We start from the raw sequence: 121,896 nt of genomic DNA, 5'->3' as shown, positions 1-121,896 counted from the left end.
ATGTGGACATGTTTTCTTTTTTTGTAAATAAAAGTAAACATGATGTCTTACCTAAGATCAACACTTACCATGCATACAATACAATAAAAGTTACAATAAAATAAAAGTAACACATTCATGAAGTAGTTTGAAACCCCCTTCATTTCACGCAAAATCTTGTAATCACTGCAGAAACCCCTTTAGATGACCTTCGACATTAAGTGAATCTCAAACCCATTCATATGTTTGTTTGATCATTTGTCATCTAAGTCCTGAAGTTTGCGGCACAAATGTGATGATCTGTCGGTCAATATGTTAAGTTATGATCTGGTGACCAGTAAGAATCTTTAACTAAAAAAAATATCAACTGTGTCCTAAAGTGTCTCCATTTTACCACAGGCCTACATTATGACTTTCAGTGTACATTGTCACATTAACTGGGTTGCTTTATCTCTGAAGTTTTTTTTCTGCTTCCTTCTTCGCCACGAAGATCTCCGAGGGACCTCCGGAACTCTTTCAAGTTTTGCGGGACCTCCATCACGACCCATTTAACCATCTGCTTTGCACGTGTCAAGTTGTACGTGCGACGTCAGGCCTACGCCATCGCGTCGCGAGCCACAGCTCCGCCATATTGCAGGAAATCCGTTTGAGGTTTAGAGATTAGCGTTTAATCTGAGGAGCTGGGAACGAGAGTGTGATTGGAAGTTACTGCTAGCCATATGGTTAGCTCGAGTGGGCGGGTAGATCGCGCAATCGCTGTTGTCAGACGACAGGACATATGTTTATTAAGACAATTCGGCGCGGTTCGGCACGTTATTATTATTATGCCGAACTGACTCACGAATCTGTGGCTAAACTGGCGAGTTGACGTTCTGACTCCGAAAAGTGGAAAATCGGATTAACGTTCAAGATTGCGCACCAAACCCTAATCATCTTGTGTCGGTGGCTCCCGTTGCTTCGAGCCCAAGCTATCTCATCGAGGACGGTTTGCAGCTTATAGACAGTTTAATGTCAGCAGGGAAACACCGGGCTCGATTCTACTAGTTTGTCCGCGCACGACGGTGATAGTGTTTCTGTCAGCCAGCGAAGGGGGAAAGCGATCGAGTCGGTGTCTGCTGGCGATGTTATTATGCTGCCCTGTGACCCGTGTGGCCAACTGTTGTTCAGTGTTGACTAAATTAGCCGTGTTAGCGTGTTAAACTGGTTCGTCGGTGTGAATTTTGAGCAGTTTTTCGGACTCTTCTGAGTCGCTGGCCACTTCGCGATCTCTCTCCTCGCTCTGACTGGCAGCAGCAAACACGGAGGATATCTTTACTCGTTTGCTGGCTAATAAATCCTGACTGAACTCTGAGAAGATGTCGACGAAAGAGCCGAAAGAAAAGCTGTCGACCACCGAGCGAATCATTAAAAGTAAGTTCAATCTCAGTTTGTGTTCTGTGAACGGGCTCTAGACGCTCGAATCTAACGGATTCAGACTTTGGTATTTTGGTGAATCGTTTGGTTCGCTAATTATTTGATTCCTCTGAATCATTCCTTGACAGCTGCTCCTGTGTGTGTTCATTGCTTTAACGTTACTTGTCATTTGTCATTATGGCATCTAGATTGCCCAATTTTCAAGCAGTTAATGCAACTATGCCAGAGTTTTTTTTTTTTTTTTTTTTTTTTGCAATCTTTTATGTTGACATGTTTCTAAGGTGGCAGCAAATTGTTGCATTTCTCATGCTCCATTTAAACACAAAGCAGGGTATTATTTATGTCTACCTTAGGATTTTTTGCAGGTCTTAAAAGTCTTAATTCGTCCTCTCTCTATTTAAGGTCTTAACTTAGAGTAGAAAGCCTACATAGCCATTAAATGTTGGATGCCTGCAAAAAAACAACAACAAAAAAACTATATATATATATATATATATATATATATATATATATATATATATATATATATATATATATATATATATATTGCAACATAAACATTCTTAATCAAAATGTGTGTAATTTAAGATATGATCTGAGAGAATTTTATCCTGTGTTTTTGAGAAATTAAACAAAATGAGTGTTTACACCTACATAAAGCTCATATATCTTTCAAGAGTATAGGAAAATTACTTCAAATTAAATTAAAAATATTGTTTTGAGGCCATTGGTGGATATTTGTCTATTTCAATCACATACTTGCTTCACTTTGATCAGTTTTACAGAAAACAAGACGGCTAATTTAATGTAATTTTGCCTTCCTAATAAATGTATTTTAACGTTTAATTAATGTGTTTAGATATTTACTCTAGACAACCAGACAAAAACGGTAACGAAGAACACCCCCTATAAATGTACTCATCAAATCTATTCATTTTATGGTTTTGTTTTTTTTCAACAATCTGGAATTGGCTTTAATGAAGCTCTTAGAAGCTCTGTACTTGCACAATCACCTCCCCAAAAGCCTAAAATAAGGCATTTGCAGAGTATGTGATTGCTTTTAAACTACTAATCAAAATTGCTCATTGCAGGTTTTAGTATTCATGGTAGCTGAAAACGGTGTCTGAATAAAGCTGTGGTTGTCTTGGAAATCTGCCATGTTTGTAACTGTGTAGGTGGGTGTGACCCTTGTTTCTGACTTATGCATGTAAAATATGAATACTTCTTTCTCCACACTGGGTGGATGAAATCACAATCATTGCTTTGTGTTTGTGGTTATCTGTGATTATTTATTTTATTTTTATCTTGAATAGAACAAACACAATGTTAAAATCTAGCAATGTGCTGCAGTCTTAACAGGGGCTTATCATTATTTGTGGTATAAATAATATGGAGTAAATTGAAACACATGCTTCACATTACCTGCTTGGATCAGTCTTGAGAACTTTTCTAGTAAAAAAAAAAAAAAAGCTTGTGAATTCAGATGAAATGGTGGTTTCTAAAGGGGTTGTGAAGACACAAACCTCTAAGTCTAATTTAATTATGCTAATTAATGTATTTTTATTTATTTATTAAAGTTTAATTTAATTACCTGATTTATTACTTTACTTTTTAATTATGTGTTAGTGGAAATGAGGTAGCGTAGAACAGTAATCAGTGCAAAACTGCATCTTTTTCACAATGCATGTTTCCAGAGGTTTGCCACTGTTTTTTTGGGGTGTTTTGAAAACTTGCAGAACAGGCTCTGGTTCTGTAACTCAAAGAAATCAGCTTCTTATTTTAGTGAAAAAATCCTGTTTCTAGCGTTTAAAGTTATAATGGGTTAGTTACACTGAAACTCCACTGAACACTATTTAATTTGGAACTGATTTACATGGCCTTTGGTTTGATCTGTTTCTTGAAAATCTTGTAAAGGGCATTATTGTAAAATATTATAACTTAAATAAGACAATTTATTTACTCTTCATTTAGATGAGGTAACCAGGTTAGTAAGGTCAAATGAGGTAAATCTGACCAAATTACGACACATGTCCCTTTGTTTGCTATTAGAACTGTACACTTTCTTTGGGCTGATCTACACCAGATAATACATAATAGTGTCAAAAAAGCTGAAATGTTGTTTCTTGAGTTTCTGTTTTTCACCTTTGTGTTGCATGTCTGGCTTTTGTTTTTACTCTTTTTAATTGAAAAAAAAAAATTTATTGTGAAAAATAAATAGCCTAAAAAAAAATTGACTAACACTTATAGCACATTAGTAGGTCTGCACAGGAGCCAATTTGCCTTTCAAATGTCCAGGTTTTGAGTGAACACTTGCGGCCTGCTTAGTGTGTAGGGCTGAAATAGTTCTGAATCTGTCATTCTGAAGGCAGAGTCTGTCCTTGCTAACACTGACATGCAAAGCGGTTGGTTCAGAACTGTGCCATATGCAAATGTTTAAACTTAGATTGAGGATCTGTGTGTCAGATACAATCGTTGAGTGTATGTTTTAGACTCTTTCGACTGTTTATATGATTTATTTTCACTTATAATACAATTTTGGAGCATGCTATGGATTTTTCGCATGAATGTGTCGACATTTCTCAACTTCAGCCTCAAGTCTTCATCTTCTCGTTTGAACTTTAGGGTCAAGATCTTGTTTGCAGAAGTCGTTCCTAAATAAACAGACTCTGAACCTGGAATCCCTGGTTAATAAAGGCTTTGCCTAATCTGTTCTTAGTGCTCGTACCCAGCTTACAGTCCCTATTCCCAGCCTGTGTTGTGGGCCCAGGGCTTCTTATGGTTTATTTATACTCCTCAGCAGTGGACAGTATAGATGATGTTTATTTATGTCCTTATGACAGCAAACTCAATTTGTTCAAACCCTGAACTCAGGTGAGGTGGTGTGGTCAACTCTTGTCCCCCTTTCCGCGTTATCCCCTTAGCGCTTTTTTATTTATTGTGGCCAGCTGAGCGCCTGCATGTGCTGAAAGTGTTCTGCAAAGATCAACCCTGTTCAGCCATGCGCTCATGATAGGATGACTTTCTTTTTTAAGCCATCGCAGGCATTATGCTCACTCCTGACGATGTCATAATAATTCAAATGATTAGGTTATGTCTGCCAAAAGCAAGTACTTTATTGTCTTTTCCTATAGTCTTTCTTATGTCATAAAATAGCATGGGTTGAATTTTCATTTATGGAGGTAAAAGGTCATACAGGGATTTTCAGTTGTGGGGTTTACAACTAACATTATTGAAGAAGATATTAATACTGTTCATATGTTTAGCAATATTTTTAAGTTATTAAAGTTATTATATTAATATAACATACCTATATTTAACCAGAATACCTATATTTACCAGTCAGCTATAGTAGTTTATAGTGAAAGTACGCACTGGTGAAATAATTTTTGAAATGGCAGCAGCAAAAAAATCACCACTAATCAACAACAAAAGACTAAATTAAAACGGACTGAAAGGACTGACTAAATTAAAAACTGAAATTAGAATAAATGGCCTCGTCAACATTTTTTTTTATTGTAAATGGTAGATTATAAGGCTATGTATTTTATGCTGGTGTATGGTATTTAGGCGTTATAATAGGGCACTTGTAAAACAAAAAAACAAACAAACAAACATGTGTCCACAGAACCGTGATACGAAATGACAATTTTGTGAACCATCTTTTTTAGATACTATTCCTTATTGGCAGTATAATTTTTAATTTTTGTTTTGTTAGCTTAGTTTACAGTTACTATTAACTAAGTTCTATGAATAAGTAAAAGTAAAACGTTCTAGGAGACATTTAACCGTTTTTCAAGAGAGAGGAAAGAAATTTTGTTTTGTAATGTTAAAAAAAATCATATAAATGCTTTTATTTTGAACTTCCTGTCTGTCAATTCTAAAATATTTTTTTCTGTATCACTATTTTTACTGTGGTGAGCTGTAGTAACTTTGGTTAGAATGATTGTTCTGTCCTACAAATCTTGTCACAATGTATACATCAACAGAATAAAATTTAAAGCCTGAAAATCTGTTTTAACTTGTCAGTAGTAGTGATGTCTTGAGCTGAAGTATTCAGTACATATTGACACATGCCCAGGGTGTGGCCTTGCCATATAGATATTGAAATCAGTGTGGTTCAACTTTGGCCATGTGAAGAGCAATACCATGTTTTGGAATGCTCGGAATTTGTGTCTGTTAACTAGAAGAAATGTAATCCTTAAAGATCTCGAGAAATAAAATGTTTTTTTTTTTTTAGATGTTCTCCAGTGTGCTCCAAAACTGTGAAAAAAATGCATTTAGAAGATATAAACCTGATGTAAACATTTAAAGCTTAAAGGATCAACAATTCTTTAAGCCTAAATGGATCAACATTTTTTTTTACATCACCTACCTGAAATTCTCATCAAATCTTGACCAAACAAATTCTCTGTACTGTCTGATATATCCCTCCCCCTTCAAGATGCTTCTCGTTTGATTTGGTTGAGCTTTTCTCACTATCAGAGCTGTGACAAAGCAAAATGCTATTGGCTGTTTTTTTTTTTTTTTTTGACAAGGGGAGGTGCTACAAGATAGGCTTGGGCCGACATATGATTCTGACAGTACAATAACCTTGAATAAAAATATCACGGTTTCATGGTATTGTGCTCTAAAATCAGTTCTTTTTAAATGTCTGGGTAAAAACTAAAACTTTTGAACACAATATATTTTATTTTGAGAAACAATACACTTACACAAGGCTAAACCCTAAAGATTTTTTTTAATGGCCAACTTAAAACCTTACAAAATCAATAAAAACAAATGTTATTGTAAGGAAGATAATTAAACCATATTAATATGTAAACAAAGTTAATAAATAAATGTTTTTAAACACTTAAAATATATTGTTGGTGATTGGATGGGTGTTGGCCCAATTGGGTATAGCTTTACATGGAAAATGAAAACCCGTTTAAAATGATTTAAGACCTACAACACAATATTTTAGTGGATTTTTAAGACTTTTTAAGGCCCCGCAGTTACCCAGAGTAAACATGTCAGGCTAAATAATTCAAATGAATCATTGACTTCCGCTGTCTTCATTTGTTTCAAAAACACAGAATTCTTTAAAATTTAAAATGGCGTCTTTGGATGTTTTTGCTGCTGGAGATAGTGTTGTCTTAAAAAACTAAGAAAAAAATGTAAATAAAAAAATCATACATTTACCTTAAGAACGGTATAGCGAAAAATTTCGGCAGTTTTTCAAACTGCGTTACACCTCAAGAACGGTTATCGTCCTATGCTGACTACAGTATGCCCTGCCTTCTCTTAATTTTTTATTTGAGATGACGTCAAACACTGTATAAAAATGTAAAAATACTTCACAGGACCTTTAACAACTGCTATAACCTAACCATTTCAGTCTTTTCATTCTGATATCCTGCTGATTAGTTTTAGAATCCATTATCTTTAGTCGAAACCCTAATGGTTGAGGGCTCAGACATCATTTGCTCTGGCATTCTGGGCACGTTTAATTGAAGCGCCAGATTAACAGAAGTGTTGTCAAAGTCTGACTCTGTGCACCTCGCTAGACAGCTGCTTGTTCCCCCTGAACGCTCTGCAGATGTCTTTAGTTACACGTCCCTCGGCCTTGCCAATCACGCCATAGTTTGAAACCGCCTTTCCATAAAATTACCATCAACTCTGACTTCCTCTGAAACACAAGAGCTCTCACTGGCTATCGATCAAGCAGACATTCAGAGCTGGAGGCCGAGGAGCCAAAACACACTATGGTGGATGCATGCAAATTAAGTTGTGGTGGAAGCAGCAGCGTCAACCCTGGCTTTTGTGATCGACTTTGGGGGAAAAAACTGTGCCAGGGCCCTTGGCAGTCCACACAGCTTCCTGTTTTCTTCATGGTGTTTGAGAACCTCAGACACGCTCCTCACTTCATTCAGTAATACAGACATACAGTTGAAGTCACATTTATTAGCTCTACTGTGAATTTTTTTTGTTCTTTTTTTTTATGTTTTGCAAACAATGATTAACAGGTCAATGTATTTTTCACAGTATTTCCCATAATATTTTTTCTTCTGGAGAAAGTCTTGTTTGTTTTATTTTGGCTAGAATAAAATTTTCAATTCAAGACCAATTTTATGGTCAATATTATTAGCCCCCATCAATGACTTGCCTAATTACCCTATCTTGCCGTGGTTAAGCTTTTACATTTTACTTTAGCTACTAGTCCATCTTAAAAAAGTATCTAGTAAAATGTTATTTACTGTCATTATGGCACAGATAAAAGAAATTTGTTATTAAAACTATTATGTTTAAAAACGCGTTCAAAAAACTTCAGGAATTAAAGCAAAAAATTTACAGGGGTCTAATAATTCGGACTTCATCTATGGATGCAACAATTAATCGGTTTCACTATTAACCGCACTTTAATTTGTCATGGTTAATTAACTGTAAAAGTCTTCTCATCACCGTGATGCTGCAGTTTTGCCTCCGGAGGGAGAGCGGGAGGTTGCCACTTGAGTTAAAAACGTACTTCTTTTTTTTCCTTCCCCTGAAGGTAGGGCTGGGCGATTTATTTATTTTTTTTCGATTTTTTTTTATTATTATTTTTTTTCAATTAATTCGAATTTATGTTTTTATGACGATTTAATTTATATTAAATCGAGAAATTGCGATTAAAAAAAAAAAAAAAAGGTATACATTATAATGGCACCAATGCGCTTTGGTTCACTCTCTGTGTGAAACAGTTCGCACACCAGAATCGCCGCGCAGAACGGGTTTCTATACACACACCGGCGCCGCCCAGTCGCCGTGTCGCGGCGCTTCTGGTGTGCGACCGGCTTCACTGTCTGTTAAAGCGTGAAGTCATGTAGGATTTTGCTCTTTGCATTTAGAGTCACGTCTGGATTGTCAAGACATATTTCCTCATCAAGTCGATAAACTCGATCTCAACATGTTTGAAGGACGTAAAAACCTGCCATGTGAAAAACTGCGCCGGTCTTAGTTTGAACCGCGCTGATATTTTGGTTTGAACACGAGCAGAGGTGAGCAGCAGCTTAGCTGCTGTAGCAATGAAAATGAAAGTACCCGCCAAAAGTACATGATGTCATTTAGCGGACCTAGTTGAAAACCAGACAGATCAGGTGGCATAATACAGAGAGTGGTGCAAAGCACATCAAATGATCGATATTTGAAAGGGGTAAAAAGAAAAATAGATTAAATATATTATTTTATATTAGACACACATCTGCTGCTTTTATTTGCTCCTGCTATACGTCCACAACTTAAATGAGGCTTTACAGTTTCCATGTTCAGTCCTTTACTTTCACTGTATCTTTTTAAGAAAAAGGCAGCAGCATTACAAACTGTCATTCAATCAGAAGAAGACCAAGTCAAAGCCGAGCTGACAGCCAATCTTTCCTAGGCTCAGCAAAACTTGCAAAAAATACCTCTGTATTCTTGCAACTGCAATATTTACACAAATATTTTTTATTCATCTTCTGCAACGATATTTAACTCGTGAATTTGTTTTACATTTATTTACACCTTGTTGACCAATTTATGTATGACATGGCCATTAAAATACAATGTTCCTTAACCAGATGGTTTTTTTAAGTTACTTATAAAGAGAATTTTACTTTAGTCATGTTGTTGCAATGTTACACAATAAAAAAAAATAGAAATCGTGAATCGGTCAAACTTTATAAAAAATCTAGATTTTTTTTTTTTTTGACATATCGCCCAGCCCTACCCGAAGGACATCCTGGGATTTTTAATGAACAAAGAGAGTCAGAACCTCTGTTTTACGTCTCATCTGAAAAACAGCACTTACTGAGCAGTATAGAGTCCCCATCAATATACTGGGGCGTTTGGACCCACACAGACTACAGGTTGAGCACCCCCTCACTAACACTTCTGGCAGCAACCTAGCTTTCCTATGTGGTCTTCCATACATGTACTGACCGTGCGCAGCCCTGCTTAGCCTAAGTTAGTGACCATGTGAGAGTTGCAGAGCTAGCTGCTGGCAATAATATTAAGTGGCCCAGATTTACATTAAACAAATATTGTAATTATTATAATTTTATTTATTTATTTATTTATTTATTATTCTGTGGTTTTTATTTTCATTGTAAAATTATTACTTTAGTTTAAAAGCCAACAAATTTTTTTTTTTATTTAAAGTCCAAAGAGAAATGGACTATTGTTTGTTTTTATTATTATTAAGTGCTGTATTAATTGGTTACTGAGCAGCAATAAGGAACACTTTAAAATGTAAGCAGTTTTCGTGTGATTTTCTAAACTGGTGTTTTGAAATTAATGAATGCATAATAATTGTTATAACTGAAATCGTGATAATTACTCAGAGCACAATCGTACACCCAAAATCTATAATCATTGCTTCCCTAACTTCAACTGTAAGTAGAGTACTGTGCACAAGCCTTATGGCACAAAAACATTTTCAACATCACCAGCAAAAAAGTTTTAAATCCGCTACTTCTTTTGGTGTAGTGTGTCTGTAGGAAATCTCAGTTGACATTTCCAAACACTAGTTTTGGAAGGAGCCTGACAGCAGCCAGTCTGCCTGGAAAGACAAACCAAACAGATTGGCTAAACCCAGAAGAACTGTTGCAACATCTTCAAGACAATGCAAGAAACCTTCCTGCAAAGCTACCTGAAAGAAGACTGTGTGCAAGTGCTAGACAAAAGCAGATTTAAACGTAGTGTGGACGAAGTGTGGCTAACTTGCACCAAATGTTGATTTATTTTTTTAGAAAAATAAAATCTCTTTGTGGCATTATTTTTGAAAGAGTCCTCATTTTACTGCATTTTACCACAACAAAACTTTATACACTGCTGAGGTTTGCTGGTAGATTTGGTGAAGATGTTCCAGCAGTCCTTCTGGGTTTAGCCTGTCTGTTTAGTTTCTGATCCTTCATGCCTTTCCAGATGGTCTGGATGATGATGGTGAGATCAGATTTCCTGTCAGCCAATTTGTATAAATTATTAAAAAGATTATTAAAAATAAGTATGATGTTTTTAAGACTGACATTGATGTTAACAGAGCAGCAGCCAACTTATTCCAAACATTTTTTTGCTTTATTATTTGATCACAGTGTTATGTGTAATGTGGTGTTATTTTCATTTGTAATTGCATAATAATAATAAAATAAAATAAAATAAATAATAATGGGTTATTTTTGTTTCCAAAGACAGAAGTTAAACTATAATTTTTTATGTGATTTTTATAAACGTAGTAGTGTGAAATGAATGAATGTGTAATAATCGTGAGACCGTGATTATTCTTCAGATTAGCGCTGGACAATTCGACAAACTTAAATCACTATGTAGGTAGTGTAGGTTATTTAAATAATGCACTTTAGTTTATTAACCATTTCTAATGGTGTACTAATATTTTGCAGCCAGGCTAAGATGCCATTTCGTTCTCTCTGAGTATATAGTCAAATTTTTATTTGTCGTTTATTAAAGATTTAATTATTTAATGTTTCTTTCCATCTCGGCTGTGTGTGCTTTGTCATTTGCGATGCCAAGCAAAAGTAAGCTTAAATAAAAAGTAATTTAGTACCGCATACAATTAACAACAACTTTAGAAAGCTGCATCACGTATGTTTTAGGAGATTTAGAAACCCGGGCCAAAGGCATTTTGAAGTTCCAAAAAGGTGCGTCTCTGTGGGTCTGCAGAGCATGTGAGACTGTCTGTGGGACTGTTGACAGTTCTCGTGTACACTGAACAAGCAGTAGCCTATGAAATGGGTAAACAAGTTAAAGAAAAAAATGCTGGGCTATTTAATTAGTTTGTCATGGGGCGTTTATGAAAAGCATCCCGAATGAAGGGTCAGAGAGAATCACACCGAAAGCGTTGAGAGGTGCCCTTTTGAGTGATTTACTAATGGCCGCAAGTGTTTTGTGCTGCTTATGCTACTTGTGTGCCTTGCATTTTTACAACTTACTGCGCTTTGTGTTTTTGCTGTTGCGCGCTGTGTGCAGTTGAATAAAGTCAACTCTGATCGGAAAAAGCACATAAGTCGTGTCTTTTTCATTTGCCATTCAAATTAAAACACTCCGCCTGTGGGGTGTTTCCGTTGAAGTGCCTGCAGTGTTTTTTTTGTCAAGACAACTACAGAGACTTTTAAAGGCTGATTTATACTTCTGCGTCAAACGCCAGCATATGCTACGGGGCTGACGCATAGCCCTTCGCCGTGGCCGTCAGCGTTGCTGACGTGCACCTCTTAAAAAAATGTAACTATACGTTGCAACGACGCGTAGCGCAAGCTCTGTGATTGGTCGGCTTGGTAGCGCTGACGAGTCTGGGTGGGACCTATAGCCGCGTGAATGGTGCGAGCCTGATGGAGCGATTGTTTACAAGTGTGGAGTCCCGTGAAGGAGCTCCGGATGGAAAGTTTTGTTTTGTGTTTACCTCATAGTTAAAGTTGTTGCACGTCCGCCGGTTCCTGCCTCAAAATGAGCGAGTTTAAGCCACTTGTACATCCCGGAAGTGTTCAGGAAAAGCATAACATAAGCGAAGAAACTCGACAAAGAGGAACATTTACACCTCACTGCCAACTAGCGTTTCAGAAGTGTTAATGCAGACCAACAGAGACCAACGCGCAGAAGTATAAATGCACAGCCAAGCGCGTCGCATGTGCCGTGGGTTACGCCGGTCACCTGACGCAGAAGTATAAACCAGGCTTAAGGATTGAGGAGAGACTGGTGGTTACTGTTTTAAGTTATCCAGAGCTGTATGACTTGCAAATCTTGCATTTCACAATATTATCAAACATTAAAATTAAACTAATATTAACAGCAACACATGCGTACAAAACGCAGCCGATTCAGTTGTTCCCTAGTGACATAAAAATGGCAAAATGCCTTGCGGAAAAGTACGTCCAGTGTGATCGGCTCCTAAGATTGCGGTCATTAAAATGGTGATAAAGTATTACTGTAATAATGAGTGTTTTTTGCAATGCCACAAAGTAAACAATAGAGCGAAATATGAAATAATAGCCTTTATATTAAATTCTTATGATATATATCATCATTGCACAGCCATATCTTTAACTGCAAAAATAAAATCTGTAAAGTTTACAGTAAAAAACTGGTAGCTGTCGTTGCCATAATTGTACTATTAAAATATTGAAGAATACATGAGGTATTTTAATTTATGATAAACTACTGTATTTCATTTATTTCACAGTGTTAATACACTAATGTTTTTTGAAGTACCAACATATGAGCCAATGCTCATCAAAAATATTATATCATTCATTATGTAATATTAATATTGTTACAAACGCAAGCAGAGAAACTAGTGTTTTAGAAAGCACTCAGTGTCAAGACCATCATGCACCCAACACTAATGCAATAAGCATTATTTGTCAACATTAGATGTAACATAAAACTATAATGTACATCACTGATGTGGAAAAAAGCTGAAAAACACCAGACAAAAAGTTGAAAAAAAAAAACATACACTACATGTCAAGCACGAAATTTAGGAAAAGTCAGTTTACAGCTTTTCACAGTATTAACAAAACGTACAGTTAACCAGGTAATATAATTTTACTGTTGTATTTTTGCAGTTAAAATCACTGCCATTTATTTTTTCTACAGTACTTCACAGTCGTGCCAACAAAACCTATAATCATTGCATCCCCATTTTGCACAGTGCTCTATATTAGCATATATTTCTATCATTCTCTTGATATATCTTCGCCAATATGTGTGTAATCTTCTGAAATGACTGTTTACATCCTATAGAAGCTCTTAAGCTCCTGAGGAACCTTGAATCATAAAATTCCCATCTCATTATTGAACGCCTTGAGCCACAGGCCTCTCTATGGCAACTTCTGCACTTTCGCAGAGGGATTTGGTGGAGTTAGATTACCCGGCAGTTCAGTGCAGGTGAGGGATTATTGGGCGACATCTCAGGATCCTTTCACGTCTGTGAAGGTTAAAGCTGAGAGCTGAATCAATAGAATCCCCATGATAACATAACTTTTCTTATTAGCCCCAGTAGCAGCAAATGTCATGATGCTCCAGAGAGAGTAGCGCAGCTAATAACGAGAAGATCTGAAAATACATCATCTCTATGACCTTGTTTTTTTTTAAATTACTATTATTATTTTTTCTTGAGGATGTACCTTGGGAGATGTGAACAATCATCAACATTCATCAATACAATAACCATTGTATGCACAGCATTTAAGTGTAAACCCTAAAGTTGACTATGTATTTTTTAAAAGAAACCTTAAAATAAAAGTAAAAACCATTCTTTTTGTTTTATTATGTGAATTAATGCACCACAACATTATCGAATATCTATTTCAACATTTTGTAAACATTAAAGACTTGATGCAAAATGCAAAAATAGTCAGTATAATTGTCCAAAAATGATGCCCATTTAAAATATTTGGTAATTCATTGCAATAAGGTTGTACTAATTTACTAACATGAACAAATCTTGAACAAAATATTTATTACAGTATAGGCATGGGCCGGTATAAGATTCTGACGGTTGGATATAAATATCACGGTTTCACAGTATTACTATATAGGGTGTATGCTATTGTTTCTTCCCATACTTTTAAACCTCCGGCGAACGGTTAAAGTGACTTTTTTTCCATTTTAAACGGTTCCTTTTACAGCATCGATGTTGTAATGTAATTAAAATATAATCAGTTTAATAGACTTTGGCATTTATTTAAAACAAGATGAAAAGCCTTTTACTCGCACGCGCCTGCCAGGATCGGCAGGCTAGCAAAGAAGCTCTATTGAAAAACTGGAGTAAAATAAATGTTCATATTTTAAAGACATGATGGGGAAAATGTAATTTAATGCTGTTCTTGTATAATCTGAGGCCCACTTTATATTGGATATCACTCAGCCAGTGGAGATCTCTTAGTTTTAAAGAAAACAGACTTTAAACGCACCGATTTTGCAGTAGTATAAAGTTCATCGAAAACGCTTAACCCAGGTCACTGTCAAATTAAAAGTCCTTTAGCATACTTCGGCATATACCCTATTATGATCACTGCTCTAAATATATTCTTCTTAAATGTCTGAGAAAAAAACAAAACCTTTTCCCCATTGTACACAATATATTTTGTGTACAGAGGAGGATTTATGTCTCTCGGCTGACCTGGGAGCACCTAGGGATCCCCCCGGAGGAGCTGGAGGGAGCGTCTGGGAAGAGTGAAGTCTGGGGTTCATTTTTAAGACTGCTGCCCCTGCAACCTGGCCCGGAAAAGCAGATGTGAATGAATGAATGAATGAATGAAGGTAGTTTCTTGCTTCAGCAAGAAACAGTGAATGCGAAGGTTCTGGAAAATAAATTTGTGATATACTGTGATTCACTGTGATTTGTTACTCTCTTACTGACTGGACATCACACTTCTGGTTAGGATGTAGACATGTAAGAGCAAGTGGATGTAGGAGGTTACAGGGCTCATGGCTGTTCGCCTTAAGAATCAATTTAATTTTAGCTGACACTTTACCTCTATTAATGTGCACAAAGTACATTTGAACCACCGTTTGCAATCTTGTTCCCATACAGATATCATGTTAGAGTTGAGTGTCCACATTGTCAACTGATTTTTTTTTTTTTTTTTTTTTTTGCTTTTCTTGTACTTACAGCAGTGCCACTGCCTCCTCACCAGCGACTGACAATAAAAGACCTATATGTGGACGGCAAGCCCAATACTGAGCTGCTGAAGAACCATTTGATCAAAGAGGGACGTGTGGAGGAGGATGCTGCGCTGCGCATCATAAACGACGGTGCCAACATCCTACGGCAGGAGAAGTGCATGTTAGAGGTGGAGGCACCAATTACTGGTAAGAAAGCAAGAGCACATCTTTAGTAGAGCTCAAGGGAGATGACATCTGTCTTTATTAGAAGGAACTTTTGCGTTTGTTCTGCTCTGCCCTGGACCTAGTTCCTGAAGTAAAAAAAAAAATAACTGAAGAAGGAGCTTTTCCTCATGGAAACTTCATGCAACGTTTCAAATACTCATTATTATAGTTCACTGGCACAAGAGTGTGCTCCTTCAGCCAACAATAAAATAATAAATCGTAAAGCGATTGGTTTGGTTGATAAGTAACTTTTCAAGGAGGCCTTATGCTCCATCTGTAAAAACAGTTTCATCAGGCAAACGCTGGCATTTCTTTTCAGTTCTTTGCTGAGATTACCTAATTCAGTGTTACAAACTGTCACTCTGGAGATTCAGCTCGTGGCAAGTGACTCATATGGAGATCGGTGTCAGCACCGCTGGTTTTACTGACAGATACTGTCTGCGGATCAGTGGAGTGCAACACAGGAAACAGTCTTCGATTCTGACGCGGAATGTGGTCTGTAACGCTTCCCTGGACATTAGAAGGGATGTGCAAAAACTAATTAGCTAAACCCAGAGTTTCCTGAATGAAAAGTTGACTAATTGCACTACAGAAAAACTTCAATAAGTGCAGTTTAAAGTGCAAATGAGCCTGACTGGATAATAGCAGCATTCATACTGCAATTGAGTACACTTAACTTATAGGGGAATTTTATATAGGGTTATATTTTAATGATATCGTTTGAGTTTGCTAATATAGCATATATTTGATTGTGCATGGCCATTTTGCTGTTTGCATGTTACCTTGGTAATCAGCTGATGTTAATCTTTAAAAACAGACAGTTATTATTTATAATAAGCTGTTAAGGTAATCATTACTAAATATACAACATTTATACATGTTTTACTTTGTACGTTATATTGCTTTATAATACAGGGCTGTTGAATACTTGATTCTGAACAGCATGGTTTTGATCACTACTGTTATAGATCACTATGCTGAACGATATTAGTTATTTCACAGCCTACACATGTCAATAATCTAATCGCAACAAAACACAAGGCTTTGGATGAGATGTGTAATAATCACACGAGAGCTGTTTGAGGACGAAAACCTGATAAATGTCTGAATAGTGTGTGGTAACCATAGTTTAAGATAAATAGTTGGCTCTAGTTCGTTGAAATGTTGGAAAAAAATACACACAGCTGATGTGTAAAGGCATCATACCTCAGGTGCACATTATTTTTTGTATAATTCAAATGTCCGTTAATTATTCTGTATGTAATGCCTTAAATCCTTTGAAATGATTTAAAAGAAAACAGTTGATCAATATAGGTGCATTAGTGCTAGGCTATTGTTTGAGTAATTGAATTTTAAAATAAGGTCTTTATTGTAGTGTTTAAGCCATAAACCAAACTAACCAGCTAGAAGGTGAAATGCAACTTTACAAACTTTGATATGTAGCAAAAAAATATATGAATTCTGAACAAAGGTACTTATTATAAGGCTTTAATAAGAAAAAAGCTCACAACAAGCATGTCTTTAAAAATTTTTAAGTTGCATGTTTTTTTTTTTTTTAAATACATAATTTATTTGAAAAACTAAATTCAAACTGAATTTATTTTCTAGAACCCAACTGTTTCTCATTTCTAGACATAACATCACAATAATACATATAGTTATTCTATGTCCTATATTTTTAATTAGGGCTGTCAAAATTAATTGTTTCTTCGATGCACTGCGATGAAGAAGTGGACAATTCGGTATCGGTTCATTAATAGATCATAGCTGATTATTACAAACTGATGTCATTTATCTTATATGCACTGTCACTGTAGAATACTATTCGAGCGAGGCAAGGACAAGTAATTAAAATGCTCCAACTACTTAAAAAGCAGATAACTGTGTTTCACTCACATTGAAGTATAGCAGAACCAGGAGACATTATTTCACTTTCTCCACGGCGTCTATCATAAATCAGCTGTGATAGCAGCGCAATGTGTGCTTTATTACACGCATACAGACTGTTACTGAGCATTTTTCATGGTCTGCGTCACTCATTGGTGAACAGCACGGACAGTTGTAGAACTAATCACAGCCTTTTCTGTTGAACGTGTGAACACAATGACCAATCATTGGGATGTAAGAACACACTCGACTATGCTCAAAATGCAAGCTGAGTAATATTTACATTAGTTGATTTGCTTTAAATGCTCATGTTGTCTTCTGTGATTGTATTTGAGTTTTGCTTAAACAATTCAAAAAGAGCGTTTTCTTTGAGCAGGTTAAATTAAAAATGCAGTTCATATATCCAACTGCTTGTATTGAAGGATAAAAATGTATTAAAAATAATAAATACATTTATAAAATTAAGGTCAAGAATTGTAATGCATTGAAATAAAATAAAAAAAAAATATGTATGGAAAGCAGCGTCATTGCACCGTGATGCACCGAGATATCGAATTGAACCGAATCGAAGACATGATAATCGCAACCAAACCATAGTAGTTTTAATATTGGTCAATATCTAATACTCTGTAAAAAATGCAGTGTTAAACACTATTCATTCATGTTGCACCAACACAAATCATTTATGTCAGGGGTGTCCAAACTCGGTCCTGGAGGGCTGGTGTCCTGCTGAGTTTAGCTCCAACTTGCTTCAGCACACCTGCCAGGAAGTGTCTAGTATAACTATAAGAGCTTGATTAGCTGGTTCAGGTGTATTTGGTTGGGGCTAAACTCTCCAGGACACCGGCCCTCCAGGACCGAGTTTGGACACCTCTGATTTAGGTTAACTTAGCACTTTAAATAGATTGAACATAAAACAATTAAGTTTTAAGATTTGTTTCAGTTGATTTTAAATAGATAGCTCGAACAAGTATCAAAAATATATATTTTTTGAGTATATAAATGTTGTCTTGATTAGTTTAAACCTTTTTAAAAAGATTGTTTTCACTGTATACAGAGATTTTTTACAAGTACACTCATTAGAATCAATAAAAATATAACAATAAGGAAAATCACTAAATGGCTGGGAGTCAAGCGTTGACAACCATCACTAATCGCTCTGTCTATATATAAAAAAGGCATGCTAAGAAATTAGTCACAGGCATTTACTTCTGTTATCTGTCAGATAGAAGAGAGTGACAGATAATGATAGATGGAAATGTGCCGATTATATGGGAGAATCACAATCTGTAGCGCATCTGGGTAATAAAATCCTCTGGGCCTTATCTGTGACAAACAGCCTGTGAAACTTACTCAATTATTTGATGAACATGTTGTGCTTCAAGGTTTAATTCCTGCCGAGGTTTGTGTGGAACAATTTATGATGCAGATGAATTAGAGCTTGTCTGTCCTCTATAGATATTGCTGCTTTTGAGCACGAATTAATAGATGTCACAAACCCCTCTGGCTTTAGATACATTCTGCTTTATAAATGGATCCAGCCTCTGTATTTTCAAATATAGTGTCGTTGTTGCTAAGTGACAGAGCGGTCTTGTACATGTGGCCGCTGCTGGCTAGATGATGCAGGTAGGATGGCTGTAAGTGTTTGAAGCGTTTGGTCTCATTCCAGTCCCACACTTGCCTAAGGCATTTCATAAAATGTGATACAGGAAATCTTGTACAGTTTTGTTTGTGCTCAACATTGACTTTTGATCCAAAATGATGAAGCCTTTATGTATCACACTGAAAACGACCTAACATGCTAATCATTCTGTTTTGCTTGTCTTTCACCTGTAGTGTGTGGTGACGTTCATGGGCAGTTTTTTGACCTCATGAAGCTCTTCGAAGTTGGTGGTTCTCCTGACAACACGCGCTATCTCTTTCTGGGCGATTATGTAGACAGGGGATACTTCAGTATTGAGGTGAGTAAGAGGTTTTTTTCTTTAGATATTCTGTTAACTAAGTTACTTTGTAATTACATGTCAGCTAACTCTTGGTAGAGTGTTAGTGTGCTGCCTTCTAATATCTGTCAACTGCTTTTTTTTCATAGACTCCTAATAGTTATTATTTTAATCGTATTGACTTTGACTATGCGGTAGTAAAGCTTGTTTTTTTTTTTTTTTTGATTGTTCTAGAACTTCTGATTTAGTTGCCTATGGGAGAAATGACTACAAATGATAAATGGCAGAAAATGGACAAACTAGTTGATTTTAATGAGACCAGAAGTCTCGAGCCAAAGAGATTCCAATGGCTGTACCTACTTGTACGTTAATGCCCCATTCACATGGGGCGTCAGCGTCGACGCTTCCCATCATCTTTGATTAGGTGACATCATACGTTGCCGAACTGAACTGTGGGTCTGTTGTGGCTGCTCCAGCGGAGTTGCTCATTGCAGAAGTTGTGAATTTCTCAACTTTCCAAGCATCAACATAAACGTTAGCCAATTAGATCGCTTTATATAAATTCCCCAACTCAGACAGTAGCCGATTCTGCACTTTTATTGGCTGACGCTGCTATGATGATTGCATCAGCCCCAAATTTAGACACACTCTCTGTCGAGTGTTGATACTGAAGCCCTGTTTGAATCTTGCATTTTAATGGGTGATGTCAACTTTAAGCGCAAACGGAAGTGTCAGCCAATCAGATCATTTTATGCAAATTCCCCAGCTCAGACAGTAGCCAATAGCAGACTTTGCGCAATGTTGATGCTGAAGCCTTGTGTGAATCAGCCTTAAGAATAATGTCAATAGGTAAAGTGTAGGGGTGTAACGAATCACGGTTGATACATGTGACCTACGAATAATTTTTTTTTTTTTTATGTAAGTTGCACGATTAATCATTAAAAGATCAGGATCTCAACACCCACGCAACCTAAATTATATATGATAGTGATTTGCAGATGTTTATGAATCCTTCGAATCACTGCATTTAAATCTGTGTTTGAAAAACAACAATCAAGAAAGAGATTCAGTCTTTAGTCTTTTGAGTTAGATATGAAGTTACAAACAGTCCAATAACACAGAGGTACTGGGATAACAGTTTAAAGTTTAGATTAAACCACAGATGTTTATGGTAGAGATTAAAAACACTTTCATATACATTTAACTTGACGCTCAGAAATGAAAGTAGTTGGCAGAAATCATATTTTTTTAACCAATAGGTTGTTAAATGTGACCCAGCCATCAAAATATGCCACTGAATAATTCTTCAAAAATGATGCATCTGGCAATGAAACATGAAGTTTTATGAGTGAATAACTAAATCATTTATTGAAAATAAGACTAAATATACATTTAAATATACATTTTATTCTAAATATACACTTTATACATTTAGTTTTATCAGCATCAGTAGTAGTAACAGTGAAATTTTCACAGTACTGAATATTGTATTTACAATGTATTTTTATTCAGCAGATTTTTCATTTTATTTTTAATAAAATTACAGGTTCTCAGTTCTGTTTGGTAAAACCAAAAGTTACTTGCTGTAACTTTTTATAATAAATAAAAAGCAAATTACATTTGTCTTTTCCCCATTTGGCTGATTTGAAAAATAATTTGATCTGTGATCCGTCACACCATTATTTTACTAGTGCATTTCAGCTTATTTTACTAACCGTAACTCACTAGTCTACAAATACTATTAAGAGTATTTTAGACTAGTTTGTGTTATGCTGTTGCTCACCATTAAGGGAAGTGTACTCTGATCGATTTAACACATTTTCTTTCTCTAATATAACAGTTAAAAGTTTGGGGTCAGTAAGATTTCCTTTTATTTCTGCCAAATATGCATTTATTTGATCAAGATTGAAATAACCCAAATGTTTAAAACAATAAAACCCAACATTAAAATGCCTTTTTTCTATTTTGACACATTTTAGAATGCAATTTATTGCTGTGATGCAAAGCTAAATTTTTTACAGTCATAACTTTAATCTTTGATGTCAGATGTTACTTCATAGGTCGCACTAATATGCTGATTTGATTAGGGGGAAGTGCAAAAGTTAGCAATGATCTGCTAACACTTGTTACTGAAAAAAAACCATGAAGATTAAATTTAAATGAACGCATGCTGCTTTATTTAATGTTAATGTCCAATACATTCAAACTCAAATCTAATCAAATCCTCAACTAATGCTAACTAATGGGACTTTGAGTGGTTCTGTCATTTTTTTCTCGTAGCTTTTGATTGATGTAATGTTTCTTTTGTTAAATTAAAGTGTTCTTTTTTTGTTTTAAATCTCTTATGTCCACAAACTGTCGAACAGCAGTGTGTCAGTGCAGACGAAAATAAGTGCAGCTTCCATCTAGGCCTTCCATACTGAGCTATATCTTAACTCGGGTTGTATCTTAATCCTAAAACCAGTGTTTTTGCCTGTTAGTCGGAGTGTTTAGGGATCTGCACATGTATCAGTAGGGAACTGTATGCGTGTGCATGGCTGGGCTCATTCTTACTTGGCTGAAAATCTGACATCTTCTCTGAACCATCTGTTAAAGAATTACCAGTGGCTACATAACCAGCAGCACATTAAATACCACACATAAGCACAAAAGAGAAGCAAAGCAGATTACACTATAATATCTCCACTAAACATTTCTTGCATTTGGTCTTGGAGCTTCCTGACATCAGACAATCTGTTGTCATTTACATGGGTATAGATTGCTGGAGTCATGACGTCAAAGCACGGAAGGGTAGTTCACTACTTGTTTCTGAAGGATTGATTTTCCTGTAGTTTATTTTTGGAATTTTCTTCTTCATTATTTTGTAGTTTTTAAATATTTTGAATAGTTTTCAGATCATAGAGATGGATGCTCCAAAATCAGGGTTTTTATAGCCGATGCAAGCTTTATACTGTAAGTGCTGAGGAGGCTTTGTGGTGATGTTATTTTTAGCAATGTTTTGTTTTGTTGTTTTTTCTGGAAATCAAATTAATTAGCATAACACTTTTTTTTTTTACAATGAACATGTTGTAAGGTTAAACAGAGCATAACAAAGTGCTTTGCTTATTAAAGAATCACGAAAATACATTTTCTGTCAGCATTTCAGTTTCCTTTATTTTGTCATCCAAAACATCACAGTAGATGTAATGCAGAACGAAATTACCTTACATCAACAGCCAGCAAGAACATAGAAAACATCAGAAAACACTTTAAAAACCTGACATAATAAATAAGCTTTTGTAATTTCATAAACAAACAATATAGTTATATAAATTATAAGCTAATGTTCAATAGTTTACACTTAGCTGATGATTGATTACAAAGCGAGTTGGGGCATGCATCCCTCCCGTTTGCAGGGCGAGAAGGCAGTTTGAGCTCAGGTGGGTCTCGAGAATAACATTATAATTTGCTATTTTGAGATATACTGCTGGTTAAAAGGTCAACTATAGTGTTAATTTAGATTGATCAATTCAGTTATGACTAGGGCTGCACGATTCATGCTAAAATAAGAATCACAATTTTCTTTAAAGTGATGGATTACAACTATTCATAATTCTGATGTTGAATTATTATGTTTGAGACATGCTTACAGTCTGTCATTGACAACATTATTAGACAAATTTTCACTGGTAAAATGAGGCATTTGTCATTATCAGAAAATCTCCTGCATTATATTTAACATTATAGAGGCTAGAGTAGTTATACTGACCCAGAAGTCATTTATTTTCATGCACAACACTTGGTATTCACTATAAAAGAAAAACAAATCAAATGCTTGTCATAATCATAACTATAAAAAGCGATATGGTCACTTAAATGATTTGCGTGCCAGTTTCACTTTTACTTTCGAGTGTGACTCATGGCTGCCGTCACTGTGAGGAAAAAAAAACACGCATGCAAATCACACGGTAGTAAACAAACAGCTTGCGGTCAGCTCACTTGTGATTTTTGCGGCCGCAAAATAAATCAAGACTGAAATGATTTTTGGGGGAATTATACCTTATGAATAGTGTTTGTGACATTTTTAATGACATTTGGATGCGTCCATTTTGCTTGACCTTGAAAATATAATTGGTTGAATCGAAGTAAAGCTGAATTAAGATTGCGTGTAGGGTGGAATCGAGATCGCAATCTTTTTTTCAATTTATTGTGCAGCCCTAGTTATGCCGCATGTTTTTAGACTGTGGGAGGAAACTAGAGAACCCAGGGGAAACCCATGCAAGCATCGGAAAAACATGTAAATTCGCACACTTGACAACTGGCCTGTTAATGATTTGAACCAGTGACGTTCTTGCTGTGAGGCATCAGTGCTAACAACTGGGCCACCGTGCTGTCCTATAAAGGGAAAGGTGGAGGAGTAGGGGTGAAAGGGGGGAATCTTCAGGGCGAAGATAACTGTAGTAAGAAACTCTGCGTTAGTTAATGCTGGATTAGCTGTACTCAATCATAATCACATGCTCCTCTCGAAATTAGCTTATAAATAAACTTCACTAAAAACACAAAATGGAAAAAATAAATACTTATTACACTTTAACAATGGTCATTTCAACAGTAGTGTTGCATATTCACATAATTTTAATTTTAATAGAAAATTTGTGTAGAACCTTTCATATGTGTTTTGTGTGATCCTTTTATACTGTGAAGGTGGAGGATCACAGGATGTGTGCTGGCAAATAGTGACCGGTTATCGATGGCAACACATCAGTGTTGTTTATCTTTTTAGAAGATGCTTCACTTAATTATTAATGACAGGCTGCGTTGCATTGTTTCATGACCCTTTAAAAAGCCTACAAGGCAGTGTCAAACTGAACAAAACTGCTACCCGTGAGATGTAATTATTCAATGTGAACTCAATATGTGACTGACAGCAAAAACAAACACAAATGTTTTCATTTGTCGGTTTTTGTGTTTGGACAAACATCAGCAGAAGGAAAACATTTCAATCTATGCTCAAGTTTTGCTAAATCTCTGGTTATTGTTACTAAAACAGTGAAACTTATCCTACAATGTTTCAGGACATTGTTGTTTATGATGAAAGAATTGGCAGAATTCAGTAAAGCACTCTGTGGTGATTAGTTTGAGCACCTCTTGCTAGTGGCTACTACATGCATGATTAGTTATGCTCAGTGTGTAAAAAAACATGGTAAGTCTGAAGCATTGCATATGCAGATCTACAATGGAATATTGCATATTGATCTTTTCATTGTTGCTTCAGAGTTCAATCTTGGCAGCTGAAATACTTTAGTTTAACTGTGCAGAGACAATTTATGCCCCTTTAACTTGAATTGGTCAACAATTTTGGTTTCATTTTTGACTCAAGCCTGTGTTTCTTTTTGACTCTGATTCTTCATGTGTTTAAAAGTGTAGATTTCCAATAGGTTTGTGTGATGAGCTGAATGATGTGGCTACCATTCAAGTCACAGAATGCGATTATCAGCCAATTGATGTTGGTCTGCGGGCAATTGATTGGCGTATCTCTACTTGGAACTGTTGTTTTGCAGTGCGAACTTGTATGAACTCATTTTTTAATGAGAAGAAAGAAGAAGAAAAAAATCTGTGAAGTGAGTTTTTAGTGCCAAGGGAAGTCACTGAAATACTGACTTTTGCCATAAAAGGCAATTTTTTTTTTTTTTTTTTTTGTGTACTTATCTTTGTGCATTTAGTTTGCATCTTAATGAATGCACCACAACATAAACATGGTTCATCATTAAAACTTTGCTGAAACCCCAGTGCTGCTGGTGGACAAAATAACTTTTGTCAGTTCTGTAAAAATAAATGGAATTGTTAATGAGCGAGGCAGCTGAGGGTTATCTTTGTATTTGTGCCTTTTCTCCTTTTTCCTCCTCCTCCTCCTCCTTGGTCTCCTTGGTTAGCTAAGCAGGGCTGCGCATGATTAGTATTTAAATGGGAGACTACATGGGAAAATTAGCTGGCAGGAGGCATCTGAGTGGGTCCTAATGCCCCAGTATAGTAAATGAGAGGCTATACTGTCAGTGATCGCCGTCTTTCAGATGAGACGTTAAACCAAGATCCTGACTCTTTGTGGTCATTAAAAATTCCAGGATGTCCTTTGAAAATCAGAAGGGATGTGTCCCCATTATCCTGGCCAAATTTGCCCACTGACTTCTGTCCATCATGGGTTCCTAGTATCCACATATCATACTTGGCTTTATCACTCTATTTCCTTTCCACTAATAAGCTGGTGGGTAAGCTCCTTTTTCTCCTCTTTCTCTTTCTTCTTTTCCTCCTCTTTATTTTCAATCTTTCTCCTCTGTTTCTTCTCCTCCTTTTTGTTCTCATCCTTATTCTCCTTTTCTTCTAATTCTTCACTTCTTATTTCATATCTTCCTTATTCTGCTGCTCCTCCTCCTCTTGTCCTTTTTCTCCTTCTCCTCATCCTCTGCCTTCTTTTTTTCTCCTCATCCTTCTCCCACTCTCCTTTTTATTCTGCTCTGTTTTTCCTCCTCCTCCTCCTGCCCCTCCTCATCCTTCTCTTACTTATTCTGCTCCTTTTCCTCCTTCTCCTCCTTCTCTTATCTTCTCCCTTCTTCTCAGCATTCTCCTCTTCCTTCTCTTTTCTCTTTTCCTCTTCTCCTTCCCCTTCTCCTTCACCCCATCCTCCTCCTCCTTTCTTTTCCTCATCCCATTTTCTACTTATTCTGCTCCTTTTCCTCCTCCTCCTCCTCTTATCCTCCTTTTCCTTCTCAGCTTTCTCATTTCCTTCTCTTTCTTCTCTACTACTTCCTCTTCTCCTTCACCACATCCTCCTCCTCTTCCTTTCTTTTTCTCATCCTTCTCCCACTTATTCTGCTCCTTTTCCTTCTCCTCCTTCTACTTCAGCATTTTCCTCTTCCTTCTCTTTCTCCAATCCTCTTCGCCCACTTCACCACATCCACCTCCTTTCTTTTTCTCATCCTTCTCCTACTTATTCTGCTCCTTTTCCTCCTACTCCTTTCTATTCTCCTTCACCACATCATCCTCCGCCTCCTTTCTTTTCTTCATCTATCTCTTACTTATTCTGCTCCTTTTCCTCCCCTTTAACCTTCTCAGCATTTTCCTGTTCACTCTTTCTCCTCATCCTGCCTCCTCTTTCTCCTCCTCTACTCCTTCCCCTTCTCCTCCATCACATCCTCCTCGTCCTCCTCCACCTCCTTTTTTCTCAGCATTCTCCTCTTCTTCTTTCTCTTCTCCTTTTCCTCCTCCTCTTTTCTTCTCCTCCTTCTACTTCTACTGGTCCTTTTCGTCCTCCTTTTCTGCAGTTCCTCTTCCTTCACTTTCTTATTCTTCTTCTTCTCCTCCTTTCTTCCCCTCCTCCTTCTACTTATTCTCCTTTTCATCCTCCTCCTCCTTCTTAACATTATCCTTTTTCTCCTCCCTTTCTCCTTCCCCTTAATTCTCCTCCTCCTACCTAATATGCTCATTTTTCTCCTCCTCCACTTCCTCTTCTTATTCTCCTTCTCAGCTTCCCTTTCTTTCTTCTTCTCCACCTCCTTTCTTCTCCTTGTCCTTCTACTTACTCTACTCATTTTCGTCTTTATCCTTCTTCACCTCTTATCCTCCTCCTCCTCCTCAAAATTATCCTCTTTCTTCTCTTCTTCTCCTTCCCCTTCCTCCTCCTCCTCCTTCTACTTATTGTGCGTCTTTTTCCCTTCCTCCTCTACCTCCTCTCCTCCTCTTCCTCTTCTTCTCATCCTTCTCCTTCTCAGCTTCCTTTCTCTTTTTTCTCCTCTTCTTTTCTTCTTATCCTTTTCCTACTTTTTCTGCTCCTTTTCCCCCTCCTTCGCCTTTTCAGCATTCTCATCCTTCTCCTCCTCGTTTCTTCTCATCCTTTTCCTACTTATTCTGCTCCCTTTTCTCCTCCTCTTTCTCCTCCTCTTATCCTCCTTTTCTTTCTCTTTCTTCCCCTCCTTTTCTCCTTCCTCTTCTTCTCCTTCTTCACCACATCATCCTCCCTTCTTCTCCTCCTTCGCCTCCTTCTTCTGCTTCTTCTCCTCCATCTCTTTCTTTTCCACCTCCTTCTCCTTTTTGCTGCTCCTTATTCTGCTCCCTTTCCTCTCCTCCTTCTGGTTTTTCTCATTTTCTTTACCCTTGCTTATGGTCTTAAAACACTATGTTGGTTTCTGCTTTCAGATTATTATTGTTATTGTTATTATTGTTGGTGTAAAGGTATGAGCAAAAATCATTACACTGTGCAGTGTAAAGTGTAAAATCAGCCCATTTAGATGTTTCAGTTGACTTAGGCTTCTTACTCTTCATATCTTTGATTGTTTTTTTTAAGCGTAGGCTTTGTGAGTTCACTAAATGTCACTCTTAAAAGGGAAAACATTCAAGTGCATGAGCTGCGGATGCTTTCGAACAGTGAACAAAAGTATAGGAGACCTTGTTAAGCTCTGTGGTTAAATGGCCTCTCCTTCTGAGTCTGTCTCATTTGGACATGTCACTGGAGGAGTCGTTTGAGTGCAGCTATTTGATAACCTGTCAGACACTGTACCCTTTCATAAGAGCTGAGTCATAGAGCATTAAAGCGTGGACCGCTCTACATGTCTGAGTCTCCGCTGAATGACTGATGTCACTGACAACTTTGATCCTCTGAGGAGTTTATTAGCTGGACTCCTTAAGGGTCATTTACACACTGATTTTTGCATGCAGTTGTTCCTTTTCAGGGATAGAAATGATTTTGCGATGAGCACTCGAGCTTTGTTCAAATGAGTGGGAGTTTGAATGTTTGTAATATTGAACTCCTGACTAATTTTAATAAAGTTGGGATCAACTTTAACAAAAAAAATGTATTATAATAATTGTTATATATGTGCAGATTAGCTCTGTGTGTGTACTGCTATTTAAATTTTGTGATCCGGAAGATTCGATAATGCGTTTAAAAACAAATTTCTTAAGGCAAATTTCTTCATGCAAGTTTGTTATTTCAAATATATACGTGAGGCTTGTGTGTGAAAATAGGGAACAATGTGTGCAAGTGATGCTACTCGCTAGAGCTGTGCGATTAACTGATCATATCGAAATCACAATTTGAACATGCATGATTTCTAAATTGCCTTACAGCATGATTTTCCCGCAGTATGCTGTTTGACCCTCTCATAACACAGCACGCCTAAAGAAAGCGTGAGAACATGAGATTGATCTTAATGACACATAGCCTGCATAAATGGGGATGGGTGAGTTCAGCACAGGAAGACTTGGTGCCCAAAAAAGTCCACATCTGTGGTGTGGGATTACTTAGCATAGAGAAAGGCTGATATATCGCAGAATCAGGTTAATTACTAAGACCTGTCAGTTGTGCCTATTTTAAAACATCTCAGCATTTTAGAATCCCGCAAGCTCACCACAACTCGTATGAGTAGAACCAACCAATCAGCTTCACACTGCATGAAGTATACACATTTCAAAAATGGTATGGTAGACTAATTACACTTCAGTGCTTTTTCATTTCCTCCATTTAAAAAAAAAACTTTTCTTAGAGAACAATTTTCTTAGAGAACAATTGATGCGACGGCAGTGTAAGCGCAGAAGCACATTGAAATTGGTGGAGGAAGCGATGCTCTTCGTGGCTTGCACTTTACACATGTTTTAGACGCAATATGTGAACGGCTTACAAGTCTGCCAATGCTGGATTTAATTAATTAAAAATATTGCAAAATGATGGCATAACTTGGCTATTTGAAAAGATTGTAATAATAATAACAAAAGTGATTTGTTCCTATGATTTTAATCATTACTGCTCTTTAGTCTGCAGTTTACATTTACCATAGTGTTTTTGTTTTAACATTGCATTTTAAAATGAGAATGATCCTCATCCATATTGATGTTTACACATACTGTGCTTCAGAAAAGATGTCTATGCACCCTTTGAGTGAAAATGCACAAATGTGAAGTATGCACAATGATCAAGAAGATCCAGTCAGCGAATAAAAGCCAAACCTTTGTTTTAAAAGGTTTTGGTCTGTTTGCACAGAAAAGTAACCCTGGAATTTTCAAGTTGAAATGGGGTTTGCAGCATTTCCAAAAAATCTCAAAGCAATGTTTTTGTCAGGTTTAACTTTAGCAAAATTGCAAAATAAGTACTAACATAGATGTTGCTTCAGTGGGTACCAATTTACTGCAAAAGCAAAACAAAAGCATCCATTGATTATGCTTAAAAAAAATCTTTTTATTTTTTTTAGAGAACTAGGCCTGCACGATGTTGGAAAAAAATTATCTTGCAATATTTACTTTTTCTGCAATATACTTTATCCAATTTCCCCTGATGAGCTAGCTATTTTTTGGAAAGAATTAATCATTTTAGGTTAATTGGGATTATTATCACGCGCAGTAACCAAATCACAAGAATGGATGAAAACAAAAGAGCAAATATCTGGAATAAGGAACAGAAATGAAATAAACAGTGTTATTTCTGATTTCACTAGAAGTTGTATATTCAGACACATAACTCAAATAACTAAATGTAAAACTTTACTGTATCGTCTTCATGGTGTAAATATAATAGTTATAGAAATCAGAATTATTAGCCCCCCTTTGAATTTTTTTTCTATTTTAAATATTTCCCAAATCATGTGTAACTTAGAAAAGAAATTTTACAGTATTTCCAGTAATATTTTTTCTTCTAAAGAAAGTCTTATTTGTTTTATTTCGGCTAGAATAAAAGCTGTTTTTAATTTTTAAAAGCCATTTTAAGGTCAATATTATTAGCTCCTTTAAGCTATATATTTTTTCGATTACACAATGATTTGCCTAATTACCCTAACTTGCCTAGTTAGCCTAATTAACCTAGATAAGCCTTTAAATTGCTCTTTAAAATTAATGCTGGTGTCTTAAAAAATATTTAGTAAAATATTATGTACCATCATAAATGCACAGATAAAATAAATCAGTTATCAGAAATGAGTTATTAAAATTAATATATTTAGAAATGTGTTGAAAATATATATAATAAAAAATAAATAAATAAATAAATATATAAATAAATATATATATATATATCTTTAAAATCTAAATGTACAAACCTTATAATTTTTTAACTCTCTTAGAATGCTTAATAATAATCACAGTTCTCAAACCATGCAAATGAAACTTTCAATACATGTTTATTATCAGTTATTTAATAATATACTATTAAATAATTAAATAATATACTATTATTTCTGTCTACTATAATCACAAACGAACATCGCTCACGCTATGATGTGACTATTGCAGATTTATACGTTGTGACATGGATGCTGAAAAGATGTTGTGCAGTCTTACTGGGAACCATGATAAATTGATTCTTTCAGGATCATTTAAAATGACAGTTCAACGGGAATAATCTTTTGTACCATGTCTTTGCTGAGACCTTTAAACACATTTTTCATCCCTGCTGATATTAATTGCTTTTAAAAAAAGTCATTCTGACCAAAGAGTTGTGAATAGTAGTAAATGCGCATTCTTTACCCTTCCATCTTTTTTTTTTTTTTTTTTTAATTTGCAAGGTTTAAAGCTTTACATTTATCCAAATGCTCAGCATGTGTTCTCTATAACAGCTGGTTATATACCTGTACTGAAATGGGCAAGTATGAGCAATTCTGTTAATTTAGCCTGTCATCATCTTTCTCTTCCATTACGGTGGGCTATTTCCCTTTGATCTGAGATCCGTCTATTATTAATGTATCCCCAGCCTCCCACCACCATCACCAGCCACCACACACACACGCGCGCACAAAGGTCTTGGTGTGAGCTGCCTCACCGTCATACTGTTCATTCTCCACTTGTCTGGCACAAAGCTCTCTGCCCTTTTGTCTCGTCAGAGGAAGGAAAAAGCCCACTTATTTAAAAAGATGTGCAAATCTCTGTGTTTTCATAACTGACAAATTGCTGAGCATATTATACTGCTAGTTATGGTTATCTGATTGGGGCTTTCAACCATTAATGGCATTTTTAAAGAAATGTTATTATCTTTGAGTGCATATTTCTTTCTTGTATGGCCAAAATAGTAAGCTTTATAAAAGATTATAACCACATATATATATATATATATATATATATATATATATATATATATATATATATATATATATATATATATATATATATATATATATATATATATATATTACCATATGTTAATACATGAATATTGAGATAGTTTAATATTAAACTAAATATATAACTAACAATAAATGAAGAGTTCAGATGCAGAAGCCGCTAAAAGCCACTTCTGCCAAAAATGAGATAATAATTTAGAGTGAAACTTTTGGCACGTAGTACACCATCAACAAATAGATTTGCTTCTAACCATCACAATTCCAGCATCAGCACATTCAGAAATAACAGTTTGTATGCAAAAGCAGCACAACGCCACTTGCCTTTGACAGCAAAAGCTACTATATGAGAAACAATCAGAAGGTGCGAATCGAAAATGTTTTCAGTGTAATGGCGCGCTGATATGCTGGCTTTTATGATTAGATTTTTAAAGATGGAGTTCGATGAACTGGATGAGCCTGTCTGACTGTCTGTGAATGTTAAATGAAAACATCCCTTACTTCAAAACTCTGTGCGTTACAAAAAAAAGAAAACAAAATGTACAGTCGAAAGTGTAATGTGCATTCATCAAGCAGTGACGCTACTTGAAATGAGTCAGATTTACTATATTTTACACAGCAACTCCGTTTCACGAAAGACAGAGTTAAGATGCCGTTCTTTTATCCTACGGGGATGCTTGAGGATAAACAAGAGACCAAGACTTTGAGTATGGTGAAAATGAATGAATGAATGACAGCTCTATAATTGACTGAGAGGCATCCCCTTTTTGCTTAGTACAAGTTACCTTGTGTTTTATTTGCTAATTTAAGCTATTTTTTAAAGATAAATGTAATATATAAAACAATACATTATTTATATAAGTTCATATTACCTATACGTCTGATAAGCTTTTTATATTAATGGACAATGCACAGATATTGTTGTTTCGCAATGTTTACACACTACATTATTCGAATCTACCAAGCTTAGTTTACAATGTTTACATTGCTCTATTTAAATTCAATCTAAATCCCAAATATCAGAAGTGACAACATATTGTTAAGATTTAATTATTGTCTGTTTTAATGTTATTGATTGATGCACTTGACAGATTTCATTCATTTTTCTTTTGCTTTTTCCCTGGTTTATCAGAAAGGAATGAACCGCCTGACAGATTATATTTTTTTTTAATTTTAGGTGGTTTGTGTATTTTGTGTGTGTTCTATGTTTGGTAAAATAATTTCTAATTGCATCTTTAGTGATTTTCAGCTAATTACAATGTCTTGTCCCAGTAGGTGGATTTAGAGGTTTTTGCAAAAGAAATCACAAGTGGATTTAACTGGTTTTGACACAAGAGAAAATCTACTTTGTTAAAAACCAAAGAATTGTCTAAAGTGACATTTTTGAAAAAAAAAAAAAAGGATTTTATTTACTAGCTAATAACCTTATCATTATCTGTAAATTGAAACTTCTGAATCTGATCAGATAGAAAGTGCTCGTTTACAAGAAAAGGGGTCTGATGGATTTAGACGGTTTTGCATCTGAACTCTTCATATCTGGCTGCTTTAAGCAGATCAACTATTATAGTCTCAGTAAGAATTTTTTGAAAATGTTTTGTTTTCTGTTCACCAGACCTGCATTTATTTATTCAAAAATCAAGTAAAACAGTTGACGCTGTGAGCCTTGCTGGCAGTGTGCCAACATTTAGGCTAGCACCTTTGTTTCTTTTCTTCAGGCATCTCGATATTTAAATTCCAGCTTTTGACCTTTTCACCCTCTTTCTCTCTTACTTTGCTTCCTATCTAAATACTGTTCTATACTAATAATGGCAAAAACTGCAAAAATTGTATCTATTAAAATCAGTTAAAACAGTACTATTGTGAAACACAATTTTAATTAAAAATAAGTAAAACAAAATATAATTAAAATATAAATATTAAAGGATATACACTTACCGGCCACTTTATGTACACCTTACTAGTACTAGGTTGGATGTGCTTTTACTTTCAGAACTGCCTTTTTCTTTCTTGGCATAGATTTAACAAGCTACTGGAAACAGAGACTTTGGTCCATATTGACATGATAGCATCACGCAGTTGCCGCAGATTTGTCGGCTGCACATCTATGATTTGAATCTCCTGTTCCACCACACCCCAATGGTGCTCCTTTGGATTGAGGTCTGGTGACTGAGGATGCCATTTGAGTACAGTGAACTCATTGTCATGTTCAAGAAACCACTTTGAGATGATTTGCACTTTATGACATGGTGTGTTATCCTGCTGGAAGTAGCCATTAGAAGATGTGTACACTGTGGTCATAAGTGGATGGACATGGTCAGTAACAATACTCAGGTAGTCTGTGGTGTTAACATGATGCTCAATTGGTACTAATTGGCCTAAAGTATGTCATGAAAATATCCCCCACACCCCATTACACCACCACCACCAGCCTGAACTGTTGATACAAGGAAGGATTGTATTTTAAAATGTATTAGACTATATACTAAGTATTTTTAGCAGTCACAATGCTGTTGGTTATATGAACAAAAATCTCAGTAATAGTATTTTAAATGCATGAATGCTATAACAAGTCCTGGCATATCCCAAAGGTATAAGCAGTCAATTATTTTCTTTTTGTGTGCCTGATCCAGGCCATATTATTGAGCTTCAATTCGATATTTGCAGCTGCCACAAAAAAAAAAAAAAAACATAGATAAAATAATAAAGCTAAACAAAACAATAAAACTAAATAATTTGTCATAACTAATCAGCTTCACTTAATATTTGATGGATGACTAGTTGTCCATCCTGATCCATCCCTATTAATAAACGGGTGATGACCTGAAGACCGTGTAAACTTTTGTTGGAAAAACAAAACGTGTTTCTGTGTGTGTCGTCTGCCATTCAGCAATAATGGCCTTCGTTCAGACCCTTCTCTCATGGCCACCATTACCTGCAATTTTGAGCTCATTATTCGTCTTGCGTAGGCTCCGGTCACAGCTCTCGCCGCTGTTGCATCGCACCCTCCTCCATGTCTATTATTTCACATGTCATTTAAATGCACACCTGTCGTCCTTGGTTACCTTGGTGTCCTGTTCTCTCCACACTGAGTGGTGTCTGGGATTTTGCATGCAAATGTAAAGGAGGGGGGGTGGTGTGGATTAGGATAAATGGATTTTAATGAGAATGAAAAGACAGAGTGTGTCTGTCTGTACTGTACAGAAGATCAGTCTTCTCTATCGAACGCTCAATGTATTGCCAAGGTTTGTGTTGTCTGCTGCCAAACACAGTCTGTACTTTAGTGTGATTTTTAGATGTGTAAATGAAGCAAACAAACCTGTTGTTTAGAATAATGTGTCATTGCGAATAATTACCGTGCGACCACTCACTCCCACTTTTGCAGTCCCTCATGCACCCAGTTGGCCATCTGTTGAGCACCAAACAGTGAAAGGACACTGACTGTGGTGTAATCTTGCCCCTGGGGTTTGAAAACAGTCACATTTCTTTTAAATAGGCATGTAACGGTACATAAATTTAAGGATTTGGTTGGTACCTTGATTTTGAAGCCACTGTTGCGTTTGTTTTTAAAACAGCAGAGGAAAATGTTTGACGTGAAATTGTTTCTTTTTTGTTTTTAATTAAACAGTCTTGCACTGGAAAACCTGGTTTTGGCTTTTAAATAAAGTCCCCCAACACTGCTGCAATCAGTTGCAAAGCACACTTGAGTTTTCTTTAGTTAACATCAACTGGTACATGTAGAAATGTAGAAATACTGAAATTGTGAGGTATGAGGTATCCATATGAGGTACTTAAAGACATAAGGTGAGCTAATAACTTATGCACGATTCATAAGGGACTTCAGCGTCAACACTTGATGACGGAGGGTTTGTCTGTAGACGCAAAACGAGGGGTTAGGGAAAGGGGTAGAATTGGATAGATTGGGTCTAATAGCTGGTTTTCACTGACTGGTACAGTATGGTACGGTTTGGGTTGTTAAGGGTCAATACTCCAAAAGGTGATGATAATAGTTAAACATGGCAGTGTGTTCACGTTTGCTATAGAAATAATGTGCTCCTTTTTTCTGGCTTGTCCTTTGTTTTTTCGCGCTTCAGACAGGGTAAATCTGCTCTTCTTTTTGGCTTTATGGCTGTTCATCAAGACGACCAGGTTTGTTTGAGCCCAGGTTGACCATGGCTCGTTATTATATTTATATAAAATTACGCTGTAATCTCTCGGCTCGTCGGCTGTGTATTTTAAACATGGCGGTTTCTTTGTTTTCATTCTGGCTTGTTGTGTAAGCGAATGACGTATCTCTGTAAACCAATAGCTTTCAGCTGTGTGTGTAGCTTCGCCTTTTGGTACCCTTTCTCGTCTTTGGTAACCAAAGGGTACCAAAAACAGTGCCGAAAAAGTGGTATGGTTCTGACAGTAGAAACTATTAAAGGGTTAGTTCATCCAAGAATAATAATTCTGTCATTAATTACTCACTCTCATGTCTGAGCTCTTTGTTCATCATCAAAATACAAAAGTCCTAAAAAAAGGATCAGAGTTGTCCATGTGTCTTCAGTGGTTCATAAAGCTCCAAGAACGCTGCTGTATTCTGAAAATACATAGTCTTTTGTACAAGATCAGGGTGTGCATTTACTATGGACAATACAACAATTTCTACTGCTGACTCTAATGGCAATATGTTGTACTGCCTGTAAACATGCACCCTGACGACCTGAAGATAAAGGCTAACAAAGCTATATTTACAGTTTTGTTTTTTGCTACTCAAAGGTGTTCATAGAGCTTCATACGATTACAGTTGAACCGCAGAAGTCATGCGGAATATTCTGATGCTGTTTTGGTTCATTTGCTAGACTTTAAACATCTCAGGACCGTTGCTGGAGCTCTCAGATTTCATCTAAAATACCTTCATTTGTTTTCAGAAGATGAACGAGGGTGTCGAGATTGGAAAGACATGAGGGCAAATAGTTAATAAGAGAGTAAACTAAATCTTAAGGCTAACAACCAAACAAGTAATTGATTATATGTTTAAATGATCATCAACTGTCAATAAAGAGAATTTGTGGAAATTAAGATTCCTTATCCCAGGCATCAAAAGGATTTAAATTGAATCCATTTATCAGTTTATTGATGTAAAATACTGATGGGTTTTCTCCTTGTCAGGTTTGCTCTCATAGCTGTGCCAGCTGAATATAACGTGTCCCTTTTTCTCTCTCTGTCTGTCTTTTTTAGTGTGTGCTGTTCCTCTGGACACTGAAAATCAACCACCCCAACACCCTCTTCCTCCTCAGAGGGAACCATGAGTGTCGGCACCTCACAGAATACTTCACCTTTAAACAGGAATGTGAGTGCTGTGGGAATGAACCGTCTAGAATCGCTGAGAGCTAAGTGATGTGTTGGCTCAAACCGCCCGCCAGCCTTTTCCTCCGCTTTCACTGATGTTCCTCCTTTGATGTCTGAAAAGCTGCATTTTCAGACAGCTGTCACCAGCTACTACTTTCATTTACTGTGCAAACAGTATAACATTACACCTGCAGTTAAGGCTTCAGAATTTGCCTTATTATGGTGGACCGTAAACTGCAGATTTTTTTAATCGTATTTACTTTACATTGTTGATTTTTATGCTGGACAGAATACTTGTGATGACTTTAACTTTTTACTACATTTACTATTAAGCATGGGCTGGTATAAGATTCTGACAGTGTGATAACCTTGCATAAAACCATCACAGGTTCACAGTTTTGTGATTACTGCTCTAAAATATGTTCTTTTTAAATGTCTGGGTAAAATACAAAAAAAACGTTTTATCCCCTTTGAACACAATATATTTTATTTTCATAAACCTTAGAAGTATTTTGGAGCAGTAAACATGTCAGGCTAAATAATTCAAATGAATCATTAGCCCCTTTCACACAGCAATACCAGTAAATATCCAGAAAATTTCCAGAACGACACGCAGGCAAGGGTAGTCTAGAATTTTTTTTTTAGAAAAGACTATTCACATTTATTCAAAAAATTTTGGTAGATTTTGACATCCTTAACCAGAAATTATATATATTTGTCATTTATAAATATAAATGCCTTTTTTTATTCTAGATTTTTTTTTTTCTAATTCGAAGACTATTTACTCCCGGACTGCTCTTCATTGGAAATGGATGACTTCTGGTCTGTCACTTGTTGTTTGTCATGTGAAAGGGAAAGGAGGCTAAAGACTTGTATTCCAAGGATTATGACAAGTTTTTCAAAGTTGTCATAAGTTGTCAGTCAGTCAACATTAATATGAATCAATAATTCATTCAAGACTTTTATATCGAAATCACCTTAAATAGTCAGCTATTAGTATTAACTGAGATATTTAGTATTGCCGCATTCTCTAAAGCAAGTTATTGGTGACTCCGATTAGAAGCAGATAAAAAGAAAACTTAATGGAAACTGAGCTGCTCTGACACACTTAGTCTGGTATATGTAGTACAGCATGTTTGACTACTTTGTTGTGTAAATGTAAAATGTTTTTTAAAGCACAAGGGAAAAAACTTCTGTTTTGGGCTACATTGGTAGCATATTGCGATATCTAAAAATACGACAAATAAAACTTGATAATCGTACTCTAACCGAACCGTAACACCAGTCTGGGCTCACACCTTTAGCTTTTCTTTTTCCATTTAGTTTCCACTTACATTTTATAGATTTAATTTCTGCTTTATTTGAATGATTTTTAGTAGATTTAGTTTCGTTGGAATAACATCACTGGCTTGCAATACTGACTTGATTGTCTTTAAGGATGGGCTGCAGGCGTGCAGTTTGTTCAATATGTAATGTTGTTGCATACAGTTTCGCCAATGAAAAACAAAAGTCCTATTTAAATATTTACAGTAGATGACAAAGGGTTGGGAAAATTAGACTGGTTTTACACCCTTAAGGCATTTAAAATAAACTCCTGTCTGTCACAGTGTCGAAGTGTTCTCTCGTCTATAACAACCCTTTCAAGACTGTCTGAATATTCCCACTGCCGTAAAAAGAAGTTCATAAAGAAGTGTCGTCTTGTTTACGAGCCATACGTGCTCTGTTTTCTGCAAACAGCACTTTGTCCCTATGAGAAAACGGGCGCGCAGACAGCTCTATTAGAGTAAGGTTTGTAAGGCTCAGTGTTTGCTGCCAGAAAGTGTCCAGGTGTGAGTTATTAGTATGCCGAATAGTGAAGTGGCCGAGGCTCATCTGGCTCACAAAGAGACAAACCCGATGAGCCGTTGTACACTATATGCGGCATTACCTCCCCTGATTTATGGGGAGAGTAATGTCTTTTCATTGTCAAGCCTCTCATTAGCATTCTTTTGCAATCATTTATTTAAAACCTTAATTCAATGCAGCATGACCAGCCAGGAGCTCAAATAGGAGCTGTTTAGCTTCTTTTCAGGCAGAGGTTTATTCACGCTCCAGTTGCTTACAAACACGGAGACATATTTGCTATATTTCTACACTGGGATTTCTTCTGTGTTTGTCTGAAGTGGTCGACTCCTGGTTCGCGTCTACTGAGTCAGAAACCCATCTGCTAGCAGGTTATTACTGCACTCCTAAAGCCAGCGCTTGGAGATCACGTGACCAACCTGGACTTATTTTCAGCTGTTGACACCTGAAGTGTTCATGCCCTTCTGCCATTTATGTCATAGCAGCTGGCAGCTAGCTTTTTTTTTCATTTATTTAATTTGGAAACACTTGTCAGTTGCAATATATCAGCTAGAGCGCTAACATTAGCTAACATTTTTAAACCCTGCATGTTAACATGACGAAAGAAATCGCTTGCTAATCTTGTAAAGTTATATTCAGTTGTTTAGCTAATGGCATCATGACTGCCCTTGTGACAAAGATCACTATAGCACACGTTTAAGTTAATAAGGAATATGCAAAGTAATATGCACCCCGCAGTTTGAAAACCCCTGCCCCGAGTGTGTACGTGAAGTTTCAGCTCAAATGACCACACAAGTAATGTTTAAGAACTCTTTGAAACTGCCCCTTTTAGGCTTTGATCCTAATTGTGGCATTTTGGTGACAGACATAACATTTAAATGAGATTGTGTGTTTTTTTTTGTTTGTTTTTTTGGGTGGGGCTACCAATGCCTGTGCGTCAGCATAGTGGTAGATTCAAAAACAAGACTAACGTCCTGCTTATGAGGGAGAACTTGCTACTGATGCGCAGGGCTTTCCTCCGCTAATGACATGTACAATGGAAAAAATGCTAATCAAAGTGTTTCTGCAGATTTTTATAAAGTGTTATTATATAAAATAAAATTGATCTTTTTTACCATTAGAAGCTGGTTAGTTCACAGATTGTTGCCACACAACTGTTTAAACCCCTTATAAAAGTGATTTCTGCATAGTAGGTCCCTTTTAAGATCTATTTAATTTACTATTAAAATAAATCGGTAAGATTTTAAAGTAATGGTGCATTAGTTATTAGTAGGCCCACACGGCATCTGCACGAACAGAAATCCGCAGAATTCCACAGATTTTTAGCCCATTATTGAGTCTAATTAATTGTGTAAATGTTTGTAAATTTATATTTATTTATTTTTTTATCTTCACTATTATTATTATTATGCTATAATAATAAATATGATTTATTTACAATACAGTTTGTAAAGTAATATTTTCTGTCTTTTAGTAGAAATATTTTTGAGAGACTTGGTTTGTTTACCAAATATGCATTCTAATTGGATTTGCATTGTAAACATAAATAAAAGTTTAAAACGTATTTTTTAATTGTATATTTTTAATTTGTTAGTCATGATACTCCTAAAACTATTCCACATAATCCGCAGATTTTTTTTAAAAACAAAATTCTCTTCAGAAATAGCAAAAAATGTCAGCAGATTCTGTCTGGCCCTAGTTATTAGTTATAAGTAACAATTGTATACACCATTTATTAATCATAGTTCAGCATTTACTAATTATGATTTACTTATAACATTAACTAATGGACCATTATTTTAATGTGTTACTGATAAATCAACAGTACATTTTAATTGTTGGTGGGTTATTAATTTGTGATATCATTTGAAACTAATTAATCATTTGTAACCAAATAATTAAACTGACTTTGGTTACTTAATTTCATAATGAAACAAATTTCAACTCATGGCCAAATGGAATGCTAGAACACAATTCATTTTGAACCAATGATGTCAGGACACTTTCATTTGATTAACCTACTGAATTAAAGTCATCTGGGACACAGTTTACTCATGTTGAGCCAATTTATTTCAATCACTTAATTTGGAAAAACAGAATTTTCTGGTAATTATTGCAGTTCAAATTTAAAAAATAATAGACTAAACAATTAGCTTTAATAATGCTTATTGTTTTTATATGTAATGTAACAGATGGGGAAGCAAAAAAGACTGATCTCATTCAGAACTGCACAGGCTCATTGAGGGAAGCAACAAACATCACTGTTGTTAATAAAGCTGCCAACACCAAGTTCAGTTGCCACTTCTCCACCAGCTAATAAACTCAAAACCTTAATTGAAACTTTGAAAAAAATTTTTCTCTGAACTTATAACACCTAAGATTACAGTCCCACGCAGGTCCACTAACCAGGTGGTTATACCAGCACACATTGTTCATGTTGTCCCAACACAAAATGATTAAGCTAATGACCATTTGTCTCATTTATACTATAGGTCTACAATACTAGCTACTATAGAGCACACTATAGCACGTATAGTTTAGCTTCTTAGTTCAAACTAAATGGAATTTAAATGAAGGTTCTTTTGAAGGTCTGATTAAATCCCTGATTTCGGGTTTTGTATGGGTCAGTGGCACTAGTCCTTTGTGCTTGAAATGAACACTGTTTGCTATTAGGCTCATACAATAGCGTTGAGGCCATTGTGTTCTGCATAACAAAGATGGAGGTGGTTTTATAGTAGCCCGTTCAGTGGAAGCCCAAGTGCTCTCCATGAGACCTCGTTCACAGAGCGAATGTGTAATAACCCAGCTGTATTTAGTGGAAACCAAGACAAGACTAATGAGACTACTTCAGTCCAGATACTGAAGTATTAATAAGCTTAATCAGCAGCTGAATTAAGTATTCGCATTGCACTAATTAGGCTCATTTGAATTTAATTGAATAGTCCCTGCTGCTTTTGTCTGCTTGGTGGCAGGTCTCGTCGCTTTAGGTCGGGTTATTACTGTACAGACATGCTGGTTGACATCACAAAATATTAATATGCGGAAAACATCTAACATGTTCTCGACGAGGATGGCTTTTATTGATTAAATGGTGCATGTATTTATTTGAGAATTTCAAGGGTTTCAATAGTTCCAAAAATATATTAGGTAGTTTATTGGAATACATTTTAAAATAGCGCTGTGTTTTTAACTTTGCTTAACGCTAACATCCAAAGGTTGGAGGTTTGTAATTTCATTTTCTTTATTTTTTATTTAATTCTTTATTATTAGTTTTTTAATTTAACATTGATGCACTGAATTGGTCATAATTGGCAGCAATAATGTTCAAAGGATTATCAAATAATGTATCATGGGGTCAATTATTTTTTATTTATCTTTTGTTTATTATTGACTAAGTTCCAGTAGTTTACTGGATGTTCTTCCACAATAAATAGACATAAACTCTGGTCAAAAGCGGTTGTTCCATATTTATTTATTTATTTATTTATTCCCAAAAGCACCCCCTAACAATAACTTAAAACGTTCAATGAGAAGCCAACCAAACTATTAAAAAAAACAAAAAACAATGGGGAAGATAAATAAATGTAAATATAAACTACACAAATTAACACATGTTCAAGCAGCCTTACCTTAATGTTAAATTATAATATAAAACAAATTATAATATTTCTATTAGACAGGATTGTATCATGTAATTTTATTATGTATTATTTTATAAGTAAACATTTGACTAAATTGTTGTTCATTGGGAAACACAACAAAGATACTTAAAAAAAACCTGCACTTTTTATTGTGTGATCAGTTTAAACTTATTTCTATATTTTGGTCTTTTATGCAAGACTTGAGCTTTCCTATGTAAAATGAGATCTATGAGACATTACTCTGTCGATGCTACCTATAAATGTACATTTTGAGAACATGCTGACATATTGTGTTTTGTTTCCCTCAAATCATTCTTGAAATTTTCTTTATTTGACCTTAAAGGTGCAGTAGGTGATCTGTCAAAATGCTCAACATCTGCATAGTATTTTTGTAAACACCCTTTCGTCAAGAGCCTCACCTCCTGAAATCACAAACGTGTTGCGTAAAGATTCCAATAGATCATGTCATTTGCCGGTTAGAAAACTTTACAGTACTTTATAATACTACAATTCCAAACGAAAAGCTCTAATATATCTACCACGTTTTCAGTTGTTTAGCAAGCAAAACATGACATAATGTGCAATATTTCATGCATGGAAGAATCGCTGGTCTAACTCTCTCATGCACTTTGTCCTAAAGCGACTACTGTATGTTTAGTGGTTGGCCAGCGGCATGCACTTAATACTAAGCCATACTTGCATGCTATTTCAGATCGAATATTCAAAGTGCCATGGTAAACAATATAGAGAGCACGTCACAGGTTGTCATTGTTCAAAAATTAACCATTGTGAATATAAGAATAGTGCTATTTACTATATGTTTTGTTGTTAAACTAAATTAAAATCTACATTATCGATGCTGTAAAAGGTCCCTTTTAAAATTTAAATTAGTCCCATCAATGTTTCGGCGGAAGATTTCAGTGGCTGAACAACACGTGCATATAACTCATTCATAAACAACATCTACAAAAGCTTTATGTGACAAAAATGGTTTTAAAACATAACGTTATTTGTCTGAAATACTTCAGCCATGGTGTCATCCTTACTTCAGCATGCATAAGTAACTGTGAAATTAATTCAGGATTTTAAAGTTTTGATTCAGCATTTGTTTTTACTGCTGTTGCTCTCTCGTGTTCACATGAATGTGGCGCGCGTCCATTCGCAAACGCACAAACGTTGAATCTGCGTGAAAAATCTACATTTATTGACAGAGTTTGGGCTACTTATCAGAATTATGGGAATTGTCAGCCTGACAATTTTTAATTGAATGAACATTTCTGTCTTATCCTTTACCCAGCATCTAAAAATACATATAAATACACTTAGATCATTTACTTGAATTATTATATTGTAATGTGAAGAGACTTTCAACCAGCACAACAAAATATGTTTCTGAATCATCTACTGCACATTTAAATATAGCAGTTTAAGTAAAAAAAGATCCAAAAGCTTGTATTATAGATGCATCTTTGTCCAATTCATTTGTTTAAATGAGGGAGAAATAGATGCTGGAGCCATCACAAATGACGCTTGTATTCTTAATCAGGTCAACCTTTGATTAAGATGAAATATCAATATATCAACCAAAGATAACTGATATATTACCTATAATAAATGAGCGATCAACGACTATTTGTTGTTGGAATTATGAAGGTTGATTCTGTTTTAGTTTTCTAACTTGCATTTTATTTAAAAATGCAGCACAAAGAATAATATCACATTCATGAATATCCCTATAAATTATATCTGATATTTAATGATTCAGTGGAGGATGGAGTCTCTCCAGGCTTTCTTCGATCAACCAAACTCAATGTGTCCTGTCTTTGTTTTCTCACAGGTAAAATAAAGTATTCAGAGAGGGTTTATGATGCATGTATGGAGGCCTTTGACTGCTTGCCTCTTGCAGCTCTTCTAAATCAGCAGTTCCTCTGTGTTCATGGTGGCCTCTCGCCAGAAATTAACTGCTTAGACGACATTAGGAAAGTAAGTGTCCATTTTTGTTGTTGTTGTTGCTCTGTTTTTTTCCCTTTAAGCCTTTTTACAGCATTTTACAAGACGTGTTGATTCCTCTTTCTCTGCCTTTGCGCTATGTTGTGCAGTTAGACAGGTTTAAGGAGCCCCCGGCATTCGGGCCTATGTGTGATTTGATCTGGGCTGACCCGGGAGAGGACTACGGCAGTGAGAAGACGGCAGAGCACTTTAACCACAACTCCGTCAGAGGCTGCTCCTATTTCTTCAGGTACAACAGGAAAGGGTCATCCAGTTCATACATGTACAGTGACTTAGATTTTTTTGACAAAATAACAGCTTAATTGACACAGAATATAGCTTGACTGATTTCTATTTTTATTTACATGACAAACTTTTATTTAATTAAATGAAATATTTATAAATATTTCATATAATGATAAACAATAATAATAACAACAATAATAAAAATATAATAAATAAAATATTTAAATTGTTGTCAATATTATTTGATTACTTTAGATCTAATACTTTAGATTACATTACTTTAGATTCTAATAGTTTTAAACATGTAAAAAAAATCCAAGTTTTTGATGTTATTTTTTTATTTTATTAGTTTTTCTCTGTGCATTTTTTGTCCATTTCAAAATTAGAAAATGTTATTTTATGTGATATAATAAAAAATATTATCAAGCTGTTTTTGATGTGAACTTCATGTAGCAAATAGATATTTACATTTATAAAATATTATTATTATTATTATTATTACACTGTAAAACCCAACAGTCAACTATATTAAATGAAATGAATGTAGTTAACTCAGAATATTCTGAAAGTTAATTCTACTCAATTGAAAAGAGTTTTGAACTCAGTCTTAAAGTTGATAAGTTAATTTAATACCTCCTTACTTCAACTTAAATGGAGTAAGTTCACAGTACTCATATAGATTAGTTTAACTTGAAATGGTTTGTAGCAATCAGTTTCCTCAAACGGTTTGAGTTGCCTTTACTTATTGGGTTTTACAGTACTCAGCTGGTTTGAGTTCTCTTCATTTATTGGGTTTTACTGTGCTCAAATGGCTTTGTTTACTCAAATCTTTTAAGTTCACAGTTCTCATTAGGATTAGTTTATGAACTTAAATGGTTTGTTGCAATCCATTTTGTTAAATGGTTGGAGTTACCTTAAGCTTTTGGGTTTTACAATGTATTATTAAATTAGAATATTTATCAGCTGGGGGCGACACGGTGGCTCAGTAGTTAGTACTGTTGCCTCACAGCTATAAGTTTGCTGCTCCCCGTGTTGGCGTTGAGTACTGTTGCCTCACAGCAATAAGGTTGCTGCTCCCCGTGTTGGCGTTGAGTTTCTTTGGGTCTTCCGGTTTCTCTCGTAGTCCAAACACATGCAGTATAGGTGAATTGAACAGACTAAATTGGCTGTACCGTATTTGTGCAAATGAGCATGTATGGGTGTTTCCCAGTACTGGGGTACAGCTGGAAGGGCATCTGCTGTGTAAAACATATGCTGAATAAGTTGGCGGTTCATTCTGCTGTAGTGACCCCTGATGAGCAAAGGGACTAAGCTGAAGGAAAATGAATGACTGAATATTTATCAGCTGTTGTTGGTCTCCATTAGGCTTGGGCTGGTATAAGATTCTGACAGTATAATACCCTTGGATAAACATATAAGTTTTGTGATATTGTTATTACTTCTCTAAAATGCATTCTTTTTAAATGTCAACTTTTTATCCTTTTTAAGTTTATTTTATTTAGGAATGCACGATATATCGGCAGCCATATTGATATCAGCAGATAAATGCTGTTTGTATTGTTATGGTTATTGGTCCGAAATGGAAAATTATGCAGATGTCTTTTAAACGATAGAATATGTAATTGTACACAACTGCCTTGTGGGTTGAGCTTCCTGACATTTTTTCCTTCAAAGTCTGTCTGTCCTTTGTGTGGTATTGCGGTGCGTCAATAATAATAAATATGGTTAATAAGTAATCACATTCCTTATCATTGTAGTTATGTTTGATAGAGTGTCATTGTGTCTTTTGGTTTAAATTGTCTCGTTGGGTTGTTTGTAATCTAATATGACTATTTGTTATTATCAACGCGTTGCTTCCGTTTACTTGTTTAATTAAATCCCATTTTGTTATTTAACTTATTTTTTTGCAACAGTCAAGTTGCATGTTAATTGGCTATGCAAAAAAAAGATTTTTAGCATGCAGATTTATGTAAAATCTGAATAAAGAAATCTCCGTTTGAAATTGAGAAGGCTATTCAGTTTATAAGATCATATCAAACTTTTATAAAGTTTTAAAAATAAAATCAGTTGTTTTCTGTATAAAAATAAAACATTTTGAAATATTTATTTTGATCGGCTGATATATCGGTTATCGGCCTCCAAATCTTATACTGTAAGTTATTGGTTATTGATATCAGCCGAAAAATCCATATCGGTGCATTCCCAATTTTAATGTTATCTTCATGTAGAAAATTTATAGTTACATTTAGAAAAAAATATATTATTATTATTATTAAATTAGAATATTTGTTGTATTTATAGATTGAATGTACTCTAGTTTGGGGTAGACCTTTATTATTGCTTCTTTTTATGTTTTATAGTGTTTGCCTATTCTTTTCCCATTATTCCATATTCCTTATTCAAATGGAAATCACTGGTTTTTGAATTTTGCTTATTTTGAAATCATTTTTATGTAACATTTGGGTCAGTAATTATTTGCTAATGAGTCTTCTCATCACTTATAATAACCCAAGTATTAAATAGCTCAACACTTATTTGACGTATTTCAGAAAACTGTAGGAAAGAATCTGCTTGGAATGTTGTTCTAAAACATTTTTTTTTTCTGTGTCTTCTGTGCATTTGCTCATGTACTTGAATCATCCATGCAGGCATTTGTGAACTGGTGCGGAAATCCTTTCTGATTTATGCTGACTTCTGGAAATAACCTGATCGGTGTTTCCCAGCTGCTTTCATTCTGGGTGTATATATAAGTGTGTTTATTCACTGTTTGCTTGTCCAGCTGGCATTTGTTTGTGCCACGCCAACTGAATGCTAACAGACTGCAGGTGGTAGTCTTAGAGCTTGAGAGTTCACAGTATTGGGGCTTAATCGACTGGAAGAACCCCCCAAAAAAGTACTAAGAAGGGTCCAGTGCATTGGCTCATGCTCCATTCATTAAGTGCTTTAGAAGGGATGAAATGTCTGTCCTATCACTGTGCGATACTCAAGAATTTGTCTCTCTTTTGTTTTACAGTTATGCGGCAGTCTGTGACTTTTTGACAAACAATAACCTTTTGTCAGTAATTAGAGCGCATGAAGCACAAGATGCAGGGTAAGTATTTATTGTGTTCTTTTATTAGACTTTACTCATTTTAGCTTTCATTTTGTAATGCCAATGTATTCCCTCTGTGTCTGCCTGTTAAAAAATCGAATTCTGCCATCATTAATAACTCCCAGTATTTACAGAACTTTTTTATGCCTTTTTAAGCTGATTTCTTTACACCTTAGAAAGGCATATTTGGATGTATTTCTTTTCTTTGGATATAAATAAGCCATTTCACTGTTCAGGTCCATAGCATGCTTGGATGTTGGTGCATAAGCGATTTGTTTCTCAAATGTTTGCTGAATGGAGGCCTGACCAGTAGCTTTTAATGTGGATGGTCCATTTCTGCTGGAGATACTGTTACCCTAAAAAAAAAGTTTTTGACAACACTTAAAAAAATAAAAATAAAACGTCTATACTGCAGAAATAATGTAACTTTATTGCATGAAAACAACCTTGAAACCATTTATTTTCCCCTGCCTAATCCCCATTGACTTGCATAGTAGGGCTGCACAATATATTGTTTCAGCATTGATATTGAAATGTGTGCATTCTCAATAGTCACATTACAGGATTTGCAATGTGGAATAAGACCTGCGACACTCCAAGTTGATGCCAAACAACTAGCACAAGCAAAACCCAGATGTGTTGTCACCTTGTATTGGATCGCTTGTAAACACCTGCGCAAGAGGACGTGTTCAGCTCCGTTCAGTCTGTTTTCTTGCTCCGCTAAAGGCTGATTTGTATTTCTGCGTCAAGTGAAAGGCATTACCCACGGCTCCTGCCTTGCGCAGAGCTGTGCATTTAAACTTTTGCGGGCTGTTTGTTGCTCTGCAATAACACTTCCGAAACGCTAGCTGGCAGTAGGTATTTATGTTCCTCGGTAATGTACAAGTAGCTCAAACTCACTTATTCAGAGGCAGGAACTGGTGGACGTGCATCAACTTTAATCAAAAGGTAAACACCAAACAAAAGTCTCCATCTGGAGCTCCTTCATGAGACTCGACTCTCGCTTCAACGGGTTTGTGCGGCTCTCGGCTCCGCCTACACTCTTCAGTGCTACCAACCCGACCGATCACTGAGTTTGCGCTATGTGTCATTGCGATTTTTAGTTACATTCTTTTGAGAGGTGCGTGTCAGCGCTTGCACATGCTGAAGTGTATATCGACCTTAAGGGCCGGTACACAACTATGTCAGCTTTGTCTGTTTTTTTTCGTTCGGCAAGGGGAAATTGAACTTCCGACATGCGCAGACAAAGCATGAACAAAGCAGCATTTATTAGTAGTACTGTTACCACAGTAATTGTCACTCACCACAATAGATTAGCTTTCGCAAATATGTCTGATAATCAGATAATCCATATTATTTACAAATATTTGAGAAATGCACAGAAGTAACAGCTGGCCTCTTTGTGTCTATTTTTTTTGGCATGATTTTTTTACTTTCTGCATCACACTTGTGCTCTGATTCATTGCCGAATAACCAGTCAGAGCGCTCTCTTCAGTCAACGGCCAACATTAATTCTAGATGCTGAATCAGGATAATGAGCTATGACGTTAATTTAGCAATAGGTGACATGTGAAACACAACAAAACAGCTAGACTAACCGACGGACCAACGAAGCCCAACCAAGGGCTATAGTTGACCAGTGGGCACAGTTAAAAAAAAGTCGTGATTTATGGTTACATTTAGGAAGTGACTTTACAATGTAACCAAAAAATAATAATTTGCATGCTTTCTTTAGGCCCATGTACACACAAAAATGCAGGGTTCTACACAATTCGTTCATGTTGTCCAACACAAATTAATTAAGTTACCTTTAAGTAGATTTAAGTTGACCCACCCCCCCTCTCCCTCCAAAAAAAAGTGTTATTTTAGCTTATTTTAAATAATAGCTTGAACATAGCCAGTTTAAAGCATTCAAGCGCAATAAATTATAATTTTCGTAACTTGTAGGAAGATTAATTCCATTTATGTAAATACAATGAATGCTTTTTTATTTGACTTTAATTTATGTAGACTCCCAGATAACTATAAATCACTGTTTATTTTCCAAATAAAAAGTGCTCAGGAGTAGCTTAATTAATGTGTCCGTGCCCTTTGGGCAAGGAATTCATCAGAATAACCAGCAAAAGTAAGCCCAAGGCACCCGATGAAGGCAAGTGTTTACCAGAACACATAGGCATATTTTTGGGGAATAGCCATGTCAATAAAGGTTTTTTAATAGATATTTTTTTTCCAAATTTTTTGAATGCCTTGGACTTTTGATGTTTGCACTGTTTTTTTATTTGTTTCTTTGCTCTGCTGTATATATCAATGTTTGTTATTGGTTTATTATTGTTTCTCCATATGCTTTTTATTACAAAATGATTCCAATTACTCTAAAAACATTTTTGCCAGTTAGAGCCATTTGAGTAATCTGGAGAAATTGTACTCCATATTACAATGTGTATCGTAGATACAAAATATTACAATGTCATTTTTTTCCAATATTGTGCAGCCCTATATCATATACATTTTTTTTCTTAATATGGATGTTAATGGCTGTAAATCGATTGCCTGTTTACCAACATTCTTTTTGAAGAAATGGGTGTCAACTGAAACTGTAGATGGTCTGATCAGTATAGTGACTTTGAAAAGAACCCATTATCTGACCATAATGGAGAGCATTTCCTCTATTGATTCTTGCCAGATGCCTTTTTGACACACTGAGCTAATCTACAGCTAAAGCGTTTTGTGTGTGTTTCCGTTACAGGTACAGGATGTACAGAAAAAGTCAGACAACAGGCTTCCCTTCATTAATTACTATTTTCTCAGCACCAAATTACCTAGATGTCTATAACAACAAAGGTATGCTAGCTTTTTAAAAAAAAATTTCTTGTAACTGACAATAAACTGACACTAAACATATATTAACATTAACATTAAATGTAATTAACACATAAATCTTGTAACATTAACTTTTTAAATAGACATTAACTAATTTTAGTAAAGTTTTAAAATCATTTCTTTTTTTCTTCTTTTTTACACCAAGTTACATTGTGTCATGCAAAACAAACCAACAAAAAGATCAGTTTATTTGCCGTGTCACATTTTATAATTCTGTCATCAACACCAATCTAAAAACAAAACAAAACAGGAAATAACAAAACCCTTTAATAACACTTGGGAAACCACTGAGTACCACTCAGTTTTTTTCCCCATTAAAGAGTGTTAATAATTTATGATTAGCTTCTGGTTTTATTTTTATTGTTTGAGTGCTAATTTGAAACGCTGGAGAATAAAATAAATCACCAATCATACGAAGATAAAATATGCCCTACAACAAACTGTAATAGCTGCCATATTGAGTCTAATTTGTCTAGACATCTACAGCTACAAAGTATCAGATGACTGTTTGTAAACCTGCATGGCACCCTATCAAGTTGCTTGATTTTCTTTTGTTTTCTTTTTCTTTTGACTGAGAACATTCATGAACGTACATAATAGCTTGTCTTTGTTTTTTCCTTCTCAGCGGCTGTGTTAAAATATGAAAACAACGTCATGAACATTAGACAGTTCAACTGCTCTCCTCACCCGTACTGGTTGCCCAACTTCATGGATGTGTTTACATGGTCATTACCGTTTGTGGGCGAGAAAGGTAAGTGTCCAGACTGTGAATCTATTTGACAGAGCATTTGGAAGAGAGGCTAGAATGACCTTGTTGGTGGCTTGTCTTTGGTAGCTGACTGTGTCCTCTCAGTGGGAAGAATGCAGAGAGAAAGAGCCCTGAAACGTCATATTAACGTCATAAAATGTGTGCCAGCACGTTCAAGGGCATCATTTATAAAATCATCTGAGACTTCCTAAGTTTTTCAGTTTAATTTTTAAAGTCTTTGTGTACATTGTTTCATACAGCTTCATAACGTAGAAGTTGAGTTCGTATTTTAAAAAGAAGCAAATGGATTTACTGGATGTATTTTCCAAGAATGCTCTTTGTCTACAGTGACTGAGATGTTGGTGAATGTCCTGAATATCTGTTCTGATGATGAACTCATGTCAGAGGGAGATGACTTGTGCGAAGGTGAGGAGGTTTTCTTGTTTATGCACTCTGCAAATGCGTTTATCCAAAGAAATTAACATTGTCTTGAAGTTACACTTTTTATCTGTTGATATGCAAGACAGGGGTGGAAATTTATGCCCAACTAATTCAATGTAAGATGCTATAATACCCCTCCACAATTCAAATAACTCACTGTAATCCGTGTTTAAGATCTTTATTGATACGAGAGCAATCAATAAAAAAAATAAATAAAATTAGGTAGAATATTCACATTTAATATAGTTTATATACTTTATTGTTCAGTAGTAGGCTACTTACGGTATTTTATGCAGTTGTTGTGTAATGCATGAATGCCACATTTGAGCAACATTAAAGTGCATCTATTATGTATTATAAAAGGCTCTTATTTTGGTTTTGTGAGTCCCCAACAACAGGCTTGTATGCATGCAAGATCAAAAAACACATTCATTGTCTTTTAATATGCATTTATTCATTCATTCATTCATTTGTTTTCTTTTTGGCTTAGTCTCTTTATTTATCAGGGGTCGCCACAGCAGAATGAACCACAAACTTATCCAGCATATGTTTTACGCAACGAATGCCCTTCCAGCTGCAACTCATCACTGGAAAACATCCATGCACACTTATTCACAAACTTACACTATGGACAGTTTAGCCTTCTGAATTCACTGATACTACATGTCTAAACCGGAGCTCCCAGAGGAAAGCTACACGAACACGGGGAGAACATGCAACTCCACACAGAAATGCCAAACAACCTAGCCAAGGCTCAAACCTTGCTGTGAGGCGATCGTGCTATCCACTGCGCCACCGTGACCCCCAATATGCATTTACCTCTACCTGATTATCCTAACTAATCCCATATGTCTTGTTTACTGGTTAATTTTTCCGAACACCTCCTTTGCATGATGCTAATATGCAGTGATTGGTCCAATGACCCAGTCTGTTGTAATTTGGTCTACTGCATGCAGTGTGTCTGAAGCGGAACACACGTCACCATTACTGGAGTATAGCTTATCAAATGTTGAAAGCTGTGGTTGAAACTAGAAGCTGTGGTCTACATAAGAGCCCAATGCAGGAGTGTATTGAAAAAGCACTGCAGATTAGTGTTGTCACGATACTCCAATCAGTACTGGAATTTCAAATCAGCAATTTGATATTGTGTTCCCTGCTCAACAGAAAGAACTGTGATTGGATATAAAGGTCATCGGTTTACTGCTCTTTACCACTGTTTATCGAGTGCAAACATGAATGACAGGGACACTGGGGTGTTTTATTGTCATGAAGATCAGTCGATTCATCAATGAATCACTCGTATATCAGCACATAAACAGATCAGCCGATCTTCGAAATTCGGTATCGTGATAATAGTACTGCAGATTATACACCAGCATATTGCTCTATTCTTCATCATAACTCCAAGTAATAACTATGATAAACTGTCAGTGGTAATTGATGCATATCTGCATTAGCTTTTGATGGGTGTGGCTCAAGCCATTGAAATGAATGGGTTTCATTGCGCAGAGTTTTCCGTGTCTGGCATGAAAGCCGCTTTAGTTTTTTAAGTTGTGAGAAGCCAACTCAACACACATACAGCTAAATGCTTATTTTGTGTGCTGCAGAGACCAAGGTGGCAACTATTTTTTTCAGAATTTCAGGTTGTGGTTTAAGAAAAGAAGCTCACAGTGCAGAGCACAGCAGCTTCACTACACGATGCAATCTGATCTGGGTCATTGGACCAATCACTGCATATTACCTCCTCACTTAAAGGAGGTGTTTGGAAAATTTAATCAGTAAGCAAATCATATGGGAGTAGTTTGGATAATTAGGTAAAGGTAAACGCATTTTGGGCGTCACGGTGGCGCAGTACGTAGCACGATCGCCTCACAGCAAGAAGGTCGCTGGTTCAAGCCTCAGTTGGGTCAGTTGGCATTTCTGTGTGGAGTTTGCATGTTCACTAAGTTTCCTCTGGGTGCTCCGGTTTCCCCCACAAGATCAAAGACGTGGTACAGGTGAATATACAGACAAGCAGATCTTCAAAATTCAGTACCATGACAACACTACTGCAGATTGTACACCAGCATATTGCACTATTCATCATCATAACTCCAATTAATAACCACGATAAACTGTCAGTGGTAATTAATACATTTCTGCGCAAGCTTGTGTTGGGCCTTTGAAATGAATGGGTTTCATAGCGCAGAGTTTTCCATGTCTGGCATGAAAGCTGTTTTAGATTTTTAAGTTGTGAGAAGCTGACTTAACACACATACAGCTAAATGCATATTTTGTGTGCTGCAGAGACCAGGGTGGCAACCATTTTGTCACACTTCTAGGTTGAAGTAATTAAAGAAGCTCTAGGTGCAGAGCACAGCAGTTTCACTACATGATGCAATCTGATCCCACGGAATCCACTATAGTGTTTCAGGGATAGGGGTTTCAGGTTTTCCTGGGTCTGCACGCAACATGTGGCTGGGCAATTTTTTCTTCGTTGTCATGACAGAAAAAGCTAAAGGTCCTTTTGAATATTGACTGTAAAGGACTCTGAATTGGCTCTTTTTGTTGAAGAGAGAATAAAACTTTATACATGGTGCACTTTCTAACTTTAACACTTAGCTGGATGATTTCATTCACTCAGAGCTGTGTTACACGCGGCATGAAAGTAAATTTAAATCCATAATAGGGGCAGTTTAACAGTCAAAAGGTAATCGATAACAGTTTGAAGGTACTGGATTAATTTGTGGATTTGGCACAGATACATTTAATCAGTTTAAAAATTCAATTTAAATGAACACATAATATACAATAAAGACTTCATTAAAGTTTGGTGAGCTGACAACTGCCTTATGTGCTGATTTCCTCTTGCTTCACATTTGGTGACATAATTTAATGCAGAACAGCTTGAATGTGCTTGAGCATGTGTGAGCATGTGCTTGTGTGTGAGCGTCTGTCTGTCTGGTCATCATTCATGTAGACAGCAGGTCTTCAAAAGTGTCCAACTGTCATTCATGCTGTCTGAGTTGCTCTCCCCGGAGGTCTGATGCCTGCTTAGGCCTTCCCACAATGCTTCCTGCTTAGGCAGCCTGTTGTAGAGAGTAGAACTCCTATGTATAAGCTGTGAAATATTATCACAGTTTGTAGGAACATTTTCTGGTTTGCATAGACACGCATACTTATACTTATGTAGGATTGTAATGTCACCTTGTGTCATTAGTGAACCGGAAATGGATTTGCTTAAGTAACTAGAGCAAAGGCGTGACGCTATTCTGCAAATACTCCCTAGGCCACTGAAGGCTAATAGTACAGTTAGATTATGGCATGCACTGCAAAACAACATAGGTTCACTTTTGTTTGCTCTGTTGAATCAATCCAAACTTTTTTGAGTAATACAGTTATCTAGTAAATAAATGAACAAATATGTGACAACCCAATGTCTCAGTGTTTGGAATGAGTAATTAAATTTTATATCAAACTACACTATAAATTTTATGCCAAAAAAGCTATTATTATCATTAATAATAATAATAGTACATAATGCATAAATAAATGTTTTAACAAGAAAATTTAGCACAAATAAAGTGATATTTTCTATGATATAGACTATAGATGCCCAAAACCTTAAATTTGGTAACCTTTAATTTGGCCCGCCATCTCATCTGAGAAGAAAGGGAGAATGTTGGGATGGTTTCAAGAGTGTCAATTCAAATTATTTATTTGTCTGTTTGTTTTATTGTTAGAAGCTAACCAAAAGAATGTTTCAGTGAAATGGTGTAAATGAATCAGATTTTGTTGAAATGTACATACTGTCATACTGCACATACTGATAAACCTGCTTGACTAACATATTCAGCATTGAACTTATCAATGTTCTAAATGTGATTATGTTTTTAATGCAATGAGTTGTTTAAGAAGTTATACTGCATAGGGCTGTGTGATTAATCAGAATCTAATCGCAGTCGTGATTTGAAACGTTGCGATTAGCTAATCACAAGAGGCTGCGACATGAAATATATCTGTATTTAATTTCCCCCTCCCAGAGCAAATGCCGTAAATTGCCTTCTGACAGTCTTACTAGCCAACTGAGTGAGCACACTTTCATTCTGCCCAATCAGAAACGCACAACCGAACTATGCGGAAGGCTCACAATAAAACAAACTAACAGGAAAGCATGGACGAGTGCGGGATGATGACATTTGCTGCTTCTGAAGCATTAATAGACAAATTAATATCAAAGAAAAATAGGACATCGGTAATATGGGAATATTTTGATTTCAAAGTCACAGACAATGAACAAAAACAGGATATTTGTAAGAATTGATGCCACAGCAGGAGGAAATACAACAAACAGCACCTAAAAAAGCACCACAGATGGCCATATGAGGAGTGCCCTGCTATGAAACTGAAACTAAATCGCAATTAGTATAGCAAGCAGACAACTGTAGGGTAAAGTACAACTTCAGAGCAACATTTGCTGAGTGTTCTGTATCTTTATAATTACTATTTTTTGTTTGTATAATAAGCTACACTATCTTCCTAATTTGAGTTCAGTTAGTTTAGAGAAAGGTAAGGTCATTTTATTTGTTTACCGTTTTCTCTAGAGAAAAGTTAGTGTTTCCTTTCTGAATATTTAAAAACAAATTTGAATAAACGTTTAAGTAAGTTAGTTGTTAGTTTTTAAACTAATCTTAAAGCAGTAAGAAGCTACAGATTATTGAGATGCAGCTTGACTACAAAATTAAATCGCAAATCAAATCAAAATCGCAGTATTTGTCAAAATCAAATCAAAATTTGCAATTTTAGATATTTTCCCCAAACCGCACAGCCCTAATACTGCATTAGTTAATACCATTTAAAGTAAGGTTTTCTATTTATTTTGAATTATAATAAAAAAACTTGCCAATTACAAAGCCATGGCAACTTTAATGTAATATACTGTAGTTTGGTATATTTACCTTCAGCCCAAGGCTGTCAATAATGATTGGTTTTTGGCACTTCATACAAAAAAGTTTGGGTAGACTAACATAGACACAATGATGCAGTATACACTTAAATGTCATAGATTAAAATATGATCATTATCAGGCTGTTTAAATGACAAAATGTATGTTCTTACACATATTTGCGGATCAGAATATAAAATATTTCATAACATAATTAGAATGTTGGGAATTGGGACAAAACAAAACATGACACATACATAAATCATCAGGGCTGTGGTGTGCCACATGATGAACTTGTCACCATGGAAACTTTAAAGCGATGTGTTCTAATTAGCAGTCATATTAAAAAAGCGAACAGAAGGGGGGCTTAGCAAGAGTATTGAAACTTGCATGTGAAAGGGTTAAATAATAAACTACATATTGAAAGTTGGAATATCTTATTTAAATTCGGATATACCTGCTCGTTGTTACAAATAACAGAAATCATGCAGTCTTATTTTTAGCATCTAGACACTGGTTTCCCCTTTTCTATCTTGTTTGTGGGTCAAAGTTCTTTTGAGGTGGTGGTGTTTTGATGCTGGATTTGTGTTTCCGCAGGTGGGGCTCCTGCTGTTCGTAAGGAGGTGATCAGAAATAAGATCCGTGCCATTGGGAAGATGGCTAGAGTCTTTTCTGTGCTCAGGTCAGTCTGCACACAATTATGTGCATTTAATTAAATATTCAGCATGATGCCTGGGGGATAATTACAGTTATCAAAAAAAAAAAAAAAAAAACATATCCTGTATATAGAACAGGATACACTTCCTCATACAATGAAGTTTTGTTTTATGCCACACACTCACACAGTTTTCTCAGTTAGGATTAATGAGATGGTGTCAGTGAGTCATCATGCGGAATAGCAGCCTAATTATATTAGACATTATTGCAGACGAACAATGCCATAGATAATGGGGGAACAGAGGACATTTTCAAGTCTTTTGTCTTTGCTTTTTAGAACAATATTCACATTAGGCTGGCAACAGTTTCACAATTATCATATATTTTCTCGTTCTTCCTCACCTTGTGCTAATTGACTAAGTCGTTTACACTACTAATCAAACTTTTAGGATCTGGTCATTTTTAAAGCATATTCTGCTCACCAAGGCTGCATATACAGTGCTTAGCATAATTGAGTACAATCCATTTTGAAAATGAAAATTTTTATCCAATTCTCAGTGAATTTAGCCAATGTATTTTGGTTCATTTAAAGAAAACAAATTTACTACACAGATTTATTAACATAATATTTTGTCACCAAACATATTTAGAAATTGAAAGATAATACAATGAAATTTAAGTAAAATATATAAAAAAAATACAACCTGCAAAATTTTAGCAATTTTTTTTCCAATTTTGTTTCTCTTGATTTTTCCTCTTGTTTTTGTTTGTATTTAATATTTTTCTATAACATATACATTTTAGTTAATATACATTTTTTTGGATGGTTATCATCAGTTATTTTGTTAAATAAACTCCAGATCTGGCTTCAGCACTGACTAATCTAATATATATGCACAAATATAATATTGTATAGCTTCCTATTAAAAATATGAATTTAAAAGACAGATTTGTGAGGGGTGTACTTGTATATGCTGAGCACTGTATTTGTGAAATAAAATTACAATGTAAAATGTTGAATGAATCTTAAAAAAATAAGTAAATGCATGTACTTTATAAATTGAAGACAACATTAACTGTTCAAGAGTGAAACTAGGCATGTATAATAAAAACGAAAGGATTTAGGTCAAAGCTGTTATTTTGGAGTTTATTTTCATTAAAGAATCTTTAAAAATAGAAACGTTTTAGTTTCCACAAAAGAAGTCTCAACTTTGATAATTATTAAAGTCATCATAATGACTATGTAAATAAAGCACCAGTAATAATTGAGCATAAAAGAACACCCAATCAGCATATTATGATTTCTGAAGAATAATTTGACATTGACCATGTTTACTTGGACATCAATAATCAAATGATTTGCCTTGACCTGAACGAGGAAATGTGATTAAGGTGTTTACATGAGTGCATAGATCGATTAAAGTCATTGCGTTACCATGCTATCCTTGTTTCCTCTGGAGTTTCATGTAATTTTGGGTATTTCATTGTTATCTGGTCGACTTTAACTGCAGTTCAGCAGTTTCACTTTCATTCAGGAACATTTCATTCATGCCCCCGTGACAAACTGACATATTGGATGCGAGTATGAAGTAAGGACTGATGTTGTAGTAGAATTTGATACAGCACGTCAAATGGAAAAAAAGTAAACTCCACATTTCACGATATGTGTGTCTGTGGTACATTACTGACTCAGTAGGTGCAAAGAATTATGTCAAACAGCCGTGGAACTCTGCGAAAAGTTCTACATGACAGTAATAGTTTGATTGCAGTGTTTACATGTCTTTACTGCACTTCAATAATGCGACTAAAATCGGCATACTCCACATCTCTTAATTCTATTTCTGTTTAGTTCAATTATGACTTTAGTCAGATCAAGGTAATCAAAAATTGCTTTTTACATTGTAATCTTCATCAGAGTGTTGTCTTGATGAAATTAAATATATATTTATAAAGTATTGGTGTCCATGTACTCACTGGAGATAGTAGTAATGATGCCGGAATTCCCCCAAATGCACCAATTTTGACCGCTAGCTCTATAAACACAACACTAATATGGTATGTATGCATGTCTGTTTGTATGTATGTGTATGTGTGTGTGTGGTATATATGAATGTATGTGTGTTGTGCTTCAGGGAAGAAAGTGAGAGTGTACTGACCCTCAAAGGGCTCACCCCAACCGGAACGCTACCTCTAGGAGTGCTGTCTGGAGGCAAGCAGACCCTACAGAATGGTAAGTGTTTGTGCTTTTGTTATAGGAGACAAGTCAGGTGTGTTTTCAGGAGGCTTCTCACATCCAACCTGGATGTTGCTCTAGATCTTCACCACCTCACATGACCCTCATCACTGTCATACTGAAGCAGAAAACAGCAGCATGCAGGAGCTAGAATGAGCTTTGACATGTGAGATAATGATGATGATGATGATGATGATGATGATGATGATGATAGCCTGTTTCTCCAGCAGCAAATTCTGATGAAGACTGTGCTCTTCATCTGCCTTGAGTGGATTTTTCTGGGCTGCACTTTATGCTTAAATCACTTATTAGCAACTGTACAATACACACACCACTTGTCAGTCAGATTCATGTTGGTGGTAAATCTCATGAAAATGGGGTAATTATGTTAAATAAAAGCCTAAAATCAGAAGAGTTCAGGAGTGTCCAAACTCGCTCCTGGAGGGCCGATGTCCTGCATCTTCCTTCAACACACTTGCTCGGAAGTTTTAGTATACCTAGAAAAAGCTTGATTAGCTGGTTCAGGTGTGTTTATTTGGGGTTGGAACTGAAATATGCTGAACTCCGGCCCTTCTGGACTGAGTTTGGGCACCCCTGTTCTAGTTGAAGGAAATTTGGCCAGTTCGAGGAATAAAAGTTTTGCGTTAAGACATTGGGTCTCATTCACTAATAGTTAAGTACGTTTTTATATTTTTGTTAGGCTGCATATACACTGCAGTTCTTCATGGTCAATTCCGATTTTGTGGCTGTATTATATATATATATATATATATATATATATATATATATATATATATATATATATATATATATTTGTTTATTAATTAATTAATTATTATTTTTTATGACCAGCTTACATCATCTTTTAAAAGGGACCTGTATCCGATAGCCTGCATTTACACATCAACGGCAAAGGCGCAATGACCCCCAAAAATAAAATTGCGGGCGCAAACTGACAGCTGATTATAAAAAGCGCTCGTTTCTCCATTCCTGTATTTAATTTTTTTTTTTTTTTTATTCTTTTTGACATATTGTTTTACTTTTCTTTTTTTTTTTTTTGGCCGAAAAGTTCTCATTTTACCATCTTCTTTAAATTTAGGCCTTTTTAAACATGTAGGCATCATAATGCTCATGGCGTGATTTATGTGCAGCAGGTTTATATTAGTTTATATTGGCTACGTGGCTCTCTCTGTCTTTCATTGACTTCATTGACAGGTGAAAATCCGATTTACCTGCTTACACTGCAGACACACGGGCACAGATATGATTCAAACTGGATAAATTTCCACATATGAAGGCCTAAATCTGATTTGAGTAAATCAGAATTGAGTCACTTAAACCATGCAGTGTAAATGCAGCCTTAGTTATTTGCATTATACATGCCCAAATCAGCTAATTTGCCCCTTTCTGCTAGCATTATCATAATGTGAAATACGTTTTTCTTTTTATTCTTTGATTAAAGCATACAAGATATAGTTAGGAAGCAGATAAATCAGTGGGTAGATGGACGGATGAATAGATTGATTTGATTTAGGGAAATAACTTTTATGCTCATCAAAACTTATCATAAATCATTAATAAAGAAATAAAAACAGTATTAAATGGTATTACAATTTAAAATAGTTTTCCATTTTAATATATTTTGTACTCTAACTTAACTTACTACTTAAACGTACTTCTGTAACACTTTTTAGTGTTAGTAATGTAGTTACTATCATGAAAAAAAAACATTGTTTATTACAATATTTATTCAGCTTTGTAAGCATTCATTTATGAATATATAGTTCATTGGTGGTTCATATTGAGTCACGGTGAGGATTAACTGATGTTAACAAACATCACTTTGGATTTCAATAATGCATTAGTAAATGTTGAACTATGATTAAGTAATTCTGTACAAGTATAGTTTGTTATCCTTTCATGTTTGTAAATGTATTAACCAATATTAACTAATGAAACCTTATTGTAAAGTGTAACCTATACAATTAAATCATGCATTCATTTTAGTTCACCTTGATTTTAGCATTAACAATTATTAGTCATAATACACATTTATTTAATGGGACTAAGCTAATATGAACAGTTGAGCTGCTGCATGTTTATTAACAGACATCAACAAATATTAATAAAAACTGTAGCAGATGCATTGCTCATTATTATTTCATTGACTTTTGGTAACTACTAGACCTTAAGCCGTGGTCACACTGCTATTTTTTCGCCGCGCAGACTTCCATTCATATGCAAGCAAATGCGGCAGACCGGAAACGCAATCTTGTGTGACAGGTGTCACATGTCGATGTGGTGCAAAGTTCAAGCATGGTGAACTCTGAACTCTGACCAACAGATCAAAATATGTGACCTCCCTGTATATAAACGTCAAATATGGAACAATCGTTTACTTTATCGATGTCCAGTTATCTTGTTTTCTTGGCTTCATCGTAAAGTGTTAGCAAAACGTCTTCCTGACCTCAAACTTTTTTCTTTATTTTGACATTACCTTAAGAACAATTGGCATATCCATTGATTGATGTGATGAAAAGTGGTTTATTTTCACAGAAATCATAAAGAAAAAACTTAATGATTTTTAAAAATAGGCCTTCATTTTCTTTCAATAAAAAACATATTATCATCATCATCATCTCAATAATACAAACATCACATTAGAGCTTATTTTCAAGCTCTGTGAACACCTGTTCCATCCTGCTGTCCACACATGAACTAATGCAATGTTTACACTGCCTATTTGCCTGTTTGCTGTACAAATCCCTGCCCTTGTAGGCTCCCATTCAGCCATGCGATAGAGCACCTGCACCACCCAGAAGCTGCATCACGACTGACCTGTCCAGCACTAAAGGCCATTAAAGGCCAATAGAGCAGGAAACCAATGAGTAGTGATGGAGCGAGGGGAGGGGGGGGGATCAGAGGCAGACTGTGGGTGGATGTCACTGTTTGAAGTACATCTAGAAAATCCAGTGACCTTTAAGAGGCCCGATTCATTGTCTGCGCGGGTCAGACGTCAAGCCAGTTGTGCCCGCAAAACAGAGAGGAATATCAAAGAAACTGTTAGCCTGTGCTTCAGACGGGGATGTAGGGCAATATTAGGGTAGGGTATTATTTCTGTGAATATATATATATATATATATATATATATATATATATATATATATATATATATATATACTGAATATATATAATCTGAGAAAGTTATGATAGTAGATGCTGGTTGATTTGCTGTATGACTGCCAGCTTCTTACATAGGTTGATAGATCTGGTTAGATTCGTTTTTAATGGATTACTCTTTCTGAATGATCTTAAAAACTACCAACTACTATTCATTATATATTAATAATAATGCAATGTTTAATTTAGTAGTGAAAATTAATCCTTAACAAAGCGTGAAAATATAGTTGTGTAGCACATTATATAAGCGAAGAAGGCAGCGTTTGTTACTGTACTCATAAACTGCTTAATAATGTTGATTAATGTTCAGTTAACATTTAATAAATGATGGACTAACTATTTGCACACTAGGCATGGAACTGAATAAGTTTCTGATGGTATGATAGCCCTGGATAAAAATATTATATTAGTTTCACAGTGTAACGGAATTGTGATTAATGCTCAAAAATATATTCTTTTTTTTAATGTCTGGATAAAAAACAAGTTTCCCCTCATTATATTTTAGAAAACTCTAATATTTTAGAATTGTAAACATGTCCGGCTAAATAATAATAATAAAAAAAAAATCATTGACTTCTACTGTCTTCATTAGTTTCAAAAACACAGATTTCTTTAGAACACATTTAAAAAAAAAATTTACATATACCGCAGGAACGATATAGCAGAACATTTTAGTGATTTTAAAACCTTGACATTTCCAAACCACAGTAAACCTTGAAACCGGTAATCGTCCCATGCCTATTTCACATGTGCAATAAATAGTTCATTGGTCATTTTTAAACTAAGCTGTAATTTCTTTCCTCGCTATCATAAAAATGAAAATAGGATTAATTTAAAAATGCTTCTTTTATAAAGATAATTAAGATATTTATAAACCATTTTGTCAAAAAGTTCAACCTTATAAACCCTCTTCCATTCTTTTCAATGATAGTTTGTGTAATTGTGTGATGGCTTTATATTTAGATTATTAAATAATTGATTGAGTTAAATATATATTCACTATTCTCTCTGATTTGAGTGTGCATCCAGTGTCGTTATTTCTCAAAATCAAATTCAACTCGAATACATGTGATCTAATCCTAATATAAAAGAAAAAGAGAAATGGCAGATTTTGCACCTAGGTTACAACAATATGCATTAATTTGTGTAGCTTATTGTATATTTTTAGTGAATTCAGATATTCATATTATATTGTTAAATATTTATTTTTAAAAACAAAAACAGCGAGAAATCATTTTGTATTATTTGTCCCCCCAAAAAAAATAATTAAAAAAGAATAAATATTCATACCAAGCAAGAGATTTTGTTCTGTTTGTTACCAAATACTACAATAATCATGACAAATTAATCATGACATACAGTTCAAAAAGCCAAACAGGACAGATGCGCATCATGTTCTTGTTGAAATTGTTTGTGAGAGAGTGATCTGATGCTTGCTATTGACACCGGAGTCTGAATTTACTCAGTGGTTTATTTGATGGTGATCTAGTCCACTCAACCGCTATGCACATAATGAATGAGTGAATGCTTTCAGACACCGCGTCTGATTCTAATGAACTAACTGCTCTTTTTCTCTCCCTGACTTATATGTGCTCTGTTTTTCTACTGTAAATTCTTTAACTTGGTGGGGGTTTTCAATCTTTTAGATGCCACAGACCCTCACATATGACCATTCATGATCAAGTGACCCCATCCTAAAATGTAAAAGGCATCATTATGTTTTTTTTTTTTTTTAAGAAGAGTCTTATTTATACTGCAAAAAATAATTTAAATTGGGTCTAAAAAGCATTTGCACTACAAGTTACATCAATATATTTTAAAAAAATAATCACAGTATTGAATTTATTTACTTATTTGTTATCAAAAGCTTTTATTTGTTTGTTTATCCTATTTGGTTGATTAATTTTATTAAAATGTTTGATTATTTCATGTATTTTATAAGTGTTACTTATTGATCGATTGATTGCTTTTTCTCCAAAGATTTCCACTGAACCCCCCAGCACTGCCTTGCAGCCCCTTGGGGGTCCCTAATCCCCCCAGTTTGAAAACCCCTTGCTTTGACTACTAATATTAATGCATTGCTATGGTGTATGGGTTAATATGCATGCAAAGTAATGTAATGACACTGATATAACTTGTCTCTCCGTTCATTTTGGGCTACTTCCTGCTGTGCTTGCTAATACAGCCACCATAGAAGCAAAGGAGGGTCGAGGTATGCCTGCAGCAACGTTGTGTCAAATCCTGCTCATATCAGCTGTGCTCTTCACCCCTGTCTTGCTGTTCACCTCAGTGTGTGTGTGTGTGTGTGTGTGTCTGACTAATCATGGAAAATCTGTATTCTTGCACCACCTTTTTTTTTGTGAGATTGTAATTGAAACCAGCCTCACACATATTATTTCTTTCCCTGATTTTTTTGTTTGTATTTTTTTTTTATAAATAACCCTAAAATGGCCCCAGAACTGCATTTTTAAAGTCCTCCTGAAATCAAAGTTAGTTTTGGGAAGTTGGTGGTATTAATCCTAGTCTGAAGGTTATCAATAAGCTGTTGTGCTCCTGCATGGTAACAAAATTCATATTTCAGATTTGTGTGTTCAAAACCATTAATAGGAATTAACATTTTTATGACATATCATTGTGTTTAATTTTTCTGACCAATAAAATGCTCTTTAGTATCTAAAGTATTCACTTCCCTATAATGTGATCGCTTATTCAAATGCATTACTAATACTGTGGTTGTTATGTGCCTTATGCACTTTAGCTCACCGACTCTGACTGGCTAAGCTGTGATGTTAGCAAAATGCTATTGACTATTTTTTAAAAGGGGAGGGGCTACTCTTGCTGCATGCCAATTCACATACTATCCATGCAAGTATTTGATAACAGAATTAGTTAGGCATACGATTCAATTGGAGGTGCAGATGTGAGTAAGAAGTGTTTCCAAGCTATAAACATGGCAGAAACATGAGGCTGACAGTCAAGTGCAAAGTCTTTGAATAGATGTTTGAATGATTGTTAATTAATATCTGACCTACTGGAAAATATTTGTTTATGTTTTCATCTGCAACTACGTGAACCTTTTATTAAGTCCTGTATGGTCATTAACGTTTGAATGCATAATTATGCTAACACCTGAGGAGATTTCTCTGCATGAAAGAAAAGCGAATGGCAGATTAACCTGCTGTGGCTTCTTCAGTATGGTAGGAAATGAAAGTTTATGTGAAATCAGGATTTACTATGTTTATTTTGCTAGCGCACATTTGCTGTTTCCACCCAAAAATGTGAACTACATTTACGAGCAAAACTGGAATATTGCATAAAAGACATGCGAATAAAGCGGTGTTCCCAGCAAGCATTTTTGTTTCTAAAAGATGTCTAATAGATAGGCCAATAGGCCAAAACTAGACTAGTCATCAAATAAACAGACATGAATGACTACACATATAAAGTCTGTCTATTTGACCACTAGTCTAGTTTTAGGCTATTCTTATATGTCTATTAGATTTTCACTGACTATTGATGTCAGTTTGATGCTTCAGACACAAAATTCTTAACCACGCCCCTCTTATCCTTAGTTTTCTACAAGTGAATGATGTGTACAAAGAAAACCCCGCCCCCTACTCAGTATTAAGTTTCCGTTGAAAGTACATCAACATACAACAACAAAGTCCTAGCAACCTCTGGTTCATACTGATTTTAACATAAACCAAAAGCTCCAACCATATTTTTTTCATATTGTGACGCAGCTCCTAGAGCAGTGGTGCTCAACCCTCTTCCTGAAGATCGACCTTCCTGCAAGGTTCAGCTCCAACCCTGATCAAACACACCTAAAGCAATTAATTAGGTTCTGAATAGCACTTGAAAATTACAGGCAGGTGTGTTTGAAATGGGTTGCAACTGAAATCTGCAGGAAGGTCGATCGCCAGGAACAGGCTTGGTCACGCCTGTCCTAGAGTAATATTAAATGAGCAAACAGTGGGCGTGGCGCGTAGTTTTTCTACTGCGAGCCGATTAGATGTAGTAAATTTGGTGTTTTATTTAGAAAGCTGGGGAAAAGGGTTTTAGAAGTGTTCTTACAACCTAACAGACTCCTCCTTCTCACCATTTCTGTGTGTGGTCAAAATGGACCGTTGGAGTGGCATGGTTATGTAGGTTAACCAAAACCAAATACCTAGGACGTGTAATCTGACAATTTAACTGAAAAAAGGTTGTTGCTAGATCAGATATGGTTGTGGCCCAAAGTTAACTAGAATTATTTATTAAGTGGTACCGAGTATCATTTATTTATTAAATTACCTAGTAAATTGTATATTATTAACACCTATTTCCACCCCAACAGTCATAGTAATGTAAAAATAGTAATTAATTTTATACAGTGTTACGAAAATAATGCTATTGCCCTTATTCTTCAACGCGGAATTGTGCTAATTTCTGCGATTGTTTTAGAACTTCCGATTCAGTTGACTAGGAATAGTAAACGACAGAAAAATAGTTAATTGCAGAAACAGCACTACTTGCTCTACAAACTAGTGTTTCCATGATTACACAAACAGCAGAATCATTTAATAAGAACATGTCAGTTTGCGACATCAAGCAGCATAACAAGCTGTTTTTAACGTTTAAAAATCAATAGAAGTTAATGAGACTGGAAGTCACGAGCCAAAAAGATTTATACACAAAGAATAAGGTGAATATCGATGTACGGATCCAAAGCTGTATCGTATATAGACTTTACCCGGGAAAAAAACAGCAAGTGCATTTTTATATTTCAATCAAAAATTACTAAGGGAAACATTTTTTTGTTGTTGTTGTTCACCACAAAACTAGCAATCTGAGCTAACAAAATCACATAGTTAGTTTTGATTTAATTTGTATTTTAAGTAAAAAAAAAAATTATGTACTTTTAGTCAAGATATACAAATAAACTTAATGAAAAGATAATAAATAAAATGAATATGAAATAAAATGAAAAGATGACTAAGGCACACAAGTTTGTTAAGGAGGTAGTACATTCCAAAGTTTGCTTAGTCTTGTTACACACTAAGAAGTATACTTTTTTTTAATCAAAGAAGTACATACTTTTAAGGCCTATTAGTAGGTGAATTGGGACACTGCATTTAAATCCCACCTGTTCTTTATGTTTTAATGTACATTAAAAAGTTGTGCATTTCAACTCAGGTGACCTTTACTGATAATTGATTGACACAGACGCCTCAGACTGTCCATGCAGGAATGAGACTTCCAGCCCCGGCTCTGCTCCTCCTCATTAATTAGCTGTTTCCTGTTGACCGGAGGGGTTTGCTGGTTAGTTGCGGGCCCTGGCTAGAGCGTGCTAATTCCCCTGCTGCCGTGTGATTGGCGGAGAGGCCGAGTATTTTCAGATTCTAATCTCGTTACGACTCTGCACTGCTAAGACTGTCTGTTCTTGTTCACGCGTAACACTCTTGCCTGAGGCCTCTCGCCTGCTGCTGTAATGTACTGAGGCTCTGGGCTACTCTGCAAACAAACACAAACGCACACGCCGGCAAGAACCGTTAAGTGTGCCAGAGCAAGACACTCTTGCTGTCGAGTCGCTGACCCGAATTCTGAGTTCAGCTGCATCTCTGTTTTTTTTTTTTTTTTTTGAATGGGCTTCTAGTGTTTGCTCTGTCAGCTGGAACCGGGCATGATTCACCTTGGCGGTTGCCTGGTGTTTTCAAGAATGCCAAAGGACATAATAAGCCTGTTCAGTTGTGCAAGAATCAGCTTTCCTGTTTGTGCATGTTGTTCGGTTGAATGTGTGTTCAGTTTGAGCTCTTTTAGACGTTTCATGTGAGTGATATGTGTGATGGGGTAATCCATCAGTCTCCTTTTTTTTTCTTTTTTTTTTCTTTCTTTCTTTCTTCATTTCACACTCTCTGAACAAAAGGTACAAAAGCTGGGATGGTAACACTTCAAGTGGTACTGATATGTATCATGTAGGTGTTAAAATGTTCAGTTTAGATACAAGAATGTACCATTAAGATGGAAACATCCATAGGTTAATAGGGTACAAATGTGTGCCACACCAATGACAAATTTTGTGCCTTTTTTCTGATCGAAGAGTGATGTAAATTAAAAGCACAATTTATTATTCATTTCTTAAAAAAAAAAAAAATAAAAATATATATATATATATATATATATATATATATATATATATATATATATATATATATATATATATATATATATATATATATATATTCGAAGAGTTCAGATGCAAAAACCTTTAAATGCAATCTGAAATGTTCCTTTAAAATAAGCATTTTTATTAGGCTCCTGTGTGAAGGTTTAGTAATATCACTTTCATGGCAAAGAATAAGTCCTTTTCGTGGTCTTCAAAGTGGAATAACTCAACATAAACAAAGGAGGCTGATAAAAATGTTAGTTTTCAATAGAAATTTTAGACGGCATTTAGAGGTTTTTGCATCTGAACTCTTCATATGTACATGAATAATAAATATAAATATTTTGATATCTAAATAAATCTCAATTGATTCAATAAATTGCAACTTTTTTTTCCCACAGATGGTTTTTATTGTTTAGTTTTTGTTAAACATTTTGTGGTGTTTTTATTTGTTTGTATGTCTATTATTTGTATGATTCACTGCTGTATTTGTTTACTGCACAATACTTTTCCAAAGTTAGAGATCGACACCTTTTTTATTGTTGATTTTTATTTATTTATTTTTGTGCAAGAAATTAGTAACTTTAATTATCAAGAAAATGCTAAACTGATTAAAGCTGATGTAAAGCAATTCATTCAAATCCATTTTGGAAAAAATAATAAAGGGGTCACAAACGACTTTTTTCTTGTTTTGTTCTGGTATAAAGTGTTACAATGTTGCAATGTCCTGCAATAGTGAACACCCAACAAAAAACACCTACTCATACTTGAGTGGTGTGACATTACTGTCAGCTCCAATGTAGTTTTTTGTCTTTAACATTTTCCTATTATTTTAGAGCATTTTGCAAATACGGTTTCGAATTGTGACTTTGTTAACAAATCTGAGGTAAAATTCATCTTAAAAAGACCTAAGTTCTTACTGACATGGTCTGAAACTTCATTAACCTTTTAACTGCCTGATCTACCAAATGGTTGACCATATTTTGACTGTTTTAAATAATGACTGTTAAAGTCATTTAAAGAATGACTGTTTGAAATAATGGTTTTGCACTACACAGCATTGTTGGTTTACAAAAACAAACAAGCATAATGTTGCTCTGCTACACTTGACTTTGGTTTTTTAGTTAAAAATAAATAAATAAAGGTCATTTAGTATTTAAAAGTGTTTTATTTTGAAAATTTTTTAAATAAATTGGTTTTACACTTTATATCCTTAGATTTTCACATTATATTTAATAAGTATTTTTACCATAAACCAACATATCAACCATTTGGTAGAGGCTAATATTTTATAAATTGTGACATGCTGAAAAAAAAATGCATTGATTGTGTAAACCAGTGACATTAGAAGCTTAGAAGTGTAATCCGATTTTTTTTTTTCTTGGCTTTTTTCAGCTTTTTTTAATACTATTTTGAGTACTCCAACTTACTCAATCACCTGTTGACAGGGAATTTAGAATTTTCAGTTCATGACCCCTTTAAGCTACAGCGATTTTCAGCAATGATATTAAGCTTAGTAGTTCTGAGCACTGATACAATCACATTTTAAAATAGTGAAAACATTTTTGATTAGAAAATTAGCAATAAGCGTCATGCACATTTGCCTAACTATCTCGTTTTCCGTGTTATTTTTTCCTCCGGTAGCCATCCAAGGCTTCTCTCCAACACGGAAAATCCGCAACTTCGAAGAAGCTCGTGGCCTGGACCGAATAAACGAACGAATGCCGCCTCGGAAGGACGGCCAGAAACCTGACGGTACCACAGTTAACGCTGCCAACGAGAAGAACGGCACTGACGGGAATGTGTAAGGGGAGATTTTGCACTTTTCCTCTCCTCCATAGGATTTTCTCTTTTTCTGCCACGTTCTCCATGAGACAGACCCTTCAACTGCCGGATCCTGCAGAGGAGATGTGGCCTGGGATGTGGAGAGGAATCATTCCACAATCAGAGAGAGAGAGAGAGAAAACACTTATAACTAAGTACAAACATGAGATTTTATTTATTAAATGAAGCGTATTAGATGTACTTGAGATAGCAACATTTTAAAAACGAGTGAACATTGGAAGTGCAAAAAGAAAAAAAAAACAGGTATACAGTCACAATGTGTCAACCTTTAAACCGCAACTACAGTTCATAACTTGAGAATGGAGTTTAAGATGCTTTGAAATCTAGTTAATCCCAGTTTTTATTATTATATGTCATGATGTATTTGGCAAGGGATGGTTTGGTTGAATATATTGATGCATGTTTATCAATAAATATGTCTGTAAGGGATTTATTAGCGCAAAACAAACCTAAGGGAAAGACGTTATACTGCAAGTTCAATTGAAACTATTTTATATCTATAAAAAAGTAAAACTCTTTTAATATTACTCAGTTTCAAGCTAAATTTTGACTAAATATTAGCTGCTTCCGTGTTTTTTGTTTTTCCATAGCATTTATAAATGTCTTTTTTTCGAAATACAGCACTCGAGTCTTGCCAGATGTAAGTAGCCATAACATTGATCTTAAATAGAAGTTGTTTGATTCTATTTGTGAGTGGGGAAAGGACTAAAAAACAAAGCAAGTCTTATGAAATCACTGTCACAATCACAAAACGTAACTTCTGCATCTCTTTTGGAAGTTATTTTTGGGTTTTCAGAGCTGTCATTTGACAAGCCTTCAAGAAGAGACTCTTTTTTTTCCCTCAATTCGTTTTTGCCTGTTTCTTAAAATGCTAGACGAGATTGGCATGCAAACTGTTTTATTTGTTAATATCTATATATACAGTTGAATCTGTTAGTATGCCTATAAGCTCTTGTACACATGTAACAGCCAATGTGGGATGTGTGAAGTTGCTTTGATTGACTTAAAAGCCAAAGTCTTCTCTCTCTTTTTTTTTTTTTTTTTTTTTTTTTTTTTTTTTTTTTTTTTGTGTTGTGATAAGTTATTTGCCAGAGCTCTAACCGACCCCATTTTAGGATAGGGCGGGAAGGTAATGGGGAAAACAATTGCACTAAATGCAAGTGGTTGTACATAGAGAACACCTAATACATAACGTCGAAGCAGGAAGTCTTATTTCTTAAAAGAATGTTCTCCAGACTGTCATTTACTGCAAAAGTATTCAGCTTCCACTGAGAAAATGCTCGTACAGATTATATCAATTTTATCTGGTTTGCGCTTGAGACGTTAACAAAGCATGCCGAGTTTGATAAATGTGTTTGAGCTGTAACACTACGTGAGGTATTGTGGAAGGGATTTATTTGTTTCTCTTTTTTTGTGTGGCTGCTGCTTGTTTAGAGGAAGTTGTGGTTTGTCTCCACCTAACGTCCAGATACAGAATTTCAAGAGATTATAAAGAAACTGCATTTCAATGCGATGTTTTAGTTGATTTTTTTAGCTAGAGCAGCGGCTTTAGTCATGGTGTTGAATGTCTGATGCTATGCACACGAGCAACCCACCACATTTATCAGGTCATTTGTGTGGAAGCATTTAAAAATTTTGTAAAATGTGTTTTATTTTGACTTTTGTTTTTAATACAAGACCGGTTCTTTATATGAGACTCATTTTACAGCACTATTTCAGTACTAAAGCATTTAAATCTAATGATATGGCCAATATGTTGTGCTCCTCTTTAGGTGTATGAATTCACAGCTTTTAACAGAAATAAATATGTGATTCCAGTGCAACCTTTTGACATACAGCATTTCCTGAAGTGTTTGTGTGTGTGCGTGTGTGTGTGTGTGTTTTGCAGGATTAAATCAGTGCAGTATGTCTGTGAGCGCTAAAGGGAAAATTTGCTACATTTATTTGCATGTATTTTAACTGATTCCAGTGAGCGGACTGAAATGAAGCAGCTGAGCTGGGATCAGTTTACGGTTTTCCTTGAATGGTTTAACAGGGTGTGGCCTGCTTGTTGTTTAATGGCAACCTTAAGTTCTAGAGGAGGGAAGGGGAAGTTTGAATCTCTTAAGTTTCTGTTTTGCATTCAGCCTGAGTGTTAAAGAGCTGAAATGTTGAGTATTAAGCCTTCGCAGGCTCAGAGACTCAATTAAGTCCCTGGCACACATCTGTGGGAATGTATAGAGATGTTGTTTATGCACATTAATAGCATAATTATAATTACAATATGGGGATTTCATTGAACAATCCCTTCGTCAAGTACTTGTAATGCGAGGCCACCATAAATTCTTGATATTCTGTAGATGTATCAGTTAAGAAAACAAATAAAAACTGAAATACTGTGGACCTCATGCTTGGTCATATTTTCTTTGGAAAAATTCACCATTCACTTGAATGATTTAACAAGCAAATACATTTCTATACAGTAGTCGAGAGAGCTTAATGTGCCGCATTTTTAAAAAACGCATGCAAATTACAAAAAAACACCAGCAAATTAAAAAAAAAGATCTTCATCACTTTGACAGCACACTCTGTTCACCTGTGGTAATTTCAGTTGATTGGACATGATTTGAAAAGCCATACACCTGTCTATATAAGGTCCCAGGGTTAACAGTGCATGTCAAAGCACAAACCAAGCATGAAGACAAAGGAATCGTCTGTAGATCTCCGAGACAGGATTGTCTCGAGGCTCAAGGCTGGGGAAGTTTACAGAAAAAATTCTGCTGCTCCAAAAGTTCTAATGAGCACAGTGGCCTCCATCATAAGTGGAAGATGTTTGGAACCACCAGGACTCTTCCTAGAGTTGGCCAACCATCTAAGCTGAGTGATCGGTGTAGAAAGGCCTTAGCCAGGGAGGTGATCAATAACCTGATGGTCACTCTGTCTGAGCTCCAGGGTTCTTCTGTGGAGAGAGGAGAACCTTACAGAAGAACAACCATGTGCAGCAATTCACTAATCAGGCCTGTATGGTAGAGTGGCCAGACGGAAGACACTCCCTGCTTGGAATTTGCCAAAAGGCGCCTGAAGGACTCTCAAAACATAAGAAACAAAATTCTTTGGTCTTTTGAGATAAAAAAAAATTGAACTGAATGGAGTGAATGCCAGGCTTTATGTTTGGAGAAAACCAGGCACCACTTATCACCAAGCAGGACAATGACCCAAAGCACACCACCAAAATATCAATGGAGTGGCTTCAGAACAACTCTGTGAATGTCCTTGATTGGCCCAGCCAGAGCCCAGACCTAAATCCTATTGAACATCTCTGGAGAGATCTGAAAATGGCTGTATACCGTCGCTTTCCATCTAACCTGATAGAGCTTGAAAGGTACTGCAAAGAGGAATGGGCAAAACCTCCCAAAGACTGAAGCTTGTGGCATCATATTCAAAAAGACTTAAGGATTAATTAATAATTGCTGCCAAAGGGTAATCAACAAAGTATTTAGCAAAGGCTGTGAATACTTGCGTACATGTGATTTTTCAGTTTTTTTTTTTAAATAAATTTGAAACAATTTCAATTTTTTTTAATTATTATTATTATTTTTTTGGTCATTATGGGGTATTGTGTGTCGAATTTTAAGGAAATAAATGACTTTAATAAATTTTGGAATAAGGCTGTGACAAAAAAAAAAAATGAAGAGCTATGAACACTTTCTGGATGCACAATGCACTGCATTTTCCTCATAATGCAAACAGCACATTTTATTAATTTGTTTGCGTTGTGAGAAAATGCAGCATGTTTTTTATGTTTATGCATTGTGAGGATTCGCAAGACTTGTGCTGTTAAACCGATGAAAATCTTCCCTAAAGATCTCTTCTTAAATTGCAGCATGTTAAGCTCTCCTGGCCACTGTATTTCTATTATGTATTAATGTTGCATTCACAGTACAGCAGGTTTTAATACATACAAAACAGACATTTTTGTGTGTTTTAAGCTTTTATATTTGATAATATCTGTTGAAAGTGCATCATAAAAAGTGTTACAAAGTACAGTATTGCTTGAGCTGCTTGTTGACACTGCATAAAAAAGTAGAAAAGAATTTCATCAGTGGAAAGTAGTAATTTTACAGAAACAATGTAAAGACTTAAGCTTAGTAATTTTGTCTCCGTAAAAAGTATTGCCTTAGAACTGATGAGCAAATCATTTAAAAATCATTACGATACAAAATATGCGCAATTTACACAAAAAAGGCTGTACAAATAAATAAAATTTTATTCATAAAAGTTCCAGTTAAAAACAAGCATGACATTCATTGATTCAATAATAGTTTACACACTATAAGTTGCATTTCTTTGTGCTAAGCATTTGGCTTTTTTCACAGTAGGATCTTGAGTGACGCCAGCGCCCGCCGGTCACACTCTGGATGTTTGACAGGTGCTCCATATCACACTCTTGGAGGAGGTGGTCTAAGAGCCTAAAAGGGGGAGAATTAACAGTGTCAGAAGACCTGATAACTATATATTTCAAATGTTTTAGTTACTTGAGAGAGGTGAATGTAGAGTACAGATCACCCAAAACATTTCAATTTACCTTTTATTATCTAAGCTTAAAATAAACGATAATCAAGGATATGATATTTTGAGGCTTTCAAATCTGAAGGCAAATATAAATCATTTTGATGATACTGATTTCTAATAAGGTGAATAACTTGTGTTTAATTACCACTGAAGCGTCATTATTTGACTCATGTTTTAAGTGTTACAATTGCCCACCTAAATTGAAGCTGTGAAACACTGCTTTATTTTATTTAAAATCAACATTATATTAGTGAAAGTATATCAACCATATCAATCGACTACCATTTTGTTTATATTGTAGAAATAGATGACTTAAGGAGGTGGGAAATGCAATCGCCTTTAGTTTTTGCTATGTAGCGAAACGGGAACGAAATGCCGCGAAAAGTGTTTCCACATGTGACGGAACATCATAGGGCACAATTAAACGGAGTTCAAACGTCATGACAAAACTGAAGACCGAATAGTTAGACGACAAAGTACTCTGACAGTGTGATAGACGGGGAAGTATGGTATATCGAATGATAGCTTTTATCACAACATTTTACATGCTGTTCACGACGACGATATACGACATACAATAAATTAAAAAAAGAAAGAAAACTTGGTCTCAATATGACGTGCAATTAGCAGGTAAGTCAGCAAACTAATCTGATCTTGTAATATTATACGCGACTTGTCTTTTATTGCAAAATATGCAGAAAGCTCGAAGCTATACTCTCAAATAAACAAAAAACGAAGAAAAGACAGCTGCTTTGGGGTAGTTCACCATACATCTATACACTCGTTCGCCCTCGTTCCAGATATTTAAGTAAAAAATTAGAGAGATTTATATTTATCTAACAGTCTACTAGTCTTTTAATTTTCATTTTAGACATCGAGTGAACTATGTTTAAACACAGTCATTAAACGTGTTACTTGTGTCTTATGTGTCTTGGATTGGACCAAGGCAAACTCTGAAGTTTTGTTGGAACAACATGAGAAGGTGAGTAATACATTTTTGCTTTTGGGTGAACTATCCAATTAAATATTGAGCTGTGCTACCTGTCGTGCAGCCATGAATTCATTATGTGGAGCGTGCACTGAGTAGGGTGGAGGTGGAGGGGGTGCTGAGGGCTTGATTACCTAAAGAAGAATGAAGAAGAAAAATCAGGTAATTTCTTTACATTTATTTTAGGTTATAAATTAGGTGAGATGTGGCAGGAAGTTACTGGAGTTGGCTTCTGATTTGGTGTAGCAGATCTCTGTTGGCTGAGATCCGGGATGTCAACTACATGAACTTTCTGCTGCCTTGGCTGGCCTCTAAGGAAGGAAAAACAACATGTAATATCCCAGTAAGCATTTTCAGAGTTTAAAAGATGTCTGATAAACTAATTTCAAATAGCCGCCATTTTAAAGACGAAATCGATTCTGTGGTGGGAAGAAACCCGGAAGTATCGCCTGGAGTCACGTAGGAATGTTGTTTACCTGGGTGTATATCTGATTAGTGAAGTGAAAGTGACACAAATTTATCATTTCACTGCCTTCCGAGTGACTCGAAGGTCCATTTTGAATGGATTGTGAATAGAAAAAGGGATATCAGACCTCATTTTCTGCTAAGGGAAATGGCACTAGTTAGCTAACATTTTCTTTTGCAAACACACGTTTTAGATGCCATTTATAAAACTCAAGTTAATGAACTGATTCTTTCATTGTATTAAACTTGTCACAATACTGAATTTTGGTACTGAAATAAAAAAAAAAAACGTAAATTTCAGTGCTCAACAGAAATGACTGTGATTGGCCAAGAAGGTCATCAATTCACTGCACTTCACCGATGTTTAACGACTGCAAACACAGAAGAGCAAATGACTGATCTTTGTGGCTTTAAAATGCTCCAGTGTCCCTGTAATTGTGTTCGCACTCAGTGAAGAGCGGTGAACTGACGACCTTCATGGCCAATCACAGTCATTTCTGTTGAGTACTGGTAAATACTATGGCAAATCAGCGCTGTTTGAGAACACATTCAGTGGTGCCTATACGTTAGCGGGAAACAGACATTTTTAAAATTTCAGTACTGTGACAACACTTGCAGACAACACAAGATTGTGCTACAGAGGACTGCATTGTTTTATCGTTCACCGGGTTACAGGCTGAAGCAGGGAGGTGTCCCCACTGTGTTTACCTGCTGCAATAAACTGAAGCCTAGGAGGGCACATATGCATTTTACTCTTAAAGAGATTGTGATTTTGTTTGATGCCTTAAACACTTTTAGTTGTTTTAATTAAACTTAACTGAACGATATTAAAGTGATGTTTACACAATTTCTTAATTTTGAAATCGCGGGAACGTAGTTGTAGTTCACAGCATGTTGCTGCAATGTTTACAGTGCTGATTCTATACTTCCAGGTTTCTTCCCACCGCAGCCTTGCTTTCCTTTTTTAAAATGACGCCAGTGTGAAATAAGCGTATAAACATAGTCGTCTTGGCTAAAACAAGGCTAAATTTGGTCTGTAAGTGAAAATCAAATAGATGTCATCAAATAAGCAGAAATGAATGACTACACATATACAGTCTGTCTAATCTGTCTATTTGACAACTAGTCTACTTTTGGGCTATTCTAAGATGTCTATTAGATTTTCACCGACAGCCCAAGTTCAGCCTTGTTTTAGCTAAGCTGTCTATGTTTAGATGTCAATTACATGTCTATTAAACACAAAATTGTTTGTTGGGTTGCTTGATTTATTAATGTCACCCATGTGCTAGCAGTGGTTTCCTGTAGTCTTACCTGTATGCATGTGGCGTGCTTGTTCTGCGTTTGCATAAGAAGACGGTCAGTCCAATTAGAAGTATCACAATCACGATGGTCACAATCACAGAAATGGCTATTGTCACACCTAGAAGTGCAAAAAGGCAAAAGGGTCTTACTCGTGATCCTCAAAACTAAAAGAATATGAGGCTACAACGAACGCAGTGTTTGCTAGATTAATATACCTTTAGACAAACCCTCACTTTCTGCTGGTTTGTCACAATCTGGCGGCAACCATCCAGGTTCACATTTGCATTGCAGTCTGTGGTCACAAACCTGTAACAAATACTTTATATTACTTCTACTAAATAAGACACAGTTGCATTTTGTAATGTAGGAAGGAAATTATGGACTTTTATGGAAATTAAATTATGGAAATTATAGACTTAAGTAACAAACCAATGACCTTTTTAAAATAGAGCACTGGTCAAAACGTGTGTCATTTTATTAGTACTAATGAGAATTTAATGGTGAAAATAGGACATACCCCATGGCCTTTGCATTTGTTTGAGCAGTTTGTTGCTTTATAAGCCGTCTCTAGGCCAACACACTCATTCTGGTTACAAACCTGCGAAAACATCCAACAAAATTAATGTAAAAAAATATGGTATATATGCTTCCTGTGGCACGAACATGGTATTTTCACAGTTTTTCTATGCAGTTTGGCTGTTTCTCCACATGAGAATGCAGTGTCAATTGACTAAAATCAAATCTTTCTGAAAACTGCAGCCAGGATTACGATTTTTTGAAACTTTGGGTATAATGTGATTGTGTGGCCACTTAAACCAGATTTTTTTGGCTCATGATATTGGCGAGCACACTGTTTACTTCTTTCTGATTGGCCAATATGGCTAACTTACAATAGATTATTCCTGAACAACCAGAGAAGCTTGAATACGTTTCTAGGATTGCATTTCTAGGACCTCAGTTTACACCTGTTGTTCCTTATCCATCCATTAGTGGGTAAAATATATAAAAAATCTACCTGTACCCCTTCCTCTTGGAGTGTGAAGGGGAAGTGCTTCAAAATTTACCCCAAAGAAATGTGACAGCACTACAAGCCCTGCACAAGTCATGATATGCTATCACATTCTCTTGCTTCATATGAGATCAGACGATGGTGACTGCTGTAGGGATTCCAGTTGCATTATTTTTTGGTATTTATCTTCAGGAAATCACTGAAGGCACTTATATCATGTTATAATAAGGATATAATGTAGCAATAAGCTTGTAACTGTACTGTTTATTTACACCATGGACATATTCATGTATGTATTGTATACACAAGAAAACAACATAAGCGTTATACCAGACACTGTAAAAAACGTCATTCCCATCCACTAGACTTTTATGACAGGGTATTTGAGTGACAGATGTAGAATTGGAATTGGGCCTTAAACTTAACAGTTACCTTCCACATTCATATTAAAAGTGCATTTTGACATTTAATTTTTTCCACGTTTCCTGTGTGTGTTTTGGGATTAGGTGGTAAGGGTGGTTTAGTTCTGAAACTGCAGCCCAAACGTGGAAGATTTGATGTGAGGCAAAATCATTGCATGTTCTGCGTTTTTCACACTGTGGGATGGTAAAATCCCCCTCTGTTCATATGTTTGACTTATATGCAATATACTTACGCAAATACTTAAAGGTGTAATAGGTGATTGTCTTCAGAAACATTTTTGTTGTACTGGTTAAAGTCTCTTCACATTCTCATAGTACTGATTAAAGTACAGTAAATTATCTAAATGTATTTATATGTATTTTCATATTCTGAGTGAGGCAAAAGACTAAAAAAAATTGTCAGATTAAAAATCGTCAGACCAAAAAATAAAACAAATATGACAGGTAACTCAATCTCTCTGTCAACAAATTTAAATGTGTATTTCTGCGCAGCTTGTCATGCAGATAGATACATCACTCGCGCGTTCAGATAAAACAAAGCCACCTACAGCTAACAGAGAGTGACATCAGGTAAACTCAGCAAGCATCAACCTGAACTTCTTTTTGAAAGACCAACGTGGCCTTGTATCTATGAAAAGAAAAATTACTTTTGAAAGCGTGCTTCAGCTAAAAAATGCAGAATCAGAACTTTTCTAAACCCTGAATTAATATTTGAATTACTTTTGCATGCTGCAGGGCAATAACGTTATGCAGTTCAAAAAACGATCTGAAGGATGACACCATGGATGAAGTATTACGTTTAGACAGGTATGTTTTAAAACTATATTAGTCACGCAAAGCTTATGTAGATTGTGATCTTGTTTATGAATGGGGATGGAGGTGTTTTTCAGCCACTGAAAATTTCTGGCGAAAGATATTAGACTATTTTCAAGTTCATAGAGTACCTTTTACTGCATTTATAATATAGTCGGTCAAATAGACCTGAGCATTCATTTAGTTGTTCAAGTGTAAAAGGAGATTAAAACAAGTGATGTACAAGGATCCACAAGCACAATTGAAAATGTCACCTGCTGTCTTGATAACATAAGTGTAATGTAAAAAAATGACAGGATATTTCTGTTTTAAGCACTCCTTTTTTCCTGATCTGATATTTAGTTGAATAACAAAACATAAGTAAATGTGCTCTTTCGCCTAACCAGCTTTACTGAGGTGAAGTTTGATTTATATTCATTTTTTATATTTATTTGATTCCTTTTTTAACAGTGACAGCCTGACACACTCCCACTCTAACATTACTTTGAATATTCAGTGTAGAATAGTGTGTCGGAATGACCTCAAAACAACATTAGCACTATTTAGTTGACTGTGAACAATGTAATATTTTATAGTTATTGACTGATTGTATGATTTTACTATTTAGAATTTGCAAACAATACTTTTCTGAAATGATATTATTAAGGAGAAAGTCTGAATGTGCGGATATAAAACCAAATTTATCACATTGGCACTTTTGGGGAAATAAAACTCCTGCACTCCACTGGCTTGTCAACAACTATGCTGGACAAAGTATGTGTCTCTACAGAGTTTTCTAACTTATGAATGACATGATCTAGTGTTATATAAGGTTGCCTATCGTCATCAGATTGTCATCTATTCGGTGCGTGTTCATGACTTCAGGAGGCATGGTTTTGGATGGCAGGGTAGGGATGTAAATTTGTAAAGTTAAGCTAACGTTAGCTTTCTGGCAGATCACCTATACTGCACGTTTAATTTTGCGTTTGGTGTGAGCCAGACATAAAAAGGTTTTGTTGTTTTGCGTGTCCTTAACATGTTTTACAGTGCATTTTCATGTAAACAGATAACTTTTTTAAAATGGAGGCAGAGAAAACTCTATAAAAATAGCATGTACATGTGGATATTGAAGGAATTCTTGTTAAAGAACTCCTAAATGTTGGTGTGTTTGCATTATAATTGACAGATTAACCTTACCAGCCCCTCTCCACATTTGGTGCCAGTGTCGACTTGGCCATAATCCTCGTCAGGACTGCCGTAAAATGTGGCTTTACAGTTGCTGAATGTCACCAAGCGTCCATAATTGGGATTGTCATTGCCACTTTCACAAAACAGCTTTCCACACATGATGTCTCTGTAGACAGAGAAATAAAACTGGTAGTTGGGCAGATGGAGCAAATCAGAGACGTGGAAAGAATGAATATAAATACAGATGTAAAATCATACTGTTTTTGGCATCCAATATATTTATCTCCATTGCGTTTGCAGTAAGCGTAGTACTCCGCTCTTGTGTTTTGGCTGTAGCAACTATCTCGAGCCACCACCGAAGCTTAATTATTGTTAGTAATAAAATAAAATAAAAAGTCAGCAAAAAAGTCATAAGGATCTGATTCTTATTGATTATCATTGTAATGCATCAATATACTCACTTGATCCCCACATTTTAATGCACTGCTCCTCTTTCATAGGACACTGGCCATTGTAGCAATAGCCTTTCCCGTTCTTGCAAGGGACTCCATTGACTGTAAAGACATCTTCAGGACACTCGGCTGATTTTCCAGTGCATGACTCGGGTAAATCACAGTCATCGGCTTTAGGACGACACACATGTGAGGCTGACATGATCTGATGGGGAGAAATAAAAACATATGTAGGTTACACTTCAGAATTTGTAAGTTTGATGGTAGTTCTTCTCAGCTTTCAAATTTTATGTTCCCTTTTATTGGCTTGTTTTATTTTTAAGCTACAAAAAAGCTAACTAAAATTAAATGTTTCAACTCAAATGGTTTAAATTAATCATATTTAGTTTAAAATGTACATACTGTCACCCGACGGATAGAGGACAATGCAGAGACTTTAGTAACCCAGTCAAGGCAAAGACAGATTCTGCTTGAGTAGTGTATTTAGCACCGAACTACACTGTTATAAATGTGATTGTTTTTATTGCAATAGGTTACAATTAAAGTTGTACTGCATTAGTTAATGCGATTCAAAGTAATTCTTCATATTACATGCTAATATTAAATATTAAATTTTAATTAAATATTAATTTTATTAATTAATTAAATATTATTACATGCTAATAAAATATTTAATATTAAATGCTTAATATTTTAAAATGATTTAGAAAATTACACATGGCGACTTTAATGTAACATAGTTTGGTAATAAAAATTATGGCCCATGTTTCTGAATAATATTTTGGTTTTTCATACTAAAAAGTTTGGACACCCCTGGTTAAAAGAGACATAACTCCAAAGATATAACACAACATAACTCATTTGATTTGATTTGATTTGATTTGATTTGATTTGATTTGATTTGATTTGATTTGATTTGATTTGATTTGATTTGATTGACACATAACTCCAAAGACATAACACAACATAATTCCAAATCATACAGCAAACACGCTTTACGTACAAATGTAAACAAATGAACTTTAGTTTAACTTCTAACTAGTTCTAAAGCTCATACATATACTAATGTGCATAGACATTATTCAGTATTGAAGCAAACTCTGGAGCTAATCTGACAAAATAACTTATGATAATGGTCCAAAAATTAGTAGCCCAAATGTATACATTAGGGAAAAAATAATATGTAAAAATGAAATAAAAGAGCATAAATCCTAAGAAACATATGTAAATATATAAGATATTGTTGAAATTTTCTTGTTTCAAAATTATTTCATAAATTTAAATGTATTATCTTTCTATTTCTGAAGATGTTTACTGACAAACATATTATTTTAACAAGTTGTTAAATAATAGTTAATTAATTTAATACATCTGTTTTGTGCAAATATTTATATTCACTGAGGAATGGATGAAAATATGCATTTTCAAAATAGGGTGTACTTATTTATGCTGAGCACTGTATATGTCCCAAGCAGTTGTGTAATAAGTTGTTTAATCCTTTGGTGATTTGATGAATGACACAGCAAAAAACCTCCACTATACCTTACAGTTGTCACAACATTCTCCTGCTGCACATTGTGAGCCCACAGTCAGTTTGCAGGTGGTTGCATTGCAACATGGGTTTTTACACTCCTATACAAAAACATAAAGAGTTAATTTTGGTTGTGAAATAACAACACTGAGAACATCTTCTTAGCATAGTGGGTGTGTTCAAGTTGTGTGCGCATAATAAATGTCTTTTCAAGCACTTGTTCTGAGAAAAAATGTGTTGAAAATTAATTTACTTGTCAAAGCAGACAATGGTTAAATAACGTAAATGCTATTCAAATGTCAGGAAAAAAAAGACTAATGTACATTTAAACAAATCTCCAATCATATTACAGTACATGCATACTAAACACAGAGAGCACATAAAGATTAAAGATACAGTTGAAGTCAGAATTTATATATATATATATATATATATATATATATATATATATATATATATATATATATATATATATATATATATATATATATATATATATATATATATTCCCCAAATGATGTTTAACGAGGCAAGGAATATTTCACAGTATTTTCTATAGTGTTTTTCTTCTGGAGAAAGTCTTATTTGTTTCATTTCGGCTAGAATAAAAGCAATTTTAGTTTTTAAAAAAATATATTTTTCTTAGTTTTAAAACTGTTAAGGTCAAAATTAGTAAGCATATTTTTTCGAATGTCTCTAGAACAAACCATAGTTATACAATGATTTACATATTTACTTGCCTAATTGACCTAGTTAAGCCTTTAAATTGCATAAGCTGAATAAGAGTATCTTGGCATGTCATAATGGCAAAGATAAAAGAAGTCAGTCAGTAGAAATGAGTTATTAAAACTATTATGTTTTGAAATATGTTGTAAGTTCTTTGCATTAAACAGAAATTGTGGAAAAATATACAGGGAGGCTAAAAATTCTAACTTCTACTGTATGTACTATGAAATATCAGCTGTCCTTACAAGCATCACAAACCCCAATTAGCACTTCAATACTTCAGTAACATGTTATCATGTGAATGCTGAAAACAATCCTGTGGAGAACAGGCTGTGCATGTCTTAACAGAATCTTTCTTCCTGAAAGCTTTTGGCTTCTTGTTGTGTATGTCTGGCGTACTTACATTCCAATGTAGGGAATACACCAAGTCATATTTCTTTGCTGATTGCTCTAATCTTTTTATTACTATAGGAATTTCAATTACAGTTCATTGAATTGAATTTAGGAAAACCCTAGACTACTTACCTGCACTGTTCCACAGTCGCATTCTTCTCCAATCTCCACAAATCCATTCCCACATACAGCCGGCTGAAGCAGATCTCTTGGTTGGGGTTTGTTTAGAAGGCATTCTGGGACTTTGTTGTTCAGATAGTCTACAAAGGCACCAGTACTACAGCTGCTAAAGTGTTGAGGGATGAAATAGCTGCAGAGACATGAAGTAATATTTTAGACCCATTTTTGGTCATCTGCAGTACTGGCTTAAAGATTTTGTAATTGCAGAGATCAAAGTGCTACATTGAAGAGATATGATTTACTGATATTAAAGGGACAGGTCACTCAAAAATCAAAATTGTGCCGTTTTTTACTCTCCCTTCACTTGTTCTAACTTTCTTCTGTTGAACACAAACAAAATATTTTGCTGAAAATCTATAATCTATAAAATCTATAAGCTGAAAACCTATAACCATTGAAGTCCATATTTGTTTTTTCTACTATAGAAGTCAATGGTATAGTTTTTCAGCTTTCATTGAAATATCTTTTTTTGTGTTAAACAGAAGAAAGAAACTCATTAAGGTTTATAAACACTTAAGAGTAAGTAAATAGTGACTAAATTTGAGTTATTTTTGGGTGAACTATTTATTTAAAAAAAATAACATTTAAAATATCCACACCGTTCTTAAAAGTTACTGCTCAAGATTCCCCTATTGGTTTTGACTCATTTTAAATTATTATTCTGTACATCTGAAGTACAACAATATTAAGCATACGTAGGTACAGTATCCCTAGTAGCAAAGAATTCTGGCCCAGATTTGGCATAAAGCTGGCACAGCAGGCATTTATCCGGCACTGGCATACAGCATGTGGGCCAAACATGGCCCGGGTTTGGAAGAGGTGGCACGGTCTTTAAGGCGGCACACAAGATTTGGGCCAGATGAAAAATGTAGTTTTTGGCCCAGATTTAAAAATTTCATAAGTGGGCCATGTGAGTTTGGCCAGTCTTGACCCACATTTAAAATACACTAAAATCATTTTTGAATAAAGAAAAAAATTCTACCTATCAGGTCACTTTGAGAAAAAGCACGCCCATAGTGTGCCTAAAGCGCATCACTCCATGGGTTTATCAATTTCATTGCAATCGTGACACACCAACCTATCTGGCCCAGTTCAGGCCCAGTTATGAGTTATTAACTTGGCTGAGACTTGGCTCAGATATGGTCTGTGTTTAGCCTTGTCTGGAAACCAGATTTGGTCCAGACATGTACCGTAATTCACTGCGGCATGTGGGCCAAGCAAAACCTGATTGTGTGGGCCAGAGCTGGGCCAGAGAAATTTTGCTATGTGGGATATGTTAATAGAGTCAGTATATACAGTCAGTACCTGAGAGCAGCTGTCATGATGCAAGAGCTGTCAGAACAAACGCAGGAGCTGCTGTCATGGTTCATGCCAAGATTGTGCCCCATCTCGTGTGCTATAGTTGCCCCCACTGCTGTGGCCATAGAGTTGTGATCCTTTGAAAAGGGAAGTTCAGTTACCATCCAACTGTAGGTACAAGCAAGCTTCAGCATACTGTAGATGTTTCATTAATCTATCTTGAAGTATTAAATTATGTTTTATATGAAATTTCGTGAACATAATTGTTTAAATCATGGATATACAGGATATGTGTTAGTCATTTAAAACTGTACCTCGCATTTATCAATATTTCTGATGATTGTGGCCAGAATTTACTAATTTGGTGACAAATTATCTCAAAATTTGTCAAAATATGCAGCAGTTTTTGTTTTGTTTTGCCGTGAAAATACAGCAGGTACGGAAAGTATTCAGACCCCCTCTTATTTTTCACTCTTTGTTATATTGCGCGTTAGGTAGTGCTGTAGCCTCACAGCAAGAAGGTCGCGGGGTCACTGGTTCGAGCCATGGCTCAGTTGGAGTTTCTGTGTGGAGTTTGAATGTTCTCCCTGCATTCCTGTGGGTTTCCTCCGGTTGCTCCGGTTTCCCCCACAGTCCAACGACATGCGGTACAGGTGAATTGGGTAAGCTAAATTTTCCATAGTGTATGAGTGTGTGTGTGAATGTGTGTGTGAATGTTTCCCAGAGATGGGTTGCGGCTGGAAGGGTATCCGCTGCGTAAAAACTTGCTGGATAAGTTGGCGGTTCATTCCGCTGTGGCGACCCCGGATTAATAAAGGTACTAAGCCAACAAGAAAATGAATGAATGAATGTTATATTGCAGCCATTTGCCAAAATCATTAAAGTTAGTTTTTTCCCCTCATTAATGTACACATAGCACCCCATATTGACAGAAAAACACAGAGTTGTTGACATTTTGAAAACCTCATGCTGGGCCGAAGGTTTACCTTCTAACAAGACAATGACCCTAAGCACACAGCTAAAATAACAAAGGAGGGGTTTCACCACAACTCTGTGACTGTAATGAATGGCCCAACCAGAGCCCTGATTTAAACCAAATTATGATGACCAATTAATATTTCAGTTTTTCTTTTTTTTATAAATTTGCAAAAATATCAACAATTTGTTTTTCTGGCTATATGGGGTGCTATGTGTACATGATGAGGAAAAAAATATTTTAGCAAATGGCTGCAACTTAACTAAGAGTGAAAAAATGACGGGGGTCTGAATACTTTTTTTGTACTCACTGTATACACAAATTTACATAACTTGGTTACTTTTTTGACCTTAGGAACCATTGGTCAAAATGAAAAAGAAACACTTAGAGAAACAAAGAGAGAAAATGTTTATCTCTTAACCTCTTAAATTGTTGAATGACTCTAAATAATGAAAACAAATAACTCTTCAAATCTCTATAACAAGAGCATTAGAAAAAAAAAAAACATGTAAGAATCAATATTTTAGCAATCAATACAATAAATGTAGCCTCGTTCAAATAGGCTTTGGCATAGGCACACTGCTGTGCCGTGTCTATGCCAACTCGAGGTATCGCACACAATATGAACACATTCTATATGCAAATATAATGTTTTTTAATTTAAAACCACAAAGCTTGGCAGAAAGAATTTGAATAGTGTCCTTGCTGGCTAAAGGATATCTGCACCAATTACGAAAAGCCACAAATTTTCCTACATATTGCACCATATGCTGGCAGAATGGCTAAACTTCTGGAGGGACACAACAGTTAATAAATGTGAATTGGATCCAGCTAAATTCAGACACACCATATTTTGATTTTGTTTTTGTAGATTATACTATTATCATATTATCATAACCTCACTTTAATGTTAACGAATACATGTAACTTAAAAAAAGTTATTGATTGATTAATCAAATTCATTAAAAATGGAACAAAGTTATGAACAAATACAAAATTTGTTTTGTGGTTGGAAACTTTTTTTATTTTGTGGTTGTGCCCTTATCAAAATTAAACATTAATTTTTTGCAAGTGTTTTATAGCCTTACAAGCTTAAACACAGTATTGTATGATATACAGTGTTCTTAGAGCACAGAAATGAAGTACGGACACAGAAAGTCGGCTTTCACCACTGTGTTGCTGTCCTCTTTTATTATCAAAGACACACAAGGCTTTGTCTAAAACACAGTTGAGGAAGTGATGCACGTTTCAGTGTGGTGAATACTGAAACGGTATCTCTTGGTGATCTTTTTGGTTATGCCTAAGGCAGAAATTATTTAAATTCTGATGTTGTAGTGGACTTTGTGCTTTGTAGCATTGTGTATATTTTCAAGGACAAAAGCATTTCAGAAGTTTAAAAAGTTAATAAGTCCCCGTTAAATCACATTTAGAAAACAATAACTTGATAAATAAATAGCGACAATAATGAATCATTATTTGCTATAATTTCGTATACGTTTGTGACAATGTTTTTTTTTTTTAATTTGTACCTGAACAATCCCAGTTGAAAGTCCTCCGCACAGGGTTCCAATGTAAGCCAGACCTACAGTTGCTCCATCAAGGTCAATTGCTCTGGCAAAAGGACAAAAATCAAAGTTTAATTTTCAACCAGTGCAGCTAAAATACATTGCGTTAGTTAATGACTTGAATATATTGCCTAGCTTCTTTCTGGTTCAGCTTCTTAAAGGGATAGTTTACAGAAAACAGGAAAGTTCTGTCATTGTTTCCATACCCTCCACCTGTTCCAAACCTGTTTGTGTTTTTTTATTCAGTTGGAAGATATTTGGAGAATGTTGGAAGGCAGCAGCCACTGACTTCCAAATTATTTTTTCGCAGTATATGCTTTTTTCCAACATTCTTTAGAAAGAAATGCCTACATTTTTTAGAACCACTTGCGTATGAGTAAATCCATAGGACATTTTTATTTTTGGGTGAACTATCCCTTTAAGCATTTAGAATACAATGGCATGGCTTTGAACAGGTGCTAATCAGATTAAGAGTATTTCATTTCCCCATGTAGTCAATGGAGCTTACGTAAGGAGATGGGCATTGTCGTGCCGCTGCCGTTTTATGAGGTCACTGTTTCTCCACTTGGTAAAGCTGTCCAAAGTTGCTCCGGAAGCCGCAGACACTGTTATCTTATCATTATCTGTCCACACTTCAAATCCAGTCAGAGCAACAAAAGTGTTGATTTCTTTATAAACCTGCATGGGCGAAAAATATTGATGTAAAGAGAATTGTACTGTGTGTGTTGTTTTAAATCATGTACAACAGGGCCTAAATGTCTGTCTAAACACCTATTTCAAGAGTTTACACTTAGCTGATGATTAATTATAAAAGCTTGTTTGGCATGCTGTCCCGGGAGAGAGCCCTGAGCTCATGAGATCCTCGAGCCCAGGGCTCCCTCCCTTTGCAAGGCGGGAGGGGAGTTTGAGCTCAGGTAGATCTCGAGAACCCCCCTGTTGTAGCAAGTGAATGCTCTTGAAATTAATTACTAACTAGAAGCGTGTCTATGTTGACAATTTGGATTGTTCAGTTGACTTAATTGCATGTTTTTAGGCGGTGGGAGGAAACCGGGGAACCCGGGGGAAACCCACGTGAGCACGGGGAGAAGTGCAAACTCCACACAGAAATGTCTGCTAGTTTTGGTAAAGCCAGGAACCAGAGACATTCTTGCTGTGAGGCGACAGTGCTAGGCACTGGGCCACCGTGTCACCCGTCTAAGAAGGAGGAGTAGGGGAGGAAGGGGGGACTCTTCAAAACAAAGATAGCAATGGAATAAACCCCAGGGTATTTATAGTAGTTTAGGAGTCATGTGATTGGATCGTAGTGAATTAGATAATGCGGGTCAGCTGCTAGCAATCATAAGCACGTGATCCTCTCGAAATTTGTTTATACATAAACTTCACTTAAATACACAAGTTATATATTATAAAAAATATAATAAAATAGAGTCACCATTTACTTTTTGAATTTATATCTATGTAATTAGTAAACTTTTTTTCAGAGCAATTTATAATGAAGTAACACAACCCAGGATCATCATTAATACATATTCTTATATACATTTCTAAAGATTACGAAATATATCCCAGGAGGTACGTTTTTTTGCATTTTTTTTTTTTTTTTAGATCTCAGATTAGTAGTTTTGGCTACATAATTTGAACTGACCAGAAATTTATATGGGGGTACATTTTCACAGCCTGTGTTGTAGGAACACATGCAATTGTTGTAATAGTAAGACTGTTACAATTACTATCAGCTCCGTAGCCAGCCTGGTGAAAGGAGTGGTTCTTTTTTTCTCATTTTTTTTTCTCTTTTTTGCAGTTATTCGCATCATTTTCTATTTAATTATGAGGTTTAACCATACTCCATTTAGTGACATTTTTAGCAATATTTTTATCTGGATTAGCTTGTCGGATGGTTAATTTTTGACGTACTGAAAGATTTAAAATAAAGAAATATGAAAAAAAAATGTTTTTTACATTCAAATTTATTACATCATATACCATTAGGAAAAATAATGTAGCATGTTGTCATTTATTAGACAAATAACAAACTGGCCAACACATTTAGCTCAGTCAGAAAAATTTGAAAATACATGGATAATAATAACAACAGTTATTAGTATTTAAAAAAAAAATTTAATATAGGCCGCATTTGGTGCTTCGGACCATTTCATTGGTAAATTTTTTCTTTCATGAATAAGGTCCTAGATTTAGAATAAAAGTTAGGCTACTTGTAAAATGTTTTTTCTATTTAACAATAGGTCACTGGCGAAAGCTGACTTAATTTACATCATGTTCTGCGTGGTCTTAAAAACTTTGATGGGTTATTTGCACAATTTATGATGGCATAGCAGTTAAAATAGGACATAAGAGAAAATAGTGCCAAAAATTGTGGACCAATGGCAGATTCTTGACCTTTGTCAGTGGGGGTAGATTTTTTCAAACCACCTTGGCTATGGGTCTGACTATTTAGTTTAGTACACAGAGACAAGTTTCCACTTTATGGTGGACAAATGCAAGTTAAACTATAGTGAAACTATTTCATATGTTTGGATGAAACTGAACCTTAAGCTTGTGGAGTACATGATAATTATCCAGTGTGATTTAATTCAGAAGCACTAAACTTGTACTCGTGGGAAGATCTGCTTAAGGAAAAGATCTGTAACCAGTCCTTGCCAGTTTCCTTGCTAGTTTCTATAGCCTCGCTAGTTTCTGTGGCTAACCACTGTGTGTCATGAATGTTACCATGCTAGACATTTTGAAATCCATTTGTGTCATCAGCAACTTACATTATTGATGAAGTTGATGATCTCAAATATCCTCTTTCTCAGCTTCTCCAAATCGCTGTTCAGTTTCTTGTACTGAGATGAAACACAAATTAAATGATGATTCAATTAATGACTCTGCTCATTAGTCACAGTGGCTTCAAGACTCACTGTCTGAAATCTGTTGGCATCAGTGTTTTCAGATTTACATTGATCAATTTAGAAACAGTTTGATTCTGTGGAATTTACAATGCTGAACAAGCACAAAATCCTTTAACTTGTTAAATGTTTTTTTTTTAAATGTCAAATAGCAGCTGATAATGACTAAGATGCCAAAAATAAGTTAAAAAGCTTCATATACAGTTGAAGTCAGGTTTATTAGACCTCCTGAATTATTAGCCTCCTCTTTTTATTTTTTTTCCCAGTTTCTGTCTAACGAAGAGAAGATTTTTTTCAACACATTTCTAAACATAATAGTTTTAATAACTCATTTCTAATAACTGATTTATTTTATCTTTTCCATGATGACAGTAAATAATATTTGACTAGATATTTTTCAAGATACTTCTATGTAGCTTATAGTGACATTTAAAGGCTTAACTAGGTTAATTAGGTTAGCAAGGCAGGTTAGGCTAATAAGGCCAGTTATTGGTTTGTTCTGTAGACTATCGAAAAAATATATAGCTTAAAGGGGCTAATAATATTGACCTTAAAATTTCTCTTTTTTAAATTAAAAACTGCTTTTATACTAGCTAAAATAAAATAAATAAGACTTTCTTCAGAAGAAAAAAAATATTATCAAACATACTGTGAAAATCCTTGCTCTGTTAAACATCATTTGGGAAATATTTAAAAAGAAAATAAATTCAAAGGGGGTTTAATAATTTTGACTTTAACTGTATATAAAATCTAAAAGTAAATAAAGTTTTATTTTTTATCTCTGCATAGTCCATAAAAATACATTGACTTCTCTTACCTCTCTGTTGTCTGCAACAAGGAAGAACTCATTGTATTTTTGTCTCTGGAATAAAGTTGGCCCCTGATAAAGCGGAAAATAAACAGGCACAATAAATAGAGAAAACAGAATTACTATTTAGAGAACAATGTGAACTACTTTATTGCATTAAATTGGATTAACACAGGATAATCTTGTTTTTAACTTCTGCAATTTACTGCGATTCTTATTTCGACATTTCAGAATAACAATTGAGACTTGATCACATGACGACTCGGCTAAAATTAGATTAATCGTTGTGAGCTGTAACCTCATTGTACTTTTTGTAATGCTAATAGTGTAAATGAATGCACATTCTTACTGAGGAACGAGAGCGTGTTTTGAGGATGCGTGGAGGAACTCCATCGCCACTCTCATCCCAAGTAGTGTTGGTGACTCCACACACCCTTGGCGTGGCTTCATTTACATCTTCATACTTGAAGACGGCATGGTCGCCATCGCTATCCTCAGACAACGGCTCAATCAGAAACCTCTGCTCTGCAGTTTGGAAATAGCCTCTGTGAAGACATGAACACAATGTCACTTGTAAGATCCTTTAGAAAGAGATTGGAAAGCTGCCCAAGTGCTGACTTAATTATGAGTACTTAGGAAACCTTGCGTAATTTATATGTTTGATTTAATCCAAGTTGAAAACAGGGGTCAAGCTGTAACTTCCTTTAATTGCAGTAAGCTGAATAACACAGTTGAGGCAACTAACTGATATTGCTGCATATTAAGGAGCAGAGTGCGTAACCTTAGACGATTATCAAATCTTGACATGAGATCTCACAAAAATTTGCATGATCAAACTTGACTTAAGCCGAAAAACAAATATGATGGATGGTTGGCTGCTCTCTTGGCATGTGTTCTATGATTGATAGTTATGCACAAGACATTAAAAAAGCACTCTTTAGGTACTGTTGCCAAGTTGTTGAAGATCCTTTGTCATTGTGTTTAGTCACCAACCAAGTGTTGTGACAGGATATGTGATATGACTGTATGGGAGACTCTAATTAATAATGGATCTTTAAAATACACAAAATATAGAACTTGTTTATTTGAACAATGCTACAAATCCAATACAGTGGGTAGAGTTGTCGCCTCACAGCAAGAAGGTCACTGGTTCGAGCCTCGACTGGCTTTGTTGGCATTTCTGTGTGGAGTTTGCATGTTCTCTCTGTGTTGGCATGGGTTTCCTCTTGGTGCTTCGGTTTTCCCCACAAGTCCAAAGACATGCGCTTTAAGTGAATTGGGTAAGCTAAATTGTCCGTAGTGTATATGTTTGAATGAGTGTGTATGGGTGTTTCCCAGTTATAGGTTGCAGCTGGAAGGGCATCCATGTTATTTTGTATGTATTGTTGTATGTTGTGTTTGGTTTCTTTTCTTCATCCTTCTCTATTTTTGTTACCTGTTTGTCAACTACTGTAGGTGTAGAGGAGAGGAGGTTGATTGATTACACCTGCTGCTCGTTGCCCTGCAAGCTTAAAAGCTGATCAGTTGCAAGCCATTTTGAAGCTTGTTTCCAGAGTGCGGTCTCTTTCTTTCTTTCTTTCTTTCTTTCTTTCTTTCTTTCTTTCTTTCTTTCTTTCTTGACTTTGAATGAGTTTTGTTGCTGCGGTGGTTAGCTTATTGAAGTTAAAATCTGTTGTAAAGGATTTAAAACCATGTACAATCTGCCATTGAAACTTCTCTTTGTGTTTGGAAGCTGTAGGGAGGTGGGTGCCATTTTTATTTCTAAAACCCATTTTTCTTGTTCATGTCTAGGTGGGGAGTTGGTGTACATTTCTCTTGTTAATTTAAATTTACCTTGTCAGTTTAGACAGTTTTACTCTCTAACTAGCTAGAGAGTACTTTTGTCTGTTTTACCCCCCCCCCCCCCCCCCTCCAGTCTATTTTCGCTTCCCAGTTTTGTTTTATCATTGTACTTTTTGTTAATGAATTCTCTAACTGAATTTTGTTTGTGTCTTGAAGGAAAGGGACTGATCGACACTCACTCCATACAAGTTTAAACTTTTCGCTGTTACTCTCACTCATAGACACTTAACATCAGGAATGCAGTCGCTGCATATAACATATGATTGATAAGTTGGCGACTAATTCTGCTTTGGCGATCCCTGATTAATTAAAGGACCAAGCCAAAAAGAAAATGAATGATTGAAATGCTAATTAACAACGTGTACTTTATGGCTAGGTTTAGAATTAGGGTTTTGTTTAAGGTTACTGCATGTGTTAATGCATAGTTTAATGTTATTAGTATGTCTGTATCTGATGATAAACAATTATTTTTGATGCCATCATAAATGGTTTTTAGCAGCTGATATGTTATGGCTTATTTATTCCGGTTGATCCACTTTTGAATGTGTGTAGGCGGCCGTGGGAGTTTTGATTGTGGCTTCCTCGTGTGCCTTTTGTGTAGTGAACATTTGGGGTTTTATAATAGCAGTTTGTAAAGGATTTTGGAAAGAATAATTTAATGATTTAGATTTGTGCTTTTTTATGAGGTTAAAGTAAAAAACAAAAATAAATAAATTGATGCTGCTGATAAGTCTATTGATCAGTTTGCTGGCATAGTTCAAATCACTACTCTCTGGCCTTTCCTGATCCCACCCCTTGTCTCTTTCTACAACTTAATTTCTTGTCAGTATCTACTGTCCGATTATAATAATGGCAAAAATGCTCAAATAAATCTTAAAACAACAAAAATTGTATAGATTTCATGTTTTTTAGCAATCAGACTCAAGATTTCTACGTATTGGCTTCAAAATGTAAAGAATTATCATATTTCACACACGCACACACACACACACACACAAACAATTGCATACACCAATGCAATTTCTTACCGCAGTCCATCACAGGTGCTCATGCTAACCAAAGAGGCACTGTCATTTAATATTTTCCCATGATAGTAGCATAAATCCTGTGGAGAAATTGAAAGAATTGCGTAAATTTTGTACACTGTGGAATGTGCATTATATTAGAATAATGATTTATAACATTGCTATATATATATTTTTTACAGTATTTCATCTTACTCGTAACTGTATACTGGATATAACATACCAAATCTGCCGGTGTAGTTGTGACAAGCATGCCATCGTCAGTGTAGTAGGTCTCGCTGTAGTCTTTAGTCAGCATGCCACTGTAGACCAACACACATTTCTCAGATCCATTGCAAAAAGGTTTATGATCAAATCAGTGTGTAAATCTGTGTTGCAGTTGTAATGTGATACAAATACGTCTGTAATAATGAGGAAGTTTTTTTTTTTGGAGTTGCAACATGTGCAGATATTAAATATCACAAGATATACAGATATGATGACAAGGGAGAAACTGAGAAGACGAACGTACGTGTTTTTCTGGAGATGCATTTCAATGTCTCTACCACCCAGTGTCATAGCATATTTCACTCTATCCGGTCTTGACTGCAAAGGAAAGAAATTAATTAGTTTGAATAAAAGGTTTCAAATATACAGTTGAAGTCAGAATTATCAAAAAAAAAAATTTTAACTTTTATTTAAAATAAAAATTTTAAAAAATGTGTTTATTCTAGCTGAAATAAAACAAAAAACTTTCTCCATAAGAAAAAATATTATCAGACATACTGTGAAAATATAATTGCTCTGTGAAACATCATTTGGGAAATATTTAAAAAAGAAAAAAAAATCAAAGGGGTTTAATAATTCTGTATGTAGTATTAGGGAGTATATAAGAACTCACCTGTAAGTCTCTTTTTTGCAGATCATGTAATCTTATTGGTCGTACAATCTCATAAACCTTGCCATGTAGTTCGTGAATGTGACCAACTGTAGCAGATTGACAAACACACAAGGAATCACAGATTACTCATTAAATACAGACATTCAGTATTTTGATTTTAATATAGAGGCTGTGAATGCAGCTTTCAGATTTCAGAACTGTTTCACCTGATCTAAATATTGTATTGAAAGGACAAGTGTAAACTTGAATGGCTGATTTTAGTGATAACTGCCAACAAACGTATCTACAGCAATGCCAGATTTGTTATTTTAAGGTAGAAAAAAACAATAGACAATGTCTGTTCTACACACTTTCTGGCCAAGATTGATATCCTTGTTTTGTTAAAGCATGTTTGCTTTACTGTGATTTTTACAGTCTGCCCCTAACAACATGTTTGGGTAATGTTTATTAAGGTGTAACTGTTTAAACAGTAACAACAATCAGTATTAAAGAGATATTTACATGGTAGTTTTTTTAAAATACCAGTGTTATCTTTTTACCAGTTTAGCAAAACCTACAATACACTCTTCAAATAATAGTTAAGTATAGGCCTTTCAATTTAGAGTATGGGTGTAGCATAAGCATCAGCAATAACACACAACTTTTTCACTCCTGACACAAGGAAATTGCATTAACCAAGAAGGTGTTTTTGCTATTGCGCCTGAGGTAACAAAACACACTGCTATTCTAGGTGTAGGCAGATTAAATAACAATGAATAATTTAAACTTTATATTATAGTTACGTGATGAAGAGTGTTAATACTATATTACTTACTAATTTTGGGACTTTGGTGTGTGTATATTGACCAGACCTTTACACTGTTAGCATTATTACTTCAACATTGTTCAATTGTATTTCATTATACTTCTATGCAACACAAAAACGCTGCAATTTACATGCTTACCAGAATTGACATACTAATTTTATTTCATATATCTTTGGAAACATCTGAAAATATGCAATAATTTAGTTTTAAACATGAATATATATTAAAAAAAGTCTTTGACATTTAAACATACCTGGGATATTAGATATATTATGAATAATTTGCACTATTTACATTCAGTGAAGTCTAGAATGTGTACAAATAAAATCCTCACATACCTCAGCAATGTACAGTAAGCTCTATAAATCTAAAATCTGACACTTTATCTTTCTGATTGTAACATACATGCTCTTCAACACAACATACAGTAATCTAAGTCTTGCAGTTGTTGCAGTGCAGTGTTATTGTTGAAGAGCCCTTGGCTGAGCACAGATAAGTTAATCAGTCATTGTAAAGTAGAGTCACTGGTGTATCCAGTGTCTTACCTGAGGGATCCAGTGAAACACACAGAGTGAAGATCCACAACATCAGATGTCTTTGGGCCATTGTCAGTGTTCAGAACAACTGAAACAGGAGATTTTGGTCAGGTGAAGTTTTATAGTTGACGTGAGACTAGTTTAGGCCATAGACCACACCTTACAGAGCGGTCTAACCTCTAGACATGGACTTTCAGGAAATGACACAGAGGTATAAAAGATTTGTTGACCTGTTAAGACACGCCTCTGAGAAAAGAGAATGTGACAGAGAAATGCAGACAGGCTCTGACGCATTGATTCCTGCTTAGTGGTAGATGTGTCTGTCTGTTTGTTATATTTGAGGAAGTATCTTTGAGGAAATATCTAAACTTTGCTAACTTTCCATGTTTGGTCCTAAACACCCAAGCTTCTGTCATTTAAAATAATTATCCATTAATTAACCATTTAAACAGCTGCTCTTTTTACTATCAAGTGGATAAGTACAGGCAGTTCTGTTATGTTGCACGACTGTTTTCTAAAAACAACTCGAGCACAGGCTGATTCTGATGTGAACACTGAAACTCAAATTACCGTTAAAAGAGGTTCAAAACAGTGCCTATACCTCATAGCACATACAGAGAAACTAATTGTATAATAGCAAAGGTATCTAAGTGACTTCGTTTGTGTACTGTACATGAAATGGCTATGCATCTGTCAATAGTAAAGACAGCAAAGGGGAAAATAAAGACCAATTAAAAATGATGTTTCCACCAAATATTGTTTTCTTAACTCTTCTGATGTTAAGCAAAGCAAGCACTGTTCCTAATAGGTTAATGCAGTTCAAAGTGCTTTACAAGAAAGAAATAACTAATACATTTAAAATAATAATAAAAAAAAAACATATGATTATACAACATTTGATAATACATCTAATATACGTACAAATAAAACATACATTTTATAAGATTTTACATGAAAGCTAGACTGAAAACATGTTTTTCATTTGGACTCAGAAATGTTAATGCTTTCAGGTCATCAAGGTTGTTTCATGACGACTAAAGGCAGCATCACTAAATTTCTTTAGTTCTACTCTAATGTATAGTTCAAAGAACAGAACTTGCAGATCCAAGAGTCCTTCTGGGTTCGTAAACTTCAAACATATATGAAAGAAAGTCTGCAGCAAGTCAAAGCAGTGCCTTGTAATCTAATTTTTATATCAAAATCTCAAAGGTAACCAGTACAACGACATTAATGCAGGTAAAATATGATCTTCCTTTTTAGATTTAGTCAATATTCTAGGAGCAGTATTTTGTTTTAGTTGTAGTTGAATAATTGTATTGTTTGAGAGACCTGTGAGAGGGTAATTACAATTATCATGCCTGATAGTTATAAATGCTTGCATTTATAGTTTGGAATTGCTTAGAGAGAGTAAGGGTCTTTCTTTAGTGTTCTTCAGATTAATAAATGCAATTGTGATTAAATCACATTTGAGCTTTAAAGTTAAAATCTGAATCAAAGTCTACTCCTATTTTTAAATTTTTTTTTGCCACTTGGCTTGGATTAAATCCTAGTATATTTGGTTTGCTTAGGGGTATATTTAAAAAATGCAGGATGTCTTGAATGCAATTTAAGGGTAAATCGAGTTGAGCTGGATCGTCAGGATATACGGCTACAGTATGTAGAGCTCTGTCATCAGCCTAGCAAGGAAAAGTAATACTATGCTTCTGTGACTAAAAGATAACAAATAAAGATTGAAAAGCGGTGGTCCTTAGACTGACCCCTGTGGAACACCACATGATAACTTATATGGTTCAGACAAAGTATTATTGATATATACTACTAATGTGCTTCCACTTAAGTAAGATAACATTAATTTACAACAGTTTCAGATAGACCAGTCACAATCACTTAATAACTATAAGTGTCTGGTGATCTATTGTATCCAATGCTGCACTCAGGCAGAACTGAAGGCCAATTTCTGTCAAGGTTTATATTAGTTATTTGAGCAATCCCAGCATTGTGACGTTTACAGACAAAACATAAAGCATACATACACAAAGAAAAGCAAAATTTAACATTACATTGAAACATCTGTATATAATTTCCAAAACAACTGTCCACTGAATTTTAGGGTTAAAAAAATATAAATCTGTAAGCATTTGTTTACTTCAAATGAACTTCAAATATATTTCAAATGTGAAGTTTATTTATAACCTAGATTCGAGAGGATCACGTGCTTATGATTGACCACGGCTGATGCCGCATTACCTATCGCATAATTCTCTAATCACATGTTTCTTAAGACACTATAAATAACCATAGTCTTCTTATAGCACAGTCATCTTCATCTTGAAGAATTCCCTTTTCTCCCTACACCTCCCCCTCCTTTCTAGATTGGGTGGCCCAGTGGTTTGCACTGTTGTCTTACAGCAAGAACGTCACTGGTTCCAATCCTTACTAGGCCAGTCAACATTTCAGTGCAGAATTGACATGTTCTCCCTGTGTTTGCATGAGTTTCTCCCGGGTTCTCCAGATTCCTCCCACCGACCAACGACATGCAATTGACTTAACAAAATTGGCACCATAGTCAAGTTCTTAGCCAACAGTATTTTTCCCTCATAAAGCAATTCTTCATTAGCCACAAATCAGTGGTGTCCTCAGAAATTGTTTTTTTAGGGGTGGCCTGATGAGACCACACAAAAAATAAAAAATAAATAAAGAACTCAGTGCAAAGTTATATTTTTGTTTCTGGTAAATGAAATATTGTGCTTTTAATTCATTTAATTAATTACTCTTAAAATATTGCAATTTATTTCATGGAATAAAATCAGCAAGTACACATGCAAACTAAACACAAATCCAAGTTTATTTTAAAAACACAGACAAAGGAATAAACTGAACAAAAGGCATTACATACACACTCTACAGACCCTAATATAGTTTATCCATATTCCTTTTAGAGCCACAATGTTATTAATTCAGCTTCTTATATTGATGTATCTTTTTGCAAAATACATCCACAAAATCATTTAGATTTTTGACCCTTGTAAGTTAACCAGCAAAACAAAATGAAGGTGCTAAATAAACTAGATTCTGAAAAGCTGACTTCAAAATGCATTTATTTATTTGAGGTGCAGCAGAATAGAATAATGGTCAAACATCTATTTAGCACATGCTTAAAACAGAGAGGGGCAGTGAATTAGCAATGTTGATGGCGCCAATCAATTCACATTATTTAGTGGCTGCATTTATTTACAATTTTTTTTTTATTGACATGCATGCCAAACAAGCTTATAACCAGTCATCAGCTAAGTGTGAATTATATCCTAAATGAGGGAAATAAAAATGCTTTATGGATGTGACCTAAAAAGGTTTACAGTTTACAGTATAACATTTACTTTGTAGAAAGTTTAAACTGCACAACCCAAAATAAATAATGCTTATAAAATGATAAAAGTTGACACACTATAGAACAAAAATGATTGATTTTATTTAATGTAAGATTTTTGAATTTATGAGGAAAAAGCTTCATTGTGGATATGACATCTCTTGGTTATTGATGTGACAGATGTGACTTTGGTAAATCAAATTTTATCATATGAAAACATTGACAGAGACATTTTTTTTTTTTACACAAAAAAAAAAAAAAAATAGAAAGAGTTTCCCTATTTTGGTAAAAACTTTTTTTCATTGCAAGGTTAACATTTGCAATGAATTGCTAGAAATAGCAGTCAACAGAAAAGCAGTCTCTACTGTTTGTATTTCTCCTAAAGACAGATTGAAACGTGAAATTGAAAATTGATCAAATACTATTTTCACAGTTTTTGTTATGTTTTCTTTTATTTTTTTTTTTACTTAAAAATATAAGATTTAAAATAGGTCAGTTATTTCTAGGACTTGAGACTATGATAATGTGTGTCTAATAATGTAAAGAATCCTGAAAACATTTTTATTTTACATTTTAAAGGAATTGCCATCAATAGTTGCCAGGAATTAAAAGATTGTTTTACTCAAATAAATAATGAAAAAAACTTGCAAGTGGTGTCATTTCCAACTTTAAATGATCAAATCAAGAATGCTCAAATAAATAAATAACAAAAATTAATTTGAACAGACATATATTGCTTGTAGCATAATAATAATTGCACAGACTGTTTGCAGGTGAATACAGAAAGCCAACACAAAACAAAAAACTTTGACTTACCTTCGCTTTACTCTCTTGCTGTTTATTATTGTTAGTATTATCAACTTTCATTCATGACTTGCGAATCCATTTTTGAATAACCTGTAGACATTGCTTGGTCATCGGGTAAATTTCAAAATAATCTTCCAAGTGCATTTCATCAGTCCTTCCCCTTTTCTTCAGCTTTTGTGTTTTTCACAAAGATGTCAGCATGAAAATGTGTAATGTGATCTCTATATAAACAGCTCCTTTAGTGTGTGATTTCCTCTCCCACTGAAATGCATTCTTGTTCTTCTTCTCTAATGCACAAGGTCAAGTCAAGGACAACACTGCAATTATTGTGCCTTCTCCTGATGCCTCAAACAAAGCTATTGTTCGCTTGTTGGAGTGGAAAGGTCATGCAGTGTCCATTTTATGGCCGTATGTGTTTGCAAAGTGGCGCTTTTCTCTCTATTCCTCCTCCTGTTTTCTGTCCTGCTGTGACCTGTTGCTCAGCTGTCTCTTCTGTCATGAATAGAAACGTTTGCATGAACAGCATGACATCTGGATCATTATAAAGGTTAATAAGTAGGTCAATAAAACCAATAAAAACTTTTCACACTCTGCACATTCATATCCTTAACATGATTAACGTTACAAATGATGTAAGATTTGAATTCACTGCATGAACTAAATGCTCTTTATAAAGTCATCACACACTTTCAAAATCTTATTATGAAACCATGTGGAGTCCGGAATAGACGCTGCTCTTTCGTTGATTTATTTCCATGGTGTGTTGAAGTTTCGAATAATTTGATTGTTTGTAGTTGTTTAAAACATTAAAGGGATTGTTAACCCCACAATTGACTCATCCTTTAGCTGTTCAAAACCCTATTTGAGTTCATTTCTTCTGTTTGAACACAAAGAAAGATATTTACAAAAATCCAGCTAGCACCCATTGACTTTCATAGAATTATCTTTTGTGTTAAACAGAAGAAAGAAACTCATAAAGGTGTAAAACCACATGAAGGAGAGTAAATTATGTAGTCATTTTCATTTTTGTGTGAACCATCTCTTTAATTTAATATTTGAAGTTGAATCTTTATTGGATTTTTTATTTGTCTGCTTTATGTTCATGAGGATAATGTGTTTATACTGGATTTTAAATAATCCTTTAGTATTTGAGTTATCCAGCAAAGATCATTTGTGAGTTAAAGCACAGACAGTTCTTTATCAGATTTAGAAGGCATGTGTAGACCTGCTTGGAGATCATGCGTCCACGTTCTTCCTCTGATTTACTGTTAGAGCATTTATTTGTCCTGTGCATTCATAGATTCGTGTACAGTTCTAGACTGTGCACCATTTGTACCTTGTAAAACATTTATAGGAACTTGTATAACACTAGCTTATCCTGCTGTCTTTGTATGACACTTTTGTAGTGACGAATTTGATCAATTTAGAAGTAATATTACATCTGCCGTTTGTTTTATTCATAGATAAGTTAACTGAATTATTACTCATTTGTGTGCATCAGGAAAGTGTGTCCTATTGTTTTATCTGGTTAACCCTTGTCATTCTTATAGACATTTTTGTCTTTATTTGTGTTATAGTGAACAGCAAAAATATAGGCAGAAAATGTTATATTTTAGTTTGAATTAGTGGTGGGAAACAATAATAATAATAAAAAAAGTCAATTCAACAATGAACTTAAAAGTAGTGTATTGTGCACTGTTATTTTAAAAGGACTGGTATATGAACAATAATAATGTTTCTGCCAACATTTTAAACCAAGTTTATTTTTATTCATTTTACATATTAAATATATCTTGCAAATTTGAGCTGAAACTCAACTTAAATATTAAAAGCTATTTAGCACTGCCAGGGTGATAATAGCGATTGGCATGTCAGTGGTTTACATTTACATTTACATTTAGTCATTTAGCAGACGCTTTTATCCAAAGCGACTTACAAATGAGGACAAGGAAGCAATTTACACAACTAAGAGCAACAATGAATAAGTACTAAAGGCAAGTTTCAGGTCTGTAAAGTCTAAGAAGGGAAGTGTTAGTAGTTTTTTTTTTTTTTTTTTTTTTGTACAATTAGTGTGATATTCAAAGAGGCAATTGCAGATTAGGAAGTGAAGTGGAGACTAAATAGTTGAGTTTTTAGTCGTTTCTTGAAAATAGCGAGTGACTCTGCTGTTCTGATGCAGTTAGGGAGTTCATTCCACCAACTGGGCAGATTGAGCGTGAGCGTTCGCGAAAGTGATTTTTTCCCTCTTTGGGATGGAACCACGAGGCGACGTTCATTCACAGAACGCAAGTTTCTGGAGGGCACATAGATCTGCAGAAGTGAGTGCAGATAAGAAGGTGCTAGGCCAGAAGTCACTTTGTAGGCAAACATCAGAGTTTTGAATTTGATGCGAGCAGCAACTGGCAGCCAGTGCAAACGGACTAGCAGCGGAGTGACATGTGCTCGTTTAGGTTCATTGAAGACAACCCGTGCTGCTGCATTCTGGAGCAGTTGAAGAGGCTTGATAGAGTTAGCTGGAAGCCCAGCTAGTAGAGAGTTGAGACCCTTGACCCTTCTCAAGATGAGATGAGACCCTTCTCATGCACCTCACCGTTCTCCTATAACCAGATATGAGAGCTTCACGCATGAACTGTGTTCAGACTGACAGGGACAGTGCACATTACAGGGAGGCGTTGACTGCCTTAAATAATGTTTGATCTATCTGAAGGAAGTCAAAACGTGTGTATTTTGAAATAATAACAAATAATTTGCACTGAACTGTATCTTAAATAGTAATATTAATAGTTAATGTATAGATTAATAGTAAATAATGGATAATATAATATACAGTTGAGACACATCCCATAATGGTATTGTGAATACATAATCTCAACCAGAAGGCTGTGCAGGAAATCTACAGATTTTGTTTTAAAAAAAGGTCACCTTTAAGAATGATGTCTGTTGAAGCAGCGCACCAGAAGTTACTGTATGTCAGAGCCGAATCCACACATTATCCCTTAGAACTTAATATTAGGCTACGCCATGCGACAATAACCAAGCAATGATTCATATGCACACATATATCCTTTATATACACACAATTCAGTTATAATGTGGGAGTAATTACCTCAGACAAACACAGAGCAAAGTTTTTCTTCGCAAATAAATCTATTATGACATCTACGGCAAGGGTTTGTTAGGTGGTGGTCTCTCTGAGAGACTAATGGTTGCTCAGCAACGGCAGATGCCACAGAAGTGCAAGCTTAAACGCAACATACAAAATGTAAGTTACAGGGACCGTGACTAAAGAGCTTAGAATGACCAAGAGGCGACACTATAGAACTTTGTTTTTTATTTATTTATTTAAAAAAGCGCATTAAAGCTGAGATACATCCTGAAAGACGACAATACAACCCTTACTATCACTAATCATTAATAGTCGATTTTACAGACTTATAATATGCTGTGATTCTATTGGAGTTTTCATTCCAAAATGGCCGTTGTATAGTGGCTGTTTCCCAAATTGCACTAGAGTATCACCTCTTGGTGATTCTATGCTCTTTGCTGTGACTGAGGTGATTCAAGTGATACTTCAGATTACAAATGTACTCCAGTTATAATAAATTAGCAATTGCATTAGCAAATGTGGTTCTATCAACTCCGCCTTTTAGAAGAGATTTAAAAAGAAAGTTTAAGAGTTCAGTAATGTTACCTTCCGCTAACGTAGTTTTCTGTTAGGCTACTTGGGTCAATCATTTTGTCATTACAGCGGTTTACCATTGCAGTGGTTTGTCTGCATGTGTATTCAGAGCAACAGACTTTTTAAAATAATAAAAAATCATTCAATTGGATATCAACTGAGATATAGAGATCAATTGAGATAGATGGTCAATGTCTGCACTGTTGCACTGTATTTTTATTTGAGTCTGATCAATATGTAATTACAACATTTGACCACTTGGTGGCAGTGTCGCCAAACCTTTTAAAGGGACAGTTTACCCAAAAACTGAAGATTCTGCCATCATTTATACACTCCTAACTTGCGAACCTGTTTGCGTTCTTTATTCTGTTGAACACAAAAGAAGATATTTTGAAGAGAGCTGAAAACCTTTCACCTTTGACTTCTTTTTAGCATTTATTTTTAATACTATGAAAATCAACAGTAAGGTTTTCAGCTTTCTTCAAAATAGCTTATTTTATGTTCAACAGTAAAAAAAAAAAAAAAAAAAGTTTGGAACCACTCAAATGTACGCAAAAACTTAGAAATATATATTTTCCTCCCACCCATTTTTTTTCTTTCACCCATTATTTTTTTTTTCACCCAGCCAATTTTTTTCTCCTCCACTGCGTCCCTTCCGGGGTTCTGTACTAATGTGATGAAACACTGGGTGAATTTTATTTTTGGGTGAACTGTTCTTTAATGTCAACTAGTTTGAGAATTCTAATTTAAAAAAAAATTTCTCACACAAATGTTACCTTATATTCAATGATTTTGTGTTGTTTTGTTTGTATAACTTTTTTTCTAGCTGTATAAAAATGTTCTATTGATAAATCAATAAAAAAAAACTGAAAAGTTGTGTCCACAAGAGGGCTTTCAATGACCACTATTCGGAAAACATCTAGCAGATTCTCTTTTAACATTACATATATATATTTTTTGGAGAACAGTGTGTTTCCTATTACATGTCAGATACCAACTTCTAGGACACACCTATTAGTGATGACAACGTCCATATGTAAATGTGCACGTGCACACTTTACCAAAGCACATGATCAATGTGTTTACAGTGATATGGTGCATAGATTATACGTGGGATTTGTATGAACTATTTTACATGAAAAAAAGTGGATGCAAAAGTTTATGCAAAAAGACTGTTTTCCATATTTATAAACAATTATTAAAATTGAATTTGAACCCTCAGTTCTTCAGTGAAAACATCCATGTTTCATTTCTCAGTACGTTTTTGTCTTTCTGCATCAGCCTTCAGAGTCGCTATTGAAAGCTATAAAGAGAAAAAGAAACGAGCAGATGTTTGATGTGATTTGTTTCGTCTTCTCTCTTTTCTGTTTTATAGAGATTAAGTGATGGAGATCTCATCTCTCAGATGTCTGCTTCTGGATGATGTCATTGCTTTAAAAAGTATTCATACAGTGTCTGCGGCTTGTTTGATTCATGAAACAGTCCAAACGTCTCATTTGCTGTCATTTCAGGAGAAAGTGCTGTCTTATTGTACGTTTTTTTGTGTTTTTATCACATGGGTTAGAGCAGGGGTTCCCAAACTTTTCAGCCCACGACCCCCAAAATAAAAATGCCAGTGACTCGCGACCCCCAATATCCTCTGATAAATACAGAAACATTGCATGCAATGATGCAGACACACCAATTAAATTTGTGTCAGTGCTTTAAATGTGCCAGAAAGTATAACCTGATGTTATAAAATCAAAATGCATCTGACGCTATTGCTGCCTTTAATATAATGTAATTACCCCAGGGGTCGCAATCCAATAGAACTAGTAACTATAAGCTACTATAGTAACTATATAGTATATAGTAACTATAAACAATTATTTTTATTTTCAGTATAGTTATGGATAAAATATGTTAATTCTTATGGTTGAATAAAAATAAATAGATTTTTGGAAATCAGCAGGCGACCCCCCTTCATTGCCCCGCGACCCCTCGGGGGGTCCCGACCCCCACTTTGAGAACCACTGGGTTAGAGTACATTTTTCAAATTGGAAACAACGGCACAACATATACAACAGTTCTGTCTGGTTCTTGAATCTGATTGGCTGATAGCCGTGTAATATTCTGCAAGTAACAGCACTTGTACCGCCTCTTCACCCTTCACCCTTGTGTATTACTCCGCCCACATACAGCAACAAGCAGAGGAAACTCTACACTTTTCCACAAATATTGCAGCTGTTGGACAACATAATGTACTTTTGAGGCTTTTTAGTAGAGAATGTTGTTGTTTAGATTGCAACTATGCAGTTTATTTATAAGGATTGTGCCTATTTTAAAATATTTATCATTTCAGAGCATTGGATTTAGTGCATTGGATGCCATTAACCTGTGTGAGCAGACCAAAGAAAGTGACTGTTGACGTTCTGCTACAAGATGAAGACAGAGACCGCATAATAAGTCCTTAGTGGAGAGAAAAAAAGCATTTTCTTAGCGCAAGTTTCAAACTACAGCTGAACAAAACATTATAAATCATGTGACATTCTGAGTCAATCTCTCCATTTTATATGTTGTAGTGCTGTATTTATACCACAGAAACTGGTAGTGTTTGCTTTGCTGTGACTATTTTTGGAGTTAATTATTGTGATCTCCTGATTGCAACAGGGAAATAGCCTACTCGGAAATCTCTGTAGATTGATGACATTTCATGCCGTTCAGTCTTATAATCTTAAAATGTCTGCAAAATCACCTGTTTTGTCATCACTTTAGATATTACGCTAGAGAATTGTTCAAATACTAGCTCTTAAGTTTGTGAAGTAGCAATGGTTTCTGCTGTTCTGACGTCAGCTGCAGATATGAATAAGTGGCGGAAAAAAGTAGTTCCTCATACAAAAGGATTTCTGAGACTCTTGTGTTTGATTTTCTTTTTCGATTATGCTGCTGAACTATTGTATAAATGCAATTTGACACTTGTAGCAGTGTGATTTGTCTGTATATCAGTACTCGTGGGGGGCAGTAAAGCAGGCCTCCCACCAGTACCAATATACAGCCCTATCTCACTGCTAAGAGTGTGATATTGGTCATGAAGTTCATGTTCAGTATATCATTTGTTCATGTCTGTGAGGACAATGAGTTGGCAGTCAAATACTGCATACCCCACAGTGCAAACACAGGAAACTTTGCATATATGAGCCAGAACAAGAGCACACTAAAATAGTACCTTTTGTATGTACTGCAAATTTAAATGATCAACTCCAGCGACAACAAATGGTATAATAAACACATGTGGCTCTGTAAGTTATACAGTAAGTTGTGTTTTGGTTGGGTATTTAACTTTAATTAAGTTAACATCCCCCACTTCAAATGGATACACATGTGTTGTGTGTATTCTGCACTGTTGTTATTACCTCGGTGACCTGCATCCCCCATTGTCTGTGCTCCTGATTAAGATCCAAGGCTCTTCTAGTGAGTGAAATCATCCGCAAGACTGATTCTTTTCTTTGTGGCTGGTTTTAAAGCTGCTGACATGCTTACCAGGCCTTGTTTTCCACTCATTGCACAGTGCCCGCTCCAGGCGCCCATATTAAACCCAATTAAAACACGCTTTCTCAAGCTAATTTGAGCAGGGCATCGAGCAGAAAGCAGGCTGGGTGTGCAGTGGTACAGTGGAGGGGATAGGGGTTAATTACAGCTAATTCATCACCCGTTTTTGGTTGAGTGGAACTGCAGGGGTCCCGGACCCATATCTGTCTGTCAGGCTTCCTCCTTAATATGAGTTTCGGATGTTCTTGCATGTGGCTGTGCTTCTTCTTTACGAGCTTCTGCTGATGTAGTTATTAAAGTTCCAGTTTCAGCAGCCTGTGTGACGCAAGTGATCTTTTCCTTTTGTACAAATTTTGCAACAAATACTTGCTGTTTCAAACAGATTCTGCTTCTCCCTGACTTGTAGCTTGCACTGATTTATGGGCATATTTTTGTAATGTAGATGGTACAGAAGTGAAATTGAAAATGTTCATATGACTATTATGAATATTAGGTATTAAAGGAGTAGTATTATGCACAAATCACTTTTATAAGGTGTTTAAACACAGTTGTGTGCCAAGTGTGTGTGGAGATAGCCGTAAAGGTAAAAATGTATTAATATTTTTTTATAATCACACTTGAAAAAAAACAGTCTGCAGAAGCACTTTGATTGGCATTCTCTCTATGTATGTGTTACCAAAGCCCCACCCATTAGTGACAATCTGTCTCTCATTAGCATGAACAGCCCTGAGTGAGAAGCAGCCGTCTGCCATTAGAGTTTTAACCGAGTGAAGTCAACGACAATGGCTAAGAGGATTATAGATGTTGAGTTTTAGGAGTTGTGAGACACTTCATTTTACATTTTCAATTTTCCACAGAGATAACTTTAGTCCTGTTGTGAATCTGTCACTTTGTTGATGCATAGGTGCTTGTACATGTAGCTCCGCCCTCTTTTGAAGAGAGCACAATGTAATTTGAAATTAAAAGTGCTGTATGTAAGTTTCTGACTCTTCTAAAGTATAAAATAGCATAATGTGTTTGCAGATATTTAAGAAACATGGTAAGTGAACATACTTGTTTATCTGAAAACAATGCTGAAGTCAGAAATTCTGCTTTAAAAATGTGTTTTCTGAGCCGGAACACTGTCTTTGTTTTGGTTCTTTGAACCTGCCCAATGCCAGTTTAACCGATTTTTTTTTCAGCACCTTGGTGGAAAACTGCATTTCATTCATACATTCAGAAAGGATCTCAAAGCATGCGCCTGTGACTGAAATGCGACCTCCGGTTGAACCTTCCTATTCAGAAGAACAGAATATGCAATTACTCACGAAATGGTAAGGATTATAATCTAATTAATACATATTAAACTTCTTTAACATTATTAAATGTACATGCTGAATGACTGATAGTATATTGTGGTTTGCATTATTCCAGAGTTCTAAAGTTCAATTTCAAGCAATTTATTTTATTTTCAAGATCTGAGGTGAATTATCTGCTGCTGCTTTCAGTAGTATGGCAATAAGTGTCATGTAAAATGGCGTTCAAACTCACATTCTTAGCATTTAACACTGAATAAAGCAGATGAGGTGTACTTAAGGTAATTTTTGTTTTTTGTTGCTCAGCTGCAAGAAATGGAAGCTGTTTCTAATATATCAATTCGAGCTGTTGGTTAGACAACAAATCTAATTTTAATATGGAAGATATTCCTGCTATCGCGTGCTATTACTTTTATTTAGAATAAGACTTATATCAGCCTTTAGGCTCGGTCATCAGACTCGTTTTTCAAACTGGCAACATGCACTTTCGTTTGTTTCGATCCAGGAATGTAATACCTAGTTCAACCACTGGGTCTTAAACTTACATACTGCACATTAAAAGTGATGTCACCAAAATTTGGATCAAATTGGATAAAAGGGACATTTTCAAATAGTTATAAAAACATTATGTATTGTTTATTTGTAATTGTAGTCAAACACATCTGAACAAACTAATCAGTGTCTTCAAGATCACTTGAATCCTATTGGGAGGTCTGTTTGAATAGGGTTGGAGCTAAACTGTGCAGGACACCGGCCCTCCAGGACCGAGATTGCCCACCCCTGCTCTAGGAACTCTGTAGAGACATCAGAGACTTAAATTACTTCTTGTAAAAAGAGGCTTAATAGGTCACCTTTAGAAGTTTATGATTAAGTATTAATAGTTGCTGAACATACATTATTGACATATTGACAACATCTTAAATAATCTGTGCGGATTTAAAACATAATTTATGTTGGAGCAACTTTTTAAAATTCCTATGAATACTAAATATGTGACACTTAGTTTTTGATTTTATTGTATACAGTTGTCTTATGACATTGTTTTAAGTCTCATTTATTAAACACTTTTCTGAGAGATCAGAAAGCACTTTGATCTGGGTGATCAAATGATAACTTGATAAAATTTATTACATATTATAATGAAAAATGTTTTTATAATTGTTCATGCATTACTTACTGTGCAGCATTTGCAATGATAGACACATTTTTCTCTTTCTATCCATGCTGAAAAAATAACTATAAAATTAACAAAGGAACTATGTAATTCTTGCACTTATCTAAATTAATCAGATTATTATTATTTTTAAACATATTTGTAAGATTATGTATTTACACTGTGTACGAAAAGTCTTTATTTTTCCTTTAAGTCTTTATTTTTTCGTTGTGTATAATAATATAATAATAATAAACATTAAAATTATATCAAACAAATCTTACACTATAAACACACACACACACACACACACACACACACACACACACAGTTGAAATCAGAATTTTTAGGCCTCCTTTGAATTTTTATCTTTTTTAATTATTACCCAAATTGTTTAAATAGAGCAAGGAAATTTCCACTGTATTTCTGGTCATATTTTGTCTTCTGGAGTAAGTATTATTTGTTTTATTTCGACTAAAATAAAAGCAGTTTTTATTTTTTTAAAAGCCATTTTAAGGTCAATACTAATAGCCCCTTTAAGCTATATATTGTTTCGATAGTCTATAGAACAAACCATTATTATACAATAACTTGCCTAATTACCCTAACCTGCCTAGTTAACCTAATCAACCTAGTTAAGCACTTGAATGTCACTTTAGGCTGTATAGAAGTGTCTTAGAAAATATCTTGTCAAATATTATTTACTGGCATCATGGCAAAGATAAAATAAATCAGTTATTAGAAATGATTTATTAAAACTATTATGTTTAGAAATGTGTTCTCTCTATTATGTTTAGAAAAAAATCACCTCTCTATTAAAGGGAAATTAGGGAAACAAATAAACAAAGGGGCTAAAAATGACTTCAGCTGTGTGTATATATATATATTACAAGTCACTTGAAGAATGCCTCTGCCAGGTTTGTAATGTTTGATGTCTGTCAAACTAAGCTGTTTAAATGATTTACATCTGACACAGAGCCTGTTGTGTGTTTGTCCAAAGTCTCCAAGTGTTTTCTCTAGTGTTCTGGCATAGAGCTGTTATTATTAAGTAACATAGGAAACGGCTGACGGGGTGTGGGTTGCTGGTCAAAACCTTTTGGCAGGCAGGGATTTGCAGCCTTCCTCGACCTTGTTCCCTGGCCAGGATGAACAATAACATGCCGGCATTCGGGCTCCAGGCTCTTCTTTCTCTTTCTCTTCTGGCTGTCCTCCAGAAAGATCTGGCCCGTCATGGTCAGGTCACAGAGAGAAAGACGGACAGACACATTGACAGGGCCTGAACCTTCTAGAAAGCCTAAAGATTGACATCAGTTTAATTTTATAGATACAACATTATTAGAATTATTTTATTATTATTCCTAGTAATATTATATGTTTAGTAATTTAGTAGTAGTTTTTTTTCTTATTTTAAGTAAATATAATCTAAGGCAGGTGAATAGGGTAAAATAATAAAATAATACTTATCACTATACTTTCACTTTTTGGTTGTTTACATAAAAAAAGTGTAAAGATTTTTGTTGGTAAGTTTTCCCGTGAAGTGCTTTGAAACATGCATTTTTATTTAATGTTTGACATAATTGCAACGGAAACATGGAGAGTACAACATAGTGTAGCTCCTCCTCTTTTAAAAAAAAAAAAAACAGCCAATAACGTTTTGCTTTATCACAGATCTGCCAGTGAGAGTGCTTGTGCCTAAGCTTAAGTGCATCAAATGTGAAACGTCTTGAAGGGGGCAGAACAAGCCAGATACTAGAGAGCATTTGATTGGTCACAATTTGATGAGAAACTGAAGCATGAGGTGACTGAAAAAACTGTTGATCCATTTAGGTGGAAGTGACAAACTACAAGCTGCAAATTCTGTCTTTGTTTCAGAGCACACTAGCTTATAGATATTCTAAAATTAACAATGCTGTTTTTTTTTTCCTTGGAATTATTCTGTTAATAATTCACTTATTTGCATGAGTTTTTTTTTTTTTTTTTTGGTGAGCGGGAGTGTTATTTTCTATATGTAGTTGAATTATTAGCACCCTAGTTTATTTTTTCCTCAATTTCTTTTTAATGGAGAAAATATTTTTTCCCACACATTTCTAATCATAATAGTTTTAATAACTCATTTCTAATAACTTATTTATTTTATCTTTGCCATGATGACAGTGAATAATATTTTACTAGATATTTTTCAAGACACTTCTATACATCTTAAAGTGACATTTAAAGACTTAACTTGGGTATTTACTGTAGGTTAACTTGGCAGGTTAGGGTGATTAGGCAAGTTATTGCGTACCGATGGTTTGTTCTGTAGATCAAAAAATATATAGCTTAAAAGGGCTAATAATTGTGTTCTTAAAATTGTGTTTTAAAATTAAAAACTGCTTTTATTCCAGCCCAAAAAAAAAAAAAAAAAAAAATTCAGACAAACTGTAAATTTCCTTGCTCTGTTAAACATCATTTGGGAAATAAAAAAAATAAAAATAATAAAAATAAAAAAAGATGCTAATATTTCTGACTTCAACTGTATATCAGAATCAAAGTTAATGATGGGATTTTAAAAACCTCTTTTTATCATTTCATAAATAGGGAGATACTTCTTTCAATCAGAAAATAAACCTTTGAAGGTGCTTATTAGGGATTTTCGTGACATAAAGAAAAAAAATAATAAAGCCAGTTCAAAATCTTAAAATTGACAACTGCCTGCAGTGTCTCATATTAAAAAATAATTCTTGGAGATACCACCAAAGCAACAGTTTAGATTTTCATCTTAAATAAGCTTGATCTTACTCAAGAATCAGTGTCGGGAAACACCCTATTTGCTCAGTGTGTGTGACTTGTTGGTTCTCGAAAGTGGATAAAAATAAGTCCAGTCAACTGCTACAAGGTTTGAAGAGAAATTCTCTGCCCTTTCAAATGTTTTCCTGTTTGGTCAACAGTATGAGGACGTCAGCTGTCTCGGCCCTCAGCGATAGACTAATGCTAATCTCACATTAGCTAACGCGGCTACAGGAGTCAGGGTTTACTCATCGTTGATGAGGGTCATTTAGGGACAATTTGTAAATGGAGCCGCATTGTGACGCAGTTTGCTCTTGAACGTGTTCTGCTTATTGTGACTGTGACAGTCTGATACATGTGTGTAAGTTTTCAGCTTGTAATTTAAGTGAAGAATTTCAGAATTATTTTTTGAAGAGTGTGCCAAACTATTTTCAAAGTCAACAATTTTTTTGACTGAGTTGTGTTTGGTCAGGTTTCCGCTCTCTCCTGTTTACTCTGTCAGGAACAGTAGCTCACAGAGAGCAGAGCCATGATGATGCTCTCCTATAACCATATACTGTGTAAACACTGTGGCTACTGTTTACAACACAGACACTCTCCAGAGCGCTGATAAGCAACAGTAGTGGTTATGATGAACCACAGATTTCTTCAATAAATTTATTTTATAACACTAAAATAACTTATCCACATTTTATAAATTTAACATTTAAATTTTAAAAAATCTCATAAATCATCAAGGATGCTTTAGATTGGCTAAAGGTGACAATAAATGCCTACAAAGATTGTAATTATGTAATTTATGACTTATGTAAATTAATATGATTGATAAAACCTTCTATTACAAATAAATGCTGTTCTTTTGAGCTTTCTGTTTATCAATCTATCTTTGTTCCACCTAAAATTAAAACAGCACAACTGTTTTAAACACTGATAAATGTTTATTTGCACAGAATTTAAAAATAATTCTTGAAAGTTAAAGTGAAATTAAAAACGGTAATAAATTACAATAACATCACAACACAGAGTTATTTGAAATTGTCAGAATATTTGACCCTCATGTTATATTTGAATCTATATACAGTATATTATATTACAATATATGTATGAAATATTGGGTTTATTATGTATATAGACACATTCATACGTACATTTTATTAAGCAAATACATTTTTAAAAGAAATATATACATCAAATACATACATGCACAAATAATATGTACTGTTTGTTTAACCGAATTGAGATGGAAAATATTTTCACTTGTTGACATTTTTATGTTTAATTTTCAAAATGATTTTGTTAAACATCAAAGTAGACACTGTACTTGCATTTAATGTTTTTGTGCATATAAATCATAATTGTAAATATAATTTTATGCAGACACCAAAGCAAATGTAAATGCTAAAGTAAATTACTAAATGCAAAATATAATGTCTTGTCTTTGACTTTATAATTAGTTCTTTTTCCATTTATTCATTTATCCATTTATTCCATTCATATATTTTCTATTGGCTTAGTCCTTTATTTATCAGATGACTCCACAGTGTTATGAACCCCCAACTATTTCAGCATATGTTTTACCTGCACAAGCCCTTTAGGCTACAACCCAGTACTGGAAAACACCACACTCTCAAATTCACATACACATTCATACACTATGGCCAATTTAGTTCATTCAATTCAACTATAGCGCATGTTTTTGGATTGTGGAGGAAACCATAGCAAGGGGAAGAAACCCACTTTAACATGGGGAGAGCATACAAACTCCTTCCATTTATCAGTTATATATCATTATCAACCTATACTTCAGTCCCACCGCGGTGATTGAAGCTCTGCACATAACTTTTGGCCAGCGGAGAAATTAAAATGGTTGTGCCCAACTGAGTCTGGTTCTCTCAAGGTTTTTTTTCTTCACACCTATCAGGTGAAGTTTTTTTTCCCTCTCCGCTGTCGCCACTGGCTCGCATGGTTCAGGATTGGTAGAGCTACGCATTGATAAATTTGCTCTTCAGTGTTTGAACTCTCAGTAATGATTTTAAATCACACTGAACTGAGCTAAACTGAACTGAACTGAACTTAAACACTAAAAACTGAACTACACTGTTCCAGTTACTCTGACCATTTATGTGAAGCTGCTTTGACACAATCTACATTGTAAAAGCGCTATACAAATAAAGCTGAATTGAATTGAATTGAATACTTAAAGGGATGGTTCACCCAAAAATGAAGATTTACTCACTATTTCTTCATGCTCAAGTGGTTTCGAAACTTTACAGCTGTCCATCATTTTTCTAAATATCTTCTTTTGTGTTGAACAGAAAAAAAAGAAACTCAAACAGGTTTTTGACAAGTGGAGAGTGAGTAAATGATGACAGAATTGTCATTTTTAAGTGAACTATCCTTTTAATTCATTCTTTATTTAATGACCATCCTGCACGCATGTTACTGTTTTGTCACACTGACTGTTAAAGTTATTGTCTGTGATAACCAATGCTGATGCCACAGGTCATATAAATAGAGCTTAACCCAGAATGTTTGTGTATGTGTGTCATGGTCAATTGTGTCAGTAAATTAGACACTATTTTAGAACAGTTTGCTCTAGGACATGGTGATAAACCAATGATGTACTTCATGTTATCATTGTTGTCCTGAAGCAAGAATCCGCCTAGAACCACTTCCTAGACCCAGAGCAATTAGTGAAGCGATCAGGACGCTCAGTACAGAGCGAGCGGCTCATGGTGTGGGATATTGGAGACAGTGAGGGGCTTTGTGGAAAAAGACACTGAAACCACCCACTGAGAGACAGAGAAAAACATGTCTCAGTGCCTGACACTGTGACCTTGGTAATCTAGGGCCAGACAGAATCTGCAGATTTTTTTATTGTTTGATAAACAAAGCTACAGTACAGTAAGCCTCATATTCACTGTAATATATCCAGCACCCCTTATGGAATTCGCTTGAAGACCACCTCTTCAAACTTACCATGAATAATTGATTCATTATTTTTGTCTTGATCTAAGTTGTTATATTTTCAGGATGTCCATTGGGTCTTAAATTCTTTTAAGACAGAGTTTTAGGCCTTAGAAAGTCTTAACTTTCCTGAAATAATGTGTTGTAGGTCTTAAATCTTTTTAAACAGGTCTTTGTTTTTCTTTGTTTATGTATAGCTTCCTAATCTGGCCATTAACACCCATACAATCACTAACAATCCATCTAAAAAAAAAAAAATTTATTTAAAAATAAATAAAATAAAAGGTTAAAGTTTATTTTTAACTCTATTTACCATCATTGTTTAATTATTTTCCTCATAATAATATTTGTTAAAAGTTCCCCATGCATTTACTGCTGAGGACACTGGCCTTTTTTTAGAAGGTTGATGTAACTAGAGCTTGCTTGTGACACAAAATGTAAAATATTTTCTAAGTTATATTTCTGATGTTTAAATTTGTTATTAATAAATTGTCATTGTATTATTAAATGTTTTAAATTATAATAATTCTTATGACAGAGCAAATATAAATATTTTCCATCTGGGCCATTTGGAAAAAAAAAATACTTTAGCGTTTAGCCCTGTATGAGTCTAAAATTTGATCCATAATGGTCTTAAAATGTTTTAAGTCTTAAATTTAATTTAGTGAAACCTGCAGAAAGCCTGATTTGAATATCTATTGTGTTTTTATGTCTTATTTTATGCTCATAGCCTTTGGGTTGTGAGATTTGTATTATTATCCATTACAAGACAGAAAATATTATTTTAAAAATGACTTCTTTACACAAATCAAATATTTGCTATCATAGTAATTTAGCAATGTGTAAGTCCAACTAAGTGTGTAGTAATTTACAAATTTCATAATTTAAACAATAGATTGAATCAAGGGTTCAACAACCTTCAACAATTTTTTTTTTGTGGAGTTTTCTTCAGTTTCTCTGCAGGCACTGATTTTGTGCAGGCCTAGTTTTGGCTCACTCTGGTACTGTAACTTATAGGCTACTTTTACACTAGCGGGTACACACAACTTTTGGTACACCTTTACACATTTTAGGCAAGGCAAGGCAAATTTATTTACTTGTCACATTTCATACGCAATGGTAATTTAAAGTGCTTTACGTAAACAGAAATTAAAGAAACAAGTATAAGAAAATAAGAGCTATTAAATAACTACTAAAATGTCAATTAAAAGTCATTCTTTTGAGCTGCAGAGTTGAATTTACAACATCAAAAGCCGACACAACAGAGGTCAAAGTCTGGAGCCCTGCTTAGGCCTCAAATCTAAGCCCTAGCCCGGCCCTGGCCCGAGACGCACAGGCTGAAACCATGCCCGTGTCCCAACAGCTCATCAAAATTTTTGGTCTGAGTCCGGTCTGAAGCCTGTCTTTTTTCAAGCCAAACATCTTATACTCTTACAGCCATTAAAGTAGACCAGATTTGTATTTAATAGAAAGTTGAGGGTTTTTCGTTTTGTTTTTTATCAGAATAAATTTGAGACATTATTGGATTTCTTTTGTTTGTTCTTTTAAATGTAAGTTTTAGCCTCTTTAAGTGACATCGAGTGGTATGTGTGTGGTCCACAGTGAGTTTACTCAATTTGTGCATTAATAACCAGTTGGCTTATCATTTAAAGTTGTCACTATTTGAAGTTGACCAGAAGTCTAGCATTTTTCACAGTTTTAAGTTCGCCGTTGTCATTTTTTCTCTTTCTGTTTTCCATTGCAAGTGGCTGGAAATCTCTATATGCAAGGCATCACTAGCAGTTCTGGACCGCACGCATTAGATTTCATTAAACTTTAAAAAAAAAGTTTTTTTTCTAAAGCAGGCCCAAAGTCTGACATTAGTAGCTATGACATGAAAATTAGCTTGAAGCTTGGCCCAAGGGGCATAAAAAAGTTGGGCCCCAATGGGCTTGGGCTCAGACTCAAATGCAGTTCTCTAATCCAGTTTATAGCTGTACATTTTTTTAAAAGTTTGTTGTATTTTCGGATTTGCGGGTGTTTATTTACGGTTATGAACAACATTAAGGGACGATTATGTTCGATTATAAACTGCAGTATTAAGGGACTTGACCTCTGCTCTGTCGAATTCTGATGTTGTAAATTTAAGTCTGCAGTTCAAAAGATTAACTTTTAATTGATATTCAGTAGTCTAAAATAATATATTGTGTAAGAAATTAAATGTTTAGAATTAGTGTTTTCACCCCAGATATTTATTAAATGTGACTTTTTTTCTTTCTTTCTGTACAACGAAACAAGCTGAATGCTTATAATGAACGTCAGTACAATCATTTTATTTACTTTTTATACATTACTTGTACAGTATATAGTCAAAATATTTGTACTATAATTGCATAGCTACTTTAGCTTTAAACATGCATTTTCAGTAGTGTAGTGTGGATGGAGAATATTTTCTGAAACATAATGGAAAAGCTTGTATTTGCTTGTGTTTAAAATGTCACGTTAAAACAAAAACAGTACTGTAAGTGTAGCCTGAGATTGGCTGTTGAAAGCACAAGGGATCTGGCTGTCATCTGACTTAGAGATATCACGCATATATAGAGTTGGGCAGCTGATAGAGAGCAGCAGGGAAACAGGAACAGAGGGCAAAGCACAGTGCGATATAGGGAACGGGTGAATGTTTAGCCAGTTCAGGCTGGTGGAGAGTGTAATACTGCCTGTGTGTGTGTGGGAGCAGTGCTGATGACTCATGTAATCCTACTGCTCAGGCCTGTCCCTGATGCTGAGTGTGTGCGTGTGTGTGTGTGGAAGTGTGAGGAAACACAAGCTGTCAGTCTTGGTTGTTTGCCAGTGGCCAGTGTAGTGTGTGTTGTAGCCTTGTTGACCAATTATACAGACTCTGGTAGTTATGTCTTATGCAAATTCTGAGAAAAGAGGATTATTCAGTGATTGTTGCTGCTTGTTATTATTGTAATGACAATTTTTCCTCATTATGGATTATTCCAGAAACATTTAGAAAAAATGACTTTCTAATATTATAATTAATTAATTAATTAATTAAACAAACAAACAAAGTTTAATTAGAAAGGCATTGTTTTACATATCAACAAATCGATTTTTTTAAAACTACATTTTAGCCAAATTTTGCTCCATATTATAAATTTATAAATAAAGTTTTATTTTTTCAGTCTTTGTAGAATCAGATTTGACCCTATTTGCTTTCAGTCTTCCTCATTTCATTTTCCTTCATTCTAATTAAAAGGTGTGTTATTTAAAAATACTTTGTTTCATAATTTGTAGTCAAAACCTGACCTACATTTAAATACATATAATTTAACAAATGCACCATGTAATCATTAATGGTTCAAAATGCAATTAGTTTCCAAACAATTTTCATAATTATGCAGAAGTGTAATTGATATATAAAGCCAGAATTATGACATAAAGTCAAAATTATTAATCTAAAGTAATTATGAACTGAGTTGAAATTTATATAAAAAGTCAAAATGATTCAGTAGGGCAGCACGGTTGCTCAGTGGTTAGCACTGTCACCTTACAGTAAGAACGTTGCTTGTTTGAGTCCCGGCTGTGCCAGTTGGCGTTTCTGTGTATGGAGTCTCCCTGTGTTTGCATGGGTGCTGCTTCGGTGATTGTGTGAGTTAGTGTGTATGGATGTTTCCCAGTACTGGGTTTTTATTTTTGTTTGAACTATCCCTTTAAGGATAAGTTGATAATGATAAATAACTGATAAATGGAAGGAGTTTGCATGTTCTCCCCGTGTTCAAATGGGTTTTCTCCCTGTGCTCTGATTTCCCCCATAATCCAAAGACATGTGCTATAGTTGAATTAGATGAACTAAATTGGCTGTAGACTGTGAGTGCATGTGTGAATATGAAAGTGTATACGTGTTTCCCAGTACTGGGTTGTAGATGGAAGGGCATTCGCTGTGTAAAACATACAGTAAGCTGGAATAGTTGGCGGTTCATTCCATTGTGGCGACCTCTGGCGAGACTAAGCCAAAGGAAAATAAATGAATGAATGAAAATTATTAAATAAAATAGGACAGTCACATAAACCATTATAACATGAATAAACTGAAATTAAGTTAAGATTAGGAAATAATCATTTTGAATTTTTATGTCATGCATGACTATGACAAAGTCTTTATTAATAATACATTTACAAGTTATGATATACAGTAGTTACATTTACCTAAGAAATCAACATTTTTCAAAACAATATTTCATTGCATGCCAGACATAGATTTCCACACATTCATTCATTCATTTTCTTTTCGGCTTAGTCCCTTAATCAGGGGTCACCACCCAGCCGGGGCTCAAACCTTGATGTTCTTGGTGTGAGGTGACAGCGCTACCCACTAAGCCACTGTGACGCCCTGATTTGCACACATTTTTTTTGCAAAAATACTTTTTTTTATGATATATTATGGTGATAATAATTGTAACCATTAAAATTAAATAAAACATTGAACAAAAATACATGTTTACGTCTTTTGTAAGGTTTAGTCATTTTGAGGGGTTCAGAAGCAAGAGTGTGACTCACTTCACTGAGATATGAGTAATATTACCCCTAGTGTCTTTTCTTTCTAAATATGCTTCTTCCGGCTGCGCAGTCATTTTGGCCTCAATTTCAGCTTGCAGGCAAAGACGACAGAGGAATGTGAATAGTATTGGGGCCAAGATTTAGCAGAACTGGCAAACTACCAGCCATACTGCCTGTATAGTTCTGGATGCCTCATTAATTGCTTTTCTTAAAAGACAAAAAACTGGCCTTCCGTGCTAAACAAAGTCTGTTTATGAAGCTTCAGGTCAAGACATGACTAGAAGTAGATGATTGTTTAAAAAAAACTTGTTGTGTTTTATTGTAAATCTGTGAAGTTTATGCCAAAACTGGAATTACAAAGCACTTGAGTCCCGGAATCAGGCTGTCATAAAAGATGATTACCGTTAACCTCACATCTTCCTGTAAACGGCCTCCAGGAGATGTGATTAAAAGGTGCTATTTGTGAGTCTGTGATCGGTCAAATACTGAGCTGTTATATTAAGCTGCATACTTGTGGGTTTGGATGAGTATAGCCTGTTGTTCGAGAAGCTGAAGCTGTTGGTAAGTTCAATAAGTTCAGTTTTATTTTTCATTTACAGTATAGTATGATCTGAATTTAGTTCTTAAATGCAGTTTCTGAAAAAAAATATCCTGAAAAGCTTTTTAGTTTGTTATCCAAATAACACTGGGTTATTAAAAAGAGAAGTCCAGCAATGACACTGGGATCTCCTGCCATAGAAATTCCCTGTGGGCAGATTTGAATGCAATGCCCTAATGTCATTACACAACCGCTATTACATCTACAGAGATCATGTTTTTGAGAAATGT

At 35.1% G+C, this 121,896-nt stretch overlaps 2 protein-coding genes across 3 annotated transcripts; one reads left to right on the top strand and one right to left on the bottom strand.

The window, feature by feature from the left end:
- The first annotated feature begins 634 nt into the window (after positions 1-634).
- ppp3cca (protein phosphatase 3, catalytic subunit, gamma isozyme, a) lies at positions 635-72,704 on the top strand. 2 transcript variants are annotated; one of them, XM_005171876.6, is made up of 14 exons: positions 635-1,389; positions 15,016-15,213; positions 18,955-19,079; positions 36,350-36,461; positions 43,781-43,926; positions 44,043-44,182; positions 47,192-47,269; positions 50,016-50,110; positions 50,775-50,900; positions 51,246-51,323; positions 56,860-56,944; positions 59,052-59,149; positions 64,518-64,544; positions 70,122-72,704. In XM_005171876.6, the coding sequence occupies exons 1-14, from the start codon at positions 1,335-1,337 to the stop codon at positions 70,283-70,285; spliced, it is 1,527 nt and encodes a 508-aa protein (XP_005171933.1). In that variant the 5' UTR covers positions 635-1,334; the 3' UTR covers positions 70,286-72,704. The 2 variants fall into 2 exon arrangements, with proteins under 2 accessions (XP_005171933.1, NP_001160100.1); NM_001166628.1 differs by lacking the exon at positions 64,518-64,544 and having other exon boundaries at positions 637-1,389; positions 70,122-70,546.
- Positions 72,705-88,104: 15,400 nt separating this feature from the next.
- Positions 88,105-97,059, bottom strand: adam28 (ADAM metallopeptidase domain 28). The gene is given in 9 exon segments (NM_001076718.1): positions 88,105-88,839; positions 90,933-91,004; positions 91,885-91,947; positions 92,225-92,420; positions 94,746-94,822; positions 94,966-95,044; positions 95,254-95,327; positions 95,623-95,708; positions 96,974-97,059. Coding segments are annotated over 9 exon segments (882 nt in total). The 5' UTR covers positions 97,035-97,059; the 3' UTR covers positions 88,105-88,665.
- Between the last annotated feature and the right edge of the window lie 24,837 nt (positions 97,060-121,896).

The sequence above is a fragment of the Danio rerio genome, chromosome 5 (assembly GCF_049306965.1).
Source record: "Danio rerio strain Tuebingen ecotype United States chromosome 5, GRCz12tu, whole genome shotgun sequence".
NCBI classification, from domain to species: domain Eukaryota; kingdom Metazoa; phylum Chordata; class Actinopteri; order Cypriniformes; family Danionidae; genus Danio; species Danio rerio.
This window is presented reverse-complemented; position numbering and strand designations above follow the sequence as displayed.

Excerpts from the sequence above, each read along its gene's own strand:
- ppp3cca (XM_005171876.6), top strand. The coding sequence starts at position 1,335 with ATGTCGACGAAAGAGCCGAAAGAAAAGCTGTCGACCACCGAGCGAATC. Across the intron at positions 15,214-18,954 it reads GGTGGAGGCACCAATTACTG|TGTGTGGTGACGTTCATGGG; the intron begins GTAAGAAAGCAA and ends TTTCACCTGTAG. Across the intron at positions 56,945-59,051 it reads AGAGTCTTTTCTGTGCTCAG|GGAAGAAAGTGAGAGTGTAC; the intron begins GTCAGTCTGCAC and ends GTTGTGCTTCAG.